The sequence below is a fragment of the Pleurodeles waltl genome, chromosome 7 (genome assembly GCF_031143425.1).
Source record: "Pleurodeles waltl isolate 20211129_DDA chromosome 7, aPleWal1.hap1.20221129, whole genome shotgun sequence".
NCBI lineage: Eukaryota > Metazoa > Chordata > Amphibia > Caudata > Salamandridae > Pleurodeles > Pleurodeles waltl.
In genome coordinates, this window is record NC_090446.1 from 1,261,508,033 (window position 1) to 1,261,652,211 (window position 144,179).

The 144,179-nt window shown below is 47.6% G+C and overlaps 1 protein-coding gene across 1 annotated transcript; it reads left to right on the forward strand.

Moving 5' to 3' along the window:
- Window positions 1–13,338: 13,338 nt before the first annotated feature.
- LOC138247014 (olfactory receptor 6F1-like) lies at window positions 13,339–113,583 on the forward strand. Its single transcript, XM_069201765.1, has 4 exons — window positions 13,339–13,621; window positions 74,285–74,453; window positions 77,638–78,532; window positions 113,323–113,583. Exons 1-4 carry the CDS (start codon window positions 13,339–13,341, stop codon window positions 113,581–113,583), a joined length of 1,608 nt encoding a protein of 535 aa, XP_069057866.1.
- The last annotated feature ends 30,596 nt before the right edge of the window (window positions 113,584–144,179 follow it).

The window sequence follows — 144,179 nt, forward strand, 5'->3', positions numbered from 1 at the left end:
AGGAACGAGGACACCATGGAACCGGAACTTCAAATTCTACCTGCAATAGACTTCCTGCTCCTCTACCAGGAGCACGAACGGCGGCGGCGAAGACCACGGTGAGTACTGCACCTATGACACAGGGGAGGGGGGAGGAAAAAAAGTGTGACACACACAACACCCCCACCCCCACCCTCACCCACTACAACACACAGGGGGTCATTACAACATTGGCAGTAAAAGCCACTTACCGCCGTGCAGAAGACCGCCAATACACCGCCGAGCCTGCGGAATTCCGCCACAGCTATTATGACCCACATTTCAGAATCCGCAGAAATTCAGTCACCCACACAAGTCCGCCACACCAAAGGTCAGTGTTAAAATGGCTAAAACAAAACCTCCACGCCAACAGAAACACGCCCATGCTATCACGACCCACGAATCCACGCGGTGGTCTTTCGACCGTGGTATTCCATTGGCGGTACACACCGCCGCTCTCAAAATACACACACATCTCCAAAACACCGCCACATTGGACAATTCCAAATACACACACCTGATACACATACACACACCACTCCCACACACCCAACACAATATAAAACACACACCCACATCACCCACAAACCCCTACGACCAGAAATTCTGTAAGAAGGCCAGAGAGACAGCACTGATTAGACAATCCCACCACACAGAGGCACACAACACCATCACCCACAAAACATCCACGCACAAAACACCACACACCACTACACATCACTACACTCATCACCACATACACCACCTCACACATCACACACACCACCCCATGGCACGCCAAAGACACCCCCGCTTTTCCGAAGAGGAGCTCAGGGTCATGGTGGAGGAAATCGTACGGGTAGAGCCACAGCTATTTGGCTCACAGGTGCAGCACACCTACATAGCCAGGAAGATGGAGCTATGGTGCAGAATAGTCGACAGGGTCAACGCAGTGGGACAACACCCAAGAAATCGGGAGGACATCAGGAAGAGGTGGAACGACCTACGCGGGAAGGTGCGTTCAGCGGTCTCCAGGCACAACATCGCGGTACAGCGGACTGGCGGCAGACCCCCACCTCCTCCCCCACAACTAACAACATGGGAGGAGCAAGTCTTGACCATCATGCATCCAGAGGGCCTCGGAGGAGTCGGTGGAGGAATGGACACTGGTAAGTCAAATCTTAACTATCATATCCCCCACCCTACCTGCATGCTATCACACACCCCCACCCTCACCCCCTCACCCATCACTCAAACTCCTCACTAATGTACTAATAACACAAACCACACAACCCAAAACCAAGCCCTGCATGACACAACTAAGCATGGTCACCACTCACCAAAGCATGCTCACTGCACATATCCAGAACAACCCCCTAACCATCATCACACAAGCCCCCACACAGGAATGCTATCACTGGGGTACACAAACACCCACCCATTGCACACCATGACACACACACATGCAATAATCATGCTCTTATGCCCCTGCAGGATCACGAAGGACCGTTACCACACCGGAGGGTCCAGACATCTCCACTCCATCCACAGAAGAGGCCCACAGTGACGATAGCAGCTCTGCCCTACTGGAGCCTGATGACCAGCCCGGAACATCGTGGGCCTCGGGACAGTCAGTTCCCCTTGCACAGGCACAGCCCAACACTGACCTTCCACCCTCTGGTAACACCAGCACAGCACCCACCCAGCGGGCACAAACCTCCATACCCAGGACAGGTCAATCAGCTGTGTGTCCACCACTACAGGGAACCCAGAATAACCCACCACCCCAATAACAACAGGGACCTGGGGGCAGTGGTAGGGGGCACACGGTCCAGGAGACGGAGGCACAGGAACACAGGGGAACTGGGAGGGCTGCTGTGCAACAGGGGGCGGACAGGCCAAGGGAACCCACTCTCCACGAGGCCCTATCCTCCATCATGGGAGCATACCACCACTCCGAGGAGACGATGGTGACGGTCCTGGTCAAGTTTCAGGAGACCCAGCGCCTGCAGGAGGAACAGTATTTGGGCTTCAGGGAGGAGCTCAAGACCATCAGCTCCGCCTTGGGCACCATCGTAGGGGTGCTGAAGGACATACAGCAGACCTTGAGGGACACCGTGACACTCCAAGGGGCCCCTGACACTAGCCAGGACGATGAACTGCCCACCACCTCCGCCGGAGCTAGTGGACAGGACGCCCCGCCACAGCACCAGCACACCAGCACCCCACCCCCTGCAGACGGACAACCACCACACAGCGGTCCCTGAGATCCAGGAACAGGACAGAGCAAGATGGCAAGACCCCCGCCAGGAAATGAGACCACCCTGATTGTCCCCCCACCGTCCCACTTTGTTACCCTGTCCATACTTTAACTGCCCAAGCTCCACTTCCAATGCCCAGATGCGCAGTGCACCTGTGAGACTAATAGACTGGACTCTGCCATGGACATTCCTACACCATCACCCATCACCATTTAACTACCCCCCTCCATTTTTGAGCACTTAAATAAACACCCTTGAACCACAAAACATTCTGGAGTCAGTCTATGATTTTGTAAAATGTATTATCAATGACAGTGTCAAAATGCTTTTTTAGTTGTTAAGGCAACATACCAATGTCACACATCACAAGTCCTTGAAGGATGCATGCAGATGACACACGTTGGTAACCACACCTGTGAAACCGTAATGGAAAGGAATAACTCAGTTACCAAATAATCCCAGTAAATTACACACAGGATAGAGTAAGACGTGTGAAGATGAATGTAATGTTATAAATGAAAATGTTCTCACGTGTGTGTCACTGGAAATATTGCTGTATGACAGACTCCCTCTTGTCGTTGTCTTCTTCCTCAGCTTCCTCCTCATCACTGTCCACAGGCTCCACAGGCTCCACACCTGCCACAACACCATCATCTGGACCATCCTCCTGCAGAAAAGGCACCTGGCGTCGAAAAGCAAGATTGTGAAGCACAGAGCAGGCGATGATGATCTGGCACACCTTCTTCGGTGAGTAGAATAGGGATCCACCTGTCATATGGAGGCACCTGAACCTGGCCTTCAGGAGGCCGAAGGTGCGTTCAATCACCCTCCTAGTCCGCCCATGGGCCTCATTGTAGCGTTCCTCTGCCCTGGTCCTGGGATTCCTCACTGGGGTCAATAGCCAGGGCAGGTTGGGGTAACCAGAGTCCCCTAATAGCCACACACAGTGCCTCTGGAGTTGACCCATCATTTCAGGGATGCTGCTATTCCGCAGGATGTAGGCGTCATGCACTGAGCCAGGGAACATAGCATTTACCTGCGAGATGTACTGGTCTGCCAAACAGACCATCTGTACATTCATGGAATGATAATTCTTACGGTTCCTGTACACCTGTTCACTCCTGTGGGGGGGGACCAGAGCTACATGGGTCCCATCAATAGCACCTATGACGTTGGGGATATGTCCAAGGGCATAGAAGTCACCTTTCACTGTAGCCAAATCTTCAACTTCAGGGAAAATGATGTATCTCCTTACGTTTTTCAGCAGGGCAGACAACACTCTGGACAGCACGTTGGAAAACATAGGCTGGGACATCCCTGATGCCATGGCCACTGTTATCTGAAAAGACCCACTAGCAAGGAAATGGAGCACTGACAGCACCTGCATGTCAGGGGGGATTCCAGTGGGATGGCGGATTAGTGACATCAGGTTTGGCTCCAACTGGGTAAATAGTTCCTGGATTGTGACACGGTCAAACCTGTAGGTGACGATTAAATGTCGCTCTTCCATTGTCAACAGGTCCACCAGCGTTCGGTTCACCGGAGGATTCCGCCATCTTCTCAAATATCCCAGCTGACGGCGCCTAGGAAGGACAGTAGCGAGGATCGAGTCAACTATTTTCCAGGTATGTACCCACACTTACACAGAACACGACACCAAACACAAAACCCTTCCTGTATGTGTGTTGAGTGTAGGCCTAGCTATGTGTGACGCAGAAGTAAATGGAGCCATGTGGGCCCCTGAAATGGCGGCTGCCTGACCTCTAAACTGGGACAATGGGATTGTGGGGTAACTGCATTGGCGTTGCACACTGTCGCAGTAGGCGGTCGTAGACCGCGGCGCAATGCTGCATTGGTTAACATTGGACCCTATGGGTCCCAGGAGCCAATGAGGAAGTGCGCCAGCGGTAATGATACGCACCGCCGTGGACGTCACCGCCACGGACGTCACCGCCATTTTCTATCTGTTCAATCACTAGATACCTGATTTTCGACAGGAGAGGACCTACACTGCAAGTGCTGCTGTGACCTCGGTCTGGAAGCGACGATGGCTGCTGCGTCTGGGGAAAGGGCCCCTGCCTTCACTCTCAGGAGTTGGAGAAACTAGTAGACGGGGTCCTCCCCCAGTACACCCTACTCTACGGTCCTCCAGACCAACAGGTTCGTACACAGGGAGCACGTTGTATGGGCTAGGCCTAGGTGGAGAGGGCTGGTTGGAAGAGGGAAGGGGGCAGAGTTCAGGGAACATTAATGCATGTGAATGAATGTGCCACATAGCTAGGATAGGGAGGGGGGCCACGCACATTGACGGTGCGGTTGTTAATGACTTCTCTTCATCCCTTGTGCATGTCATGTAGGTCAGCGCCCACCAGAAGAAGGACATTTGGCGTGCCATCGCCAAGGACGTCCGGACCCTGGGGGTCCACCAGAGACGGGGCACCCACTGCCGTAAACGATGGGAGGACATTCGCCGCTGGAGCAAGAAGACTGCGGAGGCTAAGCTGGGGATGGCCTTCCAACGTGGGAGGGGTGCCCGTCGCCCCATGACCCCCCTGATGTTCTGGATCCTGGCGGTGGCCTACCCTGAGTTGGACGGGCGCTTGAGGGCATCACAGCAGACACAAGGGGGTGAGTACAACTTCATTCTGCGAACTGTGCGTGCAGTGGAGGGGTCTGGGTGGGGGAGGAGGCCTGTGGGTGTACCTAGGCCAGGCAGAAATACGTAGACTAGGCCCCTCCGTAATGCAGGCCATATGGCACCCTATCCCACCGCAGTAGGGTGCGAAGTACAGGTATAGATGCCCCTATGGTATCCATGTGTGCAGATGTCCACCATAGCCATGTAGGCCAGATCCCAGGATTTGCATCTGTAGAGGCCAGGAGCACGGCGTAGTGCAGGGGGCTGCTGTGTCTGTATTGTCCGCCAACGGTCGCGGTATGCCATGCACTCAACCTGTCTTTCTTCTGTCTCCCCCCCCCTTTTTGTGCTCTCCATGTTCTTTTGTTCATCAGCATCATTAGGCGGAGGTACAGTGGCACCGCAGCACGAGGGAGCTGTATCCCACATGGCCATGGAGGGCCACACCACAGACTCAGAATGCACCAGTGGGACGGAGGGCGAGGGGAGCTTCACGTCGGCCACCGGATCAACAACCTGCGACATGGACTCATCCGCCGATGGGATCTCCCTTGTGGTGGCGGCACCATCTGTGCGCCCCACTTCTACAGGTACAGCCGCCACCTCCCCTACCAGCACCGCCCTCCCAGAAGCCCCTCAGCGTTTGCCCCGTGCCCACTCACCCAGGAGGGTGGGCATCACCTTCGCCCCAGGCACCTCAGGCCCTGCCCCAGTCATCCCTGCTGCCCTCAGTGAGGAGGCCATTGACCTCCTCAGGTCACTCACTGTTTGGCAGTCTACCATTGTGAATGCCACCCAGGGTGTAGAAAGGGAGTTGCAACACGGTAATGCATTCCTGGAGGGCATTCATTCTGGTCAGGCTGTCCTTCCGCGAACCCTGCAATCTCTGGCCTCAGCACTGATGGCAGCCATTGTCCCAGTGTCTAGCCTCCCCCCTCCAACCTCCTCCACCCAGACCCAATCCCCTGTACCCCAGCCTATCCCAAGCACACCATCAGACCAGCATGCACACACCTCAACACACAAAAGTAGCTCAGGCAATCATAGGCACCACACATCCCACAGGCACACACGCAAGCATCACCCACGTGCAGACACTGCAACATCCACTGCCTCCACTGTGTCCCCCTCCTCGTCATCTCCCTTCTCCCTCCCAGTGTCGTCTACACTCTCACCTGCATGCACTACATCTACAGGAACTATGACTCGCAGCAGTACACCCAGCACCACACCCCGCTCACCTGCACTCACCACCTCCACTCCCATTTACACGTCCCCTGTGTCCTCTACCAGTGTGTCTGTGACGCCCCCTCCCAAAGTACACAAACCCGGGCACCCACACACCCAACATCCATCCACCTCACAACAGCCTCCAGTACCGGCACCTGCACCCAAGACACCTAAAGTGACACCTCCTACAACCACCTCCTCTTCCTCCACTCCCAGACCCCCTCCAACTACCTACCCCAGTGTTCGACAGAAACTGTCCCTGTGTAAAGTTGACCTTTTTGCCCCCCCTCCAATTCATCAGTCCTGTCGTAGCGCCTCAGCCAAAAAGCCTCCAATACCAGTGGTGCCTGTCCAAGGTATGTGGAGTGCACCGTCCACCAGGGCAGGCAGTGTGACCCGGAGCCAAGGCACTGGCAGCCCACCCCCTGTAAAGGCTCTGAAATTGGAAAGTGGCCGACGGGACCCTGTGAAGACTCCTGGAGGCAAAAAAACTCACAGGGGTTCCAGGGGATTGCAGAGTCAGCTGTGACTCCTCCAAAGGTGGGGAAGGGCCAGAGGAAGTCTGCACAGCCTAGTGTGAGCCGCACGGTGGAGAAGGGCAGCATTCTTCCCGGCGGTCGGGACGCCACCACCAGCACCGTCGTCACTGGTCAGGAGACCACCGCCAGAGTCAGTGCCCAGGAGGGCCTAAGTATCGTCATTGGTCAGGAGACCACCGTCACCGCCGGAGTCAGTGCCCAGGAGGACCCAAGTATCGTCACTGGTCAGGAGACCACCGCCACTGCCGGAGTCAGTGCCCAGGAGGGCCCAAGTATCGTCACTGGTCAGGAGACCACCTCTGGAATCAGTGCCCAGGAGGGCCCAAGTATTGTCACTGGTCAGGAGACCACCGCCGGAGTCAGTGCCCAGGAGGGCCCAAGTATCGTCACTGGTCAGAAGACCACTGCCACCTCCGGAGTCAGTGCCCAGGAGGGCCCCGGCTGCCACAGCCCCGCTCGGCAATGAGGGAACGTCATGCCACACACTAATGCCCAGTCCAGAGAACATCATGCCACACACCAATGCCCAGTCCAGAGAACGTCATGCCCCAAACCAATGCCCAGTCCAGAACCGCCATGGCAAAGCACCGCTGAACAGTCCAGAGACCGCCATGGCAAAGTACCGCTGAACAGTCCAGAGACCGCCATCGCAAAGCACCGCTGAACAGTCCAGAACCGCCATGACAAAGCACCGCTGAACAGTCCAGAACTGCCATGGCAAAGCACCGCTGAACAGGGCAGAGACCGCCATGGCAAAGCACCGCTGAACAGTCCAGAACCGCCATGGCAAAGCACCGCTGAACAGTCCAGAGACCGCCATGGCAAAGTACCGCTGAACAGTCCAGAGACTGCCATGGCAAAGCACCGCTGAACAGTCCAGAACCGCCATGGCAAAGAATCGCTGAACAGTCCAGAACCACCATGGCAAAGCACCGCTGAACAGTCCAGAACCGCCATGGCAAAGCACCGCTGAACAGTCCAGAACCGCCATGGCAAAGCACCGCTGAACAGTCCAGAGACCGCCATGGCAAAGCACCGCTGAACAGTCCAGAACCGCCATGGCAAAGCGCAGCTGAACAGGGCATGCACCGGGGAAGAATGAAAAGGGCGCCACATCAAGCATTGTTATCCCATGTGCAGGTGGGACAGTGACGGGACAGGAACTTCCACGGGGAGACTAATCCAGTCTGGGCACCAGTCCCCCTCCAGAACCAGTGGAGGATGTTATCTACTTTGGAAACTGTGGCTTTGCACTCCCCAGGATGGAATAGTGGGCAAGCCACCCACTGTAGAGACTTGAGAGACTGTGGCTTTGCACTCCCCAGGATTGAACAGTGGGCAACCCACCCACTGTAGAGACTTGAGAGACTGTGGCTTTGCACTCCCCAGGATGGAACAGTGGGCAAGCCACCCACTATAGAGACTTGAGAGACTGTGGCTTTGCACTCCCCAGGATACATCAAAGGGCATGGAGCCCCGTCGTGGATCTGGCTTTGCACTCCTCCAGCTGAGGTCCCCCCTTTCCCTTCCCCCTGAGGTGCCTGTAGTATTTCGATCTGATGCCCCGGCAGTGTTCTCTCCGTGTGTGGACAGGTATCCATTGTGGGCCTCGCCCATGCATTTTTGGACTACTGGTGCACGGACATTTCTATGTGCATATCTGAACTACTTCTCGGAATGTATATACTTTTGTATGATTTTCTAATGTATCTGCATATTTTTGAAACATGTATATTGATACATTACAATGTTTGGACTGATTTCGTTTTGTCTTTGCATTCTTCAGGGGGGGGTTGTGGGTTGTTACTGGTGGATAGTTTGTAGCACTAGTGGGAGTGCTTACAGATACTATAGTACCACAATTGTCTCAAATGTAGGTGTCTGCTCTGCAGATTCATGAAGGCACCTATAAAATATATTGTTGATCAGCTGATGTTTTAATGTATTTCAAGTTATGGGTCTGTTTCACCATCTACCTTAGTACATCTTCCTGGTGATATTCAATTTGATGCATCTCCCTCAATTGTTAAATATTCTCCCACACAGGTGATAGGTGCAGGAAAAACTAGTCCTCCCAAAGGTTAGGTTATGCCCATGTCAACTGCATGTGTGGCGGTCTAACAATGCCAACAGGGGGTCCATTGCATAGATGGTTGGCATGCAGGAGGTTGTTTGAGGAAGATGTTTAAGTGAGGAAATGTCATCCTTCCCATGGATTTCTTTTCACTCAGCGGAAAAATACTGACCTTGATCCTGAACTGCATTATGGAGCAGGAAAATAAACTGCAAAACCAGTAGATGATATCTGTTTTGAAAATAATCTTGCTTAGGTATATGTGCATTAGTAGCTGCTGTGTGTGTGTGTGTGTGATTAGTAGTAGATGTTTTCCTAGATTAAATCAATTCCTCCTCCTCCAACCCTAGAGCTGTGTTGGCCACAGGCATGGCAGCATGGAAGAGGATTGGCTTTTATCCTGAGTTACAAGCCATCCTCTAGTTGTGAATGGTAAGGCATCATCATCAGGTCCTTCATCTTTAGGAGCAAAATGTAAAAGTAAAAGTGCATTTTTTTATATCATCATCCACATTCGTGATTGTTTATCATTCTAAAACTGACAGATTATACCTTATTTGTGTTCAATTTATGACACCAGAACATACATAAAAATATTTCATTACTACATTTTGTAAGTTATAACGTGGTCAAAAGAAAATGAAGCAGAAAAAAATCGAACTGCTCTTGCTACAGATGCTTCCATTGCGAACATACCCTTAGCTTTCCTCTGCTAAACCTTGGTTCTGGAACTCAGTGCTACAAACGTGTGCCTAGATCTGTTACCTGTTTTAGAAAAAAGTCAAAGAATACATTTTTATTAGTGTGACTCAGATTATTATTGCATTTAAAGGCAGCAATAGGTTTTACAGATATATTTAATTTCCTTTTAAGAATGACACATTTATCAGTGGATGTACATTTAGTAAAAATTACAAAGGGAAAAAATAAGTTGGACCTCAGTAAATATAGGTTGTCATAGACTTACCTGATATCAGAAAGCCAAATAGCTGCATGAAGGGTGTTCACTGTTGTTTGATAGGCGTTAAGTAATGATGACGCCAGGGGCCATGTGATAACTGGAGCTGTGAAGATAAAAACATTAAGGAAGGCAATTTAACTGTACACATAAACTTTCAGCAAAAACACAAACTCTGTGATGCAACATGGCATAAAAAAGAATATAAAGAGCTGGATCAAAGCTAGTTTGATGAAGTTGTGATTAGTAGGCAGACAGTGACATTGCATGAGAGCATGTTAATAAATTAAGGTAATTCATGAAATGTAGGTCTTGGTGGCAAGAAAGAGTGAGAGGGGAAATACAAACATACTTACCAATAACTCTGAAAAATGTAAGATATTTAATAACATAGGAAAAGCAAGATTTGCTAAGTAAATTCACACTTTCAATTTCTCAATTAATAAATGTTGAACAAGGGTTTTATATATTGTTATGATAACATATCTAGACATTTATGGTGCAAGAAATATGGTTATATTTATGAAAACAGACATTGATAAAGACTTACCAGTCTCTGTTATCCATCTGTAGTACAGGGCACGTGTACTTCTTGGAACGCAGGTTGGAGCTGAAGACACTTAGCATATGGGCAGATAATACATGACATTTAAGCATTATTATCACATTATATGAATGAGCTTATTAGAAGCCCCTGTATTAACAACATAAGCATATGTGGAGTCCCTTTAATATATATATATATATATATATATATAATAAACATACATATGTATCAGTGTTGACAGATGAATCACCAAGACATACAAAAATCTAGAGCGTGGGAATATCATAAACCTAAGTATGGCATACCAGTGTGTGTGGTTGAAATGTCATTAGGAAACTTTTTGTTGTTAATAATGGGAGAACATACTCCTGTCTACATTCAGAGGCAAACACTGCTTCAGAAATCAATACAGATAACACCAGAGAACCCTCAAGTTAACCAAAAATCCTCACCTTTTCCCTCCCCCACGCCACAGTCCATAGGATGTCCTCCATTGTGAGTGGAGAGAGAGAACAGTTTATCAAGTAGGACAATCCCCAAAAGTTGTGATATCTCTGATATAATTAATACAAGGATACTTCTATGTAGGTCTGGCCCTACCCAATTACAATTACTAGGGTTTCCTGTGTTTGTGTTGATTAGCGAAGTATCCTAAGAAATTTGGAACATGTTAGTTCCCTGAACTCTGTCAGTAGCAGTGATAAAAAAAGGGCCACATCATGCTTCAAAGTATCTGCATTTATTGTTTATTGTCATGGAGTTTTCTCCATTTTGAGTATGCCCCATACTGTAGTCAGAACCTATTATCTGGGATCGGTATCAACCCCCATGCTGTAATACTTCTTGGGTTGTGCCCAGGATAATCACTATTCTACCTCTGAGATATCTAAGATGGTATGTAAGTCTGTCAGTTACGTAGGTTAGGAGCCTCAGAACTTTGAATTCAAACATGGACTCAAGGTCACCTAACACCTATGATTGCTTTAGCGAATAGCCTTAGTTTTAATATCAAAACAGGTGCACTGTTCCACAAAGGAGAGACATAAAGAAAATGATCCAGTTTGGAAATGGCGAAGCTATACTGAGTAATCTCAGGAGGGCCCTCAACCACCCATTTGGGTGACAGGTATCATCATCGGGCTCACTCCTCGCCAGACTGGTGCTGCAATGCCTGGCGGGCCACCCAACATTCTGGGTGGCACTCAACCGTTATAAAATTGCTAACAACAAGGGTCTGGGAAAGAAACTGAATCAGAAACGGAGAGTGTAGAAAAAGAGACAAAACTCTAAAATTGGCTCTGAACCTGAGCCACTATTTTAATGTGATAGAAATTGGGTTCAGGCCAAGATTAAAAGCAAAAAATATATATTAGAGTGTCACTGGAAATAATGTACCGTTACACTCTATAGTCTAGGAAGGTAGTTCGCCTAATCCCATATGGTCAACATGTTTCGCGTCTATGTTTGGTCACTAAGTGATCCGGTGACGCTTCTTCAGGACCCACAAAAAAGCCTTTGATTATTAAACTACTTCTCCTATGTGTCAGTAATTTATCAAGTGCACATCAAGTCACTTACAGTGTAGAAGACAGAGTATGTCTGAGTCAGTCGGTCAGTATAGTCGCCCATCCCATATTAGAGATTGAGCTCCATAGGTCTGCGCTAGCATCAACCAAGAAAAACGAATTTTTTTCGATCCTCAGTCCGTCCGGGAACCTGCCCCCTGCCGCGCGCCTGAAACTGTGATAGGGAGGCTGCAGGTAGTGCACAATGCGGCAGCGCAATTACTCAAGAATACACCCAGACATATATCGGCCAAACTTGCTTTAGTCACCCTCCACTGGCTTCCTATAAAGCAACGGATCAACTTTAAGGCCCTATGTATGACACACAAAGCCCTACATAACAAGGGCCTCAAATTTCTTAGGCAGAAACACTTGACTTTATGTCCGAGCAAGGGCTTTGAGATCTTCTGCTGCCCTACTGGTTTATACGCCTCGCTTCAAGAGAACTGTATGGGGAGGTAACTCCTTCTTAGTTAAAGCTGCATACCTCTGGAACTCCCTCCCCTTAGAACTCTGACAAGAACATCTAGAGCTACCGTTCCATAAGAAACTGAAGACTTTTTTATTCTCATCATAGTTTTTCCTTTGGGCTTATGCTCCGGGCTTTGACTCACCTTTTTAGTGCTGGGAGGCCTTCTAGTAGCCATGCGCTTTATAAATTCCCTAAACTAAACCTCCCCTAAATATTATGTGATTTTGGGGCAGTGACACAGCAAATGGAGGAGCAAGCTGGCTCGCCAGCATTCCTGCAGGCACTCCCTGGATCTTATCCGACCCCAAGAACAATCTTTGAAGCATTTCTTTAATTGCCATTCTCCCTGTGGAGACCTTTGTCCTGCAGTGTACTGATGCCAACTCTTTTACTGTCAGTGATCATTCCAATTCTGCCTCTCCTCTCTTCTACTGGTGGTTTTCCTATTAGTGTTCTTGCTCAATAAGAATGTATATATTTTAGAGATTTTGAGTTTGTCTCCAGTCCTAGTCAGTAGCCATGTCTCAACGATTAGAAGTTGGCGGCTTGCTGCATGTTGTATAGAACCTTTAGTTATTATGGGCCATATTTACTACTTCTGATGCACTGCCATGTTGTGTCAGTATTGTGTCAAAAAAATGTGCACTGTGTTGTGGCATTGGCTTGCCCTGTGGAAGCACCATATTTATGGGTGACATCAGGAAATCCAACACAACGATGTCCCGAATGGTACAAGGCAGCAAAACCTAAGTACTCCCTGTGTCACACAGAGCTGTAAACACCATTACATGCTGCAAATCAGTATTGCATCATGCTTTGCATCACAAGAGCATTTGAAAAAATGACGCAATCAACACAGCAATACTCCAATACTGAGAAGCATGCAAAGAGCCTCAAGGAGCCAGGAGGGTAACAACCCAACACAAAAGACTTGCCATCATCCCAGGGGAAGAGAAAGAGATAGTCCAATGTCAGTGAAGAGATCAAGATTTTAATAACTCATGTGACAAAAAATTAACATCTCCTATTTGTCACCTCAAAATTGCTATTAGCAAGGATGAATGTCATTTGCCAATCCACAGTGGAAAAAATCAACAGCGCAGCACAAACTAAGAGAACCATTTTGGAGTGCAGGAAGATGTGGCTCAACTACGGGCACATGACCAAAGAAAAACTGGCCAGGAACTTTAAGGCAGCCATGAGGACTAGAAGAGGACCTGTTTTCCAGGCAGGCTTGGATCCATTGGAGGAACACGTTATAGCCCTCATTCCAACAGAGTTGGTAGATGAAGTGGAAGGGGAGAACAGTGCTGAAATGGAGGACCAAGAGGAAATACAGGGTGAGTCAAAACATACATTGGCAAACTCTCATGCAGGGTACCGCAGCTGTGCTGCGTAAAAGAAAAAGGGCCAGGAAAACCATGGCATTACCAATTTTACCAGTCCAGCCCTGCATTGGTACTGAAATACCTACCACGTTTACCAGGTCCATGCAAGTTGTGCAGATCCCTTCCAGGTTTTTTACTTTGTATTTTGTAACTTTTCGTCCTGTTTTGTGAAGGGATAAATGATACTGCAAGACCCAGTATTGAGAGGTAATGCCTTGACTGGAGCAGCACATCATGCATGGACCTGGGAAACTTGGCAGATATGGCATTGGCAGATATGCCAGTGCCAATGCAGGCCTCATTGTCCATCACACAATTGTGTTTGTTTTAGGGCCTGGTAGCTCATAGTGTACTGTAATGTAAAATTAGTCAATCTTTCATCCAAGTGTCTCCAGGTGCTCAGCATGTACATACACTGCAAGTAGTATCACTCAAAGAGTATGTGTACAGCTCATAGTAAAACATCCATATTTGACTCAGCTGACCTTATGTGCTGTGGGATGTTGTCCTAGGTGTAGGCTGCCACATATGAGAATACCCTACCTCCTGGCATGACCATATAGATACTGGGGGTGTGGGAAGTGCAAATGATGCATAGCAGAGGTTTATGATTGGTTGATGAGAGCGCAGATGGTGTGTGGGCTAAGTGGGTCCCTGGTAGTGAAGTGCTTTTTAGGTGTAGTTGAGCACCTTGAACTGCTACTGTGTCTGAATGTTGAGGAAATGTAATTATCTGAGCTGATGTGTGTGCCGCAAGGTAGGAAGAGTAATATTGTGTTGGTTATTTGCAGGTGTGCAGAGATGCTGTAGTGGAGGTAATTTGTGTACTAGAGTCAACATGTGAGTGATTGTCGTACAGGTATCAGGAGGGCGCCCTATGCAGAAATGCCTGATGATGCAAATAAAGTGAAAGCAGGTGGAGGTAATTGTGGCAGTTTGAAGTTTCAGGGTGAGGTAGGTTTCCAGGAAGATGGACAGGTGCCTGTGGTGGTTGGAGGGTGAGGGATTCTGACATCACCTTGTGGGTATCCAGGGTGACTACATTTCATCACTCCTATCTTGCATTGTTGAGTATGAACATCTAATCTCACATACTGGTAGCCATGTTGGTCAATGACCTAATGTAACTATTGATGGTGGTGGTGTTGATGTCTCCTGAAAATTAGTGTATGATCTGGGTATCATCAGTGTAAGAGATGAAGTACAATCCCTGGCACTGAATTATGATTGCCAGATGAGTCGTGTACATGTCCAAGAGAATGGGGTAGAGTGAAGTCATTTGCTGCACTCTATGAGATGGGCCCTTTGGAGGAAATGGAGAGAGCATGAGCTGTTGCATAGTACCAATTATAAAGAGATGTTCCTTAGTACTTACTCTTGTGGAGTCTGGAGTTGACTGTGTGTGTTAGAAAACGATAGTCAGTCAGTCAAAATGTCTTTATTCGGAAGGGTGCCATAAAAGTACAGATACAATGTACAGAAGAATTTGAATAGTTAAAATGCAATACAAATAATCTAAAATAAAATAGCAAGACTTATTTGCATAGCAGAAATTCAAGTCTAGTCACGAGTAATATATAAAACTATCATAGACAGCAAATGCAATAATTTACATATATAAAACGTCACAAAGTCAAATATAAAAGTATGCACTGTCCCATCTTGAATTAATATACGGCTACATCCACCAATTCGTATTATTTCCTAATGGCGATAGTAACTCTAATGAAATTTAAAACAGAATAACACATTTGTAATGATGACAATTTTTGAACACTAACCAATGCTTCGTTATAAGAAATAGTTTGTAATTCGAGTAAAAGGGGCATGCCTAGGAGCAGAATAAAGTGAACAAAATAAGAAGATGTGCTTTGCTCAGAAAAAGTATCGCAGGGGCAGTTCGGGAGCACTTTTTGCCTGTTACATTGCTTAGGGAAGGCCACTCTAAAATATATCAGATTTAATCTAAATAAAACAAGAAGGGAATATAATGATGAGCTCGGAAACCAGGTTAAATAAGGTTCCATTAAGATCGTAGTTTAGATATGGACATAGCGGTCAAACGTTTTCAGGTTCAAGGCCCCCAGTAATCTAAGCTTCGAGCTATACTCTACATAACGCTTCTCAACCAGTTCCTTTGCATTCACAGGTAGGGACTCTGGGTGAGTGAACATATCCTCCAGACCTAAATTCCGGAAGGAAGTTCGCAGGAATGTTAGCCACGGAATTCTGTTAGAATTAGACAATTGAATGCAATTAGTCAAATAATCTTGTACCAAGCTAGCCACAGGGTTTTACCAGGATTTCAACCACAGCAGAAGTAGGGCGACACTAATCAGTTACTCAATATGCCGTAATCCCAGTTCCTCATGGCAGATTATATTTGCTAATTTTTTAAGTGCCAGCAGTAGTCTGTGTAGAAATTTATTCTCAACATGTTGTAGAGAATCTGCTTTGGAGTGGCCCCATAAACCCGCCCCGTAAATGGATGCTGATACACATTTTGAATTATAAAGCATTATAATCTGGTGGATTGGTCCATGGCCTAATTTACGTGCGAAGCAAAAAATCGCTTCCAAGTTCCTCACCATTTGTTGGGTCTTAGTAGCAAGGTGGAAATTCCATATCATGGAAGAACTTATGTGCAAACCTAAGTAGCAAAAGTCTTTCACTTTATTTATAATGTTACTGCCCATGGTAAAACGTTTAGATCTTGTGTTTCACAGTCAGCAGTTCATAACATACGTCTTCGTAAAATTAACTTTCAAATCTTAATCGTGCATAAAGGTTAAAAAGAGGTCCATCAAACCTTGGAGTCCATTGGCTATACGGGCAATTAAAACTGCGTCATCAGCATACAAAAGTACGGGGAGTTGTCTTAATCCCATCCTGCGGAAATCCTTTAAATTTTTAACAAAAAATCCATAAAGTCCATTAATATGTAACAAGAATAAAAACAGTGCTAAGATACAGCCCTTTCTAACTCCTCGCGTGGATGAAACGGAGGAAGACCTCTCGTCATGCAGACCATACTGAACTGAAACCGTAAGATCAGTATATAACCGTTTAATTAGCACCAGCAGGCTCCAGTCAACCCCCAATGAATAGAGCTTCCCTCTATTCACCAGGTCAAAGGCACTTGATAGATCAATAAAAGCCAAATGCATAGATTCCCTTCCAGCAGGAACATATTTGCTTTGAATGAGGTGCAGATTTAACGCTTGGTCAACAGTACCCAGGCCAGGTCTGAAGCCGTATTGGATTGGGGAAAGAATATTTGCCTCCCCCACCCAATCCTCCAGCCGAGTCAAAATCACGCTCCCATTATCTTAGCAGTAGAATCTATGAGAGAGATTGGCCTATAACATAATGGCTCGTGTCTGGAACCCTTTTTAAAAATAGGGCCAATTTTGGATGATTTCCATGAGGAGGGAATATTACTTTTCACTACACATCTTAATACATTTGTGACTAATGGGCCCCAAAGATCCGGCATAGATTTAAAAAGATCGACAGGGACCCCATCAGGGTCAGGTGCTTCCCCAGGTCTCAATTGATTAATGGTGTGATTACCTCATGTAGTTCAAAGGATAAATCAGTTATATTCAGGTCGTATTCTAGAGAACTCAGATTATAGCTATCTTCCCTATCAGATTGTAAATCATTTCCGGGCTGAAAGACCCTCATGAAGTGCTTCACCCAGACCGCTTCAGATATCAGACAATCGTCCTTTTTATTATCCTGATCCATAAAATATGGGTGATTCACCACCCTCCAAAATTGTGTATGATCCTTCAGTTCTGCAGCTGCCAAAAGCTCCTCCCATGCTTTAGTTCTAAATTCAGTTTTCCTCTCTGCGAGGACTGCCTTATATTGGCCCCTTGCCACTCTAACTAAATCACGTGAAAAGGGAATACTTTTGAGAGCTCTTTTTAGTTCTTTATGGGCAGCTGTACACACGGAATCGAACAATTGGCGGGCCGTATTGTATTGGAGGGATCTGCAACTCACCAGTGCCTCAGAGACGGCATAACTTAATTGTTCGAATCCCTCTACTAAACAATCATGGATTGGTTGTTGCGACAGGCATAGATTAATGGAATTCAAGTTTGTTCAATAATTTTCTGGCTAAAAATCTTTGGACCTACCTTATCCCACTTCATACTTAGGCCAGAATTTTTATTGAAGGCAAATTTACCTCTGCAATCTTTATTAGTTGAAGCCAAATTGCTGTTATAAGCTAAATTGATAGATAGAGGATTATGATCGCTGGCACAGTGTAATATTATCTTAAAATCCAGATTAAGTAGAAATCAGAAGAGCTGATTAAAAGAAAATCAATGATGCTCCCTTTAGAATTTCCCATGAATGTAGGTATTTCTTGAACAGATGCGGAAGCCTTCTCTCTCGTGAATACAAGATCAAATTTATAACTAAAAGTATTTAAAACTTCGCCTTTGCCATCTCATATATGCCACCTATTTTGCGATAGCCATGGCAATCCTATGGACAGGGACATAGCATGCTCTTTGAAGCTCAAAGCTCTTGGCCATGTCTGCTGTCAAGTTATCTAGGAAGTAAATGTGAACATATATTAGCTCAAGTTACAAATGTACAGGACATTTACCAAATTTTGCCTGACACTGACATGCAGTCATAAATGCCAGTTCAAACATAGATCAAATCTTGCGATAGATATTTGTACAAAATAACTCCAGTGCAATGACATCTCCTAATACAATATGTCAACCTGACTCAAGCGAGGTAAGTGTAGGAATGCACTACATCTATTTAGTCACAATATAATGACATGCATATCATTCATACCAGTGAGTCACACTCATTGAGATGTGTCAATGGTAAATTCTAGACTCATCCTAGATATTCTCACTTTAGGTGTTGGTCTTGTGTATCATAGATGCTCTCTGATGCTATGTGCTAACTCTACACTCTGCTGAGCCACCACATTGAGAAAAGCTCCTGCCACTCCTACTGCCGGGGCTTCTTCCCTGGTTCTGCCCTGGCACCACCCAGCTATAAGCATGGCTGGGGCACATCAAGAAAAATTGTTGATTAGGAAAGGAAAGAGTGCTAGACGCCTGCATGAACAAGGAGAGACGGGATGAGCAGATCACAGACCTGCAGTGGTGTGGGTGATGCCTGGCTTCTCTGCCGAGTTTCCCTGCCAGCCTTCCCAACTTTAACAGGCCCATAAGCCCCTGGGCCCAGAGGTGAGCAGTGCAGGCTGTGGCTGAGAGGTGATAGGTACACCAGACACATGAGGCTGCAGCATCACCCCCATTATGCGGAAGCAGCCAGTGTAAGGCCAGTGCTGCTTGCGCTTAGTGTTGTGGTCGGCACCACTCTCTCCTACGCACCACAGGCTTAGAACACCCAGCAATGTTTTGAAACTTTCCTCTCTCAGCTGTTTCAATTGAATTAATGCTTATGTCTTAATGACCAAATGACTCACTGACGTATGCTAATCGTCAAGAGCAATCTGAGAGCAAGCAAGCAAAAGTACCTCTGGAGCATCCCAGAAGCAAAGTAAGAGCAAACCAGGAAGAGTGGCCACGATGTTTGGTATCAGCATCTTGATGCTACAGGATGAAGGCATAAGGGCAACATGTTGTCTATTTATTATCTTTCTGCCCACCTGCTTGCTGCAACTCAAGGCACAGGCAAAGCACCAAGCGCCACCAGGCCCCAGGCATCAGGAACCGAGAAGGTTCCAGGTCCATGGCAACAAGTAAATCTCCCTTTGCAGGCAACAAGACCCTCATCAATCGCTTTAACTCCCAAACATTTTGACTACCCCCCTTGGTCCCCTGACCACACCAGGTTCACTGTTGCAAAAACCAATTCAGGAGCAAGTGGTCATGGAAGCAAGGAAGCAAAGAGGAAGCATGAGGTCAGGAAAGTCCAGGACCCTCACAACAGACACAAAATGCAGGAAAATCCAGAATGCCCCTACCCTGGAATCAATTGCAGCAGCTACAAAGTACTCTCGAAACTAAATTACAAACTTTTAAGAAATTAATACCCTTAGCCAGAAATGAGTCTGGCCCCCATGCTTTCATTTTGGAGGATCCACTGCAGAATGGTCTGACAGTCAAAGGTGCAACAGTATTACAATTTACAAGCATATTCCTGGTTACATTTCAAGCCCAGTTTATCCCCCTCAACCGCTAAAAAACCCAAAAACAAACAAAGGAAAGGGGCAATTACGCTATTCAATGATCAAAGCCAGATTTCTACCAACTCATAGGCCACCTTGGAGTAGTGTAGAGATCTCTCCAGCATGCCAAATGTAGCAGCAGACATGGCATTGTCATGAGCAGAGCCCTGTTAGAGCCCCAATACAAAACCGAACATTGATGGAACTGACCCACCTCTAACCTCCTTAAGCTTCCTCAGTGAACCAGAACAGGAGCTGCTGTCACTATCCAAAGAGCAAATGCCAGACCATGGCATTCTACTCACAAATGAGGATGCTTTGAAACCTCTGTCTCACCAAAACACTGACGTTAGTCCTCTCTCTCTGCTCAGCAACATACAGTCAATGGTAGATGCAATGACATATCACTCTGAGGAACTGGATGCCCAAGTGAACAATATAAGCTCTATTGTGGCTCTAATCAAAGGGATTGACAGCAAACTTGAAGCACAAAAGAACCTGATTAAATTAGCACAATCTGCGGCAGCCCTGACAGAAGTCTGTCAAAGGCCACAAGACACATGCTTTCCCATTTTGAACAAGCTGTCATCTCTGCCACAAACTGTGGAAGCCGTACTGCAAGATCTTAGGAATCATTGCTGTTTGCTTACGTATGCAGCAAGGGGTAATGATCTGAAAACTATAAAGCACCTCCTGGCCTCATGTCAAACACATGGCTAAGCCCTACACAATGTGCCCCAGATCACAAATGTTACAAAGGCTAAGGATACTGAGGCTATTCTGCTCTTGCACCCTCAGAATGAGGAGTCAGTCAGCACTGCCTCAGTGGCCTCATGACTATTGGCCCAGCTCATTCACCCATTCCGGATAATGGCTTTGCCAATACTGACTCTGTGCCTTTGCTATCTCCCTCAAAGACTACTGATACAACCCTTGGTGAGTGCAATATGCTTAAATTGAGCAAGCAGACTCGAAAACATCTAAGGAAACAAGGCAATAAGCTGCACAAGACCACAACCCTATCAAGTCAAGGGAGGTTTTACCCAATGTTCACAAAACATCAAAAAGAAAAGATCATCCCCTCTTCTTCTTCTTCTTCTTTTTCTAAACCATCAGACCATGCAAAACGCACAGTATTGAATATACCAACCCTTGATGAACCAATGCTTGAACAAGCTTCTGATTGTGTCTCCTACAAATCACAAACCAACAGCTTGCCTTCTAGCACTGGCCTGGAGCCAGGATCACTGAAGACAAGCCCAGTGATTAGTCCCTCCCTAAGAATCTATTCAGAGAGGTTCCCCTAATCTAAACATACAAGCAATGCTATGCCTAAAAATGAAGAGACTAATCACTTAAATAAATCTGGCATCCAACCGGGAGCACTGACTGACCTATTTACAAAGGGCCCAGAGGCCCCAAGCCGTAAGAGGGCCAACCTAAAACAATACTGATCCCTCATAAGCTCAAGCTCAGATATTTGGTGTTCATAATCCAAGCTATCCAAATAGTCAGAGTCTTACATGCTGTCCTGATACCAGAGTATCAAACAAGGGGATAGCATGCCATTTAAAAAAGAAGGAAATAGCATTCACCTACTGCAATCAATCCCTGTCTTAGAGCACATTAAGGCCCTCATTCTGACCCTGGCGGTCGGTGATAAAGCGGTGGCCAACCCGCCAACAGGCCGGCGGTCCAAAATATGCAATTCTGACCCTGGCGGGAACCGCCAACACAGCCCGCCGCATTAACACTCCGCCCGCCACGGTGGAACAAACAAACAGCGCGGCGGTCCCCGCCAACAGCCAGGCGGCAGACAATGTATCGCCCACCCTATCACGACCCACCAATCCACCACCTTTTCCGGGGCGGGAGCACCGCCGATAAAAACACGGCGGAAACAGACTACGAACGGGAAAACGCTCACCTCCACATACTCCGCCCGCCACGGTGGAACAAACAAACAGCGCGGCGGTCCCCGCCAACAGCCAGGCGGCAGACAATGTATCGCCCACCCTATCACGACCCACCAATCCGCCACCTTTTCCGGGGCGGGAGCACCGCCGATAAAAACACGGCGGAAACAGACTACGAACGGGAAAACGCTCACCTCCACATACTCCACGCGAGATTCCGGCAGTATGGAACCCGAGTTACAGGTCATCCCCGCACTCCTATACCTGCTCCTGTACCAGGAGCACGCCCGGCGGCGCGGAAGACATCGGTGAGTACTGCACCTACGACACAGGGGAGGGAAAAGATTACCGGCACACACCCACCCACCCACACCCACTACAACACACACATCAATGCATTCCCACAGATCACTGTCACAACCCACAAACCCCCCCCTCCGAAATAATGCAAAGACCAAAATAAGAGATCTTAAACGGGCAGATATATTGAAAAATGGACAGCAGTAATCGAAATAAATAAATAAACTATGTACAAAATATATACATCTACTATATGTAGTCCAACCACTGTCCGTGGACCACAGGGGTCCTGAGCAAAGGGGCAAGGCCCAGTCCCACGACAAGAACTGCACGGAGAGAACACTGCAGGGGCATCAGAAAGAAAAAAGGACAGGCACCTCAGGGGGAAGGGAAGGGGGGGCACCTCAGCCACTTGAGTACACGACGCCAGATTCACGAGGGGACTCCATGACCACTGGGCCGTCCTGGGGAGAGCAAAGCCACAGCCCATACAGTCCATACAGTGGGTGGCCTGCCCACTGGGCCATCCTGGGGAGAGCAAAGCCACAGTCCATACAGTCCATACAGTGGGTGGCCTGCCCACTGGGCCATCCTGGGGAGAGCAAAGCCACAGTCCATACAGTGGGTGGCCTGCCCACTGGGCCATCCTGGGGAGAGCAAAGCCACAGTCCATACAGTCCATACAGTGGGTGGCCTGCCCACTGGGCCATCCTGGGGAGAGCAAAGCCACAGTCCATACAGTCCATACAGTGGGTGGCCTGCCCACTGGGCCATCCTGGGGAGAGCAAAGCCACAGTCCATACAGTCCATACAGTGGGTGGCCTGCCCACTGGGCCATCCTGGGGAGTGCGCAGGCCACAGTCCATACAGTCCATACAGTGGGTGGCCTGCCCACTGGGCCATCCTGGGGAGAGCAAAGCCACAGTCCATACAGTCCATACAGTGGGTGGCCTGCCCACTGGGCCATCCTGGGGAGTGCAAAGCCACAGTCCATACAGTCCATACAGTGGTTGGCCTGCCCACTGGGCCATCCTGGGGAGTGCAAAGCCACAGTCCAAACAGTCCATAACAGACTCCACTGCCACTGGAGGAGGCATGTTGGCCAGAGGACATCCTGCAGCCCTGCCCGAGACAGATCCTGCCCTGCCACGTCTGCCAAAGGGCCATCGGTTCTTGCCTTGAAGGGCCCAGTTCAGCGGTTCCTGAGACGGCGGTCCCCAGCGGAGCGGTGCTGGAGACGGCGGGGCCCAGTTCAGCGGTTCTTGCCTGGAAGGGCCCAGTTCAGCGGTTCTTGCCTGGAAGGGCCCAGTTCAGCGGTTCCTGCCTTGAAGGGCCCAGTTCAGCGGTTCTTGAGACGACGGTCCCCAGCGGAGCGGTGCTGGAGACGGCGGGGCCCAGTTCAGCGGTTCTTGCTTGGAAGGGCCCAGTTCAGCGGTTCCTGCCTTGAAGGGCCCAGTTCAGCGGTTCTTGAGACGGCGGTCCCCAGCGGAGCGGTGCTGGAGACGGCGGGGCCCAGTTCAGCGGTTCTTGCCTGGAAGGGCCCAGTTCAGCGGTTCCTGAGACGGCGGTCCCCAGCGGAGCGTTGCTGGAGACGGCGGGGCCCAGTTCAGCGGTTCTTGCCTGGAAGGGCCCAGTTCAGCGGTTCCTGCCTTGAAGGGCCCAGTTCAGCGGTTCTTGCCTTGAAGGGCCCAGTTCAGCGGTTCTTGCCTTGAAGGGCCCAGTTCAGCGGTTCCTGAGACGGCGGTCCCCAGCGGAGCGGTGCTGGAGACGGCGGGGCCCAGTTCAGCGGTTCTTGAGACGGCGGTCCCCAGCGGAGCGGTGCTGGAGACGGTGGCCAGTCTATGGCCAACTGCTCATTGCCTGGTGGTGCCCTCCTGGGCAGCGGGGATGGTGCTCCTTCAATGCCCACCTGGGCTGTGGGTGGTGGGGCCCTCCTGGCCAGCTGGGCTGGGTCCTCCCTGGGCAGCGGCTATGGGGGTGGTGGGCTCTCCCGGGGCAGCTGTGCCGGTTCCTCCCTGGGCAGCGGCTATGGGGGTTGCGGGCTCCTCCTGGGCAGCTGTGACGGGTCCTCCATGGGCAGCAGGCCTGCTGCCTGACTTCTCCGCCTTGCTGCCCTTGCCCTCCTTAGTCGGAAGTCTGTGGCCCTTTCCTCCCTTTGGAGCTGTGGCTGTTGATGGTGGCTGGCTAGTGTCCTGGGGGGATATAGAACCCGGGCTCCTGCGGCGCCCCTTCCGCCTTCTGCTCCTCTTCCCAGGGGGTGGGCTGGCTGTCCCCTTGCTGCTGGGCGAAGATCCAGACCTGCGGGCTGGTGGGCTCCAATACCCCTGCACCCTTGTCAAGGGGGCTGCAGGGCTGGTGGTGGCTGAGGTGCTCCTCTTACCCCGACGAGAAAGAGGGGGGGGGCTCAGGGTCAGGAAAGAAGGTAGCAGTAGAGAGATAGATTTTCCTGGGACAATGGATAGTGGTAGGTACAGTGGGTATGGGAGTGGAGAGAGAGGATGTGGTTGTAGGCGAGACAAGTTTGCTGTCTTTGGGTGCAGGTGCAGGAGCGGGAGGCTGTCGTGAGGTGGATGGCTGTTGGGTGGGTGGGTGGCTGCGTTTGTGTGGTGTGGAAGAGGGGGTGACAGACACAGTGGGAGAGGACACAGGGGACGTGTAAATGGCAGTGGGGGTGGTGACTGCACGTGTGCGGACTGTACTGGAGGGTGTGCTGGTGATGGTAACACTGGCTGATGGTGAGGTGAATGAAGGTGTGAGTGTAGACGTCACAGGGAGGGAGGAGGGAGACGAGGAGGTGGGGGTCACAGAGGTGGTAGTGACTGTTGGCATGTCTGCATCGGAATGTTGCTTGTGTGAATGTCTGCGTGATCTGTGGTGCTTATGTTTGGATGAGCTGATCTTGGGTGTTGAGGTGTGCAGGCTGGTCTGATGGTGTGGGTGGGACAGGCAGAGGAACAGGAGACTGGGAGGAGGGAGTTAGTAGAGGGAGGCAGGAGACAGGGACAATGGCTGCCGTCAGTGCTGAGGCCAAAGCCTGGAACGATCGCTGATGGGCAGCCTGACCCGAATGAATGCCCTCCAGGTACGCATTGCTGCGATGAACCTCCCTCTCCACCCCCTGGATGGCATTCAAAAGGGTAGTCTGCCCAACAATGAGCGTTCGGAGGAGGTCAATGACCTCCTCACTGAGGGCAGCGGGGGTAACAGGGGCAGGGCCTGAGGTGCCTGGGGCGAAGGAGATGCCCGGCTTCCTGGCAGAGCGGGCACGGGGTGAACGCTGAGGGGCTGCTGGGAGGGCGGAGATGGTGCGCTGGGTGGCGGCTGTACCTGTAATGGCGGGGGGCACGGATGGTGCCACCCCCGCAAGGGAGCTCCCTTCCGAGGACGTGTCCGTGTCGCTGCAGGGTCCAGTCGTCCCCGTTGTGGAGCTCCCCTCGCCCTCCGTCTCACTGGTCCAGTCCGACTCTGTGGCATGGCCCTCCTGGGCCATGTGAGATGCAGCTCCCTCCTGCCCCGATGCCACTTCTCCTCCGCCTGATGATGCTGATGCACACAAGCACAGAAAGACAAACAAAAAGGGGGGGGGAGAGAGAAATAAAGAGATTTTGAGTACATGGATCACCGGTACAGTTAGCGGACATGACAGACACAGATGCCCCCTGCACTAAGTTGCGCACTTGTGGTCCCCTACGCATTCCGTGGAACATGCCCTACACGCCTAGAGTTGACAACTGCACCCATGGATGACACGGCCCAGGGATGGCTGTACTGGCACACTACTGAGGGTGGTGGCTGGGGACACAGGGGCTTACGGGGGTGCCCAGCCTACAGATATCGCCCTGGCCTAGGGGGACCCACAGCCCTCCTCCCCCACCCAGACACCTCCACTGCGCGACAACAGAGTAGATTATGCTTGTACTCACCCCCTTGTGTCTGCTGTGCTGCCCTCACGCGCCCATCCAAATCAGGGTAGGCCACCGCCAGGATCCGGAACATCAGGGGGGTCAGTTGACGGCAGGCACCCCGCCTACGTTGGGAGGCCATCCCCAGCAGAGACTCGGCGGTCTTCTTGGTCCCGCGGCGGATGTCCTCCCACCTCTTGCGGCAGTGGGTGCCCCGTCGATGGTGGACCCCCAGGGTCCGGACTTCCTTGGCGATGGCACGCCAAATCCCGATCTTCTCATGGGCGCGGACCTATGTGACACGTACAGGGAGGGAGAAATACCACGTTCAAGTTTGTCTGCATTATCGTTGCCAGTGGCCCAACGCCCCCCATCCCCGCCAGGCCCCCCGCCAGGCCCCCTGCCAGGCCCAACATGCCCCCCATCCCCGCCAGGCCCCCCGCCAGGCCCCCTGCCAGGCCCAACATGCCCCCCATCCCCGCCAGGCCCCCCGCCATGCCCCCCGCCAGGCCCAACATGCCCCCCATCCCCGCCAGGCCCCCCGCCATGCCCCCCGCCAGGCCCAACATGCCCCCCATCCCCGCCAGGCCCCCCGCCATGCCCCCCGCCAGGCCCAACATGCCCCCCATCCCCGCCAGGCCCCCCGCCAGGCCCCCCACCAGGCCCAACATGCCCCCCATCCCCGCCAGGCCCCCCGCCAGGCCCAACATGCCCCCCATCCCCGCCAGGCCCCCAAGCCAGCCAGCGGCCCCAAATCCATATTGAATTAAACTCACTTGTTGGTCTGGAGGACCGTAGAGTAGCGCATACTGGGGGAGGACCCCATCCACAAGTTTCTCCAACTCTTCTCCAGTGAAGGCAGGGGCCCTTTCCCCAGGCGCAGCAGCCATTGTCCCTTCCAGACCGAGGTCACAGCAACACTTGCAGTATAGGTCCTCTCCTGTGAAAGTTCAAGTCGCAAGTGAATAAGTAGATAGAAAATGGCGGTCACGTCCGCGGCGGTGCGTACCGCGGCGGTCCGTACCGCCACCGCCGGCGCCCTTCGCCATTGGCTCCTGAAACCCATAGGCTTCAATGTTAACCAATGCGGCTTTGCGCCGCGGTCTTCGACCGCCTACCGCCACGGTGTGCCACGCCAGCGCATTGACCTCACATCCCATTGTCACACTTCACAGGTCAGGCAGCCGCCATTTCGAGGGTCCACATGGCTCAATTTCAACTGCGTCACATAGGCCTAGGCCTTGCATAGCCACTCAGACACGCCATTCACTGCATAGAGAATCGTTTACTGTGCAAGCTGTGAGTACGTACCTGTGGGTTGCTTGACTGTGTGCTCCATGTTGTCCTTCCTAGGCACCGTCCGCTGGGTTTGGCGAGGAGACGGATGAATCCTCCCGTGTGCAGGCCGCTGGTGGACCTGTCGACAATGGAAGCACGCCACATTTTCCTGACCTACCGGCTTGACCGTGCCACTATACATGAACTGTGTGCCCAGCTGGAGCCCGACCTGATGTCCCCCATCCGCCAACCCACAGGGATTCCCCCTCTGGTGCAGGTCCTGTCAGTACTCCACTTCTTGGCAAGTGGGTCATTTCAGACAACAGTGGGAATTGCTTCTGGGATGTCTCAGCCCATGTTTTCGAAGGTGTTATCCAGAGTGTTGTCGGCCCTGATGAAATACATGAGGAGCTACATCCTTTTCCCTGAGGTGGGCGAATTGGCTGCAGTGAAGGGTGATTTCTATGCCCTTGGACATATTCCCAACGTCATTGGTGCCATTGATGGGAGCCATGTGGCTTTGGTTCCCCCAAGAGACAGGGAGCAGGTGTACAGGAACAGAAAAAGTTACCATTCTTTGAACATCCAGGTGGTGTGTTTGGCTGACCAGTACATCTCGCATGTAAATGCCAAATTCCCTGGGTCAGTGCATGACGCCTACATCCTAAGGAATAGCAGCATCCCTTACGTGATGGAACAGCTAGAGAGACACCGTGTATGGCTATTGGGGGACTCTGGGTACCCCAACCTGTCGTGGCTACTGACCCCAGTAAGGAATCCCCAGACCAGGGCAGAGGAACGGTACAATGAGGCCCATGGGCGTACTAGGAGGGTGATCGAACGCACCTTCGGCCTCCTAAAGGCCAGGTTTCGGTGCCTGCATATGACAGGTGGATCCCTAATGTACTCACCTAAGAAGGTGTGTCACATCATCGTGGCCTGCTGCATGCTTCACAACCTGGCTTTGCGCCGCCAGGTGCCTTTCCTGCAGGAGGATGGTCCAGATGGTGGTGTTGTGGCAGCTGTGGAACCTGTGGAGAGTGAAGAGGAGGAAGGCGACGGGGATGAATCAGACAACAGGGACAGAATCATTGCACAGTACTTCCAATAGGACACAGGTAACAATTCAAACATAATTTTGTTAATGTAAACTACTCTCCTGCATCTCTGCTGCCTGTCTATTTGCCCCAGTGTATGATGACTGAGTTGTGGCTTTTCCCTCCCTATTTCAGATCTGGGGTCCCCACTACGAGTCCTGTGCTTCGTTTCCCCATGGACTACAGCTTTGTGGCAGCTGTTTGTTGACTTCACTATGTACAAGGACATATTTGCACTGTCATGTCAATTACAATATTTTGAATTCACAGCCAGACTCCAGATAGTTTTGTGCAAAATAGGTGTTTATTTCAGTGCTCAAAATGGGATGGGTGGTTTCAAGTGGGTGGGGGCTATGGTGAAGGAATGTCCATGGCAGAGTCCAGAGTAACAGTCACACAGGTGCATTGTCCATAGGCCTGTGGAGAGATGGAGCATGGGCAGTTCAAGGATGGACAGGGTGACAATGTGGGACAGTGGGATGACATCAGGTGGTATCCTTTGCTGGCGGGGGTCTTGACATCCTACTCTGTCTTCTTGCGAGATCTCAGGGCCCTCTTGCGGGGTGGTTCTTCTCCTGCAGGAGGTGGGGGTCTGGTGGGCTGTTGTTGTGCGGGGGCCTCCTGTCCACTAGCGCCGGCGGAGGTGGTTGGCTGTTCTTCGTCCAGGCTAGTGGCAGGGGCCCTTTGTTGTTGATGAGTGTCCGTCCTGGTGTTGATGAGTTCCTGCAGCAGCCCTACCATGGTAACCAGGGTGGAGGTGAGGGCTCTGATGTCCTCCCTGTACCCCCGATAGTGTTCCTCCTGCAGTACCTGGATCTCCTGGAACCGGGCCAGTACCGTCGCCATCGTCTCCTGGGAGCGGTTGTATGCTCCCATGATGGTGGTGAGGGCCTCGTGGAGAGTGGGTTCCCTGGGCCCGTCCCCCCCCTGTCGCACAGCTGCCCTCCGAGTTGCCCTGTTTCCCTGGGCCTCTGCCCCCTGGCCGGTGTGCCCACTACCACTGCCCCCAGGTCCCTGTTGTTGTTGGGGTGGTGGGTTATCCTGGGTGCCCTGTAGTGGTAGACACACCGCAGATTGACGCGCCCTGGAGACAGAGGCATGGGCCCGCTGGGTGGGAGCTGTGCTGGTGTTCCCAGAGGGGTTTGGGTCTGTAGTGGCCTGTGGCTGTCTGAGGGGAACCGACTGTCCAGAGGTCCCCGATGGTCCGGGCTGGTCATCAGTGTCCAGGTCGACAGAGCTGCTGTCATCGCTGACGGCCTCTTGGGTGGGGGGTGTGGAGAATTCTGGGCCCTCCGTGGCGGTGTGTTGGCGGTCGGGTCCTGCAGGGGTATAGAGGTATGGTTATAGTTTCAATGTGTGCCATATGGGTGTATCTGTGGGTTCCCGTGTCCCCAAGTGCTGGCATTCGTGTGTGGGGGCTTTGGTGAGGGTGGCTTGTGGGGGGGATGTGTATATGCATTGGGCATGCTTTGGTGATGGGTGTCCATGCTTAGTGGACGCATGCAGGCCTAGGTTTTGGGATGTGTGGGTTGTGATGGTGAGACATTGGCAGGGAATAGGTGTGCTGGGGGTGGGGGTGAGGATGGTGGTGGGGGTGAGGATGGTGGTGGGGGTGAGGGAGGGGGTGAGGATGGGGGTGGGGGTGAGGGTGGGGTTCGAGGATGGGGGTGAGGGTTGGGGTATGATTTGGCATGCAGGTGGGGGGGAAGCAGTATTGAAGCTTCAACTTACCAGAATCCATTCCTCCGCCGACTCCTGCGAGGCCGTCAGGATGCAGGATGTTCAAGACTTCCTCCTCCCATGTTGTAAATTGTGGGGGTTGAGGTGGGGGTCCTCCGCCAGTCTTCTGCACGGCGATGTTGTGCCTGGATACCATGGAACGCACCTTCCCCCGTAGGTCGTTCCATCGCTTCCTGATGTCTTCCCGATTTCTGGGGTGCTGTCCCACAGCGTTGACCCTGTCGACAATCCTCTGCCATAGCTCCGTCCTCCGGGCAATGCTGGTGTATTGGATCTGTGTGCCGAAGAGCTGGGGCTCTACCCGAACGATTTCCTCCACCATGACCCTGAGTTCTTCGTCTGAGAAGCGGGGTGTCTTTGGGGTGCCATGGAGTGGTGTGTATGATGTGTGGGGTGGAGTATGTGTAGTTAAGTGTGTTGAGTGTGGTGGTGTGTGTTGTTTTGTGTGTGGATATTGTGTGGGTGATGGTGTAGTGTGCCTCTGTGTGATGGTGTTCTGTGATCGCTGCTGTGTCTCTCAGTGCTTCTTTTTGGATTTTGGTCGAAGGGGTTTGTGGGTGATGTGGGTGTGTGTTTTATGTTGTATTGTGTGTGTGGGAGTGGTGTGTGTATGTGTATCAGGTGTGTGGAATTCAAATCGGCCAATGTGTCTGGGTTTTGTTCGTTTGTGTGTATTCTGACCGCGGCGGTGTGTACCGCCAATGGAAAACCGCGTTTGAAAGACCGCCGCGTGGATTCGTGGGTCGTAATGGCATGGGCGTATTTCTGTTGGCGTGACGGTGGAGGTTTTGTCACCTCCACTTTTCCGCCAACCGCTGGTCTGGCGGTCTGTTGTGGCTGTCGGATTTTCGGAGGTTTGGCTGCTGCGGGTCAGAATGACCGTGGCGGGTTACCGCGACCGCGGCGGAATTATGGAGGATTTCTGACCGGCGGTAGGCGCCTTTTACCGCTGAGGTCAGAATGACCACCTAAATCTATTGACATTGCATCAATGGAATTCTTGCACACGGCGGATATCAGGGCACATAACCTACACTGGCTACCTTTGCTGCTCTCTCATGGGTGGAAGCAGTCTTGGCCAAAACAACCCTTCTAGAAGGATGGGGCATCTCCCTCAACAGGGTGAGGGCAATAGGATACCTAAATATCTTTACCCACCATATCAATGCCCTACCTATTCAGCTTTAACAAATGCACAAGCAGCGCAGGGCCATATAAATGCAGAGGATATCCTCTTCAACTGTAACAGGCAGCCATCCCCCCTTCAGGCAAAACAAAACTGCTGACAGATAGCTGAGAGCTCCAATATGAAGTAAGCCTCTGAGATGGAGATCAAAATGTGCTCATGGAACATTAACAACCTTATGCAGAAATTGGATTATCATGATATCATAACTTTCTGGGGCAACTTTCAGAACCTCATCTTCCAGGAAACCTGAACTCAAATATCCGTCCTGCAAACAGGTACTTTGAATATCAAAAGATAGCCACCAAAGACAGTATCTACGGAGGCCCCATGGGTGATATAATTATTTACATCTCGTCATCCTTGCATGGCTCGGCAGATGAGATCCACCCAGTGGATATATGGGTGAAAGTAGTTCTTTTTAGCACATGGCACAGCAACAAGAGGGAATCTCTTCTGATAATTAATGTATATATAAAGTCTGCCAGATCAGAAAAGAGAGCCACACTGAATTGACTGCTGGCAATAATAACAGAGTTGAAAACAAAATAAACACTGGTCAACACTGTAACTTAAACATCAACTTGTTTGGTGCTGCTTCTGGTAGGAAAGTCAACAACCTGTACTTGGCATGCAATATTTTGCCACAAATGGTGCCAATGAAAATCCATAAGAATAAATTGGCAGAAACCTTCATGTCAGACTGTGGAGATCTGGGACTCAGATTCTTAAATAGCTGAATGAGCGGGACTGTTACCCTCCCGAGCTGGATGCGAGTATCAGCAAAGTCCATCTCCTACGTTGATTTTACACTGTGCTCAGCCAGCTTATTCAGAGTCGTTAATAACTTCTCCTTTGGAGACCGCTCTGAAAGTGACTGTAGGATGCTGGCCTCGCTAATAGTGGGGACCTGATGGTACTTACACCTTGTGCCCTGTCCAGTTATCCCTTATCAGTAGATTAGTAGTATTCTAGCAGCTTAGGCTGATAGAGGTAGCTATAGCAGAGCAGCTTAGGCTGAACTAGGAGACATGCAAAGCTCCTACCATACCACTTATATCATATAGCACTATATCATAAGAATCACAATACTCAGTGATACCAAAAATGAAGGTACTTTATTTTAGTGACAATGTGTCAGAAATATCTCAGAGGATACACTCCCTTAGGAGGTAAGTAAAATACAGAAAATAAACACACAAACCAAAAACCAGGTAAGTAACGGTTAGAAAAGTAGTGCAAACACTGTAGAATACAATAGAATGCAATAGGCCTAGGGGCAACACAGAAAGTGGAATGCGAACCACTTAGGGACCCCAGGCCTAGTGTAGTGTGTAGAGGGTCACTGGGAGTGTAAGAAAACACTAAGGGTGTGCAAGATACCCCACCCCAATGCCCTGAAAAGTAGGAGTAAAGTTACCCTACTTCCCCAGAAACACACTAAAGTCGTGATAGGAGATTCTGCAAGGATAACAACTGACTGCCAAGCTCTGAAGATGGATTCCTGGACCTGAGGACCTGTAAAGGAAGGGGACCAAGTCCAAGAGTCACAAAAGTGTTCAGGGCGTAGGAGCCCACTAAACTCCGGGTGGAAGAAGCTGAAGATTCTGCAACAACGGAAGATACCAGGAGCTTCTCCTTTGCACAAAAGATGTCCCTTGGCGTGCTAGATGATGCAGGGTTGTTTCCACGCAGAAAGACCGCAAACAAGCCTTGCTAGCTGCAAAGGTCGCGGTTGAAGAAAATGGGTGCTGCCTGGGCCCAGGAAGAACCAGAATGTCGCCTCTTGGAGGACGAGTCAGAGGGGGCTCTCAGCAGCACAGAGAGCCCACACAGAAGCAGGCAGCACCCTCAGAAGCACTTGAACAGGCATTCAAGAAATCTGAGCATGGTGGTCAGCGAGTTGAGCAATGCTGGACGGAGAGCTGTACACAAAGGATTCCTTGCAAAAGTGCACAGAAGCCCTAGCAGCTGCAGTTCACTCTGTACACAGGATTACTGTCTGGCGTGGGGAGGCAAGGACTTACCTCCATCAAATCTGGAGAGAAGGACCACTGGACAGTCGGGGTCACTTGGATCCAGCTCCTGTATTCCAGGGACCACGCTCGTTGAGATGAGATGGGACCCAGAGGACCGGTGAACCAGAAGGTTGGTGCCTGCATTAGCAGGGGGAAAATTCAGTCGACCCACAGGAGATTTCTTCTTGGCTTCCAGTGCAGGGAGAAGGCAGACAGGCCTCAGAGCATGCACCACCCGGAAACAGTTGAGAAAGCCAGCAGGATTAGGCACTACAATGTTGCTGGTAGTCATCTTGCTACTGTTGCGGTTTTGCAGGTGTCCTGGAGCAGTCAGCAGAAGGTGAAGAGAGAGATGCAGAGGAACCCTGGTGAACTCTTGCATTCGTTAGCTGGTGAGAAACTCACAGGAGAGACCCTAAATAGCCCTAGGAGGAGGATTGGCCACCTAACCAGGTAAGCACCTATCAGGAGGGATCTCTGACGTCACCTGCTGGCACTGTCCACTCAGAGGCCTCCATTGTGCCCTCACACCTCTGCATTCAAGATGGCAGAGGTCTGGGACACACTGGAGGAGCTCTGGGCACCACCCCTGGGGTGGTGATGGACAGGGGAGTGGTCATTCCCCCTTTTTTTGTCCAGTTTTGCGCCAGAGCAGGGGCTGGGGGTTCCCTAAACCGGTGTAGACTGGCTTATGCAAGGAGGGCACCATCTGTGCCATTCAAAGCATTCCCAGAGGCTGTGAGAAGCTACCTCTCCCCAGCCTTTCACACCTATTTCCAAAGGGATAGGGTGTAACACCTTCTCTCAGAGGAAATTCTTTGTTCTGCCTTCCTGCAACTGAGCTGCTCAGACCCCACGAGGGCAGAACCCTGTCTGTGGGGTGGCAGCCAATGTAGCTGCAGAGAAAATCCCAGAGAGCTAGTTTGGCAGAACTGGGGGTCCATAGTGGAGCCCCCAGGATGCATGGAATTGGCTCCATAATACCATATTTGAATTGGGGGGACAATTCCATGATCTAAGACAAGTTACATGGCCATGTTCGGAGTTACCATTGTGAAGCTACATATAGGTATTGACCTATATATAGTGCACACATGTAATGGTGTCCCCGCACTCACAAAGTCCGGGGAAATGGCCCTGAAATATGAGGGTGCCCTCACACTTAGTAACTTTGCACCTAACCTTCAGCAAGAGACGGTTAGAGATATAGATTACTTATAAGTTACTTAAGTGCAGTGAATATGGCTGTGAAATAACGTGTGTGTTATTTCACTCAGTCTGCAATGGCAGTCCTGTGTAAAGGTTTGTCTGAGCTCCCTATGGGTGGAAAAGAAATGCTGCAGCCCATAAGGATCTCATGGAACCCCAATGCCCTGGGTACCTAGGTAGCATATACTAGGGGCTTATGAGGGGGGTCCAGTGTGCCAGTTGGTATTGGTATATGAAGTCACTAAACTATAGTGACTTATTTAGACGTTGAAAGAGCATAAGCACTGAGGTTCTGGTTAGCAGAACTTCAGTGACGCAGTCAAGCACTACTGACAACATACACATTAGGCCACAAACTATGAGCACTAGGGGCCTGACCAGCAGGATCCCAGTGAGACAGGCAAAACATACTGACAAACAGGTAGGAATTGGAGGTAAAGTGCCAAGAAAGATGGTACTTTCCCACACACACCTGTATCATTAACTTTTAAGCTGGATTTGACAGCATTCCAAGTTGCTCACTGTGATGCAAACTTCAGGACTGGGGCCTGCCAGCTGTCCTACTGAGGTTGATTGTGCAGTTGAACTCCAACACCTGGGTGCAGGTCAAATTGTGGGATTTCACACACATTTGAAGGAAAATCCCCACAAATTTGAGCCTGAAACAAGGCTATATTCTCTCCCCCATACTCTTCAACCTGCATATCGTGGACAAGTCAGAAGACTTAGATAACGTCAACTTTCATCCTCCCAAGCTGGGAGATCACCATATGACACGTCTGCTGTATGTGGAGGACCTTGCGCTGCTAAGTCAAACAAATATGGGCCTTTAATGGGACACAGGTTGCTGCTATTTAAAGGGCCGTGTGCGGGTGTGGCAGGAGGGACATACATGCAATTGAAAAAAAAAAAAGAAAGAAAAAAATTACCTTCTCCATAGTGGCCGCACCTCAGCCCCTCGTCACTCCAGCTGCAGGAACACGCTCCCGGCCTGCCCTGCGGCCAATCCTGATGCTGCTCAGAGAAGTGTCAGGATTGGCTGGGAGCGCACAGCCAGGGTGCTCCCAAGCAGACTGGGAGCCTGTGCAGGCTAGCTCCAGCCAAGTAACTGTGTTGCTGGGCTGGAGAGTGCCTACTGCGCATGTGTGTTTGGCCGGCCCGAGGCGGCCTGCCAAACACACATGCGCTCTAAGGGGAGTGCTCTCTGCACTCCCCTCCATGGCTGTCATCGCCAGTGCCCTGCCCCTTTCACCACAAAGGGGAAATAAACCTAGTTTATTTTCTCTTCATGGTGAAAGGATCACATCTTCTGCTGCTGGTGGGGGGGTGACGCTCCTCTGCCCTAATGGAGGAGCCACCCCTGCCTTTGATGCCATCTCTCCTGTCTGCACAATTGTACCCTCAGAAATAGTCTCGAAATAAATCACAAGAAAACAATGATGGTCATTTTTGGTAACAAATGGGCAGGTTGTGGCAGGTGGAGTCTAAATGGAAAACAAGTTTTGCACAGCAATGAGTACAAATACTTGTGCATCCTTCTGGACAGTCAGGGGTCATTCAAATCACACTTTCACCCCCTAAGAGAGAAAGGCACTTGGCTCATGCCTGCCCTAATGAGACTTGCCCAGAATTCCAAGGGTCAGAGCCTAGACCTCTCTCCTTGTGGTGAAAGCAAAGGCCATGCCTACCATGTCATATGGAAGAGAAATCACTCTGGGCATCGAGGCCCACCTGCTGGACAAGATTACTACCAAAATCTACAAAGCTGCAGTGTGTTTCCCAAGGTGAGCATCACATGCACAAGTAAGGCTGAGTTTAACCTAATAAAGCAATCCTGGGCAAGAAGCAGCCTCTTTTTATCTTTCTGCCAGAGGCTCAGACTTGGCCCACAAGATTCCACGAATGGCCTACTTTGCTGCGACTTACATAGCTCAGCTCAGGATCCTCCTCTAAATGGCATCTTCTAGACAAGTTAAGAGAACTCTTGCTCACAGAAGCTTGGGAAAAACATTTTCCACAATCACCATTTAAAAAGCGTGAAGCGACCACAGTGAAAAGGCTTTGAAGGCTGGATGACTTGACAACGCCGAGCAAGCGTGGGCAGTAATGAACTCTTATACACCTTTTATCCAGCACAAATATATTACTTACACTTATCCACTGTGATTTAGAGCCAGATCTGTAGCTTTCAGACTGGGGAAATGGAACATGGAGGACCTCTGCTAGTCAAAGCGGATATCGGCAGCTTAAAGCGTGACTCGCTTCCTTTGCAGCCTGCCATGAAAATCATCATTCACATTGTTTGCACCTTCACAGAACTGCTTCAGATGTGAAAAACAATTCTCAGTAAAGACTTTATTTGTCTGGGAGATTGCACGTGCCACCAGTCTGTAATTGTCTGCCTGAATCCAGTGAACACCACCTTAAATGTCAAAACAATCAAATTCCTCCAGGTGGCAGCATCTTGTTCCACTGATGAACCAGAGCCGGGGCCCTAAACTTGCTTCTGCACGATCCAGTGTCTGTCAAACTTCTGAAGGCTTTCACTGATATTACATGGGTGCTGCTGCAACATGCATAGACTGGAATTACCATCTCGAGTACGCTCAGGTCAGCGTATTGCACCGCACCTACTTAAATCATCTGAAGCACTTTAGGGAGACACCAGTGTTTATAATCACGCTGCACTTTGTATCTTGCACTCTCCACTTGCTTGAACAAATACGAACAATATGTGGAATCCAAAGCTTGAAGTCACTGGGGCCATTTGGTTGCTCCTCCTGCCTGTTTGTTTCCATGCATTTACCCAGGTGGCAAAATAATTGAATGTCCTGCAGAAAGGTATGATTCACCAGACATGTTCTGGGGCTAATATGTGTCTATCTTGAATTGACCAATAATTTTCAGTGTGATTAAGTGCTGAATTAACGTTGACACCATTCCCTGTCTTGGAGACTCTAAACATAGAGGCTAATTTTAACATGCTGTCCACCTCTCTCCATGCCAAGTTTTACATTGTCTTGATTTATATTGAGGATTCTATTCTATTTTAGCTCTGATTACTCCTTTCGGGTTTTTGGTGGCTCATCACATGAATTAATAAATAATTTATGTTCTACCCTTTTTTCTTTTTAAAAACAACAAACTATGCTGAAATGATTCGAAGGAGAAGTGCTTTTATAAAGGTTTAATTAACTGTACAGTAAATTTAAACTGTACACTCTTCCATCATGCAGGGACAGTGTTGTTAAAACCTAGGTTAGCGATGTTAAGGTAAGCTAGTCCAGCCTGTGTAACTGTGCATTTCATAATAACATGGAGTTATTTGAGGCAGCTCACGTTGCTGACTTGCCTTACTCTGCATCAGGGAGCCGCTCCACAGATGGGGGTTGGTGTCTCACTACATCAGTACTTTAATTTTGAACACTTAAACAATTTAGGATAATTTATAAACCTGGAAACTTGACATAGTGCATCATGTTTAGTGATGTATCAAATCCTGGAGAAACTTTGCATTTTGACTTTTCTGTACACTCATTTTCCCTTTGGTGCATTCAGCATCAAGCAAAGAAGGTATCAAATGCCCCTCAGGAGCGTGTGTATGCAGACAAGAGTACTCATCTATGCAAGAACTATGTTGCCTATAGTGCAGGTCCTTTTGCACCATGATGCAAGTGTACCTGTGTTGGTGCTAGCCAGGCAAAAGCACCAGTAGGAAAACACAGTAATGCACTGTATCCTGGTATTACTGTGTATTCCTGCACTTCAACTTTTGCACAGTGCAGCAACTTGGCTTCACACCTTGCATTGTATGAATGCTTCACTGAAATGCCATATGTGATATGGAGGATATACTGTCCATGAGGCTGGCATTGATTTGCCAATCCATGTCACAATTCGCTCCCTGCACTATTGTGCTCATTACCAGGAAACCAAATTATGCAACTCTCCAATGCTCTAATAAGCTTCCAGATCAGACCTTGCTCTGCATGCCTATCCTGACCTCCAGCCATTTGGAAGCTATTAGCCAGTCACCACCCATTTCTCATCCATGCCAGGTTTTGTGGAAGCCAGACTGTTCATGCTTGAAACTCCATTACCTAGAATCCCCTGCTCACTCCTTCGTATCCAACGAAGCAGGCCAAGGATGGGTGGAGGAGTTCAACACATCTGTGGCTGGCTGCTGCTAGCCTGCTCACACCTGATATATGTGAATACTGTGAGCCTTTTTAAGCCTCAGCTCCCTTCAGCCTAGTGTTGTTTATTGTACCTGTTTCCGAGAGACTGACCCTTTTGTCCTGAGGTTTCTGAGCCATAGTTTTTCCTTGTATGTGTTCCAGGGCCTATGTTATTCTTCTCTTGTTTCCTAAGCTTTGCTATTCTTCTATCCTGAGTTCCTGTACCATAGTTATTCCTTGTCACTGTTCCTGAGCCTTATCAAATCCTTGTTTCTGGATTAGCACGCCAGCAGTGCAACCTTGACTCCTGAGCCTTAACTAACCCTTGTTCCTGAACTAGCACTCCCTGCAGTGATACTTGACTCCTGAGCCACAACTATTCGTTGCTCTTGAACTATTTCTGCCTGCTGTATTTCCTTATTTCATTGATTCCTACACTGGCACTTATTTGCTTCCTTGAAGACTCTCCTTCTCTATTTTCCTTTTCCCAGTCTTTGTCTTTCTCTCCATTTCTTTCTGCTAGTACCTAGTTTGCTGCTATCCTGCTGTTTTGCTTCTGGTTTCCTTGTAGGTTAATTATTTGATATCTGCCTAGGGTGCCCTTGTTTGCCCTTCTTTCCTGTCAAGCACTCCTCCTTGCTAGCTTCTTGTCTATCGTGGTTGTCTTTAGTTCTACATCATTGCTTTTACCACCTTGTGTTTTCCTGTTTGATCATCAGGATCTGTAGGCTCAGTTGACAACCTAGGTGGTGTTTCTTGTCCACTGTGATTACTGTCTTTCAGTTACTTTTATAACATCACTATAGGGATCAGCTCTACAGACCCTGCGTTTGCATGCTTATCCAATCTATGGGTATTAGCAGTCAGAATCTGTAACAGCAACTGTGGGTGAAGAATTACAGAGATTCAGTCTTACCGTGTGGAGCTCCCAAGTGCTTTACTCCACATTCCCTTTATTGTTTATGCTGTTATATATCTGTCTTGCAGGTTCGTTCTGGGGTGTTAGTTATTCTGGGTGCCAGATTGCCTCTTGAATGCCATTTCTTTCTGAGCCCTATCCCTCTTATTCCTTTGAATAGAGCTTCCCCTTTGGATCCAGTCTCTCCTTCTGACTCACTGTGTGATCTTGGGCAGCTTGGTAGCAGAATTCTGCCTCCTTTGTCTTCCCTGCCACTAGTCTAGCCAGCGCTCAGACAGTTTCTGACAATCCATGTTAATATATATATTTTTTAATCTGCAGAATTTGTGGCAGGTGATGGATTATGTTTCAAATATGTATAATCTATAAATTTGCAAAACTCCCCACAGCTGTACAATTGCATAATTCTAGTGGTGCTGCCTATATTGATACAACATTTACATGCTTCCTCACCAATTTCAAATGATTTTGTGGACACGGGCTGTTGTGGTGGCACACTGAATGTCATTTCTTGCCATGTGATTAATGCCTCCCATTCACATCACACTGTGACATCTATCATGGATCAAACACAGGTGTCACAGAGTTAAAACTATGTTCTCATTACATTTACTTGTTGCATCAGGTTCCCAGAAGTTGTCCACTTCTCCCTGGGTGAAAGGCACATATCCACCTGCAAGGCATTAATTTAGAAATTGCATAAAAAATTGTGTTATTACACACATTTCAAACTCAAAACTCAGCACTATGGGCCTCATTACAACCCTGGCGGTCACAGACCACCAGGGTTGTTTCGGAGATTGTACCGCCAACAGGCTGGTGGTGCAATTTTGCCGATTACGACCCAGCACTGCCCAGGCAATTACGAGTCCCCTTCCCGCCAGCCTGTCTGTGGCGTTAGGAACCGCCATGGAAAGGCTAGCAGGAAGGGGAGAAGCAGGGCCCCTGGGGGCCCCTGCACTGCCTATGCACTTGGCATGGGCAGTGTAGGGGCCCCCAGTCACAGCCCCACACTGCTTTTCACTGTCTGCACAGCAGACAGTGAAAAGCGCAACGAGTGCAGCTGCACCCGTCGCACAGCCGCAACACCGCCGATTCCATTTGAAGCTGGCTCCCATGTTGCGGCCCACATCCCTGCTGGGCCAGGGGGCGGAAACTCTGTTTCTGCCGGCCGACCCAGCGGGGATGTCAAAATGGGCACGGCGGGAGTGCGGCCGCATTGGCGGCTGCACAGCGGTTACACCTTGGGCGGCGGGCGCCGCCCACCAAGGTTGTAATGAGGCCATATGACATCCCAGTGTAATGGCACATTTAATCACCTTTAAACACATATGTATACATTTACAGAACATGGAATGCAGCTAGTCATCAAGCAAGGCTGACCTGGCTGGAGGTGAAATGTCAGAGATACCTTATATCATATGCCAGAATCATGTTTCAGGCATGTGATGTTGTAAGAACCTTTTCTCAGCATCATCACAGGCCACAGTGCACCATGACACAAGGGTGCAACCATCAGCAGTAGGCACACCAAAGGTTTTCTGCAATTGGAAAGGACAAGAATACACCATAAAGGTTAAAGATGATGCATCCCTGTCCTTTCACTCTGGCGCAGCACAGAAAGGTGACTTGCTGCGCTGTGCGTAATATTAATAAATAATAATAAATGTACTTGCCTTGCTACACACAGATACCTTATACTGTGTGCAGAGTGAATGGTGATATGTGAGGTGAATATAGCCATAGGGGCAGCTTGTCTGATATAGACCGAAGTCTGCCTTTTCTTCTACCTTTGTTTTACAATTTCACTTTATATACACATATAGACAACTGTGGCTCAGATGACTTAAATATTTTTTCCTATTGTTTTTCTTTATATCCTATTTCTCTCTACTTCATTAGCCTATCTTTACCTTTATCAACATGGGTATATATGGAAGTACAATTCAAATTTCTAATAAAACCTAACCTTCCTCCCATTCATACACATACATACAACACCCAATTCACTCCTATTATTCATACATACACTGATTAGGTACATTTCTTTCATAATATTTCAAGATTTGTTAGTTTGTTAAGATATCTCTTGGGTACTTGAATTCCACATCAAAAGCACATTGCTTTATACATTAGCTGGGTCTATTATTACTTTGCTAATATATTGTTTCATTTACTTTTTACAAATCATGTGTGTTTTTGATTACAGCATTTGTGGCAACTGTATTATAGATGTTTGTTTTGGCATGCAGCTCCTACATCAGGAATGCCATTGTTGGAAAATAGCCCTCTCTGAAGGGTCACCCCAAACTTTTTGCCTTCCTTTTCCTCTTTTTCTGACCTCACTTTTGTTGGCTTTAGGAATATAGACATTTTTCCACTGCTAATCAGTACAAAAGTGCATGCTCTCTCTCCCTGAATAATGGTAGCATTGGTGCATACCCAATTGGTATATTTAATTTACTTGTAGGTCCTCAGTACAGTGAACTGCAAGATCACAGGGCCTATAAATGACATGCTACTAGTAGGTCTGCAGCACTGGTTATGCTACCCACATCAATAGCCCCTTATCCATGTCTCAGGCCTGCCATTGCAGGTCCTGTGTGTGCAGTTTACTACTACTTCAACTTGCCAAGCCTTAAACTTAAACTCCCCTTTTATTATGTATGTAACCCCTAAGATAGGCCCTAGGTAGCCCACAGGGCAGGGTGCTATGTAAGTAAAAGGCAGAACATGAACTTGTATGTTTTACATGACCTGGTAGTGGAATACTCCCAACGTCGTTTTTCACTGCTGTGAAGCCTGCTCTTCTCACAGGCCAGCATTGGAAATTCCATTATATACTTTTAAGTGGTAATTTCTGATCTGAAAGGAGTGGTGTTATCATGTTTGGTATGGTTGGAATGGAAGTGAAAAATCCTGCTTACTGGTAAAGTTGGATTTAACATAACTATTTTAGAAATGGCAGTTTTAAAAAGCAGGCATTTCTCTGCACTTACTTCTGTCTGTGCCTTGCAACCTGTCTCCAATCCACGTCAGATCTGTGCTGGTTAACAGTCCTGATGTGCATTCCACACAGACAGCCACAAACACAGGACACTCAGCTGCATCTGCATTCATATGCATACTGATGGGTCTTCCTAGGCAGGGAGGCTGGAAGGGCTCTCCCTTACAATTTATAGGCTAGTGGTCTGACCTCACACAAAGGACTGATAACCCCCCACAGATTTCCCGGCAGACAGGATTGAGTTGAAAGGGGAACTGGTGCACTTCAAAACCACTATTTGAATTCTTCTCCACTTCAAAGGCACATTTGGGTATATAAACTGGATTTGGGACCCCCTAAAATCAGACAAGGTAGAAGGTAGTAGTAATAAGGAACAGTAAAGTGTCTTTAGCCAACTTTGGCAATTAGGTGTTCAGTCCTCCTCTTAGCACATCAAGAGGTGGAGTTTGGGAATGTCCTGAATAGATTAAACATTTACCATCTCTACAACACAGTACTTCTCCTTCTCTGTTAAGTACAAAAATAATCTTTTTAAAGATGGCCACCGTTATGATATACACTACTAAAAAAATTTACTTCTAAGACACATAGGGGGTGATTCTAACCTGGGCGGGCGGCGGAGGCCGCCCGCCGAAGTTCCCCCACCAAAATACCGCTCCGCGGTCGAAAGACCGCTAAGGGTATTTTGGGATTTGCCCTGGGCTGGCGGGCGGCCGCCAAAAGGCCGCCCGCCAGCCCAGGGCAAATCAACCTTCCCACGAGGACGCCGGCTCCGAATGGAGCCGGCGTAGTGGGAAGGTGCGACGGGTGCAGTGGCACCCGTCGCGTATTTCTGAAATACTTTGTGGGGCCCTCTTACGGGGGCCCCTGCAGTGCCCATGCCATGGGCATGGGCACTGCAGGGGCCCCCAGGGGCCCCACGGCACCCCCTACCGCCATCCTGTTCCTGGCGGGAGACCCGCCAGGAACAGGATGGCGGGAGGGGGTGTCAGAATCTCCATGGCGGCGGAGCGCGCTCCGCCGCCATGGAGGATTCTGCAGGGCAGCGGGAAAGCGGCGGGAGACCGCCGGTTTCCCGCATCTGACCGCGGCCGAACCGCCGCGGTCAGAATGCCCTGCGGGGCACCGCCGGTCTGTCGGCGGTGCTCCCGCCGACCCTGGCCCCGGCGGTCCATTGTTCTCTCTTTTCTATGGGAAATTGAGGTAGTGCATTTTAAGATGGCTGCTGTTGCCATGGAGATGGGGACTACGGGCACCCCCATAGAGGAGGCACAGACATAGGGTCATCAGGGAACGTCAGGTCCAAGTGTTAGGTGAGGGACTTTGGAGTGGCACTGAATATTCAACTCTGACCCTTTAAGGTTCCATGAAGAGTCATCCAATCTCAAGCTGGCCACCATTCGAAGGCTTTTTTCCCATAAATGTTTAATCCCTCAGTTGATTTCAATTAAGTATATAATACTGTATGGGTTGAAGTTTGAAGCGGCATTGTGTAACAGGGTCTCCATGGTCGTAGGATAGAGGAGGTCAAGCATGTTATGCAAGGTAAGGAGTGCTCTCGTACTTATTACCCACAATAAAGATAATATATTTTGCTCATCGGTGATGAGGGGGGAGAAAATAGCCCTTCCTATTTGCTTGCTGTCAGGCATTGACTTATAATAACAAGATCACTAGGGGAGTGTGGGTTTCATTCACTCCATGATAATTTACAATGTAAAGGGAAGTAGACTGGATCTTGCGGCTATCCACCTTGTATTAATTAATGGGACAAAGGATTGAATATATCAGCCGCGTTAATGCTTGGAATTGTGGGTCTCCCATTAGCAGACACACAGGACAAGTAGCCAGGCACTGCACTCTGGTGCCAGCAGAAAACTTGCTCAGTATAAAAATTGAGCAACAGTTTGAAATATAGAACACCTAACTTTATTTCGTTTTACTCAGCAGCTGCCACTAAGAAAAGGATGCCCTACCTGTGTGAGGAACCACCTTACTCAAAACAGGATGTGTGACCTTTAAGGTCTTAAAGATGCCTTAAGAAAGAAATTGCTTCTGCCTTTGGATAACCTGGAAGAAACCAATCCAGGTAAAATAAATTTAAAAAGGATGTTTCTCTGCCCAGCATCTCCCTTTCCCCCTGTGTCACTTCATATTTAAATCCCTTCCATTTTACTCTATGACTTGTATTTCAGATCAGTGGTGAGCCATTCACCTATGGAATTGTTGGTCAGATTGATTTGCCTCAAAATCCCTTTCCAGGGGGGATAGATAAAACTGGTATATCTTAAGTATTTGATTTTCATACACATTGGTGATGGTGGGTGTTCCAGATAAAAACACAAGCCACCATGTCAAGAAGAATGGTTACAAATATGAACCACTCTGGTGACGGACTGCTAGATAAGGTGCTTTCTTCTTCTCTGTTACTCAATAAGGTGATTGTTCACTTTTAGAGACTGTGTAGTGTTTGAACAGTTTGGCTCAATAGGACTTTATAGTCTGTCTCTGCAGGATTTGGAAGCTCATTTGTGGGGTCTTGACAAAAGTTAGCTGTTAGAAATTGGGTCTCTATTTGGCAGAGGCATGCACCCTATTTGAGTAGGAACCACAATCCCAGTCAGGGTAAGTCACAGCACAACTTAAATTATCCTGCGCTCACCCTCCGGTAGCTTGACACAAAGCAGGCAGGCTTAAATTAGAATGCAATGTGTAAAGTATTTGTGCAATACCTCATAGATTAACACAGTGAAAATACCACAAAAAGTAGTTTGCACCAGTTTAAAAAAATAGATAATATTTATCTGAATAAAATAAGGTCAAACTATACAAATTCAATATACCCAAGGGAAGAAATCACATTTTAGAGGTTTAGCAAGTATTAATCCATAAGAATCAATAGATGTAACCTTTTAGCACAAATTACCTGGGATGCGTAAAAACAAAATGGTGCAGAGGAGGTGATGAATCAGAAAGTAAAGCGATGCATTGATTTTTCTTGCACAACAGAGGTTATGTGTGTCGGTTCTCTCCTCGCGGGCAGGTGATGTGCCGATTTCTGGGTGAGCAGCCTTAGCTCCTTACTGTGGTGCAGTGATATTTTGACACCCAGACACAATGCATTAATAATCCAAAATGTGCTGCGAGGATTAAACAGGTGGTGTGTTGATCCGGTATGCCTTGCATCAATTTTCCAGCCACAAGACAAGTGCTTTGTTGATTCGGCAGGTGATGCATTTTTGCAGGTGTTGCGTCGGTTTTCTGGTGCCGTGGATTTTCTCTCTCTTTTGAAGACTTTTTTGGTCCTTAGACTTCTTAACAGGAGGCAAGCTCAGTCCAAACCCTTGGAGATCCTTTGGGGGGGAAGGCAAATTCTTTTTAGCAGAGTCAGGGAGAAGCAGCAGGGCCACAAGCAGGAGTGCAGTCCTTCCAGAAAAGTGCAGATGAGTCCTTTGGGCAGCACAGAGTTTCAGTCATTAGTCTAGAAGTGACTGATTAGGATAATGAGAAATAATAAAAGCAAGATCGTGAAGATGAGAGTTGTGAATATGAAAACCTCCATCATATTGCAATAAACGTAAGATATGCAATATGCAATAAACGTAAGATATGAAATTCCTAACAAATAATCTCTACCCTAAAGTGTGATAAACCCTAATCTACCAGTACTATGTCCATGAGAAGTGCTTCCACCCTTGTTACCTTGGAATGAGGTCTCAAGGTCAGACTCCATGAAGACACACATTCTGAGTTCTGCAGCAGGAAGACATGCAGTATAGATGAAACCCCTCTAATGACCTTGTCTGTGTGAGCAGTATTTATCCGGCTCATGTAGGATCCATGATGCATTTATGTACTTCTGTCGGCAATTATATAAACAATCCCTAACAAGTGCACAAAATGATCCTGTCAAATGTTAGAGTGAAAGGGACATAATGACAATACCTACGTACATCACTGATAATGATGCTGATAATGGTACCTTCTCAGTTGCTAAATAAATAATGAAATAAATAGTATAAAACAGAGCATGCTAAGCAGGTAAAAGGTTACTTGGTAAAAAGGTCAACAGGCCTGCATGTCTAGGCTATCTCATGTGCCAAGTGGGGAAATAAAATGGTTTCACCATGGGTTACTGTTCTGACACGGTCAACAGTGGTGATGCACCAGTTCTGGCCTGTGCAATAGAGTGATGCGCTGTAGGAGGCTGGCCTGATTTTTAGTGGGTACCTAAGATACTTAAACCTTATACAAGGTCCAGTTATCCCTTAATAGTGAAATGTAGGCAGTGCTCTAGTAGCTTAGGCTGTCTAGAGGTAGCTGTAGCTGAGCAGCTTAGGTTGAACTAGAAGACATGCAAAGCTCCTGCAATACCACCATAGTTACACAGTACTTATACACAATCAAAGGCAATATTCAGTGTTACCAAAAATAAATGTACATTATTTTAGTGACACAAGGCCAAAAATATCTTAGAGACAATAGTCCCTACCCTTCTCATGAGACTTACCATCCTTCTTCTTGGTGTCCTTGTTAAACCCTGTATGAGCTTTTCGGCTCACCCTTGTTCTGACCCACTTGTCTGCCTTCTTTCCTAATTCTTGGGGAGAGGTCAGATCTGAGTCCACAAATCAGACATACAGTTGTTAAGTATATGCTCTCTCAAAATTAGATTATACAGGCTTTCATAGTCAGTCACCTTACTGCCATTGAACCAACCTTCTAAGGCCTTCACTGAACAGTCTACAAAGTTTATCAAATCATGTGAAGACTCTTTTCTGGTCTCTCTGAACTTGATTGTATATTGTTCAGTGGTTAAGCCTAAACCATCCAAGAGTGCACTTTTCAGAATATGGTAGTGGTCTGAGTGATCTTCCCTGTCAATAAGGAGTCTATCTCTCCCTTTACCAGTGAAAGACAACCACTGGTTAGCAGCCCACTGTGCCTGAGGGACCCTCTGAACTTTACAGGCCCTCTCAAGTGCAGCACATAACTTGTAAATGTCATCCCCATCCTTGTAAAGGGGGACAACTTTGTGCAGGTTTCTGGAATCAAATGTAGGTTCTCTAACACTGGGGTTCCTGAAACTACTGCTGCTGCCACCATGGGGAACTAACCCCAACCCCTGCCTTTCCCTTTCCATAGTCAGGGATTCCCTGTGTAAGGCCAACTGTTGCTGCTGTAGCCTCAGTCTGGTCTCTTCTGATCTCGGCTTTCTGAGTTCCCTATCTAGGGACTGGTCCTCAGGGTTAGATGTGTGTGACACCTCTGAGACAGAAGTGACATGGGAACTAGCAGAGGAAGATCTATCCCTAACTTGAGTAACTCTAGTTACCTGGCTTCTAGGTGTGAAGGGTATCCCACCTGTGTGTGACCCCTTCACCCTACCAGCTACACTAGGAGGTCTGTTCATGGAAAGATCTGTGGGAGGACCCTCCCCTGGATCTTCAAAATAGTCTCCTGGATCTACCTGGGTGGAATCTCCCTCTACCTCCCCTTCTGACTGTACCTGACCAGTAGGATGTCCCTGGTCATCTTGCAGGAGGAGATTCAAGATAAATTCCTTTTTGGGGTTCTTCCCAATCCCTAAACTTCTTTCTAAGCAGAGACCCCTCAAACTTTTAAAATTCAAGCTTTCATAAGTTGTCTTTACAACCATGGGGGTAGCCTCTACAACAGACATAGTGATAGAAAGAGTTTATGGAGAAGAGTGAAAAGTTAGCAAACTATTTGGCCTACCTTTTTAGAGAAAAACAACTTTTGAAAACTTTTAGAAAGTTTTAAAGGACTTTTTAGAAATTGAAAAATGACTACTAGGCACAGTTGTATATAGCCCTAACTATTGGAATACACTTTGCTTGCCAAAAGCACTAGTAACAAAGTGGTAAAGCAATTGCAAGTACATATCCCACCACTGCCACCAATGTAGGAGGCTGACCTGGTTTGTAGTGGGTACCTAAGGTATTTACACCTTATACCAGGTCCAGTTATCCCTTATTAGTGAAATGTAGGCAGTGTTCTAGTAGCTTAGGCTGTCTAGAGGTAGCTGTAGCTGAGCAGCTTAGGCTGAACTAGGAGAAATGCAAAGCTCCTGCAATACCACTATAGTCACACAGTACTTCTACACAATAAAATACAATACTCAATGTTACCAAACATAAAGGTCCTTTATTTTAGTGACACAAGGCCAAAAATATATTAGACACAATACCCCTTCTGGAGGTAAGTATTATACACAATATATACATTAGTAACCAAAATCAGGTAAGTAAACAGTCAGGAAACAAAGCAAACAGTAGAAAATACATTAGAATAGGCCTTGGGGCAACATAAACCTTATACTAAGAAAGTGGAATGTGAATCACAAATCACCCCCTAGGCGCGTATAGTGTGTACACGGGTGCTGGGAGTGTAAGAAAACACCAAAAGTAAGTAAAATACCGCACCCAGAGCCCAGAGCCCAGAAAAACAGGAGTAAGTTACTGCAAGTTTCTTCAGGGCACACAACAAGCGGTGATAAGAGATTTTGCATGAACCAAGCAACACTGCAATCAGCAAATGGTGCATTCCTGGACCTAAAGACCTGTGAAGAGAGGAGACCAAGTCCAGAAATCACAGAAGATTCCAGGAAGGACAGGAGACCCTGCCAAACTAGAAGATGGTGCAAACCTGGATTCTCCGGTAAGAAGAAGAGTACAGAAGAGCACCAAAGAACATGGCTGTGGGTTCCTGCATGGTGCAGGAGATGTCCCACGTCGAGTTCTTGGATGCAGGCAGTTTTCGGTGCTGGATTCATCCAACAAGCCTTGGTTCAAGCGCGGTCACAGTTTGCTTCAAAATGCCACTGCTCGGGCCCAGGAGGGACCTGGGGGTCTCAACTCTGACTGAGGAGACAGAGGGGGCTCTCAGCACTTTAGAGAGCACTCTGAAGACCAGGCAGCACCCACAGGAGTCCCAGGAGACAGGGTCAAAGAAGATGCAAAATGTGGTTGTCACAGCACTACAAAAGAAGGTCCCACACCGCGAGTTGTGCATTGCAGGATGGAGTGTTGGGGACCGGAGCTATACTGTGCATGAAGGGATCTTGGAGAAGTGCACAGAACCCAAAGGAGCTGAAGAAGAAGCAGTGCACAGGGGTACTGTCGCAGCACGGGGAGGCAAGCTCTTACCTCCACCAAATATGGACAGCTGGACCTTAGGACAGTCTGGGTCACATCGGTAAACCACCTGTGTTTCATGGAGTACTGGTTGTCATCGTAGAAAGATGTCTGCTGAAGCAGGGAAGTGACTTTGTCACTCCACGGGAGATTCCTTCGGTTCTTCTGGTGCAGGCTTAAGGCAGGCAGTCCTCAGAGCATGCACACCTTGGGAACTGTTGCAAATGCTGGCTAGGAGCTGAAGTTGCAGGTTGCAATAGCCTTTCTGGATACTTTGTTGCAGTAGCAGCAGTTTCTGGAGCAGTCTGCAGTTGATCCGACAGTCAGAAGCCGAAGCAGAGGATGCAGAGGATTCCTGGAGGAGTCCTGCAAGCTGAATTTGAGGAAACACTCAGAGGAGAGACCCTAAATAGCCCTGAGAGGGGGATTGGCTACCTACCCAGGTATGCACCTATCAGGAGGGGTCTCTGACGTCACCTGCTGGCATTGGCCACTCGGTGGCCTCCAGAGTGTCCCCATACCTTGGAATCCGAGATGGCTAATGCCAGGGACACACTGCAGGAGCTCTGGGCACCACTCCCCTTTCCTTTGTCCAGTTTTGTGCCAGAGCAGGGACTGGGGGTCCCCGAACCGGTGTAGACAGGTTTATGCAAGGGGACACAGTGTTTGACCTTCAAAGCATTTCCAGAGGCTCTGGGAGGCTATGCCTCCTAAGCCTGTAACACCAATTTCGAAAGGGAGAGGGTGTAACACCCTCCTCTCAAAGGAAATGCATTGTTCTGTCTCCCTGGGATTGAGCTGCTCAGTCCCCAGGAGGGCAGAAACCTGTCTATGATGTGGCAGCAGCTGGGGCTGCAGTGCAAACCTCAGAGAACTGGTTTGTCAGTACTAGGGGTCCATGGTGGATGTAGGAAAGTACCATCTTGCCTGGCATGTTACCCCCATTTTCATGGTATGTATGTTTTTTTTGCATATGTGTCACTGGGATCCTGCTAGACAGGACCCCAGTGCTCATAACGTATGCCCTGTATGTGTTCCCTGTGTGGTGCATAACTGTATCACTGAGGCTCTGCTAACCAGAACCTCAGTGTTTATGCTCGCTCTGCTTTTCAAAATTGTCACTACAGGCTAGTGACTATTTTTACCAATTCTCATTGGCACACTGGGACACCCTTATAATTCCCTTGTATATGGTAACTAGGTACCCAGGGTATTGGGGTTCCAGGAGATCCCTATGGGCTGCAGCATTTCTTTTGCCACCCATAGGGAGCTCAGACAATTCTTACACAAGACTGCCACTGCAGCCTGAGTGAAATAACGTTATTTCACAGCCATTTTTCACTGCACCTATATGTCTAACCCTCACTTGGTGAAGGTTGGGTGCCAAGTTACTTAGGGGGTCATTCCAACCTCGGCGGTAAAAGGCGCTTACCGCCAGACAGAAGACCGCCATAACACCGCCGCGGTCGCGGCAAACCGCCACAGTCATTTTGACCCACACTAGGCAAACCGCCAAAATACCGCCATCCACAAAAGCCCGCCACACCAAAGGTCAACGATAAACTGGCGATGACCAAACCTCCACCGTCACGCCAACAGAAATACGCCCATGCCATTATGACCCACGAATCCACACGGCGGTCTTTCAACCACGGTATTCTATTGGCGGTACACACCGCCGCGGTCGAAATAAACATACTCCTACAAAACACTACAACATTGGACAATTCGAAATACACACACCTGATACACATACACACACCACTCCCACACACCCAATACAATATAAAACACACACCCACATCACCCACAAACCCCTACGGCCAAAAATTTCGAACGAAGACTAGAGAGAGACACCACAGTCAACTACCAAGCATCCACAGGCACACAATACAAATACCCACAGAACTTCCACACACCTCACACAACACACCACTAAATAGCACCCCACCTATCACTATACACTCCACCCCACACATCATCCACACCATCCCATGGCACCTCAAAGACACCCCAGGTTCTCAGATGATGAACTCAGGGTCATGGTGGAGGAAATAGTACGAGTAGAGCCCCAGCTGTTCGGGACACAGGTGCAGCACACCACCATTGCCAGGAAGATGGAGCTATGGAGCAGAATAGTGGACAGGGTCAACGCTGTGGGACAGCATCCAAGAAATCGGGATGACATCAGGAAGAGGTGGAACGACCTACGGGGGAAGGTGCGTTACATGGTATCAAGGCACAACATCGCAGTACAGCGGACTGGCGGCAGACCCCCACCTCCTCCCCCAGAATTTACAACATGGGAGGAGCAAGTCTTGAACATCCTGCATCCTGAGGGCCTCGCTGGAGTATCTGGAGGAATGGACTCTGGTAAGCCTCATCTTCACTACTTCATCCCCCCCACCCCACCTGCATGCCAACTCATACCCCCACCCTCACCCTCTTCACAACTACCCCTTGCAAATGTCTCACCATCACAACCCACCCATCCCAAAACGTAGCCCTGCATGCGTCCACAAAGCATGGACCCCCAAAACACCGTCACAACAGCCCCCACAAAGGAATGCCAGCACTGGGCTACACAGGCACCCACCCATTGCACGCCATTGGCACACACAGAAGCAATAACCATACTTTTATACCCCTGCAGGACCCGAACGCCAGGTCACCGTGCAGGAGGGTCCACAAATGTCCACTCCACCCCCAGAAGAGGCCCACAGTGATGACAGCAGCTCTGTCTCCCTGGATCTTGATGACCAGCCCGGTCCATTGGGGACCTCAGGACAGTCGGTTCCCCTCAGACACTCACAGGCCACAGCAGACCTTCCCCTCTCTGGGAACATCAGCACAGCACCCACCCAGCGGGCCCATACCTCTGTCCCCAGGACACGTCAATCAGCGGTGTGTCCACCACTACAGGGAACCCAGGCTAACCCACCACCCCAACTACAACAGGGACCTGGGGGCAGTGGTAGTGGGCACACGGTCCAGGAGACGGAGGCCCAGGGAATCAGGGGAACTGGGAGGGGTGCTGTGCGACAGGGGGGGGACAGGCCAAGGGAACCTACTCTCCACGAGGCCCTCTCCTCCATCATGGGAGCATACCACCACTCCCAGGAGACGATGGCGACGATCCTGGCCAGGTTTCAGGAAATCCAGCTTCTGCAGGAGCAACAGTATATGGGGTTCAGGGAGGAACTCAGAAACATCAGTTCCGCAATGGGTACTATCGTAGTGGCCCTGAATGAGTTAATCACCACATTGCAGAACACTGTGGCACCTCAAAGGGCCCCTGTCACTAGCATGGACCAAGAACTGGTTACCACCTCTGCCGGCGCTAGTGGACAGGAGGCCCCGACAGAAGACCAACAGGCCACCAGAACCCCACCCCCTGCAGAAGGAGAACCACCCCGCAAGCGGGGCCTGAGATCCAGGAAGAAGACAGAGTAAGATGTCAAGACCACCACCAGCAAAGGATACCGCCCTGATTGTCATCCCACTGTCCCACATTGTCACCCTGTCCAACCTTAAACTGCCCCTGCTCCACTTCCCACAGGCATTTGGACAATGCACCTGTGAACCTGATAGTCTGGACTCTGCCATGGACAATCCTCCACCATCACCCCTCACTGATTTGCAACCACCCATCCAAATTAGAGCACTTGAATAAACACACTTATTGCACATAAACAATCTGGAGTCTGTCTGTGATTTTAACAAATGTATTAGACATGACAGTGGCAACATTTTTATTCACATTGTGATGCCAACAAACCGCTGTCACACAGCTGTAGTCTATGGGAAAACCAAGCAGATGTCACGCAGTGGGGCCCACAGCTCTGAAACGGAATGGAAAGTCACAACACAGTTACCATACACTGGGGGAAAAAGTCAGACAGTAGAGAGGTAGGAGTCTTTAAGTAAGTGTAATATGCCGGTGTGTACTCTTACCTGTGTGTCACTGAAAGTATTGCTCTATTACTGTGTTCCTGTTGTCTATGTCGTCCTCTTCGGCTTCCCCTTCTTCACTCTCCACAGGCTCCACAGCTGCTACAACACCACCATCTGGACCATCCTCCTGCAGAAAAGGCACCTAGCGGCGCAAAGCCAGGTTGTGAAGCATACAGCAGGCCACGATAATCTGGCACACCTTCTTTGGTGAGTACATTAGGGATCCACCTGTCATATGGAGGCACCTGAACCTGGTCTTCAGGAGGGCAAAGGTGCGTTCGATCACCCTCCTAGTCCACCCACGGGCCTCATTGTAGCGTTCCTCTGCCCTGGTCCTGGGATTCCTCACTGGGGTCAATAGCCAGGACAGGTTGGGGTAACCAGAGTCCCCTAATAGCCACACCCGGTGCCTCTGGAGTTGACCCATCACATACGGGATGCTGCTATTGCTCAGGATGTAGGCATCATGCACAGAGCCAGGGAACTTGGCATTAACATGTGAGATGTACTGGTCTGCCAAACAGACCATCTATACATTCATTGAATGATAACTTTTCCTGTTCCTGTACACCTGTTCACTTTCTCTGGGGGTACCAAAGCCACATGGGTCCCATCAATGGCACCTATGATGTTGGGGATATGTCCAAGGGCATAGAAGTCACCCTTCACTGTAGGCAAATCCCCCACCTCAGGGAAAACGATGTAGCTCTGCATGTGTTTGAGCAGGGCAGACAACACTCTGGAAAACACCTGGAAAACATAGGTTGAGACATCCCTGATGATATGGCCACTGTTGTTTGAAATGGCCTGTTCACTTTCTCTGGGGGTACCAAAGCCACATGGGTCCCATCAATGGCACCTATGATGTTGGGGATATGTCCAAGGGCATAGAAGTCACCCTTCACTGTAGGCAAATCCCCTACCTCAGGGAAAACGATGTAGCTCCGCATGTGTTTGAGCAGGGCAGACAACACTCTGGACAACACCTTGGAAAACATAGGTTGAGACATCCCTGATGATATGGCCACTGCTGTTTGAAATGGCCCACTTGCTAAGAAATGGAGTACTGACAGCACCTGCACTAGAGGGGGGATCCCTGTGGGTTGGCGGATGGGTGACATCAGGTCTGCCTCCAGCTGGGCACACAGTTCATGTATAGTGGCTCGGTCAAGCCTGTATGTCAGAATGACATGTCGTTCCTCCATTGTCGACAGGTCCACCAGCGGTCTATACACGGGAAGATTCCTCCATCTCCTCGCATTGCCCAGCGGTCGGTGCCTAGGAAGGACAACAGCGAGCACAGAGTCAATCAATCCACAGGTACGTTCCCACAGCTTGCACACAACACGATTCACTATGCATTGAATGGTGTGTGTGAGTGTTGAGGAAAGGCCTAGGTATGTGTGACCCAGTAGAAATTAAGCCATGTGGGCCCTTGAAATGGCAGCTGCCTGACCTGTGAAGTGTGACAATGGGATGTGAGGTCAATGCGCTGGCGTGGCACACCGTGGCGGTAGGCGGTCGAAGACCGCGGCACAAAGCCGCATTGGTTTACATTGAAACCTATGGGTTTCAGGAGCCAATGACGATGGGCGCCGGTGGTCGCGGTACGCACCGCCGCGGGCATGACCGCCATTTTCTATCAACTTAATCACTCGATACCTGATCTTCCACAGGAGAGGACCTACACTGCAAGTGCTGCTGTGACCTAGGTCTGGAAGAGACAATGGCTGCTGCGACTGGGGAAAGGGCCCCTGCCTTCACTTCTGAAGAATTGGAGAAACTCGTGGATGGGGTCCTCCCCCAGTATGCGCTACTCTACGGTCCTCCAGACCAACAGGTAAGTACACTGGGAGCATGCTTTGTGGGCAATGCCTGGGTTAAGTCGGGTGGATGAAAGATGGTGGGGAGGGGAGCGATTGAGGCATGCATCAGACGACAGATGAGAGCATGTGCCACATGGCAAGGGTGGGGATGGGGGGCCACTCACATCGAGCATGCAGAAGGTGATGACAATGTATCTCTCCCTGTACATGTCACATAGGTCAGCGCCCACCAGAAAATCGCGATTTGGCGTGCCATCGCCAAGGACGTCCGGACCCTGGGGGTCCACAACAGACGGGGCACCCACTGCCGGAAGAGGTGGGAGGAAATCCGCCGCGGGAGCAGGAAGACCGCGGAGGCTCTGCTGGGGATGGCCTCCCAACGTAGGAGGGGTGCCAGTCGTCAATTGACCCCCCTGATGTCCCGGATCCTGGCGGTTGCCTACCCCGATTTGGATGGGCGCGTGAGGACATCACAGCAGACACAAGGGGGTGAGTACACTCTCATTCTGGTGACTTTGCGCGCAGTGGAGGTGTCTAGGTGGTGGAGGAGGGCTGTGGGTCTCCCTAGGCCAGGGCGATTTCTGTAGGCTAGGCCCCTCCATAAGGCATGGCCCTGTGCCCCCGCCCCCCACCTCTGTAGGGTGCCAAGTTCAGGTATCCATGGCCCTGTCTCATCTATGTGTGCAGTTGTCGTCCATAGGCTTGTAGGCCATGTCCCACGGATAGCGTAGTGGACCCCAAGTGCGCGGCATAGTGCAGGGGGCTTCTGTGTCTGTCTTGTCCGCCAATGGTAGCGGTAACCCATGCACTCAACATGTCTTTATTCCCCCCCCCCTTTTTTGTGGTCTTCCTGTTCATGTGTGCATCAGCATCATCAGGCGGAGGAGAAGTGGCATCGGAGCGCGAGGGAGCTGCATCTCACATGGCCATGGCGGGCCATGCAACTGACTCGGATTTCACCAGTGAGACTGAGGGCGAGGGGAGCTCCACAGCGGGGACTCGTGCTGATGTCAGTGGCAGCAACTCGTCCTCTGGAGGGAGCTCCCTTGTGGTGGCGGCAACATCCGTGCCCCCCGCAACAACAGGTACAGCCGCCACCCAGCGCATCAGCACCGCCCTCCCAGCAGCCCCTCAGCCTTCGCCCCGTGCCCGCTCACCCAGGAAAGCGGGCATCTCCTTCGCCCCAGGCACCTCAGGCCCTGCCCCAGTCACCCCTGCTGCCCTCAGTGAGGAGGTCATTGACCTACTGAGGACCATCATTGTTGGGCAGTCTACCCTTTTGAATGCCATCCAGGGTGTAGAAAGGGAGGTGCACCGGAGTAATGCATACCTGGAGGGCATTCATTCGGGTCAGGCTGCCCATCAGCGATCGTTCAACGCTCTGGCCTCAGCACTGACGGCAGCCATTGTCCCTGCCTCTAGCCTCCCCCCTCCAACTTCCTCCACCCAGACCCAATCCCCAGTACCTCAGCCTATCCCAGACACACCATCAGACCAGCCTGCACACATCTCAACACCCAAGGGGAGCTCATCCAGACACAAGCACCACACATCACACAAGCATTCACACAAGCAACATCCACATGCAGACACACCAACAGCCACTGCCTCCACTGTGTCCCCCTCCTCCTCGTCTCCCCCCTTCCCTTCCCCCGGGCACAATCAAATAGGCAATTGAATTATTAGTGGAATTTTGGTTTGCTGAGTGACTGAACGCAACCATGAGCAGTTAAATGAAGTGTGGCCTTAGTGTGATGTTATTGTGGGATATGGTATAAATATCCAAACTGTTGTCTGGGATGTACATTGCATGTAACAAAAATGTAATGTGTCCCATGGACTTGGTAAACAGAACTAAAAGCTAAAAGGCTATTGTAAAGTAGAAAAAGTAGTGGAAATTATTTCTCATTAGTTGTGTGAGTCTACTTTAAAATTATTTAAATCTGGTAGCTGAAAAGGTAAACAATAAAGGATTAAGATCACCTAAACATGGAGACCCCCTTAGAACATATGCAGAAGATATTCCACAGTAACAGAAAGAAATTGCAAAAGTATAGCCAGGAGTGGTTTAAAGCGACCCAAAATCGTACGTATCCTTAGCGAAAAGAAGGAACGCTCAATGATAGAACAATCAAGCATGTTGTCTCATACCTCTGAAGTAAATATGCAGGAGCCACATTAAAGAAAAGAGAACTACCATAGCGTTATGAAGAACATGTTGTGAAGCTTCAAAAGATTTCTCAAAGGAAGATACCTCGAGTACCCCATCTGTTCCCCCACCCCCATATGACCTTACAAGCACTACACCCACAGCGCCCAGCATCTACCCACTGGTGCAGCTGCAAGAAGCTGCAGTCAGATTCAAAATCCCTGAACTTGGAACCCCTTCAAGCTCCCCTACAGCAACCCCAAGGTAACTCCGTGAATAACAAAATCAATGAGGGCAAGCACTCCTAGACAGAAAACTGACATAAGGGATTAACAATTTTCAGGGAAATTAGAGGCACAGTTTGTACTACATCTAGACCCTACCTTTTCCCTAGAGGAGAAGAGCAAAGAGCAGATGTTCAGAGGGTAGTGATGACCAATCGCATATCTCATCAGCAACATTGCAGTTGCTTCAGCAAAGGGACTTTTCATGTATAGTAATTAGGAAACAACTGTCCTCCTCACAGCAAAGGGATGCACGGAATGCAAGATGGAGTGACTGTGTATGGGAATGTTGATATGATGGGTGTTAGAAATGGGGTTTCTTGTTGGCTAGGGTATGCATCCAAACCAGGCAGAACCCACCCACTCTAGTCAGGGCAATGGAGTTACACATCCAAGATAACCCCTGCTCACCCCCTTGGTAGCTTGGCACGAGCAGTCAGTCCTAACTCGGAGGCAATGTGTAAAGTGTTTCTACAACACACGAAACACATGTGACGCACTATCCCCACCACAAAGGAAACACAACACCAAGTTATATGAAAATATACTCTATTGTACAGAATGCAATTATTAGACCCAACACAACATATCAGTAATATCCTGCTACCTTAGCAGCTGTCAGAACGTTACACATCAGTTACTCTGCAAAACCAGCAGAAGTCACACATAACACACAGGTTACTTAGTATTTTGCAACATAAGCAGTAGTCAGGAGTCGCATTACTAAATAAATGCACTTGTCATAAAAGTCTCATAAATGCCTGTACCAAGAGCATTATAAAACACATGGCAAGTCAAGAAAACATATAAGCATGTAATGCCCATAAAAGGAACATTAGTACATATATGTAGCACATAATAAATATAGGTAGGCAACATATAAATCAATAATGTCTATATAAAGAACCTATGGTGTATATATAGTGTCCTTTAAAAGTATCTGATTTTCATTATGAGGCACCTCCAGTGCCATGAAAAGATCAAAAGGGGCCCCAGGCACTCCACTGCACAAAATGGGGGCCCTCAGGTGATTTGGGGAAAGAGGGGTGAAACACGCACACCCGCCTCTGGATTTATGACGGGCCCTCCTGGAGCCTGTGATCTCTGGGGGCCCCACCGGGCCGCCACTGGCCCTTCAACAAAAGGGGGGGGCACAACAATGGCCCAAGAGAGCAGTAGGGGGCCTGATGGTGCGGGAAGCCTCGGATGAGGCTTCCACCTGCCTGCAGCCAAGATATTTGTATCAGGCCACTTCTGGGGCCCGCAATCTCTGTGGGCAATGCCCCAAAACAACAATAAGGGCCAAAGAATGAGACCGGCAGCATGGAGGCCTCCAGCGAGGCTTCTGCCCCGGCCGTGGTCTCGGCAGGCAGACAAGAGGCTCCTCAGGCATGGGGAACCTCTGATGAGGTTTCCTTCCCCCCTTCCGGTCCCTCAGAAGGAGACTCAAGGGGACCGGTGGGAAGGGGAGCCTCAGATGAGGCTTCCTTCCCCACCCCTCTCTCTCGACGTGTGCAGGCACAGAGGTGGGTGCCTGCTTGTGCCCCCGGGGTGCTCCTGGGAGCATGTTTGCCCTGGGGGCACGGTAGGAGTGTACCCGCTCCTTTCCTTTACTTTTGTGGTGCCCCGGGGACAGGGCGGCTCTATTGCTCTTTTTAACATTAAGCTGGGTCGTAGCGGTGAAATCGGCAGGGACAACGCACTCTCCAAGGCACCAACGATTTACAGCAATAGCGCACCACAAGCACTATACATCCTAGTTGAAAAGTGCTCAAAAGGTGCTATACCAGGACAGGAGAAGCGCTCTTCATGCGCTTTGGGTAGAGTTGCAGGGGTCAGGGGCAACAGCACCCTGCCCCTGGGGGACAACAGTCCAGGACAAAGGAGCACAGGTGGCAGGGCCCAGCAGCAGGCCAGCACAAGGGGGATGCAGGCAGATGGCAGTTCCTCCAAGTGACCAGGTAGGTCACAGGTCAGCAGAGCAGCAGCAGTCCATGGCAGTTCCTGGGGAGTCCCGCCAGTGTCCAGTTCCAGGTAAGTTTCAAGTGTTCCCAAATTGTGGGGAAAATTCCCCTGTACTTATACTCATTTTTACAGTGTGTTACAAAGGAAGGGGAGAGGAGGTTCCAACCAGTTACAACTGGTTCTGGGAGTGCCTCCTCTCTCCGCCAGCCCAGGCTCCAAACATCCGTTGTGGTAAATGACCCTAGTGTATGAGGGCAGGGCACAGCCTTTACAAATGCAGGTGTGCCCTGCCTCTCCCTTTTCTCAGCCCAGAAAGACTGTTTAGTATACAGATGTACCACTGTGACACCTCCACCCTCCCTGTGTACAGGCTGTCTGAAAAGTATCACAAAGCCCAACTGTCACTCTGCCCAGACATGGATTGGAGTCAAGCTGCAAAACACCAGTCATAAGCATAGAGAAATGCTCACTTTCTAGAAGTGGCATTCCTGTAATAGTAATAATAAATACACCTAAACCAGTAAGCAGTATTTCTTACCACCATTACAACCATACTAAACATACCAAACATGCCTACGCTAACCCTCATAAATCAGACAATACCCCTTACACATAAGGTAGGGCATTTATAATGCAATCCTATGAGAAGGCAGCACTCACAGCAGTGAGACACCAAGTTAGGCTGCTTGTCACTACCAGGACAGACCATGCAACGAGGCACATATCCTGCCTTCTACATACAAAGCACCCTGCCCATAGGGCTGGGTAGGGCCTACCTTAGGGGTGACCTACATTTAGTAAAAGGGGAGTTCTGGGCCTGGCAAGTAAATTTAGATGCCAGGTCCCTGTGGCAGAAAAATGCGCACACAGGCCCTGAGTTAGCAGGCCTGAGACAGGTTTAAATGATTACTTCAGTGGGTGGTGCAAGCAGCGCTGCAGGCCCACTAGTAGCATTTAATTTACAGGCCCTGGGTATAGAGATACCACTGTACAAGGGATTTACAGATGAATTAAATATGCCAAATAGGTATAAGCCAATCATACCAACTTTAGATGGGAGAGCACCTGCACTTTAGCACTGATCAGCAGTGATAAAGTGCTCAGAGTCCTAGAGCCAACAGCGAGAAGTCAGAAAAAAATAGGAGGAAGGAGGCAAAAAGTTAGGGGATGAACCTGCCACAAGGGCCAGGTCCAACAATGCAGCAAACTGTATCTCGAGGAAGGGAACAGGTACAAAGAAGGACTGAAAGTAGTCTGCCCCTTGGCAGAAGGTGAAGGGGGCATAGTAGTCTCACCAGAGAGTGTGCAGGAGTGGCTATCATGCAGTGAGGATAGGAGAGAGACAAATGAAGTAAGGAGAGAAGGGCATGACAATGACTGTACAGGGCAAACTCAAAGGAGAAAAACAATTAGTGGAGCACTCGTATATACAAATTACTAAATTTGAACAGAATTAATTTTCAATTGAATATCTATATGGACAGGTTATCCATTTATAGAATATTTGTATACAAAAATAGATATGAGAATGTGGCAAATTAAATCAAATACACAATTTATTATACACAAAAATCCAGATCAACATAAAAAAATTATCTTACAACCCCTAGGAATTTTGTAAATTATACAAATATTTTGACCAGATATGAAAAAGTCACAAACTGTGATCGAAAAGTCTGAGAGGTTCAACTAAAATGGACAAGGAACAATTCAAAAACAGTTGCTACTACTTACAGAGGAAGCAGGGAAACGGATCAAAGCATTGGAGAAGCAAACTGCAGGTATCACACTGGCAATAGGGGATGTAAAAAGACTGCTTAGTTCCCTCATAGGGGATGAAACAGACACAGTATTTCAGAAGGCTGGAGTTAGAAATGTGACCCTCTGTGAGACCAGGTGTGATGCTTCATCATTTAATCTGGTCAGATCTGTAGTGTGGGATCAGCTGAGGAAAATGTACCCCGGTAGACCAGACATCAGATCTTTCTTGACTCACTCTATGCAACTGAATGAGGATCCTCCACAAAACATCAATAAAATGAAACAAAAGTTGACCCAAGAAGTGGATCAGGGCTAGGAAGTGACAGGAGTTAATGCTGTATTGTTCTATAAAGTAGATAAGAAAAGGTTAATCCTGACAAACAGGACAGCCGAAATAACATAGTGGAACTGAAAGCCAAGCGCTGGAACGAAACTCAAGCACACATCATCTATTTTTGCAAGAAGAAGCAGCAAAAGGATGAAAGTAAATAGGAAGTAGCAGAGAAAGCGGCAGCCCAGCTGGTGCAGCAGAAGTTAGCAAAGAAGAGAGCAATAGAAGGTGCTGTAGTGACAGGGGCAACTCAAATGACTGCAATATTTGCAGGAATGTTCTCAGGGGTCACTCAATGACAGTACCCAGAGCATCAGGATGATATAAGGACAGAAGGAAATAGTAGATGGGGCGAGGAGGAGTAGGAAGAGGCAGGGTGCGTCCTCTAAGAAGGAATCAGATATGTAATTATTGTCAGAGGTTTGGGCACCTTGTTAGAGACAGTAACATGAAGAGATGGGATGAGCAACATGGAAGAATGAGAATTTGTAGTCCATACAGAAATTTGAAAGTGCAGCTACAGTAAAGTCCACAGATCACATCTGTGCCCTAGACTCCCTCGCAAAATGCGCAGTCATCAGGAATGCCCAAAGCACAGCAAGGACTGCCTCAGCAGAACTATCAAGTACCCTCCATGACAATCCCACCCCAGAATAGACAAGGAGGGGTAGCTGTGGGTGGGGGCAATCCTTTGCAGGTGAACCCTGTTAGAGGATACGTCCAATGAGGGTGCCCACAGAGTATTTTGAGTATGTTGAAGTCCACTGTGACTGTGTCCATCAATGACAGAAGATATGCATTCCTCATAGATACAGGAGCAATAAAATCCTACATTAAATAGAGAGGCCTCCTGATTTCCAGCAGATCAATGGACACACAGGGAGTCTCTGGGAACATTATAAAGGTTCCTTTTACCAAGCCAGTAGAGATAGAATTGGGAGGGGGGTACATATTGATGGCTGTTTACAGCTGCCCTAGCAAATTTGTTAGGAAGAGACCAAAATTGAATATGAGCATTTATTTTAAGGCAGACAAGACCAGACTAGGGCACAACCCACTGATATGGAGGCATTTACTGCAACGGTATATACCATAATAGCCGAGACACCAGAACTATTGGGGAGGGAGGTTCAAATGCCCATTGAATTCCTTTTTAGGCAGCAAGGACAGGACTCTATCAGAAGCAGAGGTTATATTGCAGAAAGAAACTTTTGAACTAACACCAACCTATGGCGCCATAACAGCCAGTGGCCATAAAGGTGCTTTGTGGGCACGTATCATCTTCCCAAAGCCAAGAAAGAGGATTAAGTAGATAACGGACAATGAACAATTTGATGATAGCCCCAAGAAAAGGATTATACTTTTACAGGATGAAATACCACTGAGGACTGTGCTAGAAGTCAAAACGCCGACACCAAGCAGAGATTTTGACTCAATAAAAGAAGCTGTCATAGGTACCAGATGCCCTGTGGACTAAGCGTCCTCACGATATTGGGCTCATCCGCACTGCCGGACCATTCCGGATTACACTGAAGAAGGGTGTAGGAGGCTGGCCTGGCTTATAGTGGGTACCTGCTGGTACTTACACCTTGTGCCAGGTCCAGTTATCCCTTATTAGTAGATTAGTGGTGTTCTAGCAGCTTAGGCTGATAGAGGTAGCTATAGCAGAGCAGCTTAGGCTGAACTAGGAGACATGCAAAGCTTCTCCTATACCACTTAAGTCATGTAGCACTATATCACAAGAAAATACAATATTCAGGGTTACTAAAAATAAAGGTACTTTATTTTAGTGACAATATGCCAAAAGTATATCAGAGGGTATGCTCCCTTAGGAGGTAAGTAATATACACAACATATACACACAAACCAAAATCAGGTAAGTAAAACATTTAGGAAAGTAGTGCAAACACTGTAGAACACAATAGAATGCAATAGGAGAAATAGGCCTAGGGGCAACACAAACCACATACTCCAAAAGTGGAATGTGAACCATGAATGGACCCGAGGCCTAGTGTAGTGTGTAGAGGGTTGCTGGGAGTGTAAGAAAACACTAAGGGTGTCCAAGATACCGCACCCCAAGACCCTGAAAAGTAGGAGTAAAGTTAATCTACTACCTCAGAAAGACAGTAAAGCTGAGATAGGTGATTCTGCAAAGACAACAACTGACTGCAAAGCACTGAAGATGGATTCCTGGACCTGAGGACCTGCAAAGGAAAGGGACCAAGTCCAAGAGTCACGAAAGTGTCGGGGGGGCAGGAGTCCACTAAACCCCAGATGAGGGTGCAAAAGGGCTGCCTCCCGGTAGAAGAACACAAAGATTCTGCAACAACAGAATGTGCCAGGAACTTCTCCATTGGTCAGAAGATGTCCCCTTCCAAAATTCCTTTGTGCACAGTGTGGCCCAGGTCCCCAGCACTCTATCCTGCAACGCTCAGCTCCCTGAGTTGTTCTCCAGTCGCATGTGACCCTCCAGTATAGTGCTGCGATAACTGCACTTTACATCTTCTTTGTCCATTGTCCTGGGACCCCCGTGGGTGCTGTCTGGTCATCTGAGGGCTCAGTCCAAGTTGAGACCCCCAAGTCCCTCCTGGGCCTCGGCAGCGACATTTTGACGCAAAACACAAACTTGCTTGAACCAAGGCTTGTTGGAGGAATCCAGAGCCAAAAACTGCCTGCATCCAACGACTCCACCTGGGACATCTCTTGCACGAAGTAGGAACCTGCAGCTATCTTTTTTGGTGCATTGCTGTACTTTTCTTCCAACCGGAAAATCCACTTTTGCACCTTCTTCCAGGTTGGGAAGGGCTCCTGTTCTTCCTGGACTCGTCTTCGACTTCTGGACTTGGTCTCCTCTCTTCACAGGTCTTCAGGTCCGGGAATCCATTGTTGGTGTCTTGCAGTCTTCCTTGGTCCTTGCAAAATCCTTTATCACGATTTGTAGTTTGCTCTGAGGAAACTTGCTGTACTTTACTCCTGTTTTCCTGGGCTCTGGGGTGGAATATTTTACTTACCTTTGGTGTTTTCTTACACTCCTAGTGCCCCTTTACACACTACACTTGCCTAGGGGGGAATTTGCTATTCGCATTGCACTATTTTAGTATATGGTTTGTGTTGCCCCATGCCTATTGCAATCTATTGTGTTTTTCATTATTTGCACTATTTTCTTATTGTTTACTTACCTGATTTTGGTTACTAGTTAACATATTGTGCATAATACTTACCTCCAGAAGGAGTATTTTTGTGTATAAGTACTGTGTAACTATAGTGGTATTGCAGGAGCTTTGCATGTCTCCTAGTTCAGCCTAAGCTGCTCTACTACAGCTACCGCTAGACAGCCTGAGCTGCTAGAAAAATGCCTACATTTCACTAATAAGGGATAACTTGACCTGGGACAAGGTGTAAGTACCTTAAGTACCCACTACAAACCAGGCCAGCCTCCTACAATAGAATGCCCAGGGAAGGTGTAGGGTTAAAAGTGCCTGTTTTTTTCTGGTGCTGCCGAAATAGGGAGGCAAGCCCTTTATTGTCACGTCTCTAACTAACTTCCATTGTACTCAGGATCACAGTTCCAAAAGTTTTCATATGCCCAGAATAGGGAGGGACCTTTATGATGGCAGCCTCATTGAGCTACCTGCAAGGTGGTCAAAAGTTCTTGAGACAGGGTCAGTTTGAGACAGAAAATAGGCCCAGGCACCAAAAGAAAGGTGGCACTATTAGCAAATCAAGTCGCTAAAAAAGTGTCCCACATTTGGGATAGGATCGAAATTGCAAAGACACTACGTAGGTGTTTTGCAAAAACGGGAGGGCCAAATTATGTGGCAGAGTTGAGTACATTATGTCAGGAAAAGGCAAATAATGTGACATAATGCAGCAAAAATTTTAATAGTATTCATTATTTTGCCATTTTTATGCTTGTTAACACTCTCCAAGGATTGGTTGCACCTCATTCTTCCCGGTTTAATATCCAGTTTTAAAATACAGCTATAAGCAACAGTAAGGTCACCAGTCAACTTTTGCAAAGAGTGTTCCACAGTACAGCAAAACACATTGCTTTGTTTTTAGTAACTTTTGAACCATATGAGTGAGAAACATTTTTTTCCTTTTTTTCCTTAAAATTAGTTTGCAGATTATGCAGCAGATGATCGCTTTTGTGGCAAATCCAAAATTATATGAAAAGCGCAGCCGTTGCACAATGCCATTATTCCAGGGGCCCTTGGTATGGCAGACTGGATGTATGCACCTTTGCTACAAGCAATATTTGTGGTAATATCTGGGACATCAAGAGTAAAAAACAGCCCACAAACCATAAAACTGACCCACAAACAGATAAAAAACACCCACATACTGACCTGTGGGCCAACCCTTCTGGCACTGCCAGTTTACCTACAGTCCTGTCAGACCCTCCCCACACTCCAGAGCAGAAAGCACTTAAATCAGAGTGATTTCTTAACTATTAATGCAGGCCATAAAACTTTCTGTTTCACTTGTTTGGTTTGAAATGATCAAATATTATAGTCATTTGATGAATCTAAAATGCTTCCTTGGGGGCCTCTTGTAGGATGAAAGTAATTGAAAAGCTATACAGCAGTAGCCCTAAGTTACAGCAAACACATTGTTCAGGGCATCTGTTAGCAATACACTTCCATTAAGTGGCAAATCTACAATAAACAGGTAAGGAACATGTTTGCTTTCCTGTTTGTTTCGGTATTTGAGGTGGGTTGCAAACAAATGACTCACCTGACCACTATGAATGTGGGGTAGCCACCTAATCTGGGGATTAAAGAACGTCTTCTATAGCCCCTACACCATCCGTTTGTGTTGGAGTTGAGTTAACTTGGTCAAATGTTTCTAAATTAGTTGACGTTAGTGGAACCAATGCAAGATCATCTTCCACCCTCCCCAAGCACAGAGAGGTGTTGGTGTTGGTATATACAACTTGTAGAGGAACTTCTTCCCCAGTAGTGAGAGGGATTCAGGAACTACTGGATGTTCCTCTTGGTCGGCTGTGCAGGATCGGCCACACAGTGTAGCTTGACATTGTCGATGGAGACAAAACGATTTTCTTTGGCACCTGCCAATAGTGTTAGAATTGCAGTTCTTGTACTGTGTATCCCTAGTACTGGGACTGGTGCTCGATAAGAAGGGCCAAATTCCTTTTTCACTGTGACTTTCTCACGTACAAGATCCCCAACTTTGGGAATCCAGCCGGTAGATGTTACAGGCACATCCTTGATTCCTGTGGTGGCGGCACTGTTAGAATTATCATCACAGAACTGTTGCAATTCCTGTAAGACAGTGACACGTTCATTTATGTCAAAAGGTGTTTCTGCTGCCTCCACGCCAGGACCATCAAGATCCAGAACATACATTTGAGTTCTGAACAGGCACTCATATGAAGCACCACCTCCCAGGGACCTTCTAGGCAGATTATTTAGTGTTCTCTGGACTCCATATAGGTGATTCAGCCAACTACGACCTGTACCTAAGACTCTAGCTGTTAAGGACTGCTTTAAATCACAGTTTAATCGCTCCACAACACTATTTCACTTGGGATGAATGGAGACGAGTACTTGAGCTGGACCCCCAACAAAGCCATGACGTCCCTGAATGCCCTTGAGGAGAAAGCAGGGCCCTGGTCAGAATGGAAAGCCGCAACTGCATATGTACCGATAAAGACTCGCAAATCTTTAATAACAGTCCGAGCGTCAGCCAAGCGTTGTGGCCACACCCATAAAAATCTGGTGCATGAATCGACAGAGACTAGAATATACTTGTATGCACTATCAGGTGTTAGGGGACCACAGTGGTCCAAGTATACACATTGTAATGGTTTGTCAGAAATTAAGAGAGGTGTCTGTGGTGGGCGCTTGGCAGTTGAACCTTTAATTTGTTGACATATGTTACAACAAAGGACATACTGCTTGGTCTCTTTGTAGAGACCTGGCCACCAGTAACGGGCCTGCAAGATCGAAATTGTAGCTGCCACGCCAACATGGGCAGCTGCTACCCCCTCATGCGCTGCTTCAATCAATCCTTATCTTATTTCTTTGTTGGGGATGTCCCTTACGCCTACACCTGGTATTCTGACTTCACCATTCGATAGGTATATTTATTAGGAAATCCTTTAGTATAGGGCTTACCATCAGTCAAAGCTGTCACGGCAGCCCAAATGTCTGACTCCGGTTTGGAACTCGAGCAAGTCACTGCAGTTACAGTGGCCACTGCCGACTTTGCGGCTTTATCAGCCAATGTATTTCCAGCAACATGTATTCCAACGCGCTGGTGTCCAAGTGTGTGTACAACATGGACATTTGGTAGCGTCTCTTTCAGATCTGCTACTTTCCCCCACAGTAGTCTGTGTTTAATGGTGTTGCCTTTGGCATCTCTGAACCCATTCTGGCGCTAGTAAAGCAGGTATTCATTGAAGAACTGGACACAATAATATGAATCACAAACAATCAGCGTAAGCTGTGCAGGATCTGTATGTTCCAGTGCCATCAGCAGAGCTTTCAGTTCTACCAATTGTGCTGTGCAATCCCCTAGGGTTTGCGTGAAGGTATATAGAGGACAGAATTTATTTCCCTCCATGTAGCCACTTACGACTGCGCAAGCAGCAGAATATTGGTGTTTAGTTCCAATTGCAGTGCTGAGCCATTGGTGTACATGACTCTATGGTATTGTTCAATAGGCAATTGTTCCTGGTACTTGTCAACCTATCTGCTGCTTATCTCTGATGCCTGGAGGAAAGTTTCTGCTGGTTTCCTCTCTGCTGCTTGAGGTTTAGCTATCTGCTGACCTCCTCCCTGGTGCCTGTGAATAATTGAAATATGATATAAGCTTTGAGACTATGGACCATTGGATACAGAGAGTCGTGTGCAAAGACACTTACGATCACAGCAACAGTAGCCCCGGGCCAGGCCCCAGCCCCAAGCAAGAGGTGTGTGCATTTTTGTTTTACAGATTAAGAGTTTGTTTTCAGTTTTGTAATGGGGGCGGAGCTCCGACGCCCTCATGGCGGGAACCACCAAATGGCCTGACCGCGGAGGCCATTCTGACTTTCCCGCTGGGCCGGCGGGCGCCCGCCAAGGGAGCGCCCGCCGGCCCAGCGGGAAAGGCCCTGCAACATTGAAGCCGGCTCCGAATGGAGCCGGCGGTGTTGCAGGGGTGCGACGGGTGCAGTTGCACCTGTCGCGATTTTCACTGTCTGCAATGCAGACAGTGAAAATCTTGCTGGGGCCCTGTTGGGGGGCCCCTGCATTGCCCATGCCAGTGGCATGGGCAGTGCAGGGGCCCCCAGGGGCCCCACGACACCCGTTCCTGCCATCCTGTTTCTGGCGGTGAAAACCGCCAGAAACAGGCTTGCGGGAAGGGGGTCGGAATCCCCATGGCGGCGCAGCTTGCAGCGCCGCCATGGAGGATTCTCCCAGCCGGGGGTAATCTGGCGGGAAACCGCCGGACCCGGCTGGGCGACCGTGGCTTTACAGCCGCGGTCGGAATGCCAAAGGAAGCACCGCCAGCCTGTTGGCGGTGCTTCCGTGGCCATAGGGTTGGAATGAGGCCCTATGACAGTTTTTGAAACCGGACACATACCGCAGACACTACTAGTCAGTCCCCCTTGCAACTTTCACTTACTAGCCTTGAAGTTGCTTCTCACTTCGACTCCGGATTCAACTTGAGTCCGTTTTTTACATCTCAATTTTATCTTGCCCCTTGATTTCCCTGAAACTTAAGGCCACTCGCAGGATGCTCCACTACCCATGATTCCTGGTACAATATAGCGTACAGACTTTGAGCCTAACAGAATGAACAGAATGCATATCACTTCACATCAGAGTGCAACTCTATTACTCTTTCATGATTTCTTTAAGGGAAACCTGAGCCATGTACTGCAGCCCTGACTTACACCCTTCATACCTCTGTCGTAAGGATAGATTTGCCTCCACTGCTGCCGCTCTCCCCCTACAACTAAGAACAAACTGTTTTCAAACTTAGCTAACCAAGATCTCCCCTCACAGATTGCCTCTGCATCGATCTGTGGCTGTGACCAATTTCTGGTTTTATTTCTTAAAGCTACTGATACCCTTTTTACTTTTGTTCCTGAGATATCCCTTTCCATATATAAGGTTCTCTGCAATTATAATTTCTCCATATCTGCAAGACATGTTCTTCCTTCATGGTCGCCACATATAATAATTTGTGGGTACATCCTTCACTTAATTACCATTTATTTCCACATGGTTCTTTCAATTTCTGCTTCGCTTACTCTTAAAAGAACTTGTTCCCGGATGTGCAAAGGTAATAATTTGCGATTACCAAATAGCAACTAGTTGCAATTTGCTGTTTCGCAAACATCAGTGTACAAATATGTCTTTGACACATTTTGCTTTTAAATAAAGCAATCTTTTTTTAATGCAGGCCATTTCCCCCCCCCCCCAAAAAAGTTTTCTTTTCATTTACTTAAGAGCAGGCAGTGGTCCGTGAGACCCCTGCCTGATCCTAAAAAATGTTTTTACAAACATTCACAAAGGAGGAGGGATCCCTTTTTGCAAATGCGTTGAAACCTACTTGAAGTAGGTGGTAAAATGCAAACAGCTTGCAACTGCATTTTGGTCGCAAACCATTCATATATACCACAGCAATTCAGTATTAGGAAAGGATGCACTAAACACATCCCATACTTGTACTGAATCACAACCCTAATTTGCAAATTTGCAATTTGGTAAGACATGCAAAACTAAAAAGTAAATGTCCTGAGTTTTAAGTATATTGCACCCTGCACTCTGGGCAGACCAGGACCTACCCTAGTGGTGACCTATATGTTTTAAAAAGGAAGGACTTGAGCCTGGTAAAAGGCTTCACTTGCGCGTTCGAAATGACAGTCCAAAACTGCTCATGCGTGCTCTGCAATGGCAGCTATGAGACGTGTTTAAAGGACTACTTAAGTAGGTGGTACAATCAGTGCTGCAGGCCCATTAGTAGCAGTTAGTTTAAAGGACCCGAGCACAGGTAGTGGTGCACTTTACTAGGGACTTATAAGTAAATCACATATGCCAATGAGGTATATGCCAATGTTACCCTGTTTAAGGAAAGAGCACAAGCTATTTAGCACTGGTTAGCAGTGGTTAAGTGTACAGAATCTTAATGTAAGCAAAAACAGGAGGTCTGAAGGCAAAATGTTAGGGGGAAACCACAGCAATGATGCCAGGTCTAACAGTCCCACAAAGATATTTTAAAGTATGGGCAAAGAGGGCAGGGCCCCACCTTCCAAGAGGCCCTCTTGGAACATGAACTTTCTCTCCACCTTACATCTGTCTATTTCACCATCCCTACCTTTAATGTGTTATTCAGTATTCATAGGCATTGTGTGACTTGATTTACTAAAGAATGTGTATTAAAATGGAAAGTAGTTCACAATAGGGGCCTCTACCAAATGTACTGCCTGGAGCCCCTGAAATCCTTAAAATGACACTGGTATCCCATGTGGTTTTGTTAGATTGTCAGTTCTATAAGAATGCTTTATCCATCAGAGACTGTCTTACATGCCTCTGTGTTGAATGATTAGTGTGTGCAGTGCTTAATATGTGCAGATGGTTGCAAGGGACAGGTACCAACACCTATTTTTAGAGATGAGACAGATTTTTCAGCAACAGACTTTTACCCAGATCAAGAGAGTGAAAGGAAGAAAAAAAGAAGGGAGGAAGAGAAAAATGGGAAACAAGGGCAAAAGGAGAAACAAGTGATAAAAAGAACCTGCAAGAGTGAGATAAGGAGCTAGGAAGTGGAGGATAGTGGACATGCATTAGGAAGAATTGTGACTGGACAGTCTTTAAGGGGGTTATTACAACTTTGGAGGAGGTGTTAATCTGTCCCAAAAGTGACGGTAAAGTGACGGATATACCACCAGCCGTATTACGAGTCCATTATATCCTATGGAACTCGTAATACGGCTGGTGGTATATCCGTCACTTTTGGGACGGATTAACACCTCCTCCAAAGTTGTAATAACCCCCTTAGTATTGGTCAACTCTAGAATTTGGCAGCACCATTGATGGGCTTCGAAGAAAAACTTTGAGCCCTTCAGCTTATTTTTTTAAACAAATAAGGCACTTCATGTATTTAACTGTCTGTGTGTGACTATGTTTATTCAACCATGGTTGCCGGTGGCACTGTATGAGTTACACTTTGAGATACAGATTGTCCAGGTGCTGCGCTATTGAACTTACTTAGAAAGACTAATGGGTTTTGACACTTTTGACTATATTTGGTGTGATTTGATGGTAGGTGCCTCATCCTTACATGATGATAATCCCAGACAAAATGTGGAGATGTTTACTGTAGTTTCCACCGACAACACGCAGTGGACTTTGCCTACCGCCAGCAGTAAGCGTGTTCACCTCAAAGATATACAAAGTTCTTAGGCCAAACAGGGGACCCCATCTGAATGCTGGGGGTCCCACTGCTCTGCTGGGACTGCATAGATTCATCTCACACCCATGGTAAATTGTCATCCATGATAGATATATTTTATTTAACTTGCAAACATCTTTTTTTCTGTGATGTGTCTCTTCCGCACCTGTTCGCTTGAGATGCACCCTTCCTGCATGTGTGCTCGATTAACTCTGTCAAATAATTTCAAGCCACATCAAGCTAGGTAAAAGAGACACAAAAGGCCTCGGGAGTGGAGGACAAATGCTGAGGATTGCATATGTAGGAATAACGCAACTGGAATAGACAGACATGCTTTTATTTCCAGGTCCTCAGTGCTGCCTACATTAACATACTGTTCCTTCAACCGCGGGGTCTTTAAGCTAATGTAATCATAACAATGTGCGTTTGATGTATAATTGGACATTTTTATGTACAAGTAAAATGTTAGTGGTAAGGGTAACACTTATAGCAGTAGAATCTCAATGGTAGAGAAGCGAACCTGTTTTCGAATAAGCAGGACTCCCTTTTTCAATTTAAATTCTTACTTCTTGGATAGCTGCCAGGACTGAGGAGGGAATTATATTGAAATAATGATGACCCACGTGATATGGAAAATAATATATTTTTTCAAGCAAAATAGTATCACGTAATTGTTCGGCAAATTATAATGCAACAAAAACATAGCTCCAATTCTATAAATACTTAGCTGTTCAAAAACTTGAAAGATACATTTATATTTTTCCTACCCAACAGAGAATGTCGCAGCCAGCTAAAAGATAGCAGAAAGAGGATGTTTTTTGCTGAGCTGTGTACAATGCTATTCAGCCACGGAAAACTGACTCCGCTGTAGAGAAAAGGGATAACAATTTAAATTGCATTTATCAAAGTACAGTGGATGCCTCTTTTCAGAGACAGCTGTCTCATGGTAATAATGATGCTTTTTCCGTGTCCCTTTTAGGGAGATATGAGCCAGTTTTACAACCTATTTTTTTGAAAGGGCGAATGATACTCTAAGCTTACAGGGCTGGCACAGTTAAACACAAACCTGTGGTATTTTTTTACTTTTTATTACAGAGGACATGCATATTGCAAAAATGGCAGATTTTGAGTATTAATTAACGTTATGAATTTCATATGTAGAAGATGCCTTGGATCTGCTTAATATAATTTACACTGCACCTAAAAGGAGCATATATTTATTCCCTGTGTGAGAATGCCAGGCATTCACTTCAGAATATAAACCCTGGTGCTGAAAACGGCATTAAAAAAATGCTTACGTTACTTGTGTCACAATATCCATCGAAAGCTCATTATTGTGAACAGGGCCTTGTTGCTGCGCACGTCTATTGTGTTGGCTACTGAATGGCTCGTTCTGTTTATTCAAGTGCATTTTTAGAGTGGAGAAGTGCCATTCACGTAGAGTTACATTGTGCTGTGCGGTGATATATCATGTGCGCCAAATGGATTTTAACTCGTATTTTACTTTTAAATAGGATTTAATAGGAACAAAAAAGTGCAATTCAACTGCACTGCATACGTCAAATAAACTGGCTGTTCTTTTCGAAATGCCCAAGACATCTGCAAAGGATATGAAGTAATCTCATCGGTCCCTTATTATTTTTTCTTTTTGGAGGGGGGAGAGGTGAACAATTTGTATGTTTAACGGATTTTATCAAGAAAGAAAACTCTGTGTTGGGTAATAATGCAGCAGACAATACACGGTTTAGTTAACAAAGATTTCTGGCTAAATGGAGCCCTGACTCACCTACTGAAGATGGACACAACCCTGTCTTTGTCACTTGCGGTCACGCAGTGTCTTCTTCTGCCCCCAGGGGCTCTTCTGGATCCCGGCTACCCACAGAAGGAGTCACGGAAGGCCGGGGGGCAGGCAGGTGCCATCCTCATCCGCGTGGTCCTCTTGGGGCTAGAGGAGCAGAAAGGCGAGGGCGGCAGCGGTGCCGGAGCATGGCCACGAGGCGCCTGGAAGCCGTGCTGCTGCTGGTGTGGGCTGCTCAGGAGCAGGAGGCGTGGGAAACAAACACCTCGTGTTTGCTGACAGTGCATAAACTGCGCAGTGCGCAGACTCAATTTTGAGCTTGCTGCCTTCCTGCCTGAAGCCCCGCCCACAATTTCCCAACTTGTCACAGGGCTAGACCCACCCTGCGTGACGAATTGGGAAAGGGTGGGGTGACCATCCTCCACTACCCTGACTGACGTGAAGCCCCTAGTGCTACAGGGCTTCAACCTGAAGCGCCCGGGGCTAAGTTTATCCACACGTCATTAGGGGGTGGAGACTGGTCCTCTGAGCTATGTCTTTGCCGAGCTGATGACCTCACAGGCCTCAAGCTGTGAGCTTATCAGCCCGGCAAACATAGACTCAGTCAGGGGCCTGGCCTGATCCTGCCAGTCAAATCTCACGTGACCCAGTAGCCCCGAGCCAGGCCCCAACCCCAAGCAAGAAAGAGGTGTGTGCATTTGTTTTAGGGAGGGAGATAGGGGAGTTTGTTTTCACCTTTTTTTTTGTTGTTATGTTAACGAGGGTGGAGCCCCGACGCCCTCGTGCAGAAACCGCCACTGCTCTAAAGCATTGTGACTATTCTACATTTAATTCCCTTTGTAGCTCTTCAAATAGAACACAAACTCTTGTGGCATTGTCCATTAACTTTGACTTTTGTCATCAGTGTGGTATGAAAGAGCCTGATCCATGATAAAAGCTCAGGTCTGAACCCTATCTTCTGTAGGTTTGTCAGCAGATGATGCCTCTCTACAGAATCAAATGTCATTTCAGCAGCTAAGTTTAATTGAATCTCTGGTTCCTGCAGAGTGTTGCAGGCACTGAAATAGTCTTCTAAATTTGTGTTGCATGAATTTTAGACAGGAAGCCCAACTGATCTGGGGCTATTAATTTGTCTGTGATGCACTGCTCAATCAGTTTTCCCTCCTTAGAGATGAGCACAATGGTAGCCATTCATGGATCCATCAGTAGACACTTCTCTTTTTTCACCTCACATAGCATATACTTCAGCAACTCCACCAGCTTTCCCTCTCAGGCATCCAAAACATTTCTGTGTAAACTCATTGGGACCAGGGACTTCAGCCTTTGTAATTATGTAATTGCCAACCCCTCCACTTTGAGCTCACCATCTAGCATCTGTCTGTCTTCTCTGTCTAGAACAGAAGTTGGGATAAAATTGATGAACGTCTAGCCAGGCCAGTAATTTGCCCACTTTGTAAAGTTAGAATTGTTTAGCTCTATATTATGGCCTTGTCCCCCCTACAATGATCATATTCTTCTTTTGCAAGCGTGATTTAGTGTGTTAGGTTAGGGTTTGAATTTATTATATTCTCAGTTTCTCACCAACACAGTCTATCCTCTAACTCAGTTACTATTATAATTCCTTTTTCCATGAAAGTAGAATACAAGAGTCCTCTGACCACTGTTTACAGGCTTCCCAGAATCTTGATTGAACTGATGTTGTATTTTCCTTGAAATACTGCTCCGTACCTGTACCCAAAAACTTAATTATGTGCCAATCAGTTAATTTTGAGGGGTCTAACTGTCATTAAAGGTGCCTCTGAGAATTTTGGACCATGAGTTTAGTGATTACTGATTGTGTGGGCCTGACACATAAGATTACTGTGCAACATTGAGGCTCCCCTCTCACCATAAAACTGTCAAGCCCACGGCCTCAGTGAAGGCATGCATTCTTACGTCCCAACCACGCTGATTTTCCCTTAATCAAGTTGCCCCATTCTCTACTCATCCTGAAGTTAAAATCACTCCCTATAATCCTATAATAGAGAGCACATTTGGCAACCGCACCAACCAGTTTTCCAACTTTGTCAGCATGTATGACTGCAACCGTGGCAGGAAGTACCAGGGGCATGTATTCTTTGCTCTTTCACCTCTGCTGGGTTCCCTTAATCTATCTGTCTCATTATCCCCTAATCATGAGGTTAAAATCACCACCTATAATAGTGTGCACATTTGTCACCCACGCCTACCAGTTTCCTAGCGTTGTCCGCATGTATGATTACAATCCTGGTGGGAAATACCACTGCCAGCTGTTTTCTGTTCCAGATCACACTCAATACAGTGAAACGCCCCCACCCCCAAGATCCACCCATGCTTTGTTGATCTGCAATAAGAGGGACCTCCGTGAAAGAATCCTGACTCTCTATGATCCCAAGGTGACTTCAGAATCACTAACTGCCCCCTCCACACTATCTCAGTCTGCAGACCTGAAATTACCCACATCCCCAATGATTGAGGTGTCTGTTGCTCTCCCACGCCCTCTAGCAAACCATATTGGCGGCTTTAATGTTCCAAACTGTCCTTTCATGACCTGGGTAGAAAAGTGTCTCTTGGTTCAAGTGGTTGTGTGATCTTCTCCCAGTGCTTTCCTCCAAATGTGCTGTCCCTTGTCTGCCAGACCAGCTGTGTCTAAAACCAGGGGCGCAAACGTCTTCACCTTGAGGCAGCAGAATTCTGATTTCAGGATTTTGATGCAGCATGCAACTCAGTCAACGTGATTGCTGCCCTATGGACTGGTATAAAATGTTTTATTACATGCTTGTTTCACTTACTTATTTGCATTTTGCAGTTTGTTTGATTTCATTTACGTTCCTATGATTTAGATTTGTAAAAATATGTTTTCTTTGTTTTAGTAAACAATATGTTTGTTCGTAATTTGGATGTTTCCATTGCATTTTGGTAAATACGAAACTTTCAGTAGTCAAACTTTTTGTGTGCTTAGTTGCTAGAAAATAGATATTTTTTCATATGACGCTTAGTTAAAAATATTTTTCAGTCAAAAAATTGTCATAAAAGGATATATTTATTTTTAGTAAAATTATAGGAGTATGCCATAATATATTAGAATCAAATCTCAAAATAAAGCATTTCATTCATATTGCCTTACCTGCTCATACGGGGAAAGTGAACATATGGAAGCTAGAAACTAGGCATTAAAAACGGTTTGATGGATTAGTGATCTAGTTTGCCCCTTGCCCTGGTGCCATGAGGCCAGATGCTGAAGTGAACATCTAATAACAAATAATCGTCATATCCACTTTTTAATCACATATTTACTTTTCAGTAATATAGGTGTAGTTATTGGAAACATTGCAATTTTATACAAGGTGGCATTTCAATCCATAATAAATGACATATTTTTAATTCCAGGAAAGATAGTGAACATGAAAACAGAACCACAACCAACATATTCATCTTTGTGGGATTTGAAGTGGTTCGGGAGCTTCAGAGCTTTCTCTTTGCTTTATTTATGACAATGTACATCTTAACGATTAGCTCCAACATGCTTATAATTATACTGGTAAAGTTTGAGAGAAAGCTCCACAAACCAATATACTACCTCTTATCCAGTTTTTCCTTCTTGGAGATTCTCTATACTACTGCAACTGTGCCAAAAATGTTGGTGACTTTGCTGACTGAAGAGAAAACAATCTCTATCCCAGTTTGCATTGCACAATTTTATTTCATTTTTGCATTTGGAGCATGTGAAAACTACCTTCTTGCGGTTATGGCTTATGATCGGTATGTAGCAATTTGTAACCCATTGCGTTATTCCCAAATAATGACAAGCAAAACCAGTTGCTATCTGGCCATTGGTGCCTGGACGAGTGCAATGCTTGCCCCTCTGCTGCCAGCTCTATGGATTTCCTCATTGACCTTCTGTACTCCAAATGAAATTGACCACTTCTTCTGTGACTTTGCACCTCTGTTGAAACTCTCTTGCCAAGACACATCAGTTGGCCAATTTACATTTTTAGCCATAGCCTGGATAGTGATATTGGGATGCTGCCTAATGACAATGACATCCTACATTTTTATTATTTGCTCAATATTACGCATCCCTTCTATTGATGGACAGAAGAAGGCGTTCAACACATGTGCCTCTCATTTCACAGTCCTTATCATTTTCTACGGGACTGTAATATTCATGTACATAAGACCAAATTCCAGCATCAGGTTTGCATTAGATAAAGTGGTGTCAATATTCTACTGTGTTGTAACTCCATTGTTAAATCCTATGATTTACAGCCTCAGAAACAAAGAAGTGAGGGGTGCATTAAAGAAAAACCATGAACATGTCTTTCTTTATATTTGGATGAGAAGCAGCAACCCAATCAATCCTCACTGCAACAAAGACATTAGTACATGAAAATCTTTCAATTTATTATTTCTGACCCCGTCTTGTAAGAAGAATTAGGAATGACAACATCTTTAGTTTTACATCTTTCTTCCAAAGTATTCCTAAATCCCGTATTGCTTGCCTTCATTTACTTTGCTTTCTTTTTCATTGACTCTTAGGCCAATATTTATACTTTTTTGCGCCACCTTTGTGTCATTTTTTGATGCAAAAGTGGCACAAACTTACAAAATACAATGACAATTTGTAAGTTTGAGCTGCTTTTGCATCAAAAAGTGACGCAAATGTGGCGCAAAAAGGTATAAATAGGGGCTTTAGTACTTTAATGGACAAGGACAATTTGGCTCCCACTAATATTTGTCCTGTTTTAGGTCTGCCCTAAATACAACTTTACCTATCTTGCCAGCCTCATATTTTCCAAGCAATATTCAATACAATGAATCAATCTGTAGGGGCTTAAGATAAATACGTTTCACTATTGGTCTGGTGACATGTCACTCAAAGTATACTCCCTCCCACCCCAGCACAAGGTATGGACAAACAGATTGGCCCACTCCAACCATTGAATTCTTTCACTTTGAGTGACTGCATTTTACCCTGGCACATGTGCACATACCCTTGAAAATAGTTCCGCAAAATAGAACATGTAAGACTCTTAAACTTCCAAATGAGTGATAGCCCCTATGTATAGTAGGGTTACAACAACTATTTTCATAACGCTCAAGATATTTATTGTAAATTAAGATGTTCATTCCTCACTATAAGCCAACTTTGATATATTTATTCATCCTACTGGAAATAATAACAAGTTATTAGAGTAGTTAGAGTGTATATGCAGATTTTCAGGTTGAATCCACATACACCACAGTTTTACCCTCTGTAACTTGTGTAACTTCTGGAACAGCATCACCCGTACCCCTGTACTAGCAATGTCAGTATGCAGAAGACACTCCTCTCAAAATAACCAGCCATATTAAGCTATATAACTGTACTTGTATGTAACATAGAATAAAGGTTCCTACAAATAGTAGGGTGTGATTGTGAACCAGCTTTGGCAAATAATTAATTCTATAGAACACATGCATAAATTATTAAGATAGCTAAAATATGTAAGCAAATGGGTATAATAAAGCCACCACCGCTCAGCTTGGTGCAGGTCATTTCAAGCAGTTGCTTCTGACTTGCAATGGACCTCTATTAACAACAAGTGGAACTGCTGATTTATGTAATCATTTCTATGCTTTTGTATTTGAGTCTTGAGGGACACCTAGTAACCACAATGGGAACCGCAGCTTCCTATAAGATTTTTAGTGCTTTTGTGTCTGACTTGATACGGAACTTAGCAATCACATGTAGAACTCTGACTTTAAATAAGATTTTCAATGCTTTTGTACTTATCTTTTGAAAGCCACCTAGTAATGACTAGTGGAACTGCAGCTTAACAATAGAATGTCAATGCTTTTTTATTTGGCTTGTGAGGGACATCTAGTAACTAGTTGAAATTCAACTTAATGAAAGAATTTCAGTGCTTTTGCATTTGACTTATGAGGGACACCTAGTAACGAATAGTGAAAATACACCATAATGAAAAAATGTCAATGCTTTTGTATTTGACTTGTGAAGGGCAGCTAGTAAAGACTAGGGTATCTGCAGCTTTGTGAAAGAATTTCAATGGTTTTGTTTTTACTTGTGAGGAACTCCTATTAATGACTAGGAGAACTACAACTTCATCTAAAAATTTCAGTGCTCTTGCATTTGACTTGTGAGAGACAACAAGGGCCTGATTTAGATCTTGGATGTATTACCGCCAATTCAATTTCTGCGGCGGACCCAAGAATACCATTAAGTTGATCGTGTTCCACCCACCAGTCTTGCAGGCGATATACTGCCAGTGGTTGCTGACACAGGGAGCCCATCACTGGACCCAATGGACATTGTACAATAGTATAGTGGCTATGGAATAGAGTAAGTCACACACACACTCACACACACACACACACACACACAGGCTGCATCTTAGCCATATGTGTTCACCTGTGTCTTTAGACTCTCACCAAAGTAACAAGACTGATGAGTTTTGGGCAGCAGAACCACTGAGTATGGGACACTGAGTCTGATCCCAAACCATGTGACAGCTGTCGACCTAACCCTTCCGGCTAGCTCGCAGCACCTCACAGATATCATAGGTAAAAGTGATTTGCTGAAGTCTAACGCATGACACTCTTTGACTCCTCAGGAATTTTTGGTGGTGGAAACAGATCATAATACTCGTTCTCTCAGTTGCATTAGTCTCACACATGTAATGCCAGGTATCAGCATATCTTGGCTCAATAGGATTTATTGAAACAATCGCATTCTACGTAAGAAGGATGAAATTCAATTGTAAGGATGATGAAACCAGACACTATTACAACGGTGACCAAGAAAGTGAAACATAGAAACAGTCACACCATAATTGTCACAATAGCATTACCAATATTCTTACATACACTACTAAGATCCCTACACGAGAGCAAATAGACAGAATAAACCTAATCTGCCCATCTAGTCCTGAGAGTGTAGCACATGTCCCATACCTGTGTTGAAGGTAAAGGAGAGGTTGGTTAGTCTGCTCGAAATCCTCCTCGGTGACAGAAAAGGAAGCAATAAGTTTCAGTTGAAACTGCAAAGGTGATATACAGCATAAGATGGCGGTCTGTCTGGAATGTCTCCTCTAAGGATGCTGGGGCAGCCCCATGTTTTATAATAAACATTGTGTTATTCTAAGAACTGCCCTGATGTGACAACACATCCCTTTCTGTGTAAGGTAGACACTGTACTCTCTTGACCAGCAATACCCAGGAACCCATCATATGTAGCCTTGATGTGAGCATAGAATAAAATGTTGTGCTAAGCAACGAATATCAAAATTTTGCAGGGAAGTACGAAAGATAAAAATTATAAAAATCTCCACTAAAATTATGCCTACCTTGAATAATAAAAGGAATGAAACAGCAAGTGACTTGTTGAAGGTTTACAGGCCTCAGACCTAGGCTAAAATAAGCTAAAATAAGTGTGAGTATGTACCTAATGACTAACCTCACGACACCTGCACAACACACGACACAGCACGCCACATGCACACAATTATCCATTACCATTCCAACACTACACAAAAAAAGCATGACAAAAACACACAATGACCTACATCGATAGCACAATATACACAAACTATTGATACTACACTCACACAGCCATAACCACAACAACCAACACACCTACTAACTCATCTACACAAATACATTCACACAAATGTACAACTACACACATTATGACAATGACTGCCACACAACAACACTCACCTAAATGTTGCACACAGCATTACAACAAACAACAAACACAACAACATTAGACTCATATGCAAGTGAGGCACATACTGACACAACAACACCTCCCACTCCAGCTCCATCCACCTCAACCAGGCAATCTAATCTCACATACACATAAACGTAATGACTCACATACACAACTAGCAGCACATCATTATAGGTTCAGTATCCTTGCAATGTGCTCACAGGGCAAAGGTTGACAAGTGTCATTGTAACAACATTATGGTGCCAGCATTCCTTTGGCAATGAATGCTGACACCATAATGACAGTTGTGTATGTATGCGATATGTGTCCTGTTCCAGTGTGCTCCAATCCATGCCTGACACCATTCTTTGAAAAATTACTGTGACATTCATATGACTGCAATGGTCGCTACCTCATGTATAGTGACGAGACAATGGACACATGTAATGCAGGTTCCCTACCTTTGAGTCCTGTGACCGGGAAGTCGTGTTTTCTCCATGGTCCAGTGGCAGCAGCGACAGAAGATGGTGTCCAGTCATGTCCAGTGGAAAACAGAAGTGGAATCAGGAAAAAAGGCAAATTTTTACCTAATTTCCCTCCCAGTCTGCAACTCGGTGTGGAGGTTAAACTACCACAGTTGGCTTGGCGGTAAGGCACATCCAAATCTGCATGGTGGAAGGGGTGGCTGGAGTCCTGACGTGAGCCACTATTTCCAATGGCGGCGTCAAGGTGGAATGGAAATTCTTGGCCAAGTCGGTGGGAATCGGGAGGTCTTTTGTCTATGGGACCACCAACATCTAAATTAGGCGAGCTTACCGCCGGGCTGGCGGATGGGTTTTCTGACTAAAAAAATGGCTGTGGACCCATTATCGCCAAGATCTAAATCAGGCCCCCAGTAATGATTAGTTGAACTACAGCTCCATAAAAGAATTTCAATGCTTTTGTAACTGACTTGATAGGCACACTTACTAATGACCAGTGAAACTATATGGACGTTGGCATAACTCCTGTGATTCAGTGTAGAGGTTTCATACTGATTTATCAAAGAATTCTGAAAGATTATACTTAATTACACAAGAAGAAGAATTCTCTGTGTGGCATGATTTCTTAAGGCAAAATTGCCTCCTTGCATCCAAAATGGGCACAAGAATACATTTTGCACAAAGAATTAGCGCTAAATGCAACAGAACATAAATAGTGGGTGCGAGGAGCTTCTCACGCTCACTAAAGGTGCTCTTGAGAATTTTTTCCCAAACTTTCTCCCTGCATTTAACATTATTGGATACAGGATGCATCTTGTGCTAAGAAACAGCACTAATTGTAATAGAACACTAATCTTGTTCAAGAGCAGCTTCTTCCCCTCGATAAGTGTTCTCTTGCAGGGGGATTACCCCCCATATTACTCATAATTATGTGGCAATGAGTAATCACGTAATTATCATTAAATCTGCTTCAAAGAGTAATGTGGAATTACCCAAATTACTCTGATTACTCGAGAGTAATTGAAATTACACCTGGGCCTAGAACTATGGCCTCATATAAGAAATGCATGGCTGCTGCATATGGCTCTAGAAGGACACCTAGGAATAAGTTGTCGAACTGGAGCTTCATGAAAGTGTCATTGTTTTTGCATTTGACTTTTAAAGGACAATTAATAATGATTGTGGAATTGCATCTTCATTATCAGATTTTCAGTGTTTTTGCATCTGACTTGAAAGGGACACTGAGCAACGACTAATGGAACTGGGACTTCAAGTAAGAATTTTAGTGCTTTTGCATTTATCTTTTTAAGTACCCGTAGTACTGACTAGTGGTCTTGCAGTTTAATGAAATAATTTGAATGCTTTTATATCTGTCCTGTGAGGGACACCTAGTAACAACTAGTGTAAGTGCAGCTTAATGAAAGAATTTCAATGCTTTTACATTTGACTTGTGAGGGACACAAGTAATGACTAGTAAAACGGTGGCTTCATTTAAGGATTTCACTGCTTTTGCATTTGATTTGATAGACACATTTAATAATGACGGTTGGAACTGTGTAGAAATGGGTGTAACCCACATAATTCAGTGTAGCTTAATCACACTGAATTACCTGACAGTTCCACTGATTACACTTAACTATGCAAGCAGAGTAATTCTGCGTTTAGTGCTATTTCTTAGCACAAAAATGCCTCCTCAGATACAAAATGGGCACAAAAATGCATTTAGTGGTAAGAAGTAGTGCTAAGTGAGCTCTTGGGGCAGGATTTTCCCCCAGTCTGCTCTCATCATTTACCACTATTTGCTTAGCGCAAAATGCACCCTCGTGACCAAAATGGATGAAAGGATGCATTTTGGGATAAGAAATAGCAGTGAATACAGTAGAACACAAATAGCGAGCACAAGCAGCTGCTTGCACGCACTAAGGTCCATATTTATACTTTTTGTGCGCCGCATTTGCAAACTTACAAAAGATAATTGTGTTTTGTAAGTTTACGCTGCTTTTGCCTAAACAAATGGCCCAAATGCGGTGCAAAAAAACTATAAATCTGGGCCTAAATGTGCTCTTGCCTTAGGATTTCCTCCCCAGAATTAATCATAACTATGGAAGCAGGAGTAATCACATAATTATCTGTAAATCCATGTCAAAGAGTAACACTGAATTACCAAAATTCCTTTGGTTACTCTAGCATAATTGAAATTATGCCTGGGCCTAGAAGTGTGGCTTCATGTAAGAATTTTATGGCTGTTGCATTTCACTTGAGAGGGACACATATGAATGACATGGAGAACTAGAGCTTCATGAAATAATTTCATTGCTTTTGCATTTGTTTTTTGAGACCTAGGGCCAGATGTAGCAAAAGAACATTTTGCGACTTGCAAATTGCGAGTCTGACCGACTCGCAATTTTCAACTCGCAAAATTGTATGCAGAAAGGTGTCTCAGACACCTTCTGCGACTCGCTATGGGGTCGACCCCATAGCGAGTCCCTGCACTCACAGGGATGGTGGCCTGCTGGAGACAGCAGACCTCCATGTCTGTGACTGCTTTTGTAATAAAGCAGTTTTTTTTTTTTTTGAATTGCAGCCTGTTTTCCTTAAAAGAAAACGAGTTGCAAAATGAAAAAACTTCTGAAACCATTTGGTTTCGTTTTTTCAGAGTAGGCAGTGGTCCAACTAGTAGCTTGTGGGACTGCACCTTCACAAAACAGTATCAGTACATTTGCATTTGACTTGTTATGAACACTTAATAATGACTAGTGGAAGAAAATGTAGCTTTGTGTAAGATAGTCATTGCTTTTGCATTTGACTTGTGACGGACATCTAGTAGCCACCTGTGGAATTACAGCTTCATTTAAGAATGTCAATTCTTTTGCATTTCAATCAATTAATCAATCAATCAGGAATTTGTAACGTGCATAACTCACCCGTGAGGGTCTCAAGGCGCTGAGGAAGGGGGTAGAAGAGGGGAGGTGCTGCTACTGCTTGAACAGCCGTTTGCCTTGTGAGCAACTTCTAGTTACAACTAGTAGACTGCAGCTTCATATAGGAATTTCAGTGATTTTGCATTTGACTTGATAGCACACTCAGGGACATATTTACAAGACCCATGTTTCAGGGCAGAAATGCACTGTACTTACAAAATATGGTGCATTTTTGTCCTTTCCACCTACACTGGCACACAAATTGCTGCCTAGCACCAATGCAGGTACCCTTACACCATGGAACAGGGGTGTCTGTTTTGACAGCAGGATTGCTTTGGTGCAGTAAGAAACAACGTCCTACACAGCAACAATCCACAGAGGCATTTATCTCTTTCTATGTGTGCTGCAGGATGCAGCACACATGGAAATAGACAACAACGAGGAGAAATAAAGATATTTCTCCTCTTTGTGCCTGCCCTGGGGAGGCATACAGTTTTGACGCATTCCCAGGTTTGCAGATTCTTTTAAATCTGGGAATACATCAAAGTCCATGGGTGTTGTGTGGGAACACCCAACACAACACCCATGGTACACCTCCCTGACTCAGTGTAAGGCAATGCTGCATTGCCTTACACCATACCTACAAGGCCCTGAAAAGCCACACAAAGTATGGGTCTGCAGTATGTGCCACCAGTGTGTCACAAAAAGGGATGCACCGGCTGGGCACATGGCTTGTAAATATGCCCCTTAGTAATGACTACTCCAAATGCAGCACCATGAACAAATTTCATGGCTGTTGCATTTAACCCTGCAAAAATAGCAACTAGTGACAACTAGAAGAACTACAGCTTTCATAAAAGAAATTCAATGCTTCTGTATTTGACTTTTGAAGGACGCCTAGCAACAACTGGTTTGACTGTAGCTTGATGTAAGAATTTCAATGCGTTTGCACTTGGCTTGTGATGGACACCTAGTAACGACTTGTGGAACTGCACTTTCAGAAAAAAGTATAAATGTATTTGCATTTGACTGGTGAGGGATCACTAGTAATTACTACAGGGACTGTAGCTTCATGTAAGAATTTTAGGGCCAGATGTATCATTTTTATTAAATTGTGATTACCTGCAAATTGCAATTAGGTAATCGCTATTCAAATGTATGAAACTCATGGAGTTTCATTTTGCATTTCCTAATGGGTCACAAAGCGACCTACCTCATTAATATTCATGAGGTTGGTCACAATTTGTGTCCCAATAGGAAACGCTAAAATCACAGGGATGGTGGCCTGCTGGGCTCAGGGAAGGGGTCCCTTGGATATCTTCCTGTTTGCGAGTGGGTTACCACCTATTTGAAGTAGGTGGTAAAATGTGAATGTTTTGCAACCGCATTTCAGTCACAAAACATACCTCCATACCACTGCGATTCGGTATTAGGAAGGGACACCCTTGAGACACCCCTTCCTAATAACAAATCGGTGTGTAGTAGCAATTCAAATTTGTGATTTGGTCGCAGATTGGAATTCATACACACAAAAATGCATTTTTGTGGTTGCAAATAGCCTAATATGGCAATTTGTGACAGCAAAATTGCATGATACATTTGGCCCTTAATCCTTTTGCATTTGACCTGTGAGGAACACCTAGTAACCACTAGTGGAACTGCAGCTTCATCTAAGTATTTGAAAATGTTTGCATCTAACTCAATAGGGACACCTAGTAATGACTAATGTAATTGCACCTTCATGAAAGAATTTCATTGCTTTAACATTTGACTTGAAGGAGATAACTAGTAACAACTAGTGAAAATGCAGCTTCATGAAAAAGTTTCAACTCTTTCACATCTGACCAAAAGTTAAAGCATCTCCTTGCTTGCTGAGACAATGGCCCACTCAGACACTCACACACCCACTCACAGACCCAATCAGACCCTCGTGCACCCACTCATAGACCCACTCAGACCCTCGTGCACCCACTCACAGACCCACTCAGACTGTCATACATTCACTCACAGACCCACTGATACCCTCATGCACCCACTTACAGACCTGCAAACACACTGACGCACCTGCTGCATCAAACCTCTACCGTTCATTGCCAAAGGACTGTGCACAGCAGGGGCTTGGGTAGTTGGGGGGTTGGCCACAGGGTCTGGCTGCAGGCCAGGTCTTGCGGGCAACCTCAGTTACGCATGGACAAAGGCTGTACATGGAACAAGGATGGGTGCTTAAAGGGGGTTGTCCCCTATTGAGATAAGGGGGAGTCCAGGTGCCCCCCTCTTATTTTTTGGCCTGGCCCAGGAGAGGTGGCGGTCCACAGGGCCATCACAGTCTTGAGTGGTGGTACATGCAGCCTCCCTGCAATCAAATTGTCATTTGGCCTGCACTGGGAAGTGAGTGGTCACCATTGCCAAGGTTGGCCATGTGGAGGGGGGGGGGCACATGGGCCCCATCCTCAAAATGTATTTTTTTTGTACTGCCAGGATCTGACCCACCTTAGGGCTCAAGTTTAAACAAGCGCAGGAGACAGCATTTGTATTTTTTACAATTGTTTTTTTCCCCAGATCTGCGCATCCTCCACAATTTTTGTGTGAAACGTAAAAAAACAATGTTTCTTGGCCCTGGTGCGGGGCCTCAAAATGGCTATCTACACTTCCTTGTTAAAGTGCTGGCGTTTAATCAGATGTCAGCATGACATCTATTGGATCCGTGGAGGGTCTACGTCCATGGATATACAAATTGTTTTTTTATTTAATTACTCAAAAACTACTCTTCAGGTTTACACTAAATCACAAAAGGGCTCCTTCTGGACCATTAGTTAGCTTTCTGCCAAATCTGGTGTAATTCCATCCATTGGTATGGGCTGTAGTCATGTCTTAAATCCCAATGGGAAATTGTATGGGGAAAATGTGTTTTGGGACACAAACCCTTTTCCTCGGTCCTCACGTGACCCCAAATCTTTCCAAACAGCAGCAGAAGTGAGTAGCAAACTAGTTTTCAAAATTATGTGAAGTTTTCTCAAGGGACACCAAAGTTATTTGGCACATTAAAAACGATGTACTTATGGAAACTAAGTCCTAACTATAACTACCTACAAGTAACTGCAAATAAGTTTTATATATACATAGATATCGTCAGTACTCCCCTGTCTGTCCCCTTTTTTTCACCTTTATTTTCCTTGAAACTTTATGCCTCTTCCTTTTTCCATCTTCTTGATTTGATGAGCTCCATGGTTTTAAATAGATGGGTATATGAGTCACAGGTAGGTCATATGGAGATGTAAGTGGAAGGGATCTAAGAAATAATTTGTTTTGTATTTTGATCTTTACAAGGTTTGGAGAAGATTGGGAAGGAATTGTCAACTACCACTTTATTCAAAAGTACTTCTTCATTTTAACATCCTTTTGATTCACTGCGCTTTGAAGTAGCTGCTTAAATAGTGAATATAAAAGAGGGGGTTTGTGGGTCCGCAATTCTCTCAGATGTTTCTAAATGTACTTTAAAAATAAAAATGCACTCTAATAGTCTACCTGTAGTAAATCTGGAATAGTTTTCTATTCAAGAGAGCACAGTGAAAGGATTGTGGACTAGTATGTACCTGAACTGCACCTTATGGAACCCCAAGGCATTGCACTAGTGCACTTTAATAGGTATTCTTAAGGAATGTAAAGACCAAAATGTTAAAATTTGAAATGTACCTTAAGAAACTCAGAGATATTGCACTGTTGCACTTTAATGGTCATGGTCTACTCGTCGCTTACGGTTTTGGTCAGCTGGAACTGATTTCCAATCAAGGAAAAATAACTGGAAGGAAACTGGAACGAGCAGGGAAAAAAGGCTGGAATCAGAAGAAAACAACCAGAGGGTGATCACCACCAAAGGAAGTGATGCAGCATAAGGAGAGCTAGAATCAAACTTCATAAATACCACTAAACAGGAAGTGACATACAGGAAAAGCAAAGACGCCATGTTGGATTGGGAAAAGGCTATAGAAGGAAATAGATGAGGATGCCATTTTAGAAAGGGAACCTGATGCATGCAGGGAAGAAGATGGGAAGAAAGGCATGCTGGGATAAGAAGAATATGTCCCCTACTTGGAAAAGGGAAAGAAGAAAAGAAGAAAGAAAAAAGAAAGAGGGAAGAAGACAGAGGAAAAGAAGTCCAAAAAGGAAAAGCCAGTCAACAGGTAAGTGACAGGGGCTCCCACACCTAAATCCGAGGGCGTGCCACGCCCCAAACTCGCCGAGGCCCGATGCCTAATTCAGGGCTTCGGCGACATCAGGCCGAACAAAGGGAAAACGAACTGCGGTCCCAACCTCGTCCTGAGCCGGCTTGCCTGCCTGGGCCACGGCGCAACATTAATTGGTGAGTTTAAGGAATGTAAAACATCAAAATGTCAACATGCTTTTGCAGGTTGAATTAAACAACAGTCTTGTTATAGAGTACTTAACTTGGGGAAAGGTCTTCTTTTTGTTTGATTGACTAAGGAAAATTGGTAATGTGATTATCCATTATTACATAAATTCTACTGGGGAAACATCTATGTGTGTTTAGAATAGGTACTTCACCTAAAATTGAGTCAACTTCATTCTTTGAGATGAATACCTAAGTATGATCTTCTTTATAAATGTTAGAGTTCTGCATTGATAATAGTAGAAACAAATGTTATTGTCTTAAAAAAAACAATTTGGGCTGTTTGACAAAACTATAACAATGTATTTAGAAGGGAAGGAAATGAATGGAGAAAAGTGTTTATGCTCTTCTTAAAACGTAAGTAAAGTTGACGGTCTAGTGTTTATTTTGAAAATGTCTGGTGGCAATAAGGGATGAGTCCCTTTAAGAAGACACTTTGTTTAGTACAACTCTACAGCCAGTTGAAGGGTCCGTCCGAAATATGTAGGCTTTATTTTTTTACCAGCACATGCACTTTGGACTTGAAGTAGAAAAAATAATAAGCTTCATGGAACTCACCAGATTGTCTCGTGTTTGAGCCTGCATGTGGAGTGTAGAACCTGAGAGTGGTAGCTCGTTTGGACAAGGAGTTGGGGTGTGTGTGTTTGTGTGTGTGTGTGTGTGTGTGTGTGTGTGTGAGAGTGTATATATATATATATATGTATAGATGTGGGTGTGTACATACATATGTATGTATAGATACATCTATACCATAGAAATTCAATAGTTTGAGTTGTGCTTATCTCAAGTAACTATAACTCGTCCCCTAAGGTTGCTATAACTTGTGCCCCAACCATGCACAGTTTTCTCACTGTGGGAAAACTGGGCTGATTGCAGAAGCCACCTAACTTTTTGCCACCATTTCTCACTAATACTGGTGTTTTTCTGACTCTGATGATGCCCTGGGCACTGCTAAACTGTCCCAGGGCTTTTGCTCTGATTAAAATAGATATGCAAACTAGGCTAATAATATTTGGTTGTACCAATCTACATATAAGTCCCTACTATATGGTAGAGCATGTAGGTTTAGGGTCCCCAGCATAGGTAGTACATCTATAGGTGCACTGCTGAGGTGCTCAGTGTCATTAAAAAGGCTGACCTGCCATGCTGCCTGATTTCAAGTTAAAGTTACCACAAATTCGACTTTGGAATTAAAAGTACTTCTAAAGTCCTAAGCTACCTTATTTTTACTTATAGGTCACCCCTAATGTATTCCCAAAGTGCCCCCAGGGTTGGGTACAGTGTACCTATAAGCAGAAAACAGCTGCGTCTTGGGGTTGGGTACCCTTGGACATACCAGGGTCTGGCCCTGGTGGAGGCCCAAGAGTGGCCACATGCCCTCCTCCAACTGAGACATAGCCCTGGGGGTGGTGGTGGCCCCCGTGGCCTGGGGGTCCCAAGGGACCCCCTTTCTTTTTTTAGATATTTGCCCTGGGTTGGTGGTCCCTGGGCCAGCGGGGTGCCACAGGCCCCCGCATATTATAAAATAAAAGCCCTGGGGAAATGGCAGTCCCCAGGGCAGTGGGGGCTGCAGGCCCCCTTGCATCTACTTTTACTAATGCCCGGGGGGGGGGGAGGGTGGTGATCCTCAAGTAAAGATCTGGGAATTTTATGGTCCCCAGGGCAGCGGGGCACCTGGGGCCCACTGCATATTCATTAAGGAAACACCTGAGGAGGTGGCCCTCCTGCATATTTTAACAAGAAACGCCTCAGGAGAAGAAGCTCCACAGGGCAGTAGGGCCCCCCGCACATAAAAAAAATAAATCTCTGGGGAGGTGGTGGTCCCCGGAGATGTGGGAGTTGTTTTGTTTTTACCACAAATCTTCGACTATCGCAAACTTGCAGCAATAAAATAATTAAAAACATGTTTTTTTTTATCTGGGGGAATCCCTCTGGGACCTCCCCCCACATCATTGCTAAGGGGTCAGGGTGTCTCTATCCTGGCCCCTTTTATTATATTTCTACTTGTTTTTTCTGGGACTAGGCTCAAGCTGAGTCCCAAGATGGCTGCAAATTCTTTCTGGTTTGAGCTGTTGGCAGCCAATCACAGGTGTGCATTTCCCTGCAAGAGCTTTTTTTTATTTGCGGATACTTCATTGCCAGAGATATACAAATTTGAATTTCCCTAAATTTCTAAACAACTACTAAACTGATTTACTCCAAATAAGCGAAAGGGTAATATGCATACAGACAGCTAGCTTTCTGCCAAATTTGGTGTATTTCTGTCCAGTGGTTTGGGCTGTAGGCGTATCTAAAGATTCCTATTGGAATTAACATGGGAAATGCAGCATTTTTGGAGCCTGCTTGACGAATCACCACTGAACCTTCCGTGCGCAACAAGAATCACTGTAACACTTTTTTTGGAAAATTTAGTGAAGTTTCGTCAAACGGTGCCATAGATATAGGCAAGTCGAAAAACACCTTTTCTATGGAAACATGGTCCTAACTATAACTACCTAGTGGCGACTGCTACTTGGTAATATATGTGTATATGTATATATATATATATATATATATATATAGTTATAGATATTTAGAACTCTAGATATATATAGATAAAAAGCCAAATGTTACAGGGATATAATAAAGAGGCTATGAAAAGTACAAAGCCATAGAAATTCAGCAGTTAGAGTTATTTCAAGTAACTATACCTCTTGCCCCAAGGTCACTATAACTCGTGCTCGTAGTCACTCTATGGAGAGGTTATTGTTATAAAAACAAGTGATGGACGGAATGCGGAACAATGTAAAACATTCACCCCCAGAACAGTGATCTGGGTCTAAATCCATTGTTTTTCTGCTACCCATGCCATTCCATTTTGGACCCAATGATATGCAAATCAGTCTTGACCCTGTTCCCCATGAGAACAGCCCAGTCGAACTGCCAGGCCAAGTCTTCCCTGAACTACAAACAAGCATCCTGGGACAGGTTTCAGGGTATCACTCCTTCTCAGCCAGGATAGCTTGAATCCAGTTGCATGGGGAGCACGGGACCCACGTCTGGGCATACCCTTCCCACTTAAGGCGACAAAGCAAAAACAACAAGTGATGGACGGAATGCTGAACAATATCAAACATTCACCCCCAGTACAGAGATCTGGGCCTAAACCCATCATTTTTTTGCTGCTCATGCAATTCCAGTTTGGACCCAGCCATGTGCAAATCAGTCTTCACCCTGTTCCCCAGGGGAACAGTCCAGCCCGAACTGCCAGGTCATGATACTTGGTGGCCGTCAGCACTTGGTCCACTTTGGATGACAAAGTCCAAGGTTAAGAACCTAGGTATTCTGTTTGATACAGGTCTGACCTTTGATGAACAGATCACCGCTCTTGGTGGCAAATGTTTTGGGATACAAAAATCCCTTAAAACAAAATCCTTGGACTTTTGCCTTAAGCTGCAAAAAAACAGTTATCCAGGTTTTAGTAATATCTCCCTGGGCTACCGCAATGTTTTTTATTTAGGAGTAGTGCAGTCTCGGCTGAAGAGGCTCTGAATTCTGCTACCAGGCTGCCTCTCAATCTCTCTATAAGAGCTTCAATGGTGTGGCCCTACAGAAACCTCAATGCCTCCGTGTAGAGAAACGGGTGTCCTTTAAGGCTCTGTGCTATTGCTATTGAGCCTTCAATAAAGCTGATGCTAGCTTACCTGCATCGCTTTATAAAACCTTATCACCTTCAATATGTCTGAAATCTTCAGGGGCTTTGTTTGCGGAAGTCCCTCCAAGTTTGGATTGGAGACCACTCTTTCAGCTAGTTGGCCCCGAAACTACGGAACTCTCTTTGGATACCCTTTAGGCAATCAAAGTCAGAAGTGTAATTTCAGAAAAATCTCAAAACATGGCTGTTTAGATAGGAGTATGATCTTTTGGGTACATTTTCTGTATTGTCTGCTTGGTAGTTAGACCTTTCAGTGCTGGGACACCTCTTTGAGGTAGCCATGCACTCTACAAATTGCTTATTATTATTATTATTATTATTATTATAATTATTAGCTCATGACCATTCGCGTTGAGAAAGCTACAGCTCGAATGGGAAATTCACTCAAAGCAGTGCCCTCTGTTGTGGCGCATGGTGCCATTTGCACTGTTTTTGCAGCATGGAAGAAGCTTTGGGTGCTAAAAATCAGTACAAGCATTGCAGTCCTATTCCGCCCACTTGTGGAACTCCTTGGAATCTTCCAGAGTTTTTGTGTAACTCCACAGAATCAGGGAGAGTGAAACTCTGCAAGCTCCACCCAGACATAGGTGGTCATTACAACCCTGGAGGATGGTGTAAAAGGTGCGGTAATACCGCAAACAGGCCGACGGACAAAAAAAGGGAATCATGACAATGGCGGAAACTGCCAACGAAGACACCCACTTTAACACACCGCCAACCACGGCGGTACAGACTAGCAGCGCGGCGGTTACCGCCAACAGACAGGCGGAAGACAATGTACCGCCCACACCATTACAACCCGCCAATCTGCCACATTTTCCGGGGCAGATTCACCGCGGATAAAAACACGGCGGAAACAGCTTTTGCTATGGGAAAACGCTCACCTGAACACATCCCACAAGGAACGAGGAATCCATGGAGCCGGAACTCCAAATACTCCCTGCCCTTGTCTTTCTGCTCATTTACGACCAACAGCGACGTTACCGGTGAGTACTGCATCAACGACACGGGGAGGGGGGAGGCAAAAGTTAGGCGGACACCCACCAAACACCCCCACCCTCGCATATTACAACATACACACCAATGCAGTCAAAAATATCACATTAACAACCCACAATCCCCCCGGAAGAATGCAAAGACAAAGCGAATTTCGGTCAAACATTGTAATGTGCCAATATACATGTCATAAAAAAATACACAGATATATATCTCTAAATCACTCATAATTATATATACAATACAAGAATTAGTGCAGATATGTACACAACAATGTCCGTGCACCAACAGTCCAAAAATGCATGGGCGAGGCCCACAATAGATACCTGACCAAAATCCGAGGGAACACTGCCGGGGCATCAGATAGAAACATTACAGGCACCTCAGGGGGAAGGGAAGGGGGGGCACCTCAGCCACATGAATGCGGAGCCAGATCCACGAAGGGCTCCATGCCTATTGATGTATACTGGGGAGTGCAAAGCCAAAGTCTCCCAAGTCTTTACAGTGGGTGGTTTGCCCACTGTGCCATTCTGGGGAGTGCAAAGCCACAGTCTCTCAAGTCTCTACAGTGGGTGGTTTGCCCACTGTTCAATTCTGGGGAGTGAAAAGCCACAGTCTCTCAAGTCTCTACAGTGGGTGGGTTGCCCACTGTGCCATCTTGGGGAGTGCAAAGCCACAGTCTCTCAAGTCTCTACATTGGGTGGTTTTCCCACTGTGCCATCCTGGGGAGTGCAAAGCCACAGTCTCTCAAGTCTCTACAGTGGGTGGATTGCCCACTGTGCCATCCTGGGGAGTGCAAAGCCACAGTTTCTCAAGTAGATGCAGGTCTCCAGTGGTTCTGGAGGGAGACTGGTGCCCAGACTGGATGAGTCTCACCGTGAAAGTTCCTGTCCTGTCACTGTCCCAGCTGCATATGGGATAAGGATGCCTGATGTGGCGGTGTAGGAGGCTGGACTGGCTTGTAGTGAGTACCAAGGGGTACTTGCACCTTGCACCAGGCCCAGTTATCCCTTATTAGTGTATAGGGTGTCTAGCAGCTTAGGCTGATAGATAATGGTAGCTTAGCAGAGCAGCTTAGGCTGAACAAGGAGACGTGTGAAGCTACTACAGTACCACTTAGTGTCATATGCACAATATCATAAGAAAACACAATACACAGTTATACTAAAAATAAAGGTACTTTATTTTTATGACAATATGCCAAAGTATCTTAGAGTGTACCCTCAGTGAGAGGATAGGAAATATACACAAGATATATATACACAATAGCAAAAATATGCAGTATAGTCTTAGAAAACAGTGCAAACAATGTATAGTTACAATAGGATGCAATGGGGAAACATAGGGATAGGGGCAACACAAACCATATACTCCAAAAGTGGAATGCGAACCACGAATGGACCCCAAACCTATGTGACCTTGTAGAGGGTCGCTGGGACTATTAGAAAATAGTGAGAGTTAGAAAAATAACCCTCCCCAAGACCCTGAAAAGTGAGTGCAAAGTGCACTAAAGTTCCCCTAAGGACAAAGAAGTCGTGTTAGAGGAATAATGCAGGAAAGACACAAACCAGCAATGCAACCACTGTGGATTTCCAATCTAGGGTACCTGTGGAACAAGGGGACCAAGTCCAAAAGTCACAAGCAAGTCGGAGATGGGCAGATGCCCAGGAAATGCCAGCTGCGGGTGCAAAGAAGCTTCTACTGGACAGAAGAAGCTGAGGTTTCTGCAGGAACAAAAAGGGCTAGAGACTTCCCCTTTGGTGGACAGATCCCGCTTGCTTTGCAGAGTCGTGCAGAAGTGTTTTCCCGGCGAAAGGACGCCAACAAGCCTTGCTAGTTGCAAATCGTGCGTTTGGCGTTTTTGGACGCTGCTGGGGCCCAGGAGGGACCAGGAGGTCGCAAATTGAACCTGAAGAGAGAAGGGACGTCGAGCAAGATAAAGAGCCCTCACTGAAGCAGGTAGCACCCGGAGAAGTGCCAGAAACAGGCACTACGAGGATGCAAGAAACAGTGCTCGCCGAAGTTGCACAAAGGAGTCCCACGTCGCCGGAGACCAACTTAGAAAGTCGTGCAATGCAGGTTAGAGTGCTGTGGACCCAGGCTTGGCTGTGCACAAAGGATTTCCGCCGGAAGTGCACAGGGGCCGGAGTAGCTGCAAAGTCGCGGTTCCCAGCAATGCAGCCCAGCGAGGTGAGGCAAGGACTTACCTCCACCAAACTTGGGCTGAAGAGTCACTGGACTGTGGGGGTCACTTGGACAGAGTCGCTGGATTCGAGGGACCTCGTTCGTTGTGCTGAGAGGAGACCCAAGGGACCGGTAATGCAGCTTTTTGGTGCCTGCGGTTGCAGGGGGAAGATTCCGTCGACCCACGGGAGATTTCTTCGGAGCTTCTGGTGCAGAGAGGAGGCAGGCTACCCCCACAGCATGCACAAGCAGGAAAACAGTCGAGAAGGCGGCAGGATCAGCGTTACAGAGTTGCAGTAGTCGTCTTTGCTACTATGTTGCAGGTTTGCAGGCTTCCAGCGCGGTCAGCAGTCGATTCCTTATCAGAAGGTGAAGAGAGAGATGCAGAGGAACTCGGGTGAGCTCTTGCATTCGTTATCTGAAGTTTCCCCAGAGACAGAGACCCTAAATAGCCAGAAAAGAGGGTTTGGCTACCTAGGAGAGAGGATAGGCTACTAACACCTGAAGGAGCCTATCAGCAGGAGTCTCTGACGTCACCTGGTGGCACTGGCCACTCAGAGCAGTCCAGTGTGCCAGCAGTACCTCTGTTTCCAAGATGGCAGAGGTCTGGAGCACACTGGAGGAGCTCTGGACACCTCCCAGGGGAGGTGCAGGTCAGGGGAGTGGTCACTCCCCTTTCCTTTGTCCAGTTTCGCGCCAGAGCAGGGGCTAAGGGGTCCCTGAACCGGTGTAGACTGGCTTATGCAGAATTGGGCACATCTGTGCCCAAGAAAGCATTTCCAGAGGCTGGGGGAGGCTTCTCCTCCCCTGCCTTCACACCATTTTCCAAAGGGAGAGGGTGTCACACCCTCTCTCAGAGGAAGTTCTTTGTTCTGCCATCCTGGGCCAGTCCTGGCTGGACCCCAGGAGGGCAGATGCCTGTCTGAGGGGTTGGCAGCAGCAGCAGCTGCAGTGAAACCCCAGGAAGGGCAGTTTGGCAGTACCAGGGTCTGTGCTACAGACCACTGGGATCATGGGATTGTGCCAACTATGCCAGGATGGCATAGAGGGGGCAATTCCATGATCATAGACATGTTACATGGCCATATTCGGAGTTACCATGGTGAAGCTACATATAGGTAGTGACCTATATGTAGTGCACGCGTGTAATGGTGTCCCCGCACTCACAAAGTTCAGGGAATTGGCTCTGAACAATGTGGGGGCACCTTGGCTAGTGCCAGGGTGCCCTCACACTAAGTAACTTTGCACCTAACCTTTACCAGGTAAAGGTTAGACATATAGGTGACTTATAAGTTACTTAAGTGCAGTGTAAAATGGCTGTGAAATAACGTGGACGTTATTTCACTCAGGCTGCAGTGGCAGGCCTGTGTAAGAATTGTCAGAGCTCCCTATGGGTGGCAAAAGAAATGCTGCAGCCCATAGGGATCTCCTGGAACCCCAATACCCTGGGTACCTCAGTACCATATACTAGGGAATTATAAGGGTGTTCCAGTAAGCCAATGTAAATTGGTAAAAATGGTCACTAGCCTGTTAGTGACAATTTGGAAAGAAATGAGAGAGCATAACCACTGAGGTTCTGGTTAGCAGAGCCTCAGTGAGACAGTTAGTCACTACACAGGTAACACATTCAGGCACACTTATGAGCACTGGGGCCCTGGGTTACCAGGGTCCCAGTGACACATACAGCTAAAACAACATATATACAGTGAAAAATGGGGGTAACATGCCAGGCAAGATGGTACTTTCCTACACAACCCCCCCCCCCCCAAACGAAGGACAATAAGACTAGCCATGACCTGATGAGTCTTCATTGTCTAAGTGGAAATATCTGGAGAGTCCATCTGCATTGGAGTGGCTACTCCCAGGTCTATGTTCCACTGTATAGTCCATTCCCTGTAGGGATATGGACCACCTCAACAATTTAGGATTTTCACCTTTCATTTGTTTTAGCCAAAGTAGAGGTTTGTGGTCTGTCTGAACAATGAAGTGAGTGCCAAACAGGTATGGCCTCAACTTCTTCAGAGCCCAGACCACAGCAAAGGCCTCCCTCTCAATGGCAGACCAACGCTTTTCTCTAGGGGTCAACCTCCTACTAATAAAAGCAACAGGTTGATCCTGGCCCTCAGAATTAAGTTGTGATAGGACTGCCCCTACTCCTAATTCAGATGCATCAGCTTGGACATAGAATTTTTTAGAGTAACAAGGGCTTTTCAGGACAGGTGCAGAGCACATGGCCTGCTTCAGCTCCTCAAAAGCTTTCTGACAGTTTGCTGTCCATAATACCTTTTTAGGCATTTTCTTGGATGTGAGGTCATTAAGAGGGGCTGCAATGGAGCCATAGTTCTTAATGAACCTCCTGTAATACCCAGTGAGGCCTAGGAAGGCTCTCACCTGAGTCTGAGTGGTAGGGGAACCCAATCAATAATAGTTTGGATTTTCCCCTGAAGTGGTGCAATCTGTTCCCCACCAACAAGGTGTCACAGATAAACCACCTTACCCTGCCCTATCTGGCACTTTGAAGCCTTGATAGTGAGGCCTGCCTTTTGCAGGGCCTCCAAAACTTTCCATAGGTGGACCAGGTGATCATCCCAGCTGGAGCTAAAGACAGCTATATCGTCCAAATATGCTGCACTGAAAGCTTCCAGCCCTTGCAGGACTGTGTTCACCAACCTCTGAAAAGTGGCAGGTGCATTTTTCAAACCAAAAGGCATTACAGTAAACTGGTAATGTCCTCCAATGGTAGAAAATGCAGTCTTAGGTTTAGCATCTTCTGATAATTTGATCTGCCAATACCCTGCAGTCAAATCAAAAGTGCTTAGATACTTGGCAGATGCCAGTGTATCTATAAGCTCATCTGCCCTGGGTATAGGGTGAGCATCAGTTTCGGTTACCAAGTTGAGACCTCTATAGTCTACACAAAACCGCATTTCCTTCTTTCCATCTTTAGAATTGGATTTTGGTACCAGTACCACAGGAGAAGCCCATGGACTGTCAGAGTGCTCAACCACTCCTAGTTCCAACATTTTCTGAACTTCTTGCTTTATGCAGTCCCTGACATGGTCAGGCTGCCTATAGATCTTACTTTTGACAGGTAGACTGTCTCCAGTATCAATAGTGTGCTCACACCAAGAAGTGGTGCCTGGCACAGTAGAGAAGAGTTCTGAAAATTGTCCTAGGAGATTTATGCAATGGTCTTTCTGCTCAGCAGTAAGACAATCTGCCAAAACTACACCTTCCACAAGAGCATCTTGTTCTGTGGAAGAGAAGAGATCAGGTAGAGGATCACTGTCTTCTTCCTGTCCCTCATCAGTTGCCATGAGCAGGGTGAGATCAGCCCTGTCATAGTAGGGTTTCAGGCGGTTGACATGGAGCACCCTAAGGGGACTCCTGGCAGTGCCTAAGTCAACTAAATAGGTGACTTCTCCCTTCTTTTCAACAATTGTGTGGGGTCCACTCCATTTATCTTGGAGTGCTCTTGGGGCCACAGGCTCCAAGACCCACACTTTCTGCCCTGGTTGGTACTGAACCAAAACAGCCTTCTGATCATGCCATTGCTTCTGGAGCTCTTGGCTGGCCTGAAGGTTTTTACTGGTCTCTTTCATGTACTCAGCCATCCTTGATCTGAGGCCAAGTACATAATCCACAATATCCTGCTTAGGAGCTTTTAAAGGTTGTTCCCAACCCTCCTTTACAAGTGTGAGTGGACCCCTAACAGGGTGTCCAAAAAGAAGTTCAAAGGGGCTGAAGCCCACTCCTTTCTGGGGTACCTCCCTGTAGGCAAAAAGGAGGCATGGTAGAAGGATATCCCATCTCCTGCGGAGTTTTTCAGGGAGACCCATAATCATGCCTTTGAGAGTTTTATTAAATCTCTCCACCAGTCCATTTGTTTGTGGATGATAGGGTGTTGTGAACTTGTACGTTACACCACACTCCTTCCACATGGCCTTTAAGTATGCAGACATGAAATTGCTTCCTCTGTCTGATACTACTTCCTTTGGGAAGCCCACCCTGGAAAATATTCCCAGGAGGGCCTTTGCCACTGCAGGAGCTGTAGTGGTCCTTAAAGGAATAGCTTCAGGATATCTTGTGGCATGGTCCACTACCACCAAGATAAACCTATTGCCTGAAGCAGTAGGAGGGTCAAGGGGGCCAACTATGTGTTTCCCTACCCTTTCAAAGGGAACCCCAACCACAGGCAGTGGGATAAGGGGTGCCTTTGGAGTGCCACCTGTCTTGCCACTGGCTTGACAGGTTTCACAGGACTTACAAAATTCCTTTGTGTCCTCAGACATCCTAGGCCAATGAAACAGGGGAACAAGCCTGTCCCAAGTTATCATTTGTCCTAGATGCCCAGCTAAGGGAATGTCATGTGCCAGTGTTAGGAGGAACTTTCTGTACTCCTGAGGAATCACTAATCTCCTGGCAGCTCCAGGTTTAGGATCCCTATGCTCAGTGTACAAGAGGTTGTCCTCCCAGTAAACTCTGTGAGAGTCACTGACATCCCCATAAGCCTGTTTGACAGCTTGCTGTCTGAGACCCTCTAATGTGGGACAGGTTTGCTGTGCCACACTCAGCTCCTCTCTGGCAGGCCCCCCTTCACCCAAAAGCTCAGCAGTGTCTGCTTCCAGCTCCTCTGGTGTAGGTTCTGCACAGGGAGGGAATTCTTCTTCCTCAGAAGTAGAATCCACTGTAGAGGGAGGGATAGTAGGAAGTGGTTTGCTTCTACTAGCCCTAGCTTTAGGGAGCACTTGGTCCATTGTTCCAGGATCCAAGCTTCCCTGTCCTTTTTGCTTTTTGGCCTGAGCCCTTGTCAAAGCAAAAATATGCCCTGGGATGCCCAGCATTGCTGCATGGGCCTCCAACTCCACATCTGACCAAGCTGATGTCTCCAAATCATTCCCTAATAGACAGTCTACAGGTAAATCTGAAGCTACCACAACTTTCTTTGGACCAGTTACCCCCCCCCAGTTGAGATTTACAACAGCCATGGGGTGGCTTTGTGTTATGTTGTGAGCATCGGTTACTTGGTACTGGTGTCCAAGTATGTGTTGTTCAGGGTGCACCAGTTTCTCAATCACCATTGTGACACTGGCACCTGTGTCCCTGTAGGCCTGGACCTCAACACCATTTATTAGGGTTAGTTGCGTGTACTTCTCCAAGTTATGGGGGCAAGCAACCAAAGTGGCTAAATCAATAGCCCCTTCAGAGACTAAAGTAGCCTCTGTGGTCTCCCTAATCAGACCAACCCCAACTAAGTTACCAAAAGTGAGCCCAGCTACTCCCTTGGATTGGCTATTAGTAGGTTTGCTCCCACCACCACTGCTATTAGTAGGGACACTAGGTGTAGCAGTAGGGGTTGTAGTGGTAGGAGCTGTGGTGCCTTTCTTTGGACAACTGGGATCTGTTGTCCAATGGCCTTTTATTTTACATAAATAGCACCATGGTTTCTTTTCCTTGTTTTGATTAAAGGAGGATTTGGACCCACCACCCCCACCAGAGTGTTTTTGTGGGCCTGATGAAGACTCATTTTTAGATTTGTCCCCACCCTTGTCAGAAGACTTACCATCCTTCTTTTTGTTGCCATCTTTGTCACCCCCTGTATGAACTTTTCTGTTCACTCTTGTTCTGACCCATTTGTCTGCCTTCTTTCCCAATTCTTGGGGAGAGGTCAGATCAGAGTCCACCAAGTACTGGTGCAACAAATCAGACACACAATTATTAAGAATATGCTCTCTCAGGATTAAGTTATACAGGCTGTCATAATCAGTAACTTTACTGCCATGTAACCACCCCTCCAAGGCCTTCACTGAATGGTCAATGAAATCAACCCAGTCTTGTGAAGACTCCTTTTTGGTCTCTCTGAACTTTATCCTGTACTGTTCAGTGGTTAAGCCATAACCATCCAGGAGTGCATTCTTAAGAACTTGGAAATTATTAGCATCATTTTCTTTCACAGTAAGGAGCCTATCCCTACCTTTTCCACTAAATGATAGCCATAGGATAGAAGCCCACTGCCTTTGAGGGACATCCTGTACAACACAGGCCCTCTCAAGTGCAGCAAACCACTTGTTAATGTCATCCCCCTCCTTATAAGGGGGAACTATCTTGTGCAGATTCCTGGAATCATGCTCTTTTGCAGGATGACTATGGGGAATACTGCTGCTGCCACCATGGGTATCTAAACCCAACTTCTGTCTTTCCTTCTCTAATTCAAAAGACTGTCTATCCAAATCCAGCTGTTGCTTTTTAAGCTTCAGTCTGGTTTGTTCCACCCTCAACTTATTGAGTTCCCTCTCTAACATTCTGTCATCAGGGTTGGTGGGAGGGACATTCCTAGAAACAGAGCTATGATGGGAATGAACAGAAGGAGACCTGTCCCTTACAGAAGCCACCCTAACAGCTTGGTTAACAGAAACATTACTACCAGTATGGTGAGAATAAATGCTTTTGCTATGATGTGAGACAACACTATTTATATGGTGTGGCTCATCATCATTACCATCTATGCTAGATTGTCTAGTAATGGGCAGGCTAGGAAGTTTCTTTCCTGAATCTTTTCCTGGGGGAGTCCCTGAATCAGATTGAGAACTATTAGGTACTTTTTCAACAGATGGGGCACCTATGGCCTTATCCTGTTCTCTAAGCATGTTAAGTAACAGTTCCAAGGAAGGATTCTTCCCTACACTCAAACCTCTCTCTATACAGAGACTCCTTGCTCTTTTCCAGCTAAGGTTGTCATATGCAAGTTTGGACAGATCACCATTTTGGCCTGTGCCAGACATTTTTAGAGAGAGTTAAAGTGATAGAAAAAGAGAAAAAAGTTTTCAGATCTTTTTGGAAAGACAGAAAAAAAACTTTTAAAACTTTTAAGAACTTTTTGAAAGTTCAGAGGTACTTTTCAGCACTTAGAAAAGAGTGAAAAGAGGAAATGCAAAACTTTTTGGCTATGTGTATATACACTGACCTTGTTTTGTATATTTTTCTCTTATGAAAAGTACAATGACAAGAGTGGTAAGTAGTCTCAAGCACTTATCCCACCACTGCACAACCAATGTAGGAGGCTGGACTGGCTTGTAGTGAGTACCAAGGGGTACTTGCACCTTGCACCAGGCCCAGTTATCCCTTATTAGTGTATAGGGTGTCTAGCAGCTTAGGCTGATAGATAATGGTAGCTTAGCAGAGCAGCTTAGGCTGAACTAGGAGACGTGTGAAGCTACTACAGTACCACTTAGTGTCATATGCACAATATCATAAGAAAACACAATACACAGTTATACTAAAAATAAAGGTACTTTATTTTTATGACAATATGCCAAAGTATCTTAGAGTGTACCCTCAGTGAGAGGATAGGAAATATACACAAGATATATATACACAATAGCAAAAATATGCAGTATAGTCTTAGAAAACAGTGCAAACAATGTATAGTTACAATAGGATGCAATGGGGAAACATAGGGATAGGGGCAACACAAACCATATACTCCAAAAGTGGAATGCGAACCACGAATGGACCCCAAACCTATGTGACCTTGTAGAGGGTCGCTGGGACTATTAGAAAATAGTGAGAGTTAGAAAAATAACCCTCCCCAAGACCCTGAAAAGTGAGTGCAAAGTGCACTAAAGTTCCCCTAAGGACAAAGAAGTCGTGTTAGAGGAATAATGCAGGAAAGACACAAACCAGCAATGCAACCACTGTGGATTTCCAATCTAGGGTACCTGTGGAATAAGGGGACCAAGTCCAAAAGTCACAAGCAAGTCGGAGATGGGCAGATGCCCAGGAAATGCCAGCTGCGGGTGCAAAGAAGCTTCTACTGGACAGAAGAAGCTGAGGTTTCTGCAGGAACGAAAAGGGCTAGAGACTTCCCCTTTGGTGGACAGATCACACTTGCCTTGGAGAGTCGTGCAGAAGTGTTTTCCCGCCGAAAGGACACAAGCCTTGCTAGTCGCAAATCGTGCGTTTGGCGTTTTTGGACGCTGCTGGGGCCCAGGAGGGACCAGGAGGTCGCAAATTGGACCTGAAGAGAGAGGGGACGTCGAGCAAGACAAAGAGCCCTCACTGAAGCAGGTAGCACCCAGAGAAGTGCCAGAAACAGGCACTACGAGGATGCGTGAAACAGTGCTCGCCGAAGTTGCACAAAGGAGTCCCACGTCGCCGGAGACCAACTTAGAAAGTCGTGCAATGCAGGTTAGAGTGCCGTGGACCCAGGCTTGGCTGTGCACAAAGGATTTCCACCGGAAGTGCACAGGGGCCGGAGTAGCTGCAAAGTCGCGGTTCCCAGCAATGCAGCCCAGCGAGGTGAGGCAAGGACTTACCTCCACCAAACTTGGGCTGAAGAGTCACTGGACTGTGGGGGTCACTTGGACAGAGTCGCTGGATTCGAGGGACCTCGCTCGTCGTGCTGAGAGGAGACCCAAGGGACCGGTAATGCAGCTTTTTGGTGCCTGCGGTTGCAGGGGGAAGATTCCGTCGACCCACAGGAGATTTCTTCGGAGCTTCTGGTGCAGAGAGGAGGCAGGCTACCCCCACAGCATGCACAAGCAGGAAAACAGTCGAAAAGGCGGCAGGATCAGCGTTACAGAGTTGCAGTAGTCGTCTTTGCTACTATGTTGCAGGTTTGCAGGCTTCCAGCGCGGTCAGCAGTCGATTCCTTATCAGAAGGTGAAGAGAGAGATGCAGAGGAACTCGGGTGAGCTCTTACATTCGTTATCTGAAGTTTCCCCAGAGACAGAGACCCTAAATAGCCAGAAAAGAGGGTTTGGCTACCGAGGAGAGAGGATAGGCTACTAACACCTGAAGGAGCCTATCAGCAGGAGTCTCTGACGTCACCTGGTGGCACTGGCCACTCAGAGCAGTCCAGTGTGCCAGCAGCACCTCTGTTTCCAAGATGGCAGAGGTCTGGAGCACACTGGAGGAGCTCTGGACACCTCCCAGGGGAGGTGCAGGTCAGGGGAGTGGTCACTCCCCTTTCCTTTGTCCAGTTTCGCGCCAGAGCAGGGGCTAAGGGGTCCCTGAACCGGTGTAGACTGGCTTATGCAGAATTGGGCACATCTGTGCCCAAGAAAGCATTTCCAGAGGCTGGGGGAGGCTACTCCTCCCCTGCCTTCACACCATTTTCCAAAGGGAGAGGGTGTCACACCCTCTCTCAGAGGAAGTTCTTTGTTCTGCCATCCTGGGCCAGGCCTGGCTGGACCCCAGGAGGGCAGATGCCTGTCTGAGGGGTTGGCAGCAGCAGCAGCTGCAGTGAAACCCCAGGAAGGGCAGTTTGGCAGTACCAGGGTCTGTGCTACAGACCACTGGGATCATGGGATTGTGCCAACTATGCCAGGATGGCATAGAGGGGGCAATTCCATGATCATAGACATGTTACATGGCCATATTCGGAGTTACCATGGTGAAGCTACATATAGGTAGTGACCTATATGTAGTGCACGCGTGTAATGGTGTCCCCGCACTCACAAAGTTCAGGGAATTGGCTCTGAACAATGTGGGGGCACCATGGCTAGTGCCAGGGTGCCCTCACACTAAGTAACTTTGCACCTAACCTTTACCAGGTAAAGGTTAGACATATAGGTGACTTATAAGTTACTTAAGTGCAGTGTAAAATGGCTGTGAAATAACGTGGACGTTATTTCACTCAGGCTGCAGTGGCAGGCCTGTGTAAGAATTGTCAGAGCTCCCTATGGGTGGCAAAAGAAATGCTGCAGCCCATAGGGATCTCCTGGAACCCCAATACCCTGGGTACCTCAGTACCATATACTAGGGAATTATAAGGGTGTTCCAGTAAGCCAATGTAAATTGGTAAAAATGGTCACTAGCCTGTTAGTGACAATTTGGAAAGAAATGAGAGAGCATAACCACTGAGGTTCTGGTTAGCAGAGCCTCAGTGAGACAGTTAGTCACTACACAGGTAACACATTCAGGCACACTTATGAGCACTGGGGCCCTGGGTTACCAGGGTCCCAGTGACACATACAGCTAAAACAACATATATACAGTGAAAAATGGGGGTAACATGCCAGGCAAGATGGTACTTTCCTACAGGCGGTCAATTAATTCCTACATTCATACCTGTTCAGCAGTGCTTTGCCATGGCGGTCTTTGCCCTGTTCAGCGGTGCTTTGCCATGGCGGTCTTTGCCCTGTTCAGCGGTGGTTTGACATTGCGGTTCAGGACTGTTCAGCGGTGCTTTGCCATGGCGGTCTTTGCCCTGTTCAGCGGTGCTTTGCCATGGCAGTTCAGGACTGTTCAGCGGTGCTTTGCCATGGCGGTCTTTGCCCTGTTCAGCGGTGCTTTGACATGGCAGTTCAGGACTGTTCAACGGTGCTTTGCCATGGCGGTCTTTGCCCTGTTCAGCAGTGCTTTGCCATGGCGGTCTTTGCCCTGTTCAGCGGTGCTTTGTCATGGCGGTTTTTACCCTGTTCGGCGGTGCTTTGCCATGGCGGTTCAGGACTGTTCAGCGGTGCTTTGCCATGGCGGTCTTTGCCCTGTTCAGCGGTGCTTTGACATGGAGGTTCAGGACTGTTCAACGGTGCTTTGCCATGGCGGTCTTTGCCCTGTTCAGTGGTGGTTTGCCATGGCGGTCTTTGCCCTGTTCAGCGGTGCTTTGCCATGGCGGTTCAGGACTGTTCAGCGGTTCTGATATTGACATTGGTGTGTGGCATGACGATCTCCACACTAGACATTGGTGTGTGGCATGACGATCTCCACACTGGAAAAAGGTGTGTGGCATGACGTTCCATCATTGGCCAGCGGGGCTGTGGCATCCTGTCCCCTCCTGGGCTGTGACTCTGGCGGTGGTCTCCTGACCAGTAACGATACTTGGGCCCTCCTGGGCTGTGACTCTGGCAGTGGTCTCCTGACCAGTAACGATACTTGGACCCTCTTGGGCTGTGACTCTGGCGGTGGTCTCCTGACCAGTAACGATACTTGGGCCCTCCTGGGCTGTGACTCCGGCCGTGGTCTCCTGACCAGTAACGATACTTGGGCCCTCCTGGGCTGTGACTCCGGCGGTGGTCTCCTGACCAGTAATGAGACTTGGGCCCTCCTGGGCTGTGACTCCGGCAGTGGTCTCCTGACCAGTAACGAGACTTGGGCCCTCCTGGGCTGTGACGACTCTGGCGGTGGTCTCTGGACCAGTGACAACGGTGCTGGCGGTTGTGTCTGCACCGCCGGAAATGATGGTGCACTTCTCCACCGTGACACTCACAACAGGCTGGGGAGACTTCCTCTGGACCTTCCCCACCTTTTTTGGAGTTACAGCTGACTCACCAATCGCCTTCGATCCCATTTCACTTGTTGTCTCACCAGGAGTCTTGACACGGTCCCGTCGTCCACTCTCCAATTTTAGAGCCTTTACAGGGTGTGGGCTACCAGTGCCTTGGCTCCGGGTCCTACTGCCTGCCCTGGTGGACAGTGCACTCCAAAAACCTGGAGCACGCACCACTAGTACTGGAGGCTTTTTGGCTGAGGCGCTACAGCGGGACTGATGAATTGGAGGGGGGTGGGGGCAAAAAGGTCAATTTGACATAGGGACAGTTTCTGATGAACACTGGGATGGGTAGCTGGAGGGGGTCTAGGAGTGGAGGAAGAGTAGGTGGTTGTCGGAGGTGTCACTTTAGGTGTTTTGGGTGCAGGTGCAGGTACTGGAGGCTGTCGTGAGGTGGATGGATGTTGGGTGAGTGATTGCCGGCGTTTGGGTACTTTGGGAGGGGGCGTCACAGAAACACTGGGAGAGGACACAGGGGACGTGTAAATGGCAGTGGAGGTGGTGAGTGCAGGTGAGCGGCTTTTGGTGCTGGGTGTTCTGGTGCGAGTCCTAGTGCCTGTATATGTGGTGCATGCAGGTGTGTGTGTAGACGAGACTGGGAGGGAGGAGGGAGAAGAGGAGGAGGGGGACACAGTGGAGACAGTGGATGTTGCTGTGTCTGTATGGGTGTGATGCTTGTGTGAGTGCCTGTGGGATGTGTGGTGCCTATGTTTGCTTGAGCTACTTTTGGGTGTTGACTTGTGTGCAGGCTGGTCTGTAGGTGTGCCTGGGATGGGCTGGGGTACAGGGGATTGGGTCTGGGTGGAGGAAGTTGGAGGGGGGAGGCTGGACACAGGGACAATGGCTGCCATCAGTTCTGAGGCCAGAGATTGCAGGGTTCGCTGAAGGGCAGCCTGACCAGAATGAATGCCCTCCAGGAATGCATTACTGTGTTGCAACTCTCGTTCTACACCCTGGATGGCATTCACAATGTTAGACTGCCCAACAGTGAGTGACCTGAGGAGGTCAATGGCCTCCCCACTGAGGGCAGCTGGGGTGACTGGGGCAGGGCCTGAGGTGCCTGGGGCGAAGGTGATGCCCACCCTCCTGGGTAAGCGGGCACGGGCGAACGCTGAGGGGCTGCTGGGAGGGCGGTGCTGGTAGGGGAGGTGGCGGCTATACCTGTAGAAGTGGGCGCACTGATGGTGCCGCCACCAAAGGGGAGCTCCCATCGGTGGACGAGTCTGTGTCGCTGGTGGGTGATCCGGTAGCCGACGTGAAGCTCCCCTCGCCCTCCGTCCCACTGGTGCATTCAGAGTCTGTGGTGTGGCCCTCCGTGGCCATGTGGGATGCAGCTCCCTCGTGCTCCGGTGCCACTGTACCTCCGCCTGATGATGCTGATGTACAAAATGACAGGAAGAGCAGGAAAGGGGGGGGGGGAGACGGAAGAAAGAGAGTTTTAGTGCATGGCATACCGCTACCGTTGGCGGACAAGACAGACGCGGCAGCCCCATGCATAACGCCGTGCTCCTGGACTCTGTACATGCAATTTCTGGGATATGGCCTACATGGCAATGGTGGAAATCTGCGCACATGGAAGCCACAGGGGCAACTATACCTCAACTTGCCACTCTTCTAAGGTGGGGTAGAGTGCCACATGGCCTACATTACGGAGGGGCCTTGCCTACCGAACTCGCCCTGGCCTAGGGACACCCACAGCCCACCTCCCCCACCCAGACCATTCCACTGCATGCAAAGTCCACAGAATGAGGTTGTACTCACCCCCTTGTGTCTGCTGTGATGTCCTTAAGCGCCCATCCAACTCCGGGTAGGCCACCGCCAGGATCCGGAACATCAGGGGGGCCATGGTGCGATGGGCACCCCTCCCACGTTGGGAGGCCATCCCCAGCTGAGCCTCCGCCGTCTTCTTGCTGCAGCGGCGAATGTCCTCCCATCTCTTCCGGCAGTGGGTGCCCCGTCTCTGGTGGGCCCCCAGGGTCCGGACGTCCTTGGCGATGGCATGCCAAATGTCTCTCTTCTGGTGGGCGCTGACCTACATGACATGACAAGGGAAGAGGAACAGTCATTACCAACTGCACCATCAATGTGAGTGGCCCCCTCCCCACTCTGACCATGTGGCCCATTTATTCTCATGCTTTACTGTAGTATGAACTCTGGCCCCTTCCCTCTTCCACCCAGCCCTCTCCACCCAGGCCTAGCCCATACAACGTGCTCCCTGTGTACTAACCTGTTGGTCTGGAGGACCGTAGAGTAGCATGTACTGGGGGAGGACCCCATCCACAAGTTTCTCCAACTCCTATGCAGTGAAGGCAGGGGCCCTTTCCCCAGACGCAGCAGCCATCATCGCTTCCAGACCGAGGTCACAGCAGCACTAGAAGTGTAGGTCCTCTCCTGTCGAAGGTCAGGTATCTAGTGATTGAACAGATAGAAAATGGCGGTGACGTCCGCGGCGGTGACGTCCGCGGTGGTGCGCATCATCACCACCAGCGCACCTGTTCATTGGCTCCTGGGACCCATAGGGTCCAATGTTAACCAATGCAGCATTGCGCCGTGATCTACGACCGCGTACTGCGACGGTGTGCAACGCCAGCGCACTTACCCCACAATCCCATTGTCCCAGTTTAGAGGTCAGGCAGCCGCCATTTCAGGGGCCCACATCGCTACAGTTACTACTGCGTCACACATAGCTAGGCCTATACTCAACACACATACAGGAAGGGTTTTGTGTTTGGTGCCGTGTTCTGTGTGACTGTGGGTACAAACCTGGAGGAATAGTGACTGTTTTTTCGCTGTTGTCCTTCTTAGGCACCGTCAGCTGGGACATATGAGGAGATGGTGGAATCCTCCGGTGTACCGACCGCTGGTGGACCTGTTGACAATGGAAGAGAGACATTTAATCATCACCTACAGGTTTGACCGTGCCACAATCCAGGAACTATGTACCCAGTTGGAGCCAGACCTGATGTCACCAATCCGCCATCCGACTGGAATCCCCCCTGACGTGCAGGTGCTGTCAGTGCTCCATTTCCTTGCAAGTGGGTCTTTTCAGACAACAGTGGCCATGGCATCAGGGATGTCCCAGCCTCTGTTTTCCAACGTGTTGTCCAGAGTGTTGTCTGCCCTGCTGAAACACGTAAGGAGATACATCATTTCCCTCAGGTGGAGGATTTGCCTACAGTGAAAGGTGACTTTTATGCCCTTGGACCTATCCCCAACGTCATAGGTGCCATTGATGGGATTAAATGCTACTATGGGGCCTGCAGCGCTGCTTGCGCCACCCACAGAAGTAGCATTTCAAACCTGTCTCAGGCCTGCTTGCGCAGTTTTATTGCCAAAGGGACCTGGCATCTAATTTGCCAGGCCTTACACTCCCCTTTTAATGCATGTAAGTCACCCCTAAGGTAGGCCCTAGCTAGCCCCATGGACAGGGTGCTATGTATGTAGAAGGCAGGACATGTGCCTAGTAGCATGGCCTGTCCTGGTAGTGATATGCAGCCTATTTGGTTTCTCACTGCTGTGAGTGCTGTCTTCTCATAGGATTGCATTGGAAATGCTCTGCCTTGTGTATAGGGGGGTATTGTCAGATTATGAGGGGTAGAGTAGGCATGTTTGGTATGGTTGTAATGGTAGTGAGATATGCTGCTTAATGGTGTAGGTGGACTTTTTATTACCATTATAGAAATGCCACTTATAGAAAGTGAGCATTTCTCTGTGCTTATGACTCTGGTGTTTTGCAGTTTGACTCCAGAGTGAAAGCTGGGCTTTGTGCATAATTTGCAGACAGCATGTACACAGGGAAAGTAGAGGTGTCACAGAGGCGCATCTACATATTGAATGGGCTTCCTGGGCTGAGAGAAGGGGAGGCGGCGCTGCTGCCCTGTGATGGATTTGTGTCCCCAGAGGCTGGGTGCTGTGCCCTAGACCCCTGGGATCCTGGGCTCGCTAGCACAAGAACAGCGCTGCAGGGGAAGTACCTTGAGAGCGCCTTCTTTTGATTTGCTGAAGCACCTGGAAAGCATTTTTGTTTTATTTGTTCAGCGCTTTGAAAGTGTTTTCTTTACTCCCCCGAGTGAAGAGAATCACTGCCACGACCCAGGAACTCTGGTTTATCAAGCGCGTCTGACGCACGCAGTGTTGAGTGCCCCCGGGGCACAGGAAAGTGCATATGGAGTGAGCACACTCCTAAAGATGCCCCCGAGGCGAAGAATGCTCCGAGGAGCACCCCTGGGGTACCAGCAGGCCCCAACTCTGGCCCAATCATCACTGCTGCTCGGGAGGTAGAGGAGACACTTGTGCACCAGATTGGGTGTGGGCAAGTGGACATTGGCGGCCCCAAGAGGGAGGGAAGCCTCATCGGAAGTCCCCTCCGGATCCCAGGGCTGCCATAAGAGCAGGACGTGGGAAATTGAGGCTAAGTCCCCCACTCCCCCGGTCAATGCCAAAGGAGCATGACGCTCCGATCTCTTTGTGTGGATTCCCTCACCCCCGTGTGGGCCAGTCGTGGCCCTGGGCGTCTCTTGGGACCATTAGTGCCCCAGATTGGGCATCAGCTCTAGGAGGGGCCCCGCTAATGGAACTGAGAGGGTAACCCCGTTTCAGTGCGTGAGGAGCACTGGGGGGCCCCTTCATTGTAAATTGACCAGGGAGGAGCATCATTGGTTTTCTGGGTGACAATTTCTTTATGGTGCTGTGACTGTCATGACTTGCCTTTTGTTTACAAATGTTCCTTTTTATGGGCATTTATGATGATGCGGTTTTCATGACTTGCCATATGTTTCCATATGTTCCTTTTAATGGGCATCCTTGTGTATTACGATCGTATGCATTTTTGTGGGTATGTGTTTTTACCATGAAATGTGCATTATTTTAGTAATGTTCTCCTGACTACTGCTTATGTTTTAGAATAATCAATAACCTACATATTTTATGTGACTATTGCTGGCTTTCACAGAGTACTAATGCTGTGCAATGTTCTGACAACTGCTTGGGTAGCAGAGTATTACTGACATCTTGTGTTTGGTCTGATGATGTTGTATAAAATACAGTATATTTTTATATAACTTGGTGTTGTGTTTCCTTTGTGGTGGGGATAGTGTGTCACATGTGTTGTGTGTGTTGTGCAAACACTTTACACATTGCCTCTGGGATAGGCCTGACTGCTCATTCCAAGCTACCTAGGAGTTGAGCAGGAGTTATCTTGGGTGTGTAACCCCCCTCACCCTGACTAGATTGGGTGGGTTCTGCCTGGGCTTGGTACATACCCTAGCCAACCAGAAACCCCATTTCTAACACGAACCTTAAAACCTCAGAAAGAAAAAGGGAAAGAGGCTATGTCCTGGTGGAAAATGAGGCCTGCAAAGAGGTTTCGAATCAGTAAAAGCAGCTAAATCTCTTTTTTTTTTTAACACAGAAGCTCAATCCATCAAGGAATGCCCCTCTGGAAATAATTCATTTGTCATATCTTTTTGTTGGTGATTGTAACAAGGAGATTACTCCGTCTATTGACCTTTGTGATATTGATAACTCACAGTGGGAACCGCCTCAGGAATATTTCTCTAATGTTAACAGCACTTTTTTCAAGTTTCAAGACAACACTCTGAAGGACTTGAAATATGCTATTCTGAGCCATAAATCTGGATCCCGAGTGACCACTGCCCACTTTGTCTGCTAAACATTGGCTCTAGAAGTTACTAATCCAGCATTGAATAAACTGTGTAATACATCTGTAGACACAGCCAAAGTTCCTTGTGTAATGAACCACACCAAGGTATTACCACTGCTGAAAAAGACTTTTGATGATCCCACAATCCTCTCAAACGTCAGGCCCTTCTCTCTCTTCTCTGCAGCATATAGGATACTGGAGAAACTGATCAATACCCAACTATCAGAATGCTTACAACATTATGAATTAACAGATCTATAGCAGTTGGATTTTGCACTTAGACATAGCACAGAGGCACCAATGCTGGAAGTGTTAGAATATGTCAAGGTCAATTTAGATCTAGGTCAAAGCACCACCTTGATGCTTTTGAATCTGTTGGCAGCATTCAAGTTAATACCATATCTGGTACTTCTTCGAGTGGCTGGTGAATGTAGGCATTTGTGGGCCAGTATTGTAGTCTTGCCTTAGTCATAGAGAATAATCAGTGTCATTGATATCTTCTCCCTGAAAGAAAAAATCTCAAACATGGGGTTCCGTGGGGTCCTCTTTAAGTTCAACACTGTTTAATGTGTATTTGCCCTCCTTAGCATCAATGATCCGGTTGTAGAGTATAACTGTTGTCTCATGCGCAGAAGTGGAACAACTCATTTTTTTTAAATCAGGAAATATGCCTGTATCACACAAAAAACATTTAAACAGTGCATGTTATTGTGGTGCACTAGATGAAACAGACCTGTCTGAAATGCAATTTGGATCAAAACAAAATCATGTTTTTTGGACATGCTTGGAAGAATCGGTCTAACAACGTGAGACCTGCTGAATTAGGAGTTTCACCCATGATGACCTCTGTCTTATGTTGCAAAAACCTTGAGAGTAAAATTCGATAGTGAGTTATTTTCTGGCCCCGGATTTTGTGAGAGGCCAGAACTTGATCCTCCCTTATTTATACTTTTGGTGCAAAACTTCACTAACACAGTTTTGAACCAAAATGTTTAGCATCCGCTTGCACCACTCCTGAGCACCAGCCGGGCTCCATATTTATGGAATGGCACAAGCCTGTGCAAAGGGTGGGCTAGCATTAAAAAAAAAACATTACGTTAGCTGGGTGGGGCTGGTGGTTTGGGATAAGGGGGTTTTGCACCAACAAATGACGTTAGGCTGGTTAGTGTCAAAAAAGATTACTCTAACCAGCCTAGTGTCATTTTCTGATGCAAAACCATTCATACCACATGACTCCTGTCTTAGAAAAGACAGGAGTTATGCCCACCACCCCAATGCCCAGCACAGGGGAACAGTGTCCCCTGGGCATGGCCATTGCACCCTGTGCCATGCAAGGCCCCCAATGGCACTTTAATAAAAACAAAATTGATTACCTATACTGACTCTACTTACCTGGGATAGAGTCCCCCATCCTCCGGTGTCCCTCTGGTGTGGGTGGGGGTATTCCTGGGGCTTGAGGTGGGCATCTGTGTCCCCATTCCATGGAGTTTAACCATGGAAATGGGTCCACACATCCCTTAACACCTGGTCTGACCCAGGCGTTCAATAATGGTGCAAAGCAACCTGTGCACCATTATTTAGCCCCTCCTTCCACCCGTGCGTCATGTTAGCACAGGGGATACATATGGGGCTATGGTGTTAGCATGTTTTTTAGATGAGAATGCCTACCTTGCATCTCATTGATGCAAGGTTGGTTCACGCATCTAAAAATGGTGCAAACACCAAAATTGTGACGTTAGATGGCTCTAACGTAAAAAAAAAAATATGGAGTTTGTTGTGCACCGAATTTGCGTAAAATAAATTATGCAAATTCAGTGCAAATGGGGTATAAATATGCCCCTCGATTTGCTAGCCTCTGAGATTCAAAGTATCATAGACCGTGCCTTGATCATGTCCAGGACTGATTATGCTAATGCTCTTTATCTGTGTTTCCATAATTATGTGCTTGCTCGTCTTCACATTGTTCAGAATGTTTCTACCCATATTATTTTAGCCTCTTCTCTGCCAGGCCTTTTCCCCTCTTGCGCCGAGCCTTTTTATGGCTATTTGGGGCAATTTATGCTTAGGCCCTCATAACTTCTTTTCGACATAAGCTATGCACGCCAAATTTGTGTCCCTATTTTCCAACATCCTAAGCATTCTGAAGGTATAAAGAGTTTGTGGGTTCCCCCAGAGGAGACCAAGAAATTAGCCAAAATACAGCTAACATTTTGTTTTTGAAATGGGTAAAAAGGGCTGCAGAAGAAAACATGTGTTTTTTTTCCCCTGAAAATGGGAAGCTTTTAGCAACAGGCAAACGTTACTCAGAAAACCACATTTTTCAACAAAAAAAAATTGGCATTTTACTGGGACATACCCCATTTTTACTATTTCTTGTGCTTTCAGCCTCTTTCCAGTTAGTGGCAGAAATTGGTATAAAACCAATGCTGGATCCTGGACAGCTAAACATATTTGAAAAGTAGACAAAAATTTGAATTCAACAAGGGGTCATTTGAGTAGATCCTTCAAGGTTTTCCTACAGCTAAACAGCTAAAATAAAAAAATACATATTGAAATTGAGGTGAAAAAAAAGAGCCATTTCTGTCCACATTTTCTTCTATAACTTTTTCCAGCTATGGCAGATTTTTAAAAGCAATATACAGTTACATCTGATGGACTCTTCTGGTTGTGGGATGTATAGGGCTTGTAGGTTCATCAAAAAAACTAGGTACCTTGAGCCAATAAATGAGCTGCACCTTGCTATGGGTTTTCACTGCATACCTGGTATACAGCAATTCATTTGGTGAAATATAAAGAGTGAAAAATAGGTATCAATGAAACGTATTTCCAAAATGGGCACAAGATACGGTATTGAGAAGCCATGGTTATTTGCACATCTCTGAATTCTGGGGTCCCCATACTAGCATGTGAATTACAGGGCATTTCTCATTTTTACACACTGTCTTACATTTGGAAGGAAACAATGTAGAGAAAGACAAGGGGCAATAACAGTTGTTCTTCTATTCTGTGTTCCCTCAAGTCTCCCGATATAAATGGTACCTAACTTTTGTGGGTAGGCCTAGTGCCCGCAACAGGAAACACAACATGGACACATCACCTTTTTACATTAAAAACTGTTTTTTGGAAAGTGCCTTGCTGTGGATTTTGGCCTCAGGATCAGCCGGCGCCTAGGGAACCCTACCAAACTTGTGCATTATTTAAACTAGACATGTAGGGAAATCCAGGATGGGGTCACTTGTGGGGCTGTCACCAAGTTCTGTTACCCAGAAAAAACCTTTTTCCTCACATGTTGGTGATAGAAAGTTATGTAATCTGAGCGGAGCCACAAACATCCTTCCACCAACCATGCCCCAAGTCACCTGATAAAAATGGTTCCTCACCTGTGTGGGTAGGCCTGGTGCCTGTGACAGGAAATGCCCCAAAACATAACATGGACACATCACATTTTCCCAAAGAACACTGACCTGTTTTTAGCAAAGAGCCTAGTTGTGGATTTTGGCCTCTAGCCCAGCTGGCACCTAGGGAAACCTAGCGAACCTCTACATTTTTGAAAACTAGACACCTAGGGAAATTCAGAATGGGGTGACTTGTGGGGCTCTCACCAGGTTCTGTTAGCCCCAATCCTTTGCAAACCTCAAAATTTGGCAAAAAAACACTTTTTCCTCAATTTTCAGTGATAGAAAGTTCTGGAATCTGTGAGGAGCTATAAAATTCCTTATACCCAGCATTTCCTCAAGTCTCCCAATAAAAATGTTACCTCACTTGTGTGGGTAGGCCAGGTGCCCACGACAGGAAATACCCCAAAACACAACATGGACTCATCACATTTTCCCAAAGAAAACTGACCTTTTTTTGCAAAGTGCCTAGCTGTGGATTTTGGCCTCTTGCTCATCCGGCACCTAGGAAAAGCTAGCAAACCTGGACGTTTCTGAAAACTAGACACCTAGGGGAACCCTGGATGGGGTAACCTGTGGCACTCTCACCAGGTTCTGTTACCCCGAATCCTTAGCAACCCTCAAAATTTGTCAAAAAAACTCTTTTTCCTCATATTTCGGTGCTGCAAAGTTCTGGAATCTGAGGGGAGCCACACACTTCCTTCTACCCAGCATTTCCGCACATCTCCTGATAAAAATGGTACATCACTTGTGTGGGTAGGCCTAGTGCCGAGGACAGGAAATGCGCCAAAGCTCTACGTGGACGCAACAAAATTATCAATCACAAAACTATCTGTTTTTGCAAGGTGGCACCAGCGTTTTTGGTCCTGGACCCAGCAGCCATCTAGTAAAACCTACAAAACCTAGACATTTCGGAAAACTAGACACCAAGGAGGTGTGACTTGCATGGGTCCCCCAGTGTTTCCTTACCGAGAATTCTCAGCAAACCTCAACTTTAGCTAAAAAAAACACATTTTCCTCATATTTTTGTGTGGGATCACTGCACCTGCACATATTTCCTACCACTGAACATTCCCCTCAGTCTCCTGATAAAAATGATACCTCACTTGTGTAGGTGGGGCAAGTGCCTGTGACAGGGAAGAGACAAAAACATGTCAAAATTGAGGGAGAACCAAAGGGCAGTTTGAAAAAAAAAATTTCGGGCTGACAAATGGGGCAGAACTTTTATCTGTATAGATGCGACAATGCTGGGTGCTAGGAATTTTGTGGATTCCTGCAGATTCCGGAAGGTTCTATCACAAAAATGTGGGAAAAATGTGTAATTTCAAGCAAAGTTGGAGATTTGCAGGGTATTGTGGGTAAGAAAATGGTGTAGGGTGTATGTGAAGAACACCACCCTGGACTCACCCAGATGTTTAGTTTTCAGATGTGTCTAGGTCTCATAGCTTTTTCTACATGGCAGCGTCCCAAAGTCCAAAAAGTGCAGCCCCCACCATTCCAAGCGGAACGATTTTGAGAGTTAGACAAGCTCTCATGCCCCAAATGTAAAACCAAAACCCCAAATAATCAAATGTCCTCTTACTTCCTGTTTTGATAAGATCTGTTAGTGTGTGGGGGAGAGCTGAAAGACTGTTACCTCCTTCAGTTGGGGCGGGGTTTAACCATGCCCATGGTGGTTGGTAGCCACCCACTAATTTTCATTTTTTTTCCATTCCCTGGCATCTAGTAGCCGTTCTCCCCCCCTGGGGAGTGGATTGGGGGTAATTGCCCCAACTGCCCATCAGTGGACTGAAAAACTTTGTCCCCATTTATTTGGGGTGGGGGTATGGCCACACACCCACCCTATTTTGGGGAGAAAATAATTCTTACCTGTTGTCTGGTGGGCTTTCTGCCCCCCTTGGTGGCAGATGGGCCTTACAAAAATAGGTTGATCTGCATAAATGGTCAACAGTAATGTGCCCCCAGGGAAGCAACCCTTGCCTGAACGGGGCCGTTCCCTGGGCCCGGGAGGCGCCTTTTCCCGCCAAACCCATCTCTTGCTTGAGCCAAGACTTGTTGGCGGAATCCAGTGAGGAAAACCAGCCTCCATTAATCTACATGACGTGGGACATCTGCTGCACCAAGCAGGAACCGCAGCCGTCTTCTTTGGTGCATTTCTGACTTTTTCTTCCAACCGAAGGTTTCACTTTTTCACCTTCATTCGGGTTAGCAGGGGGTCCTGTTCTCCCTGGACTCTTTGTCAGTCTTGAACTTAGTCTCCTCTCTCCGTAGGTCTTTAGGTCCAGGAATGCATTGTTGGTGTCTTGCAGTCTTGCATGGATTTTGCATTATTCGTTATCACTACTTCTTGTGTGTTCTGCAGAAACTTGCTGTACTTTACTCCTGCTTTCCTGGGCTCTGGAATGGGATATTTTATTTACCTTTGGTGTTTTCTTACACTCCCAGCGCCGCTATACACACTACTCTTGACTAGGAGGGAAGCCTACATTCGCATTCCACTATTTTAGTATATGGTTTGTGTTCTCCCTAGGCCCATTGTAAACTTTGGTGTTTTTCACTATTTGCACTATTTTATGACTGTTTATTTACCTGATTTTGGTTACTATTGTATATTTTGTGTATAATACTTACCTCCTAAGGGAGCATAGTCTCTAAGATATATTTGGCATTGTGTCACTAAAATAAAGTACCTTTATTTGTGTTAACACTGAGTATTGTCTTTCATGTGTGTAAGTACTGTGTAGATACAGTGGTATTGCAAGAGCTTTGCATGTATCTTAGTTCAGCCTTGGCTGGTCTGCCTACAGCTACCTCTAGACAGCCTGGCTTCTAGACACTGACTACATTTCACTAGCAAGGGATAACTGGACCTGGTATAAGGTGTAAGTACCTTACGTACCCACTACAAACCAGGCCAACCTCCTACACATGGTTAGCAGGATCCTAGTGAACAACGTCAAACACACTGACATCAAGCAGAAATTGGGGCTACCATGCCAAAAAGAGGGTACTTTACTACAGTCACCAAATTTGCTGTGACTGTACACTGAGTGAATATGTGCCTGCCCCACAACAAAACATGGATGACCTTGGGTTCCTTTGTGGGTACGGCAGGGCTGCCTGAGGAAAACATGAAGATTAAAGGAATTCCACCAGGTAGAGATTGATAGTCCAGCAAAGCTGCAAGCAGGGTAGTGCATACACTGAATATATTATGAGGATGGGGCAGTGACACATCTCAGAAAGAGAGAGATTGGGCTGAATAGGGACCTAAAAGAGTGGGGCATAGGCCCATAGATCAAACTTTTAATGCACATATGACTGTGGCTGACACCCAGGTATGTACCCTGGTAATGCATATGAAAAGTGATGTGGGAGCAATCAACTCTGGAGTTATGCCTTGCTGTGCTGCTGTACTGTCTGCTGTTCCCCTGGGTGATAAAGTCTGCACATGAATCTCTTAAACCCAGAGTGACTTCAAGGGCAAGCTGCCTGGCCTCCAGTTATGAATTATCAAGTATGTTGAAGACTTCCAACCACACTACATCAGCACCTGTTGCTGGCTGGAGCTGAAGTTGCAGAGGAAAAGTATCTCTTGTGGATACTTTGTTGCGTTACAGCAGTTCCTGGAGAAGGTTGCGGTTGATCCGAGGTCAGGGGATGATGAAGTAGTTGTAGAGGATTCCTGAAGGAAACTTGCAAGCAGAATCTGACAAGAACCCACAGGAGAGACCCTAAATAGCCCTGAGAGGTGGATTAGCTACCTTATCAGGTACAGAACTATCAGGAGGGGTCTCTGATATCACCTGCTGGCACTGGCCACTCAGAGCCCTCCAGAGTGCCCCCACACCTTGCAAAGCAAGATGACTGAAGTCTGGGACACACTGGAGGAGCTCTGGGCACCACCACTAGGGTGGTGATGGACAGGGGAGTGGTCACTCCCCTTTCCTTTGTCCAGTTTCACACCAGAGCAGGGGAGGAGCAGTCCCTGAACCGGTGTAGACTGGCTTATGCAAGGAGGGCACCATCTGTGCCCTTCAAAGCATTTCCAGAGGCTGGGGGAGACTACCCCTCCACAGCCTGTAAAACCTATTTCCAAAGGGAGAGGGTGTAACACCCTGCTCTCAGAGGAAATGCTTTGTTCTGCCTTCCTGGGACTGGGCTGCTCTGCCCCCAGGAGGGCAGGACCCTGTCGGTGAGGTGGCAGCAGCTGTAGCTTCAGTGCAAGCCCCAGAGAGCTGGTTTGGCAGTACTCGGGTCGATAATTGAGCCCCCAGGATGCATGGAATTGGCTCCCTAATACCAGATTTGGAATGGGGGGACAATTCCATGATCTTAGACATGTTACATGGCCATATTCAGAGTTACCATTGTGAAGCTACATATAGGTGTTAACCAATATATAGTCCATGCATGTAATGGTGTCCCAGCACTCACAAAGTCCTGGGAAATGGCCCTGAACTATGTGGGGGTTCCTTTGCTAGTGCAAGGGTGTCCTCACACTTAGTAACTTTGCACCTAACCTTCAGCAAGTGAAGATTAGACATATAGATGACTTACAAGTTACTTACGTGCAGTGAAAATGGCTGTGAAATAATGTGTGCATTATTTCACGCAGACTGCAGTGGCAGGCCTGTGCAAGGGTTTGTCTGAGCTCCCTATGGGTGGCAAAATAAATGCTGCAGCCCATATGGATCTCCTGGAACACCAATGCCCTGGGCACCTAGGTACCATATACTAGGGACTTATAAGGGGGGGTCCAATGTAGACCTATGGGCAACACAAACCATATACTAAGAAAGTGGAAAGCGAATCACAACTTCACCCCTGGGCGTGTGTAGAGGGGCAATGGGAGTGTAAGAAAACCACAAAGTTGAGTAAAATACCCCACCCAAGAGCCCAGGAAAGTAGGAGTAAAATACTGCAAGTTTCCTTAGGACACACTACAAGTCATGATAAGAGTTATTGCGAGAACCAAGCAAGGCTGCAAGCAAAAAATGGTGGATTCCTGGATCTGAAAACCTATGAAGAAAGGAGCCCGAGTCGAGAATTTCCAGGAAGGACAGGAGCCCCTGCCAACCTAGAAGAGGATGCAAAAGAGGATTCGCCATTTAGAAGAAGTCTGCAGAAGAGCAGCAAAGAAGATGGCTGAGGGTTCCTGTGTGATACAAGAGATGTCCCATGTCGAGATGTTGGATGCAGGGAAGGTACAGCGCTGGATTCGTCCAACAAGCCTTGGTTCAAGCAATGTTGCAGTTTGCATCAAAGTGGCACTGCCTGAACCCAGGAGGGACCCGGGGGCCTCAACTCGGACTGAGGAGAAAGAGGGGGCTCCCAACACTGGAGGGAGCCCACATATGATCAGGCAGCACCTACGGGAGTCCCAGGACACAGGGACAAAGAAGGTGCAAATTGCGGTTGCTACCACACTACAAAAGAAGGGCCACCGGAGAACAACTCAGTGAGTTGTGCATCACAGCTCGCTCCCCACACGCGCAGCTCCACAAAGTTGTGCCGTGTCCCTCCTTGAGCCGGTCTGCCTGTAGGAAGGTAGCCTCTTTCTAGCCTTGTTACCCCCACTTATGGCCTGTTTGTGAGTGTGTGTCAGGGTGTTTTTACTGTCTCACTGGGATTCTGCTAGCCAGAGCCCGGTGCTCATAGTGAATACCCTACGTTGTCAGTGTGTTTGATATGTGTCACTGGGATCCTGCTAGCCAGGATCAAAGTGCTCATAAGTTTGTGACCTATATGTGTTCCCTATGTGGTGCCTCACTGTATCACTGAGGCTCTGCTAACCAGAACCTCAGTGTTTATGCTCTCTCTCTACTTTAAAATTGTCACTGCAGGCTAGTAACTAATTTTACCAATTGTCATTGGCTCACTGAAACACCCTTATAATTCCCTTGTACATGGTACATAGGTACCCATGGTATTTGGGGTTCCAAGAGATTCCTATGGGCTGCAGCATTTCTTTTGCCACCCATAGGGAGCTCAAACAATTCTTACACAGGACTGCCACTGCAACCTGAGTGAAATAACGTCCACATTATTTCACAGCCATTTTTCACTGCACATAAGTAACTTATAAGTCAGCTATATGTCTAACCCTCACTTGGTGAAGGTTAGGTGCCAAGTTACTTAGTGTGTGGGCACCCTGGCACTAGCCAAGGTGCCCCCGCATTGTTCAGGGCAAATTCCCCGGACTTTGTGAGTGCGGGACACAATTACACGCGTGCACTACACATAGGTCACTACCTATGTGTAGCGTCACAATGGTAACTCCGAACATGGCCATGTAACATGTCTAGGATCATGGAATTGTCACCCCAATACCATTCTGATATTGGGGGGACAATTCCATGCATCCCCGGGTCTCTAGCACAGAACCCGGGTACTGCCAAACTGCCTTTCCGAGGTTTCCACTACAGCTGCTGCCAACCCCTCAGACAGGTTTCTGCCCCCCTGGGGTCTGGGCAGCCCAGTCCCAGGAAGGCAGAACAAAGCATTTCCTCTGAGAGAGGGTGTTACACCCTCTCCCGTTTGAAATAGGTGTGAAGGACTGGGGAGGAGTAACCTCCCCCAGCCTCTGGAAATGCTTTGATGAGCACAGATGGTGCCCATCTCTGCATAAGCCAGTCTGCACCGGTTCAGGGATCCCCAGCCCTGCTCTGGCGTGAAACTGGACAAAGGAAAGGGGAGTGACCACTCCCCTGACCAGTTACTCCCAGGGGAGGTGCCCAGAGCTCCTCCAGTGTGTCCCAGACCTCTGCCATCTTGGATTCAGAGGTGTTGGGACACAATGGACTGCTCTGAGTGGCCAGTGCCAGCAGGTGACGTCAGAGACCCCTCCTGATAGGTGCTTACCTCTTTCAGTAGCCAAGCCTCCTTTCTCAGTAGCCAAACCTCCTTTTCTGGCTATTTAGGGTCTCTCGTTTGGACTACTCCTCAGGTAATGAATACAAGAGCTCACCAGAGTTCCTCTGCACTTCCCTCTTCGACTTCTGCCAAGGATCGACCACTGACTGCTCCAGGACGCCTGCAAAACTGCAACAAAGTAGCAAGAAGACTACCAGCAATATTGTAGCGCCTCATCCTGCCAGCTTTCTCAACTGTTTCCTGGTGGTGCATGCTCTGAGGGCTGTCTGCCTTCACCCTGCACTGTAAGCCAAGAAGAAATGTCCTGTGGGTCGACGGAATCTTACCCCTGCCAACGCAGGCACCAAACTTCTGCATCACCGGTCCTCTGGGTCCCTTCTCATCCTGACAAGCATGATCCCTGGAACACAGGAGCTGGGGGCAAGTGTCTCCCACAGTCTAGTGGCTCTTCTGCCCAAATTTGGTGGAGGTAAGTCCTTGCCTCCCCACGCCAGACAGCAAACCTGTGTACTGCATGATTTGCAGCTGCTCCGGCTTCTCTGCACTTTTCCAGGACTTCCTTTGTGCACAGCCTAGCCTGGGTCCCCAGCACTCCATCCTGAATTGCCCAACTCACTGAGTTGGACTCTGACATCGTGGGACCCTCCTTTGTGACTCTGAGTCGACCGCTGTCCTCAGATCTTCTAAGTGCCTGTTCCGGTACTTCTGCGGGTGCTGCCTGCTACTGCAGGGACTCTCTGAGTTGCTGAACGCCCCCTCTGTCACCTCCTCCAAGGGGCGACATCCTTGTCCTTCCTTGCTTGGCAGCACCCAAAATCCTCAACCATGACTCTTGCAGCTAGCAAGGCTTGTTTGTGGTATTTCTGCCTGGAAACACTTCTGCAGCTTCCAGCATGCCGTGGGACATCTTCCATCCAGAGGAGAAGTTCTTAGCCCTTTCCGTTGGTGCAGAATCTTCGGCTTCTTCCATCCGGAGGCAGCCCTTTTGCACATTCATCCTGGGTTTTGTGGGCTCCTGCTCCCCCCAGACACTTTTGTGACTCTTGGACTTGGTCCCCTTCCTATACAGGTCCTTGGGTCCAGGAATCCGTCTTCAGTGTTTTGCTGGTGCTTGTGGTTCTTGCAGAATCGCCTATGACAACTATTGTGTCTTTCCGGAGTAGTAGGGTAACATTACTCCTACTGTTCAGGGTCTTGGGGTGGAGTATCTTGGACACCCTTACTGTTTTCTTACAGTCCCAGTGGTCCACTACAACCTACCATAGGTCTGGGGTCCATTCTTGATTCGCTTTCCACTTTAGGAGTATATGGTTTGTGTTGCCCCTAGACCTATGTCTACCTAGTGCATCCTATTGTGTACATTGTTTGCACTACTTTTCTTACTGTTACTTAACTGTTTTGGGTTTGTGTACATATAATTTGTGTATATTACTTAACTCCTAAGTGAGGGTATCCTCTGAGATACTTTTGGCATATTGTCACTAAAATAAAGAACCTGAGTATTGTGTTTTCTTATGATATTGTGCTATATGATAAAAGTGGTATAGTAGGAGCTTGGCATGTCTCCTAGTTCAGCCTTAGCTACTTTGCCATAGCTACCTTCTATCAGCCTAAGCTGCAAGAAGCACCTCTCTTCTACTAATAAGGGATAACTGGACCTGGTACAGGGTGTAAGTACCACAAGGTACCCACTATGAGCCAGGCCAGCCACCTACACTGCCTCTCTGCCTTCCCGCCGCTGCGTCCCTGCCCCCCTCGTGCCCCCATTCGCTCTTCCCTCCCTCCTCCCAACTGCTCCTCCTTCCCACCTCCCCGCCAGAGGCAAGCCCGTCTGTGCCCATCTGTGCCAGTTTGCGCCCTTCCGTGCTTGGACCGCGCCCAGCGGCAGTCCCCCTTGCCCACGGGGCCTCCGTACCACCAGACGCCGCTACACAGACAGTGACCTCCACGCCCTCAATCCAGGATGCTCCTCCGTCTGCTTCCAGTCCACTCCGAAGCACACCAAAGGACTCTTCTCCTGCAGAGCCTGCAGCTTCACCTGCACCCTAACTACGAAGCACCACCAGCACCTCCACAGACCTGCCGACAACCACCTCAGCTGCATTCTCCTCAACACCTGCACTGTCCACAAACACGCAATCGAACTCTGGGACCTACTGACCTCATCATCTCCAGACGTCGCATTTCTCACCAAAACCTGGATGAACTCGGCCTCGGAACCAGACATAGCCATAGCCATACCTGAAGGCTACAAGATCACAAGAAGAGACCGAGAAGAGAACAAACCAGGAGGAGTAATCGCCATAGTCCACAAGAGCACCATCAGAGTCTCTACCAGCACCCACGACACCCTCAACTCCGCCGAACACCTCCATTTCAAAATCCATGTCAACGCCAACACCACCCTCAGAGGAACACTGGTCTACAGACCCCCAGGCCCCGATCTCACTTCTGCGACACCATCGCCGACATCATCAGTGCCCAAGCCCTCGCCTCAATTAACTACATCCTCCTCGGCGACCTGAACTTTTACTTAGAAAACAACAACGATATCAACACCACCAACCTACTCGCCAACCTCGGCGTTAAGCAACTCGTCACATCACCCACCCACACTGCAGAACACACACTCGACCCCATCTTCTCAGCCAGCAACCACGTCTCCTTCAGCCACGCCACCGAACTCCACTGGACCGACCATCGCTGCATTAATTTCTCCTTCCAGGAGCCTGTCACTCACCACCACACCTCTCTACCCCCCGCCACCACTGGAACAAAATCTCGACAGAACAGCTGATCTCCACCCTCGCCCAGGCACCACCTCCTAGGACCTGGGACCCCAACTCAGCCACCACCAACCTGCATCAATGGATAGATGACTGCACCAACACCCTCGCACCGCTCAAACAACCCTCAGCCACCCACCAAAGAACCAAGGCCAGCTGCTTCACCCCGACCTACAGGCCTCCAAATGGAAATGCCGAAAAATGGAGAAGACCTGGCACCTTGAACCTACCGAATCCAACCACATCGCCCTCAAGACTGACATCCGCAAACATCACCAGCTGATCCACACCACCAAAAGAACCTACTACAAAAGCCGCAAAGACACCAACGCTCACAACAACAAAGAGCTCTTCGGCATCATCAAAGAGCTCTCCAACCCCAGGGCCTGCTCCTATGAACCCCCGCCATCACAGGAGCTCTGCAACTCCCTTGCCACTTATTTCCGTCAAAAGATCGAAGACATCCACAACAGCTTCAACCCCCAGACCCACCAGCCAACCATAGACAGCCACAACCCCAACGCACCAAGCGACAACAACCTCCTATGCACCTGGACCCACGTCAAAAATGAAGACACCATCAACATCATGGCCTCCATCCACTCCAGCTCCCCCTCGGACCCTTGTCCACACCAAATCTTCAACAAAGCTAGCAACATCATCGCTCCCCACCTCCGCGACATTATCAATAGCTCATTCGAGACAGCCACACGCTGATGTCAACGCCCTGCTGAAGAAACCCAAGACGCACCCAGATGACCCCAAGAACTACCGGCCCATCTCCCTCCTCCCCTTCCCAGCAAAGGTTATTGAGAAAATCGTGAACAGCCAACTATCCCGCTTCCTGGAAGACAACAAAGCGCTCAATACTTCCCAATCAGGATTCTGCAAAAACCACAGCCTAGAGACCACACTCATCGCTGCTACAGATGACATCAGGGCCATGCTCGATGAAGGCGAAACCGCAGCACTCATCCTCATGGACCTCTCCGCAGCCTTCTACTCCGTTTTTCACCACACTCTTCGAACACGCCTCCACAAACGCCGGGATCCGCGGCATGGCCCTTGATTGGATCCCTTCATTCCTCTCCGGCAGAACCCAGAGAGTCCACCAGCTGCCTTACCTGTCCGAATCCTCCAAGACCATCTGTGGAGTCCCCCAGGGATCCTCCCTCAGCCTAACGCTTTTCAATGTTTACATGGCCCCTCTCGCTAACATTGCACAAACTCACCACATCAACATAGTTTCCCACGCAGACAACACCCAGCTGATCATCTCCCTCACGAAAGACCCTACAACTGCTAAAAACAACCTCCACAATGGACTGCACGCCATCGCCAACTGGATGGAATCAAGCTAAACACTGACAAAACAGAGATCCTCATCTTCGGCAGCAACCCCTCCGTCTCGAATGACTCCTGGTGGCCTACCTCCCTTGGAGTCGCACCCACACCCACAACTCAAGCACGAAACCTGGGAATCATCCTGGACTCAGCACTCAGCATGACCCAGCAGGTCAACACAATCTCCTCTTCCTGCTACAACACCCTCCGTATGCTCCGCAAGATTTTCAAATGGATCGCCGTTGAAACCAGAAAAACAGTCACCCACGCCCTGGTCAGCAGCCGACTGGACTGCGGAAACGCACTCCATGCAGGAACTACAGCCAAACTACAGACAAAAATGCAATGTATCCAAAATGCTTCAGCCCACCTCATCTTTGACGTCCCACACTGCGACCACATCTCTGCCCACCTCAGAGACCTACACTGGCTACCCATATCAAAGAGGATCACCTTCAAACTCCTCACTCACGCACACAAAGCTCTCCACAACACAGGTCCGGCCTACCTCAACAACAGACTCACCTTCCATACTCCCACCCGCCTTCTCCGCTCGGCCAGCCTCGCCCTCACCCCCCGCACTCGCTGCACCACCGCAGGAGGAAGATCCTTCTCTCACCTCACCGCCAAGACCTGTAACTCCCTACTGCTCCTCCTACGCCAGACCCAGGACCTCCCAACATTCAGGAAACACCTCAAGACATGGCTATTCGATCAGTAGCTCCCTCCCAGTGCCTTGAGACCCTGACAGGTGAGTAGCGTGATTTATAATTTACCTGATTGATTGATTGCTTGATTGACAGGATGGAGTGCTGAGGACCTGGGCCACGCTGTGCACAAAGGATTCTTGCAAATAGGCACAGAGGCCTCAGGAGGTGAAGATGACACAGTGCACAGGGTTACTGTTGCAAACAAGGCAGGCAAGCTCTTACCTCCCCCAAAGTTGGACAGCTGGACCTTAGGACAGGCTGGGTCAAAGGGGTCCACCACCTGTGTTCCAAGGAGCGCACTCATTGCCAGGAGAGGAGTCCCAGAGAACCAGTCGTCATCTTGGAAGGTGCCTGGTGGAGCAGGGAAGTGACTCAGTCACTCCACTGGAGATTCCTTTGGTTCTTCTGGTACAGGGTGAAGACAGTGAGTCCTCAGAGCATGCACACCTTGGAAACTGTTGCAGTTGTTGGTTGGAGCTGAAGTTTGAGGGTCACGGTATCCTTTCTGGATACTTTGTTGCAACCAGAGCAGTTCCTGTAGCAGTCTGCGGTTGATCTGACCATCAGAAGCTTATAGGCAGCAGGAGGGCCAAAACCTGTCTGTGAAGTGGCAGCAGCTAGGGCTGCCTGGAAAACCGCAGAAGGCTGTAATGACAGTACTGGGGGTCCTCTAAGAAGCCTCCAGTGTGCTTAGAATCATATAACCAATGCATGCAAAAGCCTTGGGGTATGATTCCAACATGTTTGAAACCAAATATGGCCTTCTGCAGAGTTACCATTGTGAATCTGTACATAGGTGGTGACCTATGTCCAGTGCTGCGTCACAAAGTCCGGGAAATTTGTCCTGGAGGTCATGGGGACACCTCTGCTAGTGCAGGGGTGCCCTCACACACAGGCATTGTGCACCCAGCCTTCAGGGTTGGAAGGCCTGCAATATGGGTAACTTATAAGTTACTTAAGTGCAGTGTAATTGGCAGTGAAAGGGTGCATGCACCATTTCACACAGACTGCCATAGCAGTCCCTATGGGTGGATAAAGAAATGCTGGAGCCCATAGGGATCCCCTAGAACCCCAATGCCCTGGGTTCCTGGCTACCATATACTAGGGACTTATAAGGTGGACCAGTATACCAATTTCGGGTGAAATACTGGGTTACCAGTATGCAGTGACAAAATTTAGAGGGGAAAGAGCATAATCACTGGGGTCCTGGTTAGCAGGATCCCAGTGACCGCAGTCAAACACACTGACATCAGGCAGAAAATGAGGGTAATGCCAAAAAGAGGGCATTTTCCTACACACGGCCTATCGCTCTCATAAGTTAACATTGGGGCTGTCTTTAAATACATTTTAGGTGTAGTTTTCCTTTGGGAGCACATAGAGATACAGAATTTTAGGTCTCTGAACTCACAATTTAAAAATACATCTTTTGGCGAAGTTGGTTTTTAGATTGTCAGTTTGAAAACGTCATTTTTAGAAACTAGACATGTTCTTGCTTAAACCATTCTGTGTCTTTCCTGCTTGTGTATTCCCTTTCCGGGTCAGACTGATAGTTGGCCTGTTGTGAATTCCCTCTAGACAGTGACACAAAGGGGCTGGGGTGTAGCCTGCATATCCTGATGAGTCTCCTGGGCTAGAGTGGGAGGGATGTGTCTGTCCTCACACAATGCAGTCTCCAACCCCCTGGTGTGTGTCTGGGGCCAAGCCTGGGCAAGGCAGGATCTTGTCAACAACAGAGACTTTCCTTTGATCTTTGCCTACTTCAAAAGCAGAAATGGGTATAAGTAGTGGACCCAAAACCCCAGATTTTTAGATTCCTTCTGGACTCAAGAGGAACCTCGGCCAAGGAGAAGAGCTGGAGGAGGAGTTACCTGGACTATGCTTTGCTGGGTTGCCTGCAGTTGCTGCTTCTGCCTGAAAGAGGACAAAGACTGGACTTTGTGGTATATCCCTACTTGGGAAGTGTCACCAAGGGCTTGGACTGAGCTTGCCTCCTGTTTTGAAGTCTCAGAGCCATCCTCTGCCAGCACTCAGACTCTCTGCTGAGACTCCTACCCTGCCGAGTTGTGCCCACTCCAGTCCCTGGGCCCTTGAAAGGTGAAGCTGGTGGAATCAATGCGCTGGAGCAATGCAGGGAAAAATTAGTCACACCACCCAAAATGCAGCTGTAAAAATTACACCACATGCATCAGGGTGAGAAATGGATGCACCACCTGCGTCACGGCTGGGAAATCAATGAATCATCTGCATTGCAGCTGTAGAAATGACACAACACTGGCTTGCTGCTGTGAAATTGACTCAAGCCCCATGCAGCGCAGTTCCTCCATGAGGCCGGATTTTGCATGCATCATCGCTGCGCGTCAAAATTGACGCGAACCTGCCCGGACCGGGGATGCCCATCCGGATATTGATGCATCGCTCTCTTGAGGGTGAGAAAAACGACACATCGTCTACCTGACTGGAGATCAAATGACACACAGCCTCACATGCGAGCAAGGAATTGACGCATTGCTGACTTTTCTGATGCCCGTGCTGCTTTATTTCTTTACGCAAACCAGTACTTTGTGTAACATCAATGCATCCATTGTTTTCTATGGAGTAAGACTCTTTCTTCATTTAAAAATTCATAACTTTACTTATGTATGTTCGATATTTGTTGTTGTGGTCTTGTTTGATTTAGATAAATATTGGCTATTTGTGTAAACTGGTGTGGTGTCCGTTTTGTAGTGTTTTCCCTGTATTACTGTGTGTTTAGGTGCAAATACTTTTTACATTGGCTATGAGATAAGCCTGTCTGCTTGTGTTAAGCTACCAAGGGGGTGAGCAAGGGTTATCTTAATTGTGTATGTCCAATTCCCTAACTAGGATGAGGGCACCTGCTTGGACAGAGTAAAAACTTACTGCCAACCAGAGACCCCATTTCTAACACATCTAATCAAACAACTTATATAGTGTTGGAAAATGGGCTATTGGTAGGGCAGGTAGGTACCTACACCTAGCAACAAGCCACCAACCTCCACATAGGTACAGTTAGGTCTCAGTAAATTAATCCCAGCTCAACCCTTGGTAGCTTGGCAACGAGCGTCAAGGCTTAACTTAGGAGACAAAGTGTAAAGCATTCAAGTATCACAAAACAGTAATTAAATAAAACACAGGAAACAGTTTAAAAATCCAAAACCAATTTATAAAAATAGTTTATATTTTTATCTTAAAAATGACACAAAAACGATTAAAATCGGTTCAGGGGAACCGGAGATATGAATTTTTAAAGAATTATTACTTTTCTAGCGCTTAGAAACAAAAAGCGCCAATCGGGTCATCTGGTTGCACCTCGACCGGGGCAAAGTCAAACTTTCAGGCCGACCGCGATGGAGCCCTGCTCGGCTACAGGTCTCGGGAGGCCTCGGTTAAAAAGTTACCTTCTGACTTAGTCTTTATTTTGAAGTTTTTCTTCACCGGGATGAACCTGCCAGTTGAATCCGACCTCCTGGAGCCCTTGTCCGGATACGCGATGTGGGTTTCCTCGGTGGAGACTTTTACCTTCGGACTTAGTCGTTTTTTCAAGATGAAAATCCTTCGACCGGGGTAAACCTGGATCTTGATCCGACGTCCATGGAGCCCTTCTCGGATACGATGGCTGGGAGGTCCCGGTCAACTTTTTACGTTCGGACTTAGGGGGGCATTCTGACCCTGGCGGCCGGTGGCCGCCAGGGCCACCGACCACGGGAGCACCGCCAACAGCCTGGCGGTGCCCCTTAGGGCATTCTGACCGCGGCGCTTTGGCCGCGGTCAGTGCAGGAAAACCGGCGGTCTCCCGCCGGTTTTCCGCTGCCCGTCAGAATCCTCCAAGGCGGCGCAGCATGCTGCGCCACCTTGGGGATTCTGACACCCCCTACCGCCATCCTGTTCCTGGCGGTTCGCCCGCCAGGAACAGGATGGCGGTAGGGGGTGTCGCGGGGCCCCTGGGGGCCCCTGCAGTGCCCATGCCAATGGCATGGGCACTGCAGGGGCCCCCGTAAGAGGGCCCCGCTTGTATTTCACTGTCTGCATAGCAGACAGTGAAATACGCGACGGGTGCAGTAGCACCCGTTGCACCTTCCCACTCCCCCGGCTCGATTAAGAGCCGGCTTCATGGTGGGAAGGTCGTTTTCCCCTGGGCTGGCGGGCGGCCGTTTGAAGGCCGCCCGCCAGCCCAGGGGAAAACTCAAAATACCCGCCGCGGTCTTCCGACCGCGGAACGGTATTTTGGCGGCTCCCGCCGGGCGCGCGGTGACCGCGCCCGGCGGGAGTCAGAATGACCCCCTTAGTCTCTTTTTTGGATGTTTTTCTTTACCGGGACGAACCACGAAGTCAGGCCGGGTCGCGGTTGAGGCAAGCCGGCTAGAATTTCCGCGGCGGGTCGGTCCCTCTCTGGAGCTTTTTCCCAAAAATTCTCAAATCTTTTCCAAACTTCTGGGGCTTCACCCAGATGTTCTTTTAAGGTTCTTTTGGGGTCCACAGCTCACCCCAAGGGTCCAGAAGTTCTGTGATGGTCCTTGGGGGGTGCGGACTTCAACTCCCAGAATGCACCTGGCGCAAACTCCTTTTTGGCCACTGGACAGTGGTCAGCTGGTCGCTTCCTTCAGGAGTTGGTTCAGGGGACTCTGGTTTAGCAATTTTTCACCTGTAGCAAACAGGGAGTCCCTCCTTGAACCAGTTGAAGCCAGGCAAAGTCCTTCTTGTGGTGAAGCCCAAGTGTGCAGCTGGTGCAGTCCTTCTGAGTGCAGGGTCCAGGTGCAGGCCAGGGGTCCAGCAGGGCAGTCCTTCTTCTTCTTTAGTTCCTTCCTTGTTGAATTCTGGAGGGGATCTGAGGCGTGGGTGCAGGTCTGCCAGTTTTATCCTTGCTCCTGGGTGAAAAGCAGGGGGGCCCTGGTTCTCCAATCAGGGACAGGGTCGTCCCCCTGTGATGACCACTTCCTGGCAAAAATCCATCCCAGAAGGCAACAGTCTCTAAAAATCCAACATGGATGAATCTGATTTTTGGAGGTTACATCTGGCTGAGCCCACCCACTGGTGTGGCTAAAAATCATAAACACACCCCTCTCCTGCCCTCTCCTAATCTAATCAAGGGGGCACCTCATTGTCTGGGGTTGCAGGATGTGGGGGTGTTGCTGGGTGCTGCAAATGTCCTTCTCTGCCTTTGAAGACCAGTTTGGCAGCCCTCCCCCTTCCTGCCTCACCATCTGCTGAGGGGAGTTTCTCTCCCCCAAGCACATTCCTTTGTGTGAAGCCTGGCCACTTCACACCTCATCAAGGCAGCCTGGCAGAAGCTGCTGCAGGCTGGCCAATCAGAGCACAGCAGCAAAAACAATGCAGAGCTGAAATTGGCAACTTTTTAGGTAAAGTCTAAACTTTTTACCTGAACAAGTTATATTAAATCCAACAACTGGAAGTTGTGGGATTTATTACAACAATCAATTTGATACCAAATTCTTGGTATGTAACATTTAAGGAGACTTTAAAATTTAAAATAAAGTCTGCCCATTCTAGCCTATGAAGGCCATTAACTTCAATGAGGGAAAAACAAATTTGGCTGTTTTTACCTCACCAGGGCTTATAAATCTATTTTTATAAAGTCCCTGCTTATAGTTACATGGCACCCAGCCCTAGGGGCACATAGGGCACACCTTAGGGGTGACTTATAAGTAAAAAGAAGGTAGTTTAAGACTTTGGAAGTACCTTTAATTCCAAAGTCGAATTTGCATATAACTTTAATTTAAAAGCAGCCAGCAAGGCAGGCTTGCTTTTAAAATGACACTGGGCACCTCAGCAACGCACCTAGGTGTGCACCACCTATGCTGTGGTCCCTAAACCTACATGCCCTACCATATACTAGGAACTTATAGGTAGGTTAACTTAGCCACTTATAATTAGCCTAATTTGCATATCCATTTTACACAGAGCACAGGCCCTGGGACTGGTTAGCAGTACCCAGAACACCTTTAAAGTCAGGAAAACACCAGCAAAAAGTGGAAAATGGGAGCAAAAAGTTATGGGGCCTCTGCAATCAGCCCTGTTTTCTCACACAACCCCCCCCAGCCCACACGCCCAGGAGACTCAGCCCAACCCTGGGAGAGTCTTCCTGGCTTGTTAGGCGAGGAAGACAGTGAAGAAGACTGGCTGTCCCTTTGCAGGGCCTACTCTGCCTTATATCCTCCTGTCAGGGTCACTCCCTATGGGTAGTGAAGCCATCCCAACAGTAAAAGGACCCAACACAAACTGAAACTTTCCTCTAGGGGGGTCTTCCTCCTTTCTCTCTGCCAACTTGGGTAGTGAAGTGCCCACCTCCCCTACTCCAAACTTTGCTAGGGCAACACCTAGCTTACCCAAAGAGGTCACCCAACACTTGAGCAACCCCACCATGACCAATAGGGTCAGGGGGCCTACTTTGCTATTGGCCCTGGGGTCTGCCTCCCAGGCCAAGTACAGTGCTGCCAGGAAGGCTAGCACCCAGCAGAGGCTACTGACAGCTGTCAGTACCCAGAACCACACCCTAAGCTCTCCACTGACAGGTGGCTGAGCTGCTTTAGGGGCATCGTTGGGGTCCTGGCACCCCTCTTGCTGTCTAGAGTGGGGGGCTACCACCTCCTGTGGCAGACACCCTCCTTCCACTCTCCCTTCTGTCAGTGCAGGGGCAACACCTTGCATCTGGACAGCTGCCTTACTACTCAGGACTCCCTTGGGGTCAGGTGAGGCCTTACCAGTGCCAACTCTGGGCTCCCCCCTTACTGGGGCAGAGGGCCCTTGGCTCCCTGGAACTCTCTTTAAGAGTGGCCTACCCTTCCTTTTCTTCTTTCCTTTTCTTGGGGACCCCTGTCTCCTAACTGTAGGGACTGACTCCCCAGGACTTTGGGTTGGGGGGGCGCCCTGGGCGACCACCCCATCTGGGACCAGACTCACCTCTGGGAGGTCATTGCCCAGGATACAATCTAGGGGGAGGTCAGCACTGACTACCACCCTAATCCAGTCAAGGATACCCTCCCTCTCTAGGGGCACTATGGCTACAGGTTTGGAGGTGACCTCCCCTGTGGCTATCCTGACTTTCTTTGTCTTTCCTGGGACATACATGTCTGGCGTCACTAACCGGTCACTCACTATAGTGTGACTGGCACAGGTGTCCCTCAGGCCAGTGGTAGGGATCCCATTCACTTGAATGTGGTGGAAGGGCCTACTCCCACCCTCAGGGATCACCAGCTTACCATCTGGTCCTGTCTCCCAGCTCAATGCTAGGAGGACTTCATCATCTGAGGAATCCTCCTCTATGGCTACACTGGACAGCCCAGTGCTAACCACCTTCTTTGGACAGGCTGCATCTCCTCTGAAGTGACCTGTCTGCTGACAGTCAAAGCAAGCCCTACTGTCCAAGAGCTTTTTTAACCCTGGGTCTAACTGTCTCTGCTGGTCAGAGTGGGAGTGTGATTTACTCTCCTCCTTCTTAGGGTTCTGGGGTACAGAGGGAGTCTCTGTGGTGGGCTTACCACCTCCCTCCTTAGGTTTTTGGGGACCTGTCCCCCCCTTCTTGGAGTCTCCCCCCTGGGACTTGACAACCACCCTGGTTCTCAACCACTCATCAGCTGCCTCCCCTAGCTCTCTAGGGTTGGTCTGCTTAGAGTCCACTAGATGCTGGCGTAACCTTTCTTGGATACAATTGGTCAAGATGTGCTCTCTCATGATCAGATTGTATAACCCCTCATAAGTATCTACTTTGTTACCAATAATCCAGCCCTCTAGTGCCTTTAGTGAAATGTCCACAAAGTCAACCCAAGACTGGGTACTGACCTTCTGGGTGTCCCTGAACTTCATTCTATATTGCTCTGGGGTCAGACCAAACTTCTTGGCTAAGCACCTCTTCATACTAGGGTATGAATCTGCCTCCTCCCCCCTTAAGGTCAGAAGCCTATCCCTCCCTGAGTTGGGGACCAACTCCCACAAAAGGGAACCCCAGTATTGAGGCCTAACCCTTCTCATTTGGAGTGCCCTCTCAAAGGCCCCCAGCCACTTATCTATGTCATCCCCCTCTACATAAGCAGGAACTACCCCCTTGGGTAATCTGGGGCAAACTCCCCCACCCATGGACACCTCAGCTTCTTTATCGCTGCTTCCATCTCTTTTTTCTTTGTATGTCCACTTTTGCTTTTCTAGGGCCAGCTTCTCTGCTTCCAAAGCTATGTATGCTAGCTGTGCCTCCAGCTCTCTTTCTCTGATGGATGGGTTCTCTCCTCCTGAAAGGACCCCCTTCCCACCACTAGCTTTGGATCTGCCCCTAGTGACTGTGTTTACTGAGGACCGTTCTTCCTCATCCTCACTTGGGCTCAGATGCCTTCCCTCCCCTAAGTGGTTAGAGCTTGCATCCTCCCTTCTTTCTCCCTCCTCTGGAGCTTCTTCTGACTCTACCTCTTGGGCCTCAGCCCATGCTGTCAGGGATGTGATCAGGATTTGCTTCCTGAGATCAGTGGTTGCAGGCAACCCTCTTTCAATACACAACCCCCTAAGCTGGACTACTGTCAGTGTGGGTAGGCTAGCCAGATCAAGCTCCATGGTTCCCTAGTTTTGTGTCAACAAAAACTTTTTGCAAAAATTGGAAACAAGAATTTAGAAAAATTACAAAAATTCAATAATTGAAATTAATCCAAATTAAAAATTAAAAACAATTTTTGCACTAGGACAATTTAAAGGATTTTTAATTTGTTTTACCTAAAACTGTAACGTGATATTGAACACAAGTACAGGATCCCGTCGCTGCTTCCAATTATGTTGGAAAATGGGTTATTGGTAGGGCAGGTAGGTACCTACACCTAGCAACAAGCCACCAACCTCCACATAGGTACAGTTAGGTCTCAGTAAATTAATCCCAGCTCAACCCTTGGTAGCTTGGCAACGAGCGTCAAGGCTTAACTTAGGAGACAAAGTGTAAAGCATTCAAATATCACAAAACAGTAATTAAATAAAACACAGGAAACAGTTTAAAAATCCAAAACCAATTTATAAAAATAGTTTATATTTTTATCTTAAAAATGACACAAAAACGATTAAAATCGGTTCAGGGGAACCGGAGATATGAATTTTTAAAGAATTATTACTTTTCTAGCGCTTAGAAACAAAAAGCGCCAATTGGGTCATCTGGTTGCACCTCGACCGGGGCAAAGTCAAACTTTCAGGCCGACCGCGATGGAGCCCTGCTCGGCTACAGGTTGCGGGAGGCCTCGGTTAAAAAGTTACCTTCTGACTTAGTCTTTATTTTGAAGTTTTTCTTCACCGGGACGAACCTGCCAGTTGAATCCGACCTCCTGGAGCCATTGTCCGGATACGCGATGTGGGTTTCCTCGGTGGAGACTTTTACCTTCGGACTTAGTCGTTTTTTCGAGATGAAAATCCTTCGACCGGGGTAAACCTGGATCTTGATCCGACGTCCATGGAGCCCTTCTCGGATACGATGGCCGGGAGGTCCCGGTCAACTTTTTAAGTTCGGACTTAGGCCCTCATTCTGACCCTGGCGGTCAAAGACCGCCAGGGCGGAGGACCGCGGGAGCACCGCCGACAGGCCGGCGGTGCTCCAATGGGGATTCCGACCGCGGCGGTAAAGCCGCGGTCGGACCGGCACCACTGGCGGGCTCCCGCCAGTGTACCGCCGCCCCATTGAATCCTCCACGGCGGCGCAGCTTGCTGCACCGCCGCGGGGATTCCGACCCCCCCTACCGCCATCCAGATCCCGGCGGTCCGACCGCCGGGATCCGGATGGCGGTAGGGGGGGTCGCGGGGCCCCTGGGGGCCCCTGCAGTGCCCATGCCACTGGCATGGGCATTGCAGGGGCCCCCGTAAGAGGGCCCCTACATGTATTTCACTGTCTGCTGTGCAGACAGTGAAATACGCGACGGGTGCAACTGCACCCGTCGCACAGCTTCCACTCCGCCGGCTCGATTCCGAGCCGGCTTCATCGTGGAAGCCTCTTTCCCGCTGGGCTGGCGGGCGGTCTGAAGGCGACCGCCCGCCAGCCCAGCGGGAAAGTCAGAATTACCGCCGCGGTCTTTCGACCGCGGAACGGTAACCTGACGGCGGGACTTTGGCAGGCGGCCTCCGCCGCCCGCCAAGGTCAGAATGAGGGCCTTAGTCTCTTTTTTGGATGTTTTTCTTTACCGGGACGAACCACGAAGTCAGGCCGGGTCGCGGTTGAGGCAAGCCGGCTAGAATTTCCGCGGCGGGTCGGTCCCTCTCTGGAGCTTTTTCCCAAAAATTCTCAAATCTTTTCCAAACTTCTGGGGCTTCACCCAGATGTTCTTTTAAGGTTCTTTTGGGGTCCACAGCTCACCCCAAGGGTCCAGAAGTTCTGTGATGGTCCTTGGGGGGTGCGGACTTCAACTCCCAGAATGCACCTGGCGCAAACTCCTTTTTGGCCACTGGACAGTGGTCAGCTGGTCGCTTTCTTCAGGAGTTGGTGCAGGGGACTCTGGTTTAGCAATTTTTCACCTGTAGCAAACAGGGAGTCCCTCCTTGAACCAGTTGAAGCCAGGCAAAGTCCTTCTTGTGGTGAAGCCCAAGTGTGCAGCTGGTGCAGTCCTTCTGAGTGCAGGGTCCAGGTGCAGGCCAGGGGTCCAGCAGGGCAGTCCTTCTTCTTCTTTAGTTCCTTTCTTGTTGAATTCTGGAGGGGATCTGAGGCGTGGGTGCAGGTCTGCCAGTTTTATCCTTGCTCCTGGGTGAAAAGCAGGGGGGCCTTGGTTCTCCAATCAGGGACAGGGTCGTCCCCCTGTGATGACCACTTCCTGGGAAGTGTGGCAAAAATCCATCCCAGAAGGCAACAGTCTCTAAAAATCCAACATGGATGAATCTGATTTTTGGAGGTTACATCTGGCTGAGCCCACCCACTGGTGTGGCTAAAAATCATAAACACACCCCTCTCCTGCCCTCTCCTAATCTAATCAAGGGGGCACCTAATTGTCTGGGGTTGCAGGATGTGGGGGTGTTGCTGGGTGCTGCAAATGTCCTTCTCTGCCTTTGAAGACCAGTTTGGCAGCCCTCCCCCTTCCTGCCTCACCATCTGCTGAGGGGAGATTCTCTCCCCCAAGCACATTCCTTTGTGTGAAGCCTGGCCACTTCACACCTCATCAAGGCAGCCTGGCAGAAGCTGCTGCAGGCTGGCCAATCAGAGCACAGCAGCAAAAACAATGCAGAGCTGAAATTGGCAACTTTTTAGGTAAAGTCTAAACTTTTTACCTGAACAAGTTATATTAAATCCAACAACTGGAAGTTGTGGGATTTATTACAACAATCAATTTGATACCAAATTCTTGGTATGTAACATTTAAGGAGACTTTAAAATTTAAAATAAAGTCTGCCTATTCTAGCCTATGAAGGCCATTTACTTCAATGAGGGAAAAACGAATTTGGCTGTTTTTACCTCACCAGGGCTTATAAATCTATTTTTATAAAGTCCCTGCTTATAGTTACATGGCACCCAGCCCTAGGGGCACATAGGGCACACCTTAGGGGTGACTTATATGTAAAAATAAGGTAGTTTAAGACTTTGGAAGTACCTTTAATTCCAAAGTCGAATTTGCATATAACTTTAATTTAAAAGCAGCCAGCAAGGCAGGCTTGCTTTTAAAATGACACTGGGCACCTCAGCAATGCACCTAGGTGTGCACCACCTATGCTGTGGTCCCTAAACCTACATGCCCTACCATATACTAGGGACTTATAGGTAGGTTAACTTAGCCACTTATAATTAGCCTAATTTGCATATCCATTTTACACAGAGCACAGGCCCTGGGACTGGTTAGCAGTACCCAGGGCACCTTTAAAGTCAGGAAAACACCAGCAAAAAGTGGAAAATGGGGGCAAAAAGTTATGGGGCTTCTGCAATCAGCCCTGTTTTCTCACATATAGAAACTAAATAATGACCTATGAACATGCCAAGCGTAGACTAGTATACACACACATACACACACACACACACACATATATATATATATATATATATATATATATATATATATATATATATATATATGCACCTACACATACCTATACATATATATATGCATATATTTTAAGGTAAAATAGATATTATACATATTGGTAAAAAGAAATGCACATATCTAGATATATACATATAATCAGATTATGAAATGTTTACATAACAGGGATATGCAGTCCGTTGCTATTTAGGTATGGTGGCTATGTAGGAAAGAGCCAACCCTTGAGTAGTGTTCTGAAGATAAGATAGTTATCCATAGATCTTATATTTAGGGGTAATGAATTCCATAGTTTTGCAGCTTGAACAGGGAAAGTTGTACTACCTATTGTCTTTTTCTTGTATTTAAGTGTTTTGAGGTGGGTTGCCAACCTTGAGTGGAGGTTTCTTTGTTGAATGTAATTGGTGATTTTATTCCTGATGAAAAGTGGTTCTGGTCCATGTATTGCTTTGTGGGTGATGCAAAGCAGGTTGAATGTGGATCTTCTGGCAACCAGTAACCAATGTAGGGCCCTCAAGGCAGGGAAGATGTGGGCTCATGACTTTACATTTAGGTGTAGTCTGACAGCCAAGTTCTGAATGCAAAGTAATTTTTTCATAGTAGATTGAGATGATCAATGGTAGAGGCCATCGGTGTAATCTAGTTTAGACAGTACAAGAGAGATAGTAGCCTTCACCTTGTGTGGAAATACGAGGTGGGGGAAGATGCGTCGCAGAGTATCCATGATGAAGAAGCTTGATTTTGCTGATTTGTCCACTCGAGCATTCATTGTTAATTTGGAGTCCATGAAATTCCAAAGTTTCTTACCTCCTTAGATACTTTAGAAATTTGTCCCAGTTCATCAGGCCAGGTGGATAGTGGGTCATAATTTTACCAGTCGCTACATGTGAGTATTTCTGTTTTGGAAGCATTCAGTTTGAGATGGCTCCATTTCATAACTGAGACAACTGAAGTTTTGTGAGTTTCCAATGTCTTTGTGGCATTCCACTTTATGGAGCATTTGTGTGTCATCTGCATAGTTCTAGCAGGCGAGCTGAAAATCATTGATCAGTGCCGGTAATGACATCATGTAGATGTGGAAAAGCATGGGTCAGATGATTGCACCTTGGGGGACCCCTGCTTTTGTGAAGTAGGGTTTAGTTCTGTTTTGAAGGCAGGGTGTGATCCAGTCGAGAGTAGTCCCCTCTATCTTGACTTTGTAGAGTCTTAGCATTAGGGTGTCATGATCAACTCTGTCAAAGGCAGATGAGAGATCCAAAAAAAGTAGTGAAGCAACACCATTGCAGTCTATTGTGTTTTTAAGATCATCCCAGATAGCGATGACAGCAGATTCAGTGCCTCTTCCTTGTCAGAATCCAGTTTGGTAGTCTGAAAGTATGGAGTTATCTTCATTGAATTGTGACATCTGGGCCAAAGCTTTTCTTTCTATCAGTTTATCCATGAAAGGTCCATTTGTAATTGGTCAGTAGTTGTTGGGGTCATGCGGGTCCAGTTTTGTTTTCTTTAATATGGGCTTATGTATGCCTCTTTAAGGTCATCAGAAAAGATTCCCTTAGTTAAAAAGAATCATTGATGATTCTTCTTAGTGGTGTGGCAGCAGAGGTAGATAGAAGAATGTTCTTAAAGATGTGTGGTGGAAAAGAGTCAGAAGGGCAGCTGGAAGGCCTACTCGCTTTGACTAAATCCATAAATTCACTTTGTGATATTTGTTTGAAGGATTACTGAGGCTTGGTTGGCTTACTCTTTGAGGAGATTTTTGGACTCAGGTTGGAGCTGGTGGTTTTCCTTTGTTTTAAATAGGAGTACAATGAGAATGACTTGGTTGTGTAATGATTTACCAGTTTGTCTGTGAAATCTTGAGTATAGGATGATTTGCTTTCGAGCATTTAGGTTTTTGAAATTTGTTGAGCATTTTATAAAATTCTTTATTTGCAGGTATAGCATTTTGAATTCTGTCTGAGTAGCAGCTTTTTAAAAACTTTTTTGATTGATGATTTGTATATTCTGTTAAGTTTGAGTAGCTGAGGTTTGTCTTGGAGGATGTTTGTTTTGAGGCAGGGTTACTGCAGCCTTCTATTTTGTTGTTTTATCTTTTTAGTTCTGTATATCTCCAAGGTACTTGTTTTCGTTTGTCCTGTTTTGTTTTTCTGAGTGGGATTAGGATATCAAAAGCTCCCTGTAGGCACTCATAGAGTTTTATTAACAGAATGTTTTGTGTCTAGATTTGTGTTGGCTGTTAGTTGTGTTTCTAAGTATTCAAAATTGAGTTTGTTTTATGGTCGATAGATGTATGTATGTAAGGTGATCTTGGGTGTGTTGCTGTGTGGTGTTTTATGTTAGAAAATTCCCAAATGGTGGTCTGGCGATGTGACTGGTGTGATGCTTTGAACAGTAACTAGTTCTGGGTTTGCAACAGTGACATCTAGGATGTGTCCAGCAGTGTGTGAGGGATTGTGTACAATCTGATTAGGTTCAATGTCACTAGACCAGTAATGATAGCTTTTGGATGGGGCAAATTGGGTTTGTCATACCAACTGTTTTGGTCCCCAAGAATGCATAGGTTGGAGTATAGTGTTATAAGGTCTGAAACACTGTCTAGAAATGTGTCTGGGAATGCCGAATTGCTAGGTGGTGGTCTGTCAAAGAGGTGTAAGTTACAGGAGGAAGTTGGTGTAGGATTGTATCTGGTGATGAGGTCCTCATAACCTTGTATGGAGATGTTGTCTGTTTTGCTTAGATTTATTGTTTTTTATAAGAGCTAGTCCACCTCCTCCTTTGTCTATCCAGTTTTATGTGATGGTTTGATAGCCTGGAGGAACGGTTTCAAGCAACACTGGGGCCATGTAATCTTCCAATCAAGATTCAGTTATGTGGAGTAAGTCAGGTTGTGTGTCAGTAAGTAAGTCGTAGATGTGGTGCTTGATTTTTTTAAAGTGATCGAGCATTTATGAGTAGGCACTTTAGAGATTCAGTATTGGTGGTGGTGTAATTTTGTTTTGTAGAAGAGTGATCAGTATATTTTGAGTGTTTAGCAGGTGTGTCATTGGTGCTGATATTAACTCTGAGGGTCATAATAGGGTTGTTTTTCTATATTGTGTTCCTCATCCAGAAGGCTTAGAAGGCATTTTGTTGGGTGTGTGTGTGTCAGTGGTGGAGATGGTGGTTATGAGTGACATAGTGAGTTGTATTCTTTTTTGGGGTAGCCTTGTATTATAGACATTAGGATGTGAAATTGTGAAGAGTGGCATGTTGTTTATTTTGTTTACATCTGTTTAGGGTAGAAGGAGTAAGGGTTAGCGGTGGTGGAGCAAGTGGGTCATATTCTAAGGCTCTAACTTGTGCAATGGATGAGAGGCGGGTGAATGAATATTGTTGTGTTGGGGTGTTTGTGGTAGATGGTGGTGAAGAATGAGAATTTTGGAGTAAAGCTGTTTGAGGATTTGTATGATTTGTATAGTCATGAGGGTGGGAGTGGGTGTGACGGGAAGC

Excerpts from the sequence above, each read along its gene's own strand:
- LOC138247014 (XM_069201765.1), top strand. The coding sequence starts at position 13,339 with ATGAATGTCATTTGCCAATCCACAGTGGAAAAAATCAACAGCGCAGCA. Across the intron at positions 13,622-74,284 it reads GGACCAAGAGGAAATACAGG|GGGCTCTTCTGGATCCCGGC; the intron begins GTGAGTCAAAAC and ends TTCTGCCCCCAG. Across the intron at positions 74,454-77,637 it reads TGGAAGCCGTGCTGCTGCTG|GAAAGATAGTGAACATGAAA; the intron begins GTGTGGGCTGCT and ends TTTTAATTCCAG.